This window comes from Rattus rattus, chromosome 12 (assembly GCF_011064425.1).
Source record: "Rattus rattus isolate New Zealand chromosome 12, Rrattus_CSIRO_v1, whole genome shotgun sequence".
In the NCBI taxonomy this organism is placed as follows: domain Eukaryota; kingdom Metazoa; phylum Chordata; class Mammalia; order Rodentia; family Muridae; genus Rattus; species Rattus rattus.
In genome coordinates, this window is record NC_046165.1 from 77,641,451 (window position 1) to 77,782,521 (window position 141,071).

The window sequence follows — 141,071 nt, forward strand, 5'->3', positions numbered from 1 at the left end:
TTATCCTATAGTTCTCTAGCGTTGCAAGTTTTAAAATAAGCAATTAAAACAGATAAATATTTTAATGAATTCAGAGATGGAAGTCAAGTGGTCTCTTGGAATATTCAAGCCATTTCTTCCTCTTCATGTATCTGTCTGTCTATCTATCTATCTATCTATCTATCTATCTATCTATCTAGTGACAGAGGTTCTCTACATATCCCTGGCTGTGCTTGATCTCATTGTGTGTAGACCAGAGATGCACAAAGGCTCTGGTCTCTACTGCTAGAATTAAAGGCATGTACCACTATGCCAGGTACTATACGTGTGTGTGTGTGTGTGTGTGTGTGTGTGTGTGTGTGAATGTATGTATGTATGTATGTATGTATGTATGTATGTATGTATGTATATCTCCAAATCTCTGCTTCCTCACTTGTCAAATGACGCTAAACGGTACTTAGGAGAGACACTGGAATTAGGAGCCCACGGAAGGGTTTCTCAAGCCTTCCCAGTACTGAGATTACAGAACAAGCACTCTATGTGCTAGATACTCTAAGATGGTTACAGGGTTCTGACTTCACCCTCCCCCCCCATTTGCTGTCTGGAGAACCTAGTGCCACTTGCCCAGAGTGAGCTGAAATGTTCCCAGTGTCCAAGGAAGCAAAGTGCTGCAGTGGAGAGCTCAAGGGTGAGTGGTCTCAACTCAGTTTCTAGAAGAAAAGAGCCAACTCTTGTCTCAGACATTTGGGAATCAGGGCATATGATCACCAGTGAGTAACCCAAGTCCTGACTAATGAACTGCATGCATGTGAGGGAAGGGGACAAAGGGGACGAAGGCACTAACAGGGTAGGAGCCTTCGAGCTCAGAGAATGAAAGGAACCCACACTGGTCATCGCGATACGCTGCTTAAACTCCTATGGCTTTATTTTCAGATAAAGCGTGAGAGCGACGGGGCAGTGAGCGAGAGGCGCGTCTGGAAAGTAAACTGATGACGCAAGCCTTGCTCCGGGTCCTTGCCCCAAGCCCCAGAGTCACCTTAACTGCCCCAGGGCTCAGCCCCGCCCCCGGAACCCCGCCCCCAGGAGCCCCGCCCCACAGAGCTCCTTTCGCAGCCCAGAGCCCCGCCTCGCCCCGCCCCTTGAGCCCCGGAGTGGTGTGCGTGGCCGTGCCTCCGCGTGCGCCGCGGTGCGTGAGGGCGGGGCAGGGCGGAGGCGTTGGTCCCGCCACGTTCGGCCAGGCGGTTCCGGCTGCGGCGCGTGGGGGCGCACGGGGGGAGGGGCTGGCGCTGCAGCCGGATCCGGATGCGGCGGCGCTGTGACCCGCAGGCAGACTGACGCGCCTGGACGGGAGCGTGGCTCGCTCCGGTGCGGTGAGGCGGCCTGGGGCTGGGACGCGAAGGCGGGCGGGCTTGGTGCTGCCTTGAGGCTGCGGACCCCGGAGACTGGGACGCCCCTGTCCGGGAGCCGGGCGGCTAAGCTTGATGCTCTGCGGTCCGGCCGGGCAGGGTCTTGGAGGGCCTAGGGACGAGAGTGTCCGTGGCGTGGGACTGGGGGACGGTCCTCGTCCTGTCTGCCGCCGTCGCTATGAAAGGGCGCGAACTCCCTTTTACCGGTGCAGCGATCAGAGCCGCTGAAGACACGCGCCGGCTCTGAATTGCCCCAGCTGCGCAGACTGTATGAAACCTGGGGTGGGGGGGGGACCTAGGACTTGAACCCCTAGAAACGCCGACTCCGTGGTTTCTATTGTGTGTAAGAGCTAATGTTTATGTAAGGCAAACATAAAATTTGTTCCTGTAAAAATAAATGGGGATTCGTTTGGTTGGGATTAATCCAAGAGTGGGTCTCAGGAAATTGGTTAAGACAGGATTTGTATGGTTCAAACAGATTCCAGGATGCAAAGATTGGCATCTGTTGACTTTTCTGCTGTAGAGCACGACGGGAAAATGAGAGGCTCTTCCGTGCAGACCACTCATTTGTTGATGCATTACCTGAGGGCTAGTCTTGGGAACTCGGTGCTCCAACTGTGCAACTAGACTGGGGATAATCAGACGGTGTAGATAGTACACTAACGGGAAGTACTTCTTGCTTCATGAAATACTATCTTCATGAAGATACTCGGAGCTGTCTACCTGTCTATCTACCTATCTGCCTACCTGTTACCTATCACAGCGATTTTGATTTGTCTGAAGATCATTTGTGAATCCTGGTCTTCAGTTTTCCCTACTTGTTGCTCCGGTGTTTTTCTAGAAGCACCTGCTCCCCATCTTGTATATAGGCTCAGAGGCTGGAGAACCAAACTTAAAAATTTGGTGTATGTCTTTTGTGTTCTTGCTCGTGGCCCTGTGGCAATCTTTTTTTCTTCGTGACTTTCTGAAATGTGATTTCTATATACCTTACGTCACTCATTATTCATTGACTAGAGGTTTATAGGACTAGGGCTTAGGCAATACTCAAGCCGTGTAAACAAATGCTAATTTAGCAGTTAAACCCAAGGGGTTGGGGGCGGGGAGGTGCTTTGAGTTAGGGTTTACCACCAAACTTAGAGAAAGTTAGGTGGTGATGACCTTTAAGTGCTACAGAATGAGGACTTTTTGTCATTTTGTTTTGATAAAAGTCTGTGTAGCATGGGCTAGCCTTGAACTTGGAGGGAGGAGTCGAGGGGATTACCTTAGAACCAACTTAAAAAAATATCTCCATGTTTACATCAACTCCCATAATTATTTTTTTTAAAGATTTATTTATGATATATAAGTACACTGTCTCTGTCTTCAGACACACCAGAAAAGGGCATCAGATCCCATTACAGATGATTGTGAGCCACCATGTGGTCTCTGGGAACTGAACTCAGGACCTTTGGAAGAGCAATCAGTGTGCCCTTAACCATTGAGCCATCTCTCCAGCCCCAGATTTTTTTTTTTTTTGAGACTGGTGCGACTGGGTAGTCTGCTGTCCTTGAGCTCCCACAGTTCATGCTCCAGCCTCCTAGCACTGGATCCAGGTGTTTGCCACCTCACCTGAATTTTTATTAGATTGTAATAAGGCATGGCCTCTGTCAGCATCATAAATTGTGTCTTTATGACTGGGAGGATAGGCTTTTCCCCTTTAGGTTTTATAAATCTCATTTCAAAAGGGGTTTGACTCTAATCAGGTCCTTTGTTTTTAACTGGACCAATGCCTGTCCTCATCTGTTTAGTAATGAATGCAAACTCACTTAATGTTGCTTAAGGACTCCAGTATGGTTGTAGGACACACCTGTAATCAGCACCAGAAATATGGAAACGAGAGAACCAAGAGTTAAAGGGAGGCTGGGGAGGCAGCTGGGAGAGTAAATTTGTAATGCAAGACTGAGAGCCAGAAGTCTAATTCCCAGAACGTGTGAAGAAAATAGGGTGGGCTTAGTAGCTCACCTGCAATGGTGTCATCTGGAGACAGAGGCCTTTGAGTAAACTGGCTATTCTTACCAACCTAGAAAGTGAGTCGTGGGTTTGGAGAGAGAACCGCTTCTAGTATATACAGGGGAGAGACACTGAAGAAGACACCCGCTGTCAGCCTTGGGCCTCCGATCACAGGCACACATGCGCACACATACCCAACACACATACAAACATGCCTGCACAAATGCACATGTACAATGAAGGGCGAGAGGCTAACCTAAGCTACGTGATGAAACCAGCCCTCTTCTTAGAAAGTGATTTCCTGGCACTGTTTAGTTCTTTCTAAACTATTTATGTGGCTTCCTTGTAGATAATGTACTTTCTCACCCATTGACTTTGGATAGCTGACCGGTGGAACGTGGCTAGAAATGACTGTGCTAATCACAGGTTGCCTTTTTCTGCTTGCCCTTTGAGCTTCTCACCTTTGCCAGGATAGCTTAAATGGCCTTTTCAGTATGGGTGGAGGTAGCTTAGTGAAGGATGAGGAGACAGGGAGAACCTCAGAGTGGGGGGCCATGTGGGAAGGGACACCGCTTTCACCCCTAAGAATCCATCCCATTTGTTTAGTGGTCTGGAAGCCCCAGGGTTGACCGAAGTGTCTCAGCTATGCTCTGTAACTCACAGCTGCATAAATGTGTCACTTCGTTTGGGAGCCTTTAAGGATTTCTTTTGTGAATCAATTGATAGCCCATGAGTCCTTTAAACAAGACATCTTGCTCTCCCTTTCCCAGCATCCTTGTTGGGCACCACCAGGGTTTTACTATTTGAGGACTGAGCTCAGGCGAACCCGATGTAGCTGCTTCCATTTTGTGAACAGTTCTTTTTTTTTTTTTTTTTTTTTTTTTTTTTTTTTGGAGCTGGGGACCAACCCAGGGCCTTGTGCTTCCTAGGCAAATTGTGAACAGTTCATTAAGACAACATAAGTCATTTCTTGGTGCCTGGACAGTGGGTTCTTATTTCTACCCAGAAACCTTTATACAAGAATGCCTTGGGGTTCGGTCCCCAGCTCCGGGAAAAAAAAAATGCCTTTATACATTTTTGATTAGTCTGGAATTCTCCTATACGACAATGGACTGCTGGGGTTCAGCTAAACTAGACTGGTAGTTAAGAGGGGACATCATTCTGCCTAGTAGAACCAATGATGTAACCTGTGGTAAAGTGCAAACGCAGCACTCACGGCTAGAAAACTGCTTGTTTCAGAGTGACGTCAAGCACCAAGCCATGTGCATCAGTCTGGAGATGCTCTGATGCTGCCTGTGGCCTGGAACCTTGAGCAAGTTCCTCTGTCTGCTTGCTAGTCTATAAGATATGATCTTGATACATCTTTTATTGCTTGTTAAAGAGTTAACAAATATAAAGTACACACCAAATTAATCAATATTACATATTTTTATGATCATTTACAAAATAGGACCATCTAGTTAAAAGAAATGTACGGGAAACAAACTGTTAATAACTGGTTAAGATTTACTATGACTTAATATTTTGAGACAGAGTTTCATATCATATTGGTCATAATGTGTGTTTTGAAACAGTATTCCACAGTGTAACCCAAGCTGGCTTAGAACCCGTATTCCCTTAGTGCGTGAGGTTCTGGGATTATAAGTATGTCCCACTGTTTGCTGCATAGCATGGAAAACAACAGCCCCACTGGTTATTAAACTCCTTAGAAGCGGCTGCTGTAGACTTTTAGAAAGCCTGCCATGAGTGCAAACGCAGACACAGTAATTCCTAAGTCACATCCACATGTTCGAGTGGATGCCAAATGATTTCTGAGCCTAACAGTAAATGCAGGATTCTAACTGTACAACCTCGAGCCCCCACCAGATGTCAGTGCTGCACCGTCAGCCCTGGCCCACAAGGACAGCTAAAGTAAAATGTCTGATAAAATGTATAGAACCATTTGTATGACGAAATTAACTCTTCATCAAGCAGTTTCCCTTTCATAAGGCCTCTTAACATTCCAAGTTTTATTTTAGATTTTACTGGAAAGATGAAACCTGATGAAACTCCTATGTTTGACCCGAGTTTGCTCAAAGAAGTGGACTGGAGTCAGAATACAGCTATATTTTCTCCAGCCATTTCTCCAATGCATCCTGGAGAAGGCTTGGTTTTGAGGCCTCTCTGTACTGCGGACTTAAATAAAGGTATGGGCCCAACTTTAGTTTGGGAAATTACTGACTAGAACTTGTTGCTTTCTTCGTAAGCATGATGTGAACAAAAACAGTACTTGATTTTTGTACTTAAAGTGACTGGATCACTCAACTGTAACAGGCATGTATCATGGCTAAGAACAGATATTACTTTAAAATAACTAAATACAACAATATTCCTTCCAAAAGGATGTCTATAATGTATAAACCCATGGAAGTTTTCTCCAAGAAGCTAGACAGGCAGAAGGAATATTGCTTGGACAAATTGAAAGGGTTTTATCTAGTCACATGTAATTCTTTAACACCTAAATTAGACAAAATAATTTCCTGAAACTTTGGTAATAACATTTTGCCTCAGTATTTCTTCTCAATAGGTATTTGAATAAAGTAACTTTGGCCAGAATTATTGCATGTAGAAAAATTAAGACTAAAAAAGTTCAGAATGTACTGTTAGCATTATCATTATTTTGGGGGGTTTATTTTTAATTTTTTGAGACACAGTCTATTAGTCCCAGCTGTCTTTGAACTCAGAGGTCTACCTGCCTCTGCCTCCCAAGTGCTGGGATTTTTAAAGGCATGTGCCACCATGCCTGGTGGCATTAACATTAAAGATTTTAGAAATTGTCCCAACAGTATTCTATTAGTTGCACTTTATCTTACAAGTGATATATTCAGTGGAGGTGAGAATCTTGCACTTTGAGTTATGTATTTAGGAAAATGTGGCATCTCTTAGATAAAATTTAAATAGCATTTAACAGTGTATGTGCTGGCTCTGTAATTATTGATATTAAGGTCTGAACTACCTTAAATCATATGTGGGCAAATATTTTTGAAGGCTGTCATTTGCTCTCCTGGTTATAAAAAGAATAGGTACCTGTACGAAAATGCCCTTATGTGTATAGTACTGGGTATAATGAATGCACATAACACACTGTGGAAAATTTGCATGTTTAAATAGCAAATTGTGATTAAAAATTATGAAACATAATTATAGAGTTTTGACAAAGTAACTTTCTTTAACCTACCCAGTAAATGTTTTTGCAGCTTTCCATATTTAAATCTTATGCTTTTCTCCTGAAATGTTTTTAAAACTAGGTTTTTTTAAGGTATTGGGTCAGTTGACAGAGACTGGTGTCGTCAGCCCGGAGCAGTTCATGAGTAAGTACCTTGTCTGAGTGCACAGAAGTCTGTTCAGCACCCACTCATTCAAACAGCTCAAAGTTCTAAACCAGCCATCCTTATTTATAGTCTCCAGACTATAAATATAACTTGGCATTTATTCTAGATTTACTTTACCTTTGTTGTAGTATATCTGTATGCTTATGTTTAGCACAGAAGTTTCATTACCAACTTAAAAGTTTACAACTTTATGTTCCTACTCTCCTTTTGTTCTTAGTCATTCATCCATCCATTTATTTATTTGCTTTTATATTGAATTTTAAGGTTGGGTGTCTTATTCTAACAGTCCTTTGAGACATGAGAAAATGGGTTTCCAGAATGAACCAGTCACACCCAAGATCCCAGTTAATTATTAGCAAGAAAGATGGCGCCTCCTTAGCTTTCTCCAGTGTCCTGACTCACCCTGTTCCCGCTTCCTGTTAATGCATTTCCACTAGTCGGTGATTTCTCCAACCAGGCTGAGAATGAAGATCAGTATTCTCAGGTTCTGTTTATTTTCAGTCAATGAATTATTTTTTCCCTTACTTGGGACCTATATAGAATGAGACTTTGAATAAAAACAATATCCAGGTTTTAGAGTTTGCCTTTTATGCTCCATTGTTCCTCTTTGTATAGCTATCAGAACAGATGAAAAAGGACAGCTTTTTCTAGCAGTACAGAGTGCTAACCAGTGTTTGAGGGAGTGTGGCTTTGCTTTTACGGTTGTATGACTTTGGAGAAAAACTGCTCAAGTGGGGATATATCTCATTTTTGTAAGGTGCTTTTACAGCAAAGATCCGATTTCTGAAAGAACAAATATGTAATGTTGAAACATTGGAAAAACAAACGGAAAACTGTTTTGTCAAAATATTTTGAAACCAAGACTGAATTGTGAATCTAATATGCTCTCACGATAACCTGCAGTTTTGTTCTTTGAGTATCTGTCGAGTGTTAGTTTTAGATAAATGTAAATTAGTGGGAAGATACTGACATTTTAATTAATTAGGCACAGAAGTGGCACCATGCATAGTGTATCTGTAGTACTGTGGTGTTCATCTGAAAGGACTCGAGTCTCACTTTGCTGGCAGATTGTGCTTCCTGAGTACTAAACCAGGTAAAGTCACGTTCCACATCAGGGTCACATCCCCACTCTGTACTAACAGACACTTTAAAGGTGGGAATCACTCAGTGCTAACCGCTGGTATTTCAACTCCTTGGTGTTTTAAATAATACAGTATTTTTAGAAGAGGAAACTGGCTGATTATAATTGCGCACACCCTTAATTACAGGGGTGGGGGTCAGGTCAGAGACAGGTAGATCTCTGTGAGTTCAAAACCAATCTGGTCTATAGAGGAAAGGTCCAGAACATCCAGAGTGATACAGTGATATCCTGTCTCAAAAACAAAACAAAACAATCAAAAAAAAAAAAAAGTCTTATGCTCAATCTACTTCACTTGCTAGAAACTTAAGCACTGTGGCAGAAGAGCTTTAACATTCGAAGATGAAGTCAGACAAGCTTGGTGCTTTTCTCGAATTCAGTAAAACAGAAATGCCTACCATCTAACATTTTTTGACATTTCTTGACAGAATCTTTTGAGCATATGAAGAAGTCTGGGGATTACTATGTTACAGTTGTGGAAGATGTGACCCTAGGACAAATTGTGGCTACAGCAACTCTGATCATAGAACATAAATTTATCCATTCATGTGCTAAGGTATGTGCTCACATGCTCACATTAATGCCTATGAATAAAGAACAGGTGTTTTCCCATGAAGCCCACTTGGAAACTTCATTAGCAGTCAATGTCCTGTTGTTCACTGCTCCTTGGCAGAGGACACCTTTCAAGCCACTGACATTGACAGATGTGCCGGCAGGTAGATGGCAAGAGATAAAGATGCTGGCCACCAAGGCCAGCCCAAGTCCCAGCACTGGGGTCAGCATGGTGGACGGAGAGCACTAACACACACAAGCTGTAGTCTGACCTCCACAGATGGCTCCAAAAGCTATTCACAAATGTACGCACATTCACTCATGCCTCTTCTGAACGAAGGAGAAAATGAGCATGTACTATGTAGGTTATTGGTTTTAGTTTCTGTACTTGAAATTGGTAAACTGTGCTGGATACAAATGGTTACTAAGCAACAAGTTGGATACACTATGTTTATGACAAGATTACGTTATGACAGCAGAAAGGGGAGGGTGAAGGAGCTACAGTGTTAAGACATAGCAGCTGGTTTCCTGTTTCCTCTGAGAAGTAGAAACTATGGCTTAGTGGAAGCAAGCTGAAGGCTCATGCTGTACTACTGTGGTTGTTTGCAGAGAGGGAGAGTAGAAGATGTGGTCGTTAGTGACGAGTGCAGAGGGAAGCAGCTTGGCAAACTGTAAGTATGCACGCGTAACCATGGAAACTGGGCAGTCTCTGTCCCAGTTTGGCCTCTTGCCGAGAAACTTATTTAAGATTTTCTGATTTATTTCTGACATTCTTTAATTCTGAACTTATTCTCTGTATCTTAGACTGAATTATATGAAAAATAAATATTGTTGGTTTTACCTCAGAGTTTGAGAATTGAAAACATTTACTGAGAACAACATGTAATTGGACTGTGTGTGTTTGTATGGTGCTGTTGACTCTAACATGCTAGGCAAGTTATGCTCTACCACTGAGGTATTTTGCAAGCAGTCTCCACAGCAGGGCCCCACCCCCATCCTACACCTACACCTCTGGCTTTTGAGACAGGGTTTCTCTGTGTAGTCCTGGCTGTCCTGGAACTCTGTACGCAGACCCAAAGTCACAGAGACCTACCTGCCTCTGCTTCCTGAGTGCTGGGATTAAAGGTGTGCACCACCACGGCCCAGACATTTTTTTTTTCTGATCTCATTGAATTCAGCCTAGCTGAACTTGGGATCCTTCTGCCTCAGTCTCTGGAGCAGCTGAACATAGGCCTGGCTTATGAGAAGTAACCTCTTTAATGCTTAATACTAGCATCTTCAGACTTGAGCAAATCACAGTGAGTACCCGGCTCCTCTGCCAGATAAAAGCAGAGAGAACGTTTAATATTTGCATAGGTTAATTGCCAGGTTAGTAGAACGTGCATTTAAATATAATCTCTGAGTTTTAATGAGTCTCAATAACGAGGCATCAGGTATGCATCATATAGTACTCTAATATTCTAATCCATGCCAAGGTTCAAGGTTATCCAAGGGCAGACACAGAGACCAGGGTCCTTTCCATCAGTGAGTGAGCAGCTCCCAGTGAAGCTTCTACTTGGGAAGTTTCTGTATCATGACACCTGAAGCCTTTGAATCATAAAAATGTGTGGTACTGCCTTTGGTACAGCTTTAAAAAGGTACCACATGTCATGTCTAAAATTTTAGAACATGAAGGTTGTTTTTCAAGTATGACAAAGGCTTGTCAACCTGAAAGCCAGATGTGCCTAACTTTAAAATTGGCTGAGGCAAACAAGGTCAACCTGGACTACATGACAAGATCATGAAAAATGGAGAAAACCCTTCAGTTAGCACAGCAGTTAACTTTTTAAAAAATTTGCTTTGCTTTGTTTCAGAGACAGGGTTTCTCTGTATATCCTTGCCTGTCCACTCATTCTGTAGACTAGGCTGATGTCAAACTCAGAGATCTCCCTTCTGTCTACCGAGTGTAAAAATCAAAGAGTCAGACTAATCTTGAGTTTATCTGATCCATATATCCTTTTTTAAAAAAATACTTATTATGTATACATCATACAGCTTTCTGCCTGCATGTGTGCCTGCAGGCCAGAAGAGGGTTGTGAGCCACCATGTGGTTGCTGGGAATTAATTGAACTCAGGACCTCTGGAAGAGCAGGCCTCTGAGTCTTCTCTCCAGCACCCTTATTTCCTTTAAAAAGTAGCTTTTAAAAGGATTAATGACGCTTGGCACAAACCTTTATTCACAGCTCTCGACAGGCAGATCTGTGGGTTAATGCTACCTGCCCTATTTAGCCAGTTCCAGGCCAGCCAAGGCTATATAAGGAGACTGTCTCAAGAACGAGAACAGAGCCATCTCATGCTCATTTTGTGTGAACCTGGCAAGTGCTGAGTTGGAAGAGACATAGAACATAGGTACCCCAACCCTGCGTACCCCAACCCTGCCACGGTATCAGATAAAGGGCCTTCTTCATGTCAGGTAAACCTATCACTGAGCTACATCCCGAGCCGGGAACAAAGATATTTTGGATTTATATTTTGAGTTATGGTCTCACGTTGCTCTGTAGTGGAAGACGATGACCTTCAATTACAGAACCTCCTGTTTTCACCTCTTGGGTGCTGTTAGGTCTTTGTCACCTAACACAGCTAGAGACCTTTCATAAACAATAACATGGGCTGTGTTTCTCAAAAACATTGGATAGTTTTCTTGTTTGTTTGCTGTGTTGGTTTCCCTAACCCCAGTGTTAGGAATTGAAGCTAGAGCTTCACACACTAGGCAAGCACTCCGTCAGCGCTACTTCTCAGTAAGTCCTAATCGGAGCCTGTGCTTATCCAGACACGCTGTTCTAACTCAGCAACGCACGCTCATTGTACCTCTCAGATAATGCACTCACTCTCCCGAGACTCATGCACACATTTAGTTTAAGTGTGGGGTGTTTGCCTACATATTTATTGGTGCACTACTACTGTTCCTCCTACCCTCAGAAGCCATGGGGCATCTGATGCCCTCAGAGAGGAGTTACAAATGGTTGTGAGCCACCATGTTGGTCCTGGGAATCAAATCAGAAAAATTCAAGAGCAGGCAGTGTTTTTAACTGCTAAGCCAACCCTCTAGCCTTGCATGTGGATTAAATGTTATGCACATAGGTGTTTTGTCTGTCTATGTGTTTATGTGTGTCCCACTTGCATGTCTGTGGAGGCCAGGAAGTACAAAGAGTGCAAAGTGGGGACACTAACTCGTACATGAATTCTTACAATTTATTTTAAAGAAGGTTTGGAGGTTAGCAATAGCAAGGTGGATGAGAGTAGCCACACTTGGAGTGTAAGCCTCAGTCATCCTAAGAAAGCATAAAGGAAAGAACTACAAAAAATTGTGTGACCTCCACCTTTGTGCTGCTGGTGGTCCCTCCTCCCCCCATAATAAAAGAGGGTGTAGGTTGAGTTATTAATTAACCATCTGGAGACTAATGTGTTTGAAACAAAATAAAGATGCCTCAGTTTATCAACTTAATAATTTGAACATTTAATGGAATATTGTTATTATTCTACTGATCTGTGCCATTATTACTGTTGTTAATGCTGTGTCTCCTCTCATACTTTCCTTTTCAAACTTCAGGTTATTATCAACTCTGACTTTGCTAAGCAAGAAACTAAACTGTTACAAGATCACCCTTGAATGTCTACCACAAAATGTTGGTTTCTACAAAAAGTTTGACTACACGGTATCGGAAGAAAATTACATGTGTCGGAGGTTCCTAAAGTAAAAACCACCATCGAGAGGTTACTTGATGCTACTGTTTTAGAGTTCATTTTTGTTGCTGCAACCAGTGAGCTCCCTAACTACTAGACTGAAAAACGCTGTAGTGTGCCAGTGCAGTGCCACGAGAGGATGCCTGTGGCTGCTGGGAGTGCAAATGATCAAGAGGGGGATGATTTTTTAACCAAAGGAATATATTTTCAACTTGAATCTTTTCTTGCATTGTATTTTTCTACAGTTTGTCTTCCTTTCTTGGTAGTCAAGAGTATGGGTAGTAAACAGTTATGTCGTCTGCTCTCTGCTGCTCACTTTTAAATACATGTATATATATACGTGTATATATATATATATATTGATTGATTGAATAAGGGTGTTTCTTACCATAAAATTATTTTTGTCTCCGACATCTAATAGACTTGGGCACACCATTTCTCACATTACAGGGAGTTGGGCACTTTGGTTACCATGACAACCAGATACATATTTGAACATTGTCGATCCTAACTCTGCACACAAAACAATCTTTGGACAGTCTTTTTAAAGCAACAAAGGAAAAGAAAAATGGGACAAGGTACAACAGCTTAAATAACTATTTTGTAAGTGTATAGTTCTGTGCAGCTACTGTCCCCCCTGTCTCATCTGTCAAATGAGGGTCAAGTTATCCAAGGGCAGACACAGAGACCCAGGGTCCTTTCCATCAGTGAGTGAGCTGCTACCTTGGTTTCTATATTGTGACATCTGAAGCCTTTGAATCATAAAAATGTGTGGTACTGCCTTTGGTACAGCTTTAAAATGGTAGCTTTTCGGGGTTGGGGATTTAGCTCAGCGGTAGAGCGCTTGCCTAGCGAGCGCAAGGCCCTGGGTTCGGTCCCCAGCTCCGGGAAAAAAAAAAAAAAAAGAAAAAAAAGAAAAATGGTAGCTTTTCTATTTAATGTGATTATAATGGTACTATGATTCTGATCACTGTCCTATTTTATTTATTTGAATGATTTTTAGAAACAGAATCAGATACTTTTATTAATAATGGTTCTAATCTTTTGCATTCCATGTTACTATATTAAACTTGTTTATATGAATAGTCTCTCATGTTAGAATCTTGTCTTGTGTTTTTCTTGTTGAGATGGGGTGACACGTACCCAGGCTATCCTGGTACTCCTCATACATGTTCTAAGGACTGATATTCAGCCATGCACCACCACCATGATCAGCCTGAGTCCACTGGGTCTTAACAACGCAGTGTTCTGTATCTTTTGGTTACTTCAGTTGGTCTTTTGGATTTTCCGCTCGTCATGAGGTTGACTTTCATCTTCAGATGTAACCATAACAGAGCTTTATTAGGTTTTACCTATGTTAAAAAAAAAAAAAAAAAAAAAAAAAAGCCAGGGGTTGGGGATTTAGCTCAGTGGTAGAGCGCTTGCCTAGCAAGCACAAGGCCCTGGGTTCGGTCCCCAGCTCTGAAGAAAAAAAAAAAGCCTTCCCCCCAAAGTAAAATTTAGCATTTTATTTCTTAGCATTAAACTCTTTGGGGTAAGACAGTCTATGATGTTAGTATTTCAATAAAACCCATGGAGTTGTATTAAGGTTTTCTCTGAAATCCCTCTTACAGTTGTAATGTGTCACCAGCTGACACAGTTTTAGTATTAAATGTTTACTCACCTTTCTTAGTCTGCAGAGGTAAAGCTGGGTACCCAGGAGACAGAAGTTCTGAGGCATTAGGAGTACGAATGAGCTCAATCGTGAAGTAGAATGGCACACAGTTTTAATACAACCACCAGTCTGCACAAAATAACTTTAATACTCTGTGCCCGGGCTAGCAGCATCTTCACTGTGACATTCCTATACATACATAAGCATTTATCAGAGTACAAATGTTGAAAGTAGAGTAATGTAAGCATTGCCTATACAGAGGTAAATAGACACGCATGTTATTTCTCTTGAATCATTGCTGCATAGTAAATTGCAATTACATGTCAGTATCATGTTACTGATTGAGAAAACACTTTGAATTGTGAGGTATGATAGCTCCTTATAAGAGCATAACATGTAAACCTGAATATTTTGAGTGATTTTTTTTTTTTTTTAGCTGCCATGAATGGGAAAGACAAAAGAATTATCCAGCACTCAAGACTCTAGAAACTTATTTTCCTAATAAAAATAAATAAAATCCTCCAGTAATTCTCAGCTATTTCCTACTATTTCCTTATTGGAGTGTTGTTGAATGGACAAAGATACTATAAATACTGAGTGAAGCTACGCTTTAGGGTTGTGGATTAAACCAGTTATTAAAAAAGATCCATCAGGTAACTGCTCATTTACTTTACATCAAGTTGACATCCTAATATATACATCTCAACTTCATAATTCAAGATTGCACTTAAATACTTCTAAGTAGTCTGAATTCATAGTAATTAAACTATTAAGAACCTTATGTTTTATTACAGAGGACATGCTTAGCATTTTATGACATTACTTCTAGATAACCCCACACCCTTCAAATGAATATTCTGCTCTACAAGCGGTTGAAAGTTGGTAGCAAAGTCAGTGCACTTGACCATTCCTACCACAGAGCTGGGACATCTAGTAGACGAGAAACTAACATGAATCAGTTAAATGAGGAGAAGACTGACTCCCCACTTGTTTCCAGGATCTGTTAAAACGGGGAGTAATGAAGTTCCTTATATTTTGATAAAATTTTGTTTTAATTATGAGCCCAGCTTACATATTTAATGTTGAATCTGGGTGAACATTCATACATTATTCAAGTTGTCTAGAGAATGAATAAATCATGATTGGATTAGTTTATCATAGTATTACAAAACACCACTGGAAATGGAACCTAAAGCTATTTAGTAAATGCAGAGGAAGGAAAGAAACTTGGAGGCTTCTTATGAAAGGACCTCATCTGTCCATATCAACTGTGCTCAACATGATGGCAGTCCCTAGTGTCCGAGACTGTCTCCAGTATATCGTGCTGGATAGGCACTTTATGTGAGAAGAAAAAATGACAGTGGTTAGAAAAATGGAAAATTACAAGCTACAAATGACTGTCAATAACTTCTAATTTTGAACAGACTCCTATTTAAAGAGGAACACATATTTTTATAAAACTTACTTTAAAAAGTTACTTCAAATGTCTCATCTTGAAAAAACATTTTTTTAAAATGGAGATTGCTTTAATAAGCACAATTTCTGTTCATAGATTATGGGTTGACTCCAAGGGAGATCTTTGTTGACCTGTCGGGTGGTGATGTGTATACAGAAACTTTTTAATACCCAATGTGATCTTGGCTCTATTAGACCACCATGCCTGTGACACAAGAGAATTAAAAACAATGCTGTTCATTAGGCTGAAAAGACAGGGGACGGGATGGGAAACCAGAAGAGGACAGAGGTCAAGGGAACAGTAACTCTGGTCTATATTCAGGCTCCCGCTGTGAAGGACAAAGAGCCTTTCTATACTGTTAATGTCATAAGGTGTGAGCAAAGCAAGTAACTTAAGTGTAACCTGTTAACCGTGCACAGTGCCTCAGGGTATCCTGGAAGTGTGTGGGTATCATTCTCAACAGTAAAGCATCTCAAAAAAGGACTGAGAAATGTGAGCTATAAAGAAGCCATGTTTGTGCTACCCTAAAGTCATCATATACAAAAAGTTAAAAACACTTCGTCTGCACATCACACAATAATAAATTTTTTTGTAGAACAATTTTTATACATATAGATAAAAACATGGAAAACTAAAGAGCCATAAAATGACGTTGCTAATGCAAATCATGGTGTAAATTTGAGTTACTTTAGGAACAAGTTAAAACAGTAATTTACAATACACTGAAGCTACCCACAAATTGCTTTCCCCAAGGGATACATCTTCAAAGCAAAGCTGTCAGCTGCACCTTGCAGAAGTAATACAACGTAAAGTAGAAGTAAATGTCTCCTTCCAAATAATTCACCTTCGTCAAGCATCACAGATTTAATTTATGGTTCAAAAACAAGAAATTACAGAAAAACGTTAATAGCTTTTCACTGCTTTATATACTAATTTAGAAGTCATGAGGATTTACTTGTTTGCTGATGCAAGGCACTTTTCTTTGGGGGTTTCATATTGAAGAAACAGTGCTACATTGGTTTGGTCTACTTTGAACCATTTTGGACAAGAGTTAGAGCTAGGCAACTCTGAAAAGACCGAGTCTACATTTGGCTTAAACAGCAAGTGGAAAAAGTCATGTGGAAAACATAACACTATCCTTATTTTTGAGTATCTGGTTCTAGAAAGTAAGACCTCTTTGATCATTACAACTTTTCTCATTTAGAATAAGGGAGACAACTGGAAAGGAAGTATTAACTGTATTAAATTAGTAAAGTAGGCTAGTTGCTAAAGTCATGATTTAAAGATACGGGACCAAGAAGTTTAAAAAAATGGTAATCAAGTTACTGAATTATACTAAAAAATGTGGACAAGTTCTACATTTTGTTAATGTTTCTGTAAGAGGCTCCGTCATAAAATTGAACTGTAAAATTACTTTAAATGTAATATATAACACAAAATGAATTTTTAGGAAACATTAGGAAATTTGTTATAAATTATCCAAAACCTATAAACAAATCCCCCTAACTTGTATTTTGTTTAAAGTAATAACTTTATATCATACAAATAAATTTCAAGTATGAAAAGTGCATTATTGCAATAATACCTCTTTGCAAGTCCAAAATTCTTGGTTTATAATAAAACCATAGTTTTTTTTTTTTAAAGTAAACCCATCGTCCATCAGCGCCATCTACTGCAGAAGTCCCACATCTTAACTTGTTGCTCAACAAGTTGCAGAGAAACATGTCTGGAAGCAACGTATAGTTGAAAAGAAAGTATTTGTGTGTTTACCATTTCACATTATCATCACTAGGATCCTCTCCTTTCTAGATGGAAGCTCACACCCATGTAACAGTCCTCATAGTCCAGCGATCCTGTGCAATAACAGTCCTCACAGGTCAGCCATTCTGTGCGGTTGCCACTTGCATGTTCCCAAAGTCGTCATCATCTTCATATGTTCTCTTCACACTACCTAAAGGTTATTGAATGAACATACAGTGAAAACTTACAGAAACTCACATTAGGATACTACAAACAGCAAAAATTTGTTCTACCAAATGATATTATATTAGCATTATGAAAATGTCATGCTTGAATTTACAGCACGCTTAAGTTATGTTGTGTCATGAAGATAAAGTTACTTTGGCAACTGAACATCTTGTATACATAGAAAACTTTTCAGCAGTCAGGGGTACATTAAAATCTGACTGCCGCCTGGGCTGGAGACATGGCTCAGTGGTTTAGAGCACTGATTGCTCTTCCAGAGGTCCTGAGTTCAGTTCCCAGCACATGGTGGCTCACAACCATCTGTAATGGGATCCGATGCCCTCTTCTGGTGTGTCTCAAGATGACAGTGGCAGTGTACTAATAGAAGTAAAATAAATATTAAAAAATAATAATTAAAAATCTGATTATCACCAACTCTATGCTTTGTAGGCAACATACATATATCCTAAGACACCACATTTAGTAGCTGAGTTTGTGTTCATAAGATCTTTAGATATTGTTCTGTTCACACAGTTATAGTTATGAAGAGAACAGTTGAAAATATTTTTCTGCTATTGCTGTGGCTTTATCATCCAGACCTATAGATTAGGAGCAAGGAAAGTATACATCAAATAAGAGATCCATTTTACTCCTTATACCAGAGTCTGCTCTACAAAAATATCCCATCAAGAATAAAAGTTATCCTTGTGTGCCGTGTAATTATATTCAGAAAGAAGTCTTGTGGAGGGGACGGCTAAAGGACAGTTAAATGGCAGCTGTCTGCGCTCTGTGACTAATGACATGGCTGCAGATTTGGAGTTGTGTTAAGTCATAATGTAGTCCAGACTGCAGATTTTTTTGTTTTGTTTGTTTTTGAGACAGGGTTTCTCCACGTAGCCCTGGCTGTCCTGGAACTTGCTCTCTAGACCAGGCTGGCTTCGAACTCAGAAATCCTCCTGCCTCTGCCTCCTGAGGGGTGGGAGTGTACCACCATTCCCTGGCTCAGGCTGCAGATTCTAACAAAGCTGGCGCTTCATTAGACCACGAGTAAGAATGTAATATAAAACCAATGGAGTAAGGTAGAAGAAAACCCCCAGCACAGTGCTTCTCCAGGAGGGGCTGGGGGAGTAGGGTCAACAGCTTCATTTAAGGAGATGGCATCTAAGTTAGGAGTAAGAATAGGGAAGAGCAGTGTCATGCGCTGTATTAAGTGTAACACCTGAACGGCCATGGTGACCTTTGCTACCTGTGGCTCATGCTCACTTTGGACCCCCCGGGTTACACTTCGGTAGGAATAGTCAATAAGTCTCTAGCTAAACAAAAACACCATCCCATCAAAACAGATAAATCTGACCACAGTGTACAGAACACACGAAGATAATCTGGCTAAGAGGTTCATGATGACCTAACGAGCCTTTGTTTAAAGTACTATTCAGAAGGAAGTGTGTTCTAAAGATGCTGATAAGCGTCGTGTTTAAACAGAGGCTCTCGAGAGGGACCAAGGGTAACTGGGAAGCCACACTCACAGAAGGAGCACGTGGCCTGAGTCTGAGCAGGACAGAGCAGGACAGAGCAGGACAGAGCAGTGGTGCTTTCTGCACTTGTGCTTCGGGCAGCTCGGCAGCTGGCACACAGCTCTTACACACAAGAGCAGCAGGGGCTTGGGAAGGGAAGAGGAGAATCTGACAGTTTGCTTAGACTATTACCTATGAAAACAAGTGAATTGGATCGTAAAAAGAGAGGTCAGATCAAACAGTAGTAGTAGGTGGGTATGGTGACACACACTTTTAATTCCAGCATTTGAGAGGTAGAGAGGTTCACAACTTGTGGGAATCAGTTCTGTCCTATACCATGTGGGTCCAGGGGACCAGAAGGCTATCAGGTTCAGGAACAAGCACAGTAGGCAGGTTGAGTTCCAAGCTAGCCTGAACTACATAGCTAATTCCAGGCCAGCTGGTGCTACAGAGTAAGAAGGATGACTTAGCAGTTAAGAACTCACTGCTCTTACAGAGGACCTAGGTTTTGTTCCTAGTATTTACTTGGTAGCTTACAACTGCCTAGAACTCTAGTTCCAGACATCTGTTGCCACCTTCTGATCTTCTCAGAAACCTGGCATGCACGTAGTGTATGTATGTGTATATACATGCAGGCAAAACACTCATAAAAAGAAAGCTTAAAAACAACAAAAACCTCAAAATAGGAGCAAAGAGAAATTGAGGTAACCTGAATTACACTGTTTTATGTATTAATCACCTCTTTCATTTTGTGCTGGGACAAGCTCTTGCTATGATCTTTGTGCCTCTATCACCCAGGGCTGAGATATAGGCATATGTTGCCATATCCAGCAACTGCATTTTTAGTGTTAGCCAAGTTATCCAGAGTGGTCTTATTTTTTTTTTTTTTTTTTTCAGAGCTGGGGACCCGAACCCAGGGCCTTGCGCTTGCTAGGCAAGCGCTCTACCACTGAGCTAAATCCCCAACGTCCCCCCAGTGGTCTTATTTTAATCTTTATAATAGCTATACAATGTAACAGACTTAAAATTACACACAGTAGATATGATTTTCAACTGGCTAATATAAGTGGCTACGCATTATAGTTTACACATAATAATAAACAGTACATGTACTATTTATTCATTAGACTGCTAAGCCTTTGAAACTCTTTCGTTTACTCAGAGTTTCTAAACAGATAGCTCACAAGTATGTGAAACATGTAATAGATGCTTCTTTTTTCCTTCCTTCACCATTACCTTTCTCTTCAGTTTTCTACAAAACAAACCAAGCCCTTACCTGTAGTACCAGAATGAACAGATAAAGACCTTTCTATCTGGAGTGGTGACATCATCTGTATTGTTAATTTTGCTAAGTAGATGGCTTCATATTCCTGAAAAAAAGATGTTAAGTAGCTCAGATTCAAGATGAATGTGTACATTTGTAGTCTTAGTTTAGACAAAGGGCTAGTACCATACTCTTACAAAAGGAATGGAGGTTCACAGTTCCTACCTGGCAACTGTCAGTTACTGATAATTAGAAACCAAGTTGTGCCAATAGCTCGCTGCCAGACATAATGTATCTTCTGCCACAGGGCATTAACTATAATGGTCTAATTCTACATGTTAATATAGCACAAAGAATAGAGGGACCCAAAACTTAAACCTGCAATTTTATTAAATGGTTCTAAAAAAATCAATAAAAACAAAATTATTTTTTCCCAGGTTCCCTGAACAAGTTTATCTTCCCCTTCTCACAAAGACTTTGTGAAAGGCCCCAAGTCCTCTGAAATAGGTAACTGTTCCTTCCTTTTGCAATCTTCAACCTACCATCCCTGAAGCCCGAGCAGCAGAGACTTCTTGCTCCATCACTAGTCCTCTCCTTTGCTAGTTTTACTTCCAAATCCTCTGTATGCCTGAGTGCTGCAGTGTTCTGCCTTTAAAATGTTTTTCCTTTTTCCTCTTCATCCTCCTCCTCCTGACAGAATCTTAAACAAAGAACTGAGGCTGGCTTCCAATGTGCTATTTAGCCAAGACTGGCCTTGATCTTTGATCTTGAGATTGCAGGTGTATTGATAGCATACTCGGCAAATTTGACTTCATCCAATACTCCTTTACCCTGCTACTAGGAACTGAACCTAAAGCCTTGTCCAGGATAGCAAGCTAGGTGAGAAAGCAGTCTGCTGCTAGCTATACTCCCCATTCTTTTTTGTTTTTTTAAGATTTATTTATATTTATTATAAGTACACTGTAGCTGTCTTCAGACACACCAGAAGAAGGCATCAGATGCCACTATGGATGGTTATGAGCCACCATGTGGTTGCTAGGATTTGAACTCAGGATCTCTGGAAGAGCAGTCAGTGGTCCTAACCACTGAGCCATCTCTCTACCCCTAAAAGCTGTTTGTTTGCTTTCACTAGTCTTGAACTCACAGCAATACGCTTACCTTTGCTGCCCAAGCAGGGATTAAAGGTATGTACCACCACTGTCCAGTCATATTCCCCAGTCTTAATCCACACTCTTTCTTCTATTGATCTCAGCCAGAAGAGCTTTCCTCTCCTTACATACAGGAGTCTGTCTCCTGAACACATGCACACGACTGTCTATTCCCTCTCCATTGCTTTTGAAATTGATAGGACCAAATTTTCTGGTGCTATCAGTTTAATGCTCTGTATCAGAAAACCAAATCAAACAACAAAATGTCTCGATTTCATTCTGTAACCTATCCCTTCTTATAGTTTCCTCTGTATTAGTGATGTCCAATCAAAAATTTTTATCCCACTTTTTTTCTGATACCTTAGTGAGAGCTGCAGTGGTCCACACTACTCTCTGAGCTTTGCCTGGCCACCCAAAGATGACAAGAAGAAGGATACCAGAAAGCCAAAAAAGACAAAAACCCAGTAAATAAATCTGGTGGCAAGGCCAAAAAGAAGTGGTTCAAAGGCAAAGTTTAGGACAAGCTGAACAATCTGGTCCTGTTTGACAAAGCTACATCTGACAAACTCTATAAGTATGTTCCCAAATATAAGCTATTACTCCAGCTGTGCCTTTCAATAAAGCCAGCACCTGACCTCACTCTTCCCTCTGCTGCCACCTTTGTTTAAACCAACCTTTTAATTAGTCTTATTAATTTAATCTGTGTGTATGTAGGATGTGCTGCTACAGCACGTGTGTGGAAGATAAGAGTACAGATGTGTGGAGTTGGTTTTTTTTTTTTTTTTTTTTTTTTTTTTTTTAAGATTTATTTATCTATTATATATGAGTACACTGTAGCTGTCTTCAGACACACCAGAAGAGGGCATCGGATCCCATTACAGATGGTTGTGAGCCACCATGTGGTTGCTGGGATTTGAACTCAGGACCTCTGGAAGAGCAGGCAGTGCTCTTAACCACTGAGCCATCTCTCCAGCCGGTTTTCTTTTACCTTTACAGGGACTCCAGGGATCAGAGTCCCATCCTTAGGTGTGTACTGTCACACGCTAAGTGCCTTTACTCACTAAACCATCATCAGTTCTCAGTCTCTCGACTCACCAATAACACGTCCTTTCACTTCCTTCTGACAGTTGCCCTCAATTTTCTCTATGCTTTGCACAGACAGTCGTAGCCAGGATGACCTGAGAAAGCACTCCTCCACTTGAGTGTCAACTATGTGGAGGTTAGAGACGGCTCAGGGATTAGGAGTACTGCCTGCTCTCTCGGAGGACCCAAAGGGCCTGGGGTTCAGTCCTTAGCACCAATGTGATGGGTTACAGCCACCCGTAACCCTAGTCCAAGGTAGCCAAGGGCACCAGGCACAAACTTGTTACACAAACACTCAGGTCGACAAAACACCCATGTGCATTAAAAATAGAGTAGCACTGCAACCCCAGGTAGGGCTACAGCATGAGACATTACACATTGTTTCTTCAAGATATGTTATTAGGATTATACAAGAGACTTTTACATGACTCTTTTTTTTTTTTTTTTTTTTTGGTTCTTTTTTTTTTGGAGCTGGGGACCGAACCCAGGGCCTTGTGCTTCCTAGGCAAGCGCTGTACCACTGAGCTAAATCCCCAACCCCTACACTTGACTCTTACACACTACTAAATTTTGATTTTATTATATTATATCCTACTTTTTAAAGTACAAAAATATACTGTAAAAGTGAATGTTTTAATACAAGGTAAAAAAAAGCAAAGAAACTTAGTGTGCGCTGGGTACAACAGACCTAACAATAAGAAAAACTAAAACAAACAATAAAAAAAGCTGCCATTCTTAGCATATAGTGACTATCCCTTCATTTTGAAATTTTCTGGACTTTGGAACACTTGAATAGACTTCATTGGCTTCAGAATCCCTAATCCAAAAATAAGCACTCAAAAGGTTTTTTTTTTTTTTTGGTTGAAGCATTTATGGTTTCACATTAAGAGATGTTCAACCTGTACTTGAACTAAACACTTATATCACAGTCACCATGGGGGCAGGAGAATCATTCCATTTTCTACCTTGTGTATAATTACTTTCTTATTTTAAAAATGCATTGATTGGGGGAACATGTCTGCAGTGTGTATGAAGGTCAGATGACAATTTGGTTCTTTTCCACAAGTACCTCAACCCTTTAGTAAAACCATCTCTTTTTCCCTCTCTCTACCGTGTATTTAAGAATGTACCTTTAACCCATTTTCTTGGTAACTGCAACTATAGCCCAGATTGGCTTGGAATTCATGGCAATCCTCCCACCTCAGGTCCTTGAGTGCTGGAGTACAAGTGTGAGCCATCAGGACCAATTTAAAAAAAAATTTTAGGGGTTGGGATTTGGCTCAGAGGTGAAGCGGCTTGCCTAGCAACCCAAGGGCCTGGGTTCGATCCCCAGCTCTGAAAAAAAAAAAAAAAAAAAAAAAATTTTTTTAAAAAAGAAAAAAAAACAAAAAACAAAAAACAAAACAAAACAAAAAAACAAGGTTGGGGATTTAGCTCAGTGGTAGAGCGCTTGCCTAGCAATCGCAAGGCCCTGAGTTCGGTCCCCAGCTCCGAAAAAAAGAAAAGAAAAAAAAACAAAAAACAACAACAAAAAAATTTTTTTAAAGGCTGGGTGAAGTGGTGCACGCCTTTAATCCTAACACGCAGAGGCACAGGCAGAGGCAGGCAGAGCTCTGTGAATTCCAGGACAGCCAGAGCTACATAACAACAACAACAACAACAACAACAAATTTAAATAAAGATATAAACTGGAATAATATCAGATTAGTCAGATTATAATAATACCAAGTATTTAGAAAGTAAATTCTATACCTAAGCTGTATAGACAAGCCATTTTAATCATCCTACACTCTGCCTTAAACAGAGTGGACATAGGAGTTCATTACCTGAAGTTGGTGGACAAATCCAGCATTAGGATTAATACAAAATCTCCTTTCTTGGACATAAGCAAATGCATCTCTGAAAATGGAGGAATAAAAATTAATATGATGGACCTATTTCATGAAATAATCTAATTTTTTTTTTCATTTAGAATTTATTTGAAGGTGGGCGGAAGATGGTAGTGCGTGCCTTAAATCCCAGCACTCAGGAGGCAGAGGCAGGTGGGTATCTGAGTTCAAGGCCAGTCTGGTCCACAGGGTGAGTTCTAGGACAGTGGGGGCTACACAGAGAAACCCTGTCTCAAATAAATCAAAAAGGAATTTATTTGAAATATACCCTAAGGCTGGGGACAGAACTCCTTAGCTAATGCAAGGCTCTGGGTTCGATTCCCAACACAGTAGGGAAAAAACCTGCAACATTAAAAACCACCTAAATAATCTGCCAAAACAGTAGACAATAGTCATAATATAGAGAGGTGATGTGTCATGGTGGAGAGAAGTTAGGCCAACTAAATTCACAGTTCCCAGGCTCACCACCACCTCTAACGGGGAGCCTGCTCCATTTTCCCTCACTGGCAAAGCAGGCATTGTGATGCGGCTTCTGGAGGACTGCTGTGAAGATGAGAGAAGTGCAAAGCATGCAGCATACTTGTCACAGGCATAAACATTACATGAGAAGTGAACTTCATTGTGTTATAAAGCTTACATGTGAAATCTAGTAGTAAACACAATGGATCAAGAGGTTATGAATATTATGACAAGATCCTAAATAATAAGGAAAATATTTTTCAACTATTTGCATTCAAATATTTAAGAATTGTATCTTTTTTTTTTTTTTTAACAAATTTACACATGTACACACTGTGTTCTAATTTCCCCTCTTCTCCTCATCCCTATGACCCTTGCCTCCTCAGTCTACCAGTCCTTTTCTGGCATTAATCACGTTTGGTGTTGTGAGCCTGTTGTGTAGCAGCTTCCTTTAAGTTTGCACTGTTCCTTCCTACAGGGAAGCCAAGACAAGCAACTCAAAAGCTCTAGGAAGTTCCTGAAACTGACCAGATGTAGAAGCCCTTCTCTCTCTCCATAGTAAAGAGTAAAAACTGATGCAGTCACTCTCAGACATGCCAAGCTGCTTCAAAGAGGCAGATAACCATTAAGTTGCCTGAAAGAGTTTTACACTCAAGGACTAAGTCACATGGAAAGAACATTCTCCAACCAGTTGAATATGTTCCAGATTCCTGCTTTTGTGCGCTGTACCAGGCATGGGTGGGCTTTGGTGATGCAACTGCCTTTGACTCATTTCTGTTCCTCTAAGTAATTCCTCACCCATATTTCCATCATTAACCTCAATAAAATTCATTGGTTCACCAAGTTGGGCTGTGGTGATACCCATACTTTGGTCTATTATAAGCTTCATATCTGAAGTGAGTAGACGTGTACTGAATCTCCACAGGAAAATCTTGTCACTCAGTAGACCCATTTAATGTGTGACTTTTTTTTCTTTTCTTTTCTTTTTTTCACAGCTGGGGACCGAACCCAGGGCCTAGCAAGCGCTCTTCCACTGAGCTAAACCCCCAACCCCTAATGTGTGACTTTTGATTGAAACTATCTACTGGAGCCTATGGGATCATCAATGTTGGTAACTGACAGGCAAGTTTTCTACTCTGTCATAATCTGTCAGAAGCAACTACTTAAAACACAATTAAGTGTATGAGAGCTTTGCTTATACCATGTCTGTGAGTGTGTATGTGAGTGTGTATGAGCGTGTGTGAGCGTGTGTGAGCGTGTGGTCTCTGCAGGAGGCCAGAAGAGTGTTGAATTCCCTGAAACTGTTAACAAAGTTACAAATCTCCATGGTTTGCTCGGTACTGAAGCCAGGTCCCCAGCCATTTCTCCAGCCCCAAGAGATAAATAAACTTTTCTGTTTGGAAGTGATAAAAGAGTGAAGACGAATTCTAGCTTTCTTAAGACTATGAAAGGTAATACTGTATACTAGTTTGATCTTTATTATGTAGTTCTTCCTCTCTTTACAGAATGTAAAAGGTAATTTTGATGTGAAAGATCACCCTGATTTATAAGAGGATGCTACAGACAATTCCTAATTACTTGTTTCTTTTCTTACAGGGGCTTGATTTGAAGCCTTGAATGTGCAGACCAGGCTTCCACTTGAGTCGATAGGAATCCTACTTCCATCTGCTGAGTATTTTGATTACAGGCATATTCTACTATACCCAGTAGATGTCAACTGAAGTAAAATAAACACTGACATTTGCATTCAGGGTTTTTCAGGTGAAACTAACTAATTCCCTAACGGTAAGCAGTTTTCCAGTTTTGCCTGATCAACTATGACTATCTATAAAATATCTATCTATATTAAGCCTTACATTCCTAACTATTTAATCCATTTAAGTGAGAGTGAACTGTTGCTAGGTTTGAGTATGTTAGCTTACCTGTACTTCATCCCAAATGTCTCCATGATGTATGCAATAACAAAGGCGGCACTGAAGACAGAGAACAATTAGATAATACAATCCATAACTAAACACAAGAAACAAAGATTATCTAGATTCATTGATGTCAAGGCGATACATGATTGGACAGTAGAGACTGGAGGGACAAAGTTTTTGTAAGGCAGGAGAGGGGAGGAAGGAGAGATCAAGATAAAGTCTACGGAGGAAGATGGTTCAGATTTAGGTGAACTAGATTGGTTTTATCTTGTCTAGGTGGGCGGTTTATATCTTTATTAATTGGCAGTGAATTTATTGTGTAATGAATTGTGGACTAAGAATTTAACATGTAAGTCTAATTGCTAAATTACAAGTTTCTGGAACTTTGATTTACCAGGCTAAAGAGGACGGCGTGTGAAAGGGGCTGAGAGGCAGCTGGAGTGTGTGGATCTGGTTCTGTGTGTGCGCGTGTGCGTGTGCGCGTGTGTATGCGAGGCGTGGTAACTGCCGCCTAGGGGACTGCACGAGAGGGCATTTAATGGGAGAAAGCCAGGAGTGGGCAGCTTGCGGACTGCGTGGAAGAGTAGCAGACCCCGAGAGTAAGTAGACCTGGCTCACAGGAACTGATAGCGAACATTCCTCTTTAATTTTTGCTGAAACATCATACCTTCTAGAGATACCTGCATTCCCATGGACGAGAACTTTTCCTGAAAAAGTTTAAACAAGAGTTAGTCATCTAAAAAATAAGAATTCAAATGTAAAATATACTCAAACCACATATCAGGGTACGGTGAGTCTTCCTTAGATATTTTATTTCATGTACTTGTCACTTAGCTACTAATTTTCCAGTCTTTATTTTAATAATGTAGAGAATACAATGGATTTTAGGAGAAACTGAAATTTAGGTGGAAAAAATTTTGAAAGCATAAGATGAAGTTAAGTAGCTGGGGAAATGTACATTTGAATATCATCTACTATATACAAATAGAATTTCTCTATCCTACAGTCAGAAAACCTATCAATTGTAACAAAAATTCCTAAAGATAAAACAAATACTACTGCCTGGAGAGATGGCTTAGTGGTAAGAGCACCTGTGGCTCTTGCAGAGGACCGGGTTTAATTCTCAGCATCCACAGGGCAGCTCACAACCGTCTGTACTCCAGTTATAGGGGATAAGATGACTTCTTCTGGCCTCTGTAGGCCGCAGGCACACATATAGTACACATACATACATGTAGATAAAATACTCATACACACAAAAACAAATCTTTAATAACAGAAAAAAATTTACCTCCATTTTGTAAGCTTCCATCAATAAACTCTTTAGTCTGAGGATAAGAGAGACTGTATTAGAAAAAGCATGTAGAGGGGTGTGGGAAAAAAAAAAAAAAAAAAAAAGCATGTAGAGAAGGTGAACATATAATACAGTAAAACAAAAGGAGGCTGAAAGTTACAGAGCAACACCTAATCTTTAAAAACACAACTCTTAGGGCTGGCGAGATGGCTCAGCAAGTAAAGGCCTGACCTACGCTCCATCCGGGACACATGGTAGAGAGAACAGACTCCAAAATCTGTCCTCTGATCTTCATATGCACACCATGGCACACACAAGTGTGTGCATGCACAAACACAAATAAAAAATGTAATATAATTAAAAACAAACATCAATGAGGGGACTGATGAGATGGCTCGGTGGTTAAAAGCACGACCAGGGGTAGGTTCCTAGGACTCATACGATGGCTCACAACCATCCCCAACTCCACTTCTAGAGGATCCAGTACTTTCTTCTGATTTCTGTGGGCTCTTGTACCCATGTGATACAAATACATACATTCAGGCAACATATATAAGTATCAACAAAAAAACCTCAATGACACAAATTTTAAAGGTTATTTATTTATTTATTTATTTTGGTTCTTTTTTTCGGAGCTGGGGACCGAACCCAGGGCCTTGCGCTTCCTAGGCAAGCGCTCTGCCACTGAGCCAAATCCCCAACCCCTTAAAGGTTATTTTTTAAATACCTTACTTTCATTATAAAGTAAATCCTACATTTTTTTCAGTCATAATGAAGTAGAAATAGTTTTACAATCTAAATTATTAGGCTCAAATCATAAATTGTAAGTGATATTAAATACTGATACTTACCATAGGGAAAAAACGTATTATGTTTTCAACTGGATTATCAGCAATATCCAAGACTAGATACCTGGAAACAAAGCACTCATGGTAAATATACTCAGATCAATCCCCACACAAAAACGTGAAGTTTTAAAATAAAACTAACATCCATTTATAATGAGACATCATTCTTAATTACATTTCCACCCCAATGATCTTCCATGTAAGCAACTCATCTGTGTGATGACTGTGCAATACAATTTGACTTTTTGGTTGAACAATAATTTATTGAGATCCCTCCCTCCCAGCCTCAACAGTTTCTCCGCTTGTAGATCTTGTCTGCTAGTTCCAGGAAGATGGACTGGACAGAGCACTGCTCTGTGAGATGCTGAGGTGGTTCTGTCTGTCTTCCGTATACTTGAAGAACAAACACACTCTGCAGACCTCACACAGTGCTTTCACCTGGGCCACCTTTTCTAGGTCCTTCTGCCCAGAATTCTCATCCAAGACCTGCTGCAGTTGGGGAGTGGTCTGTAGCAGACACTGAACCGCCAGCCAGCTGCATCTGTTGTCCTGGATGTCAGTGCTGACCTTTCTGTCACACAGGTGTCTCCATGGGGATCAAGGGAGTCATCCTGGACCTGAAAGAACTCGCCCATCTCCAGCAGGATCTTCATGGAATTAGCATGTTCCTTCTCCCCACCAATCCCTGCCAGGCACATAGCAGCTGTGATAGGCAGGTAGAAAGAGTAGAGGCTGTCTTGTACTTGACAATAGATTTGTACCTCTTTTCAGTGTGTCTACTAAGATCCACATGGCCTTGGGGTGCTGTGATGAGGTCGAGAGTCTGCCTGGTCTCAGTTTGATGTAACTCTACAGAAAGAATAGGGCTGCTCCCTGCAGGAGAACTTCAGCAGGTGGCAGATGGAGGCTTCCAGAAGCAGAGCATCGTTGATGGCATCCAAGCCTATGCCTGGCTTCTGATACCAGCAGATTTGTGAGTGAGGCGAGTGAGGGAAGAGTTCATGATGTCATCTGACATGAGGAAGAAAGCCTGGAGCAGTCCTACACACCAGCCCACAGCCAGAGCCCACTCAAGATTCTCAGCATCCTGTTTCCTTGGCTCCAACACTTCCTTGAAGGCCTGTACCACCATCAGACCCCAACTGAACTTGCCTCCTACAGCACTGCACGCCAGGACTTCCTTGAGTCGGGTAATAGTCTCTGGGTGTCCCAGTTCATCCTCAGTCAGCACCTTGACAATCTGGGAGAAGTGCTGGATGAAATTCTGCTTTTCTTGGTTATAAGCATCCAATTTCTGATCCCCATTCATTCTGATAGAGGAACTAAATGCTCTGTGCTTTAGTGTGCATTCTCTTGGGCTTGTTTGTTTTCTTCAGGATAGGTTCTTGGTGCAGTTCTAGCTGCTCTGGAACTTGCTCTGTAGACCAGGCTGGCCTCAAACGCTACAGATCCACCTGCCCCCGTCTCCCACGTACTGGGATTAAAAGCATGCAAGTTTGACTAAGCTTGACTTTTTAAGCTACTCTTTATTCTATGAGCTCCATTTCCCTGTATGTTTTTACTATGAGAAGATTTGAAAATTTTTTATTAGTTTTTTGAGAATCTCAATAGATGAATACAGTATATTTTGATTATATTAATTTTCCATTCGTTCCCCCATATTTCTCTAGGACAGAGGCTCTCCATCCTCCTCTCAAACTTCACACTCCTTTAAAAAATTTTTCATTTTTTTTCTCTTTCTTTTCTCTTTTTTTCTATGTAGCTCTGGCTGTTCTGGAACTCTGCCTCCCCAGTGCTGGGATTGTGTGCTATTACTAAGGTGTCATAATCTTTAAAAAGGACTTTATTATGTGAAGGAGTATTTGGCTTGCAAGTGTGCCTGCTACCCAGGAAAGCCAGCAAGGGCACCTGGATCCCTTCAAACTGGAGTTATAATGGTTGTGAGCTACCATGTGCATGCTGGGAACCAAACCCAAGAGCAGCCAGTACTCTTATAACCACTGAGCTATTTCTCCTGCCCCTGATAATTTTTTTTTCTTTTTTTCGGAGCTGGGGACTGAACCCAGGGCCTTGCGCTTGCTAGGCGAGCGCTCTACCACTGAGCTAAATCCCCAACCCCCTGATAATTTTTGATAATCATAAAAAGTGAAAAATAATTTTCAAAGTATATCTCTAGGAACTGTGTCATAGATTTATGGTGTGTAAGAACATTTAAAGCCTTACAACATGTGATAGTCTGGTATAAAATGTTTATTTAATTAAAACAAAATCCATAAGCAGTAAAAAGAGCTTCACAGTGAATCTAGAAAATTAGAACAAAAAGTCCATATACTCTCACTCCTATTTCCCATCTCTATCAATCTATCCCCTGTGAGTTGGCGGGAAGATGACTCTCTAGCGGTCTGATGTTACCTACCTATCTTTGCACCTTCAGAGGACACTTCAAAGGAAGCTTTATGTTTGATTGTGGGAGAGGGAGTTAAACAACAAAATGGTGTGGTGGCTCAGTTCTCTAGTTCTGGCAGTTGCGGGGCAAGGCAGGAGGCTCCAGGCTGCCTGAGCTACTAAGATTCCAGTTTCAAAAAAAACCAAACAAGAGGTGGAGAGATGACCTGGTGGTGAGGAGCATGTGCTGCTCCTGTCCTGGGGCTTCACAACTGTCTGCAACTTCAACTCCAGGACACTGGAGGCTCTGAACCCAAGGGCACTCACATGCACATACCACACATCTATACATAATCAAAAATAATACATCTTTTTAAAAAGTATGGTGAAACACTGAGTCAACCATTCATTGTTTTGAATTGGCATCAGATCCCATTACAGATGGTTGTGAGCTACCTGGGGGTTGCTGGGAATTGAACTCAGGACCTCTGGAAGAGCAGTCAGTGCTCTTAACCACAGAGCCATCTCTCCAGCCCCAGTTATACTCATTTGTATGATTAGTAAAGCAAAGCATTACAATGTTTTTAACATTTGGCTGACATATCCTAAGTTTAAAAAAAATATTTCTAACACATACTTTTAGATAGATACAGAATATCTCTATAAAGATATTGAAAAACAATTGGTAGCAGTTCTCTCCCAATAAGCATTTGCCTTTTGTTTTTAGCATGTGTAATGCCGTCTTTGCTACTGTTGTATTATTTGTCTTATTAGTCAGCTTCAATTTGGAGTCCAGCCTCCTAAGTGGTAGGATTATAAGACTGTATCACCAAATCCAGCTTATTTTTTAAATGAACCTAAAATAACAAATAGTAAGAATTTTAATGATTCAGCTGCAATAATTAGAAGATAAATGAGAAAGCTAGAAATATATGAAAAAGTATTTAACTCTACTAGATTGAAACAAATTTCAGTATCTTATAACTGTATCTTGGAGAGACACTGAGGAGACAGTCACACTTGACAGTGAAATATAAACGGAGGGCAGTCTGCGATACTTATTAAAATGTCTCGTGCTCATCTTCTTAGAGCCAACATTTCTATAAATTTACTCTATCAGTATATTCACATATAAACTAAGTAACATGCTCAAGGATGGTCACTGCATATCTAAGGAATGCATAACAAAGTCTGCAAATATAGAAATGCCCAATAAGACATTGACTGAGGCTGGATATGGTATACACACATGTAATCTTGTCTTTAGGAAGCAGAGGCAGGACAATCATTCATTCAAGACCAGCCCTGGCTACATAATAAGACCCTGTCACAGACAGACAAACAGAATATATAAAGGTTTCAGGGAAGACCAAGGAGATAGCTCAGTGGGTAGTGCACTAGCCATGAGTATGGGGGCCTGAGTGTTCAAATTCCCAGAACCATATAAAAAGCTTGGTAGGGAGATAGAGAAACAGCTCAGTAGTTAACTGGCTGCTCTTCCAGAGGACTGAGATTTGATTCCCAGCATCCAAATGACAGCTCAGAAGTATAATTTCAGTTCCAGAGGATCTGATGCCCTCTTCAAATCTCCAAGCACAAAATGATACACTGACATACATACAGGCAAGATCCCCTTACATGTAAAATAAGTTTTTATCCAATATATTTTGATCACATTCTTCCCATATCCTCTATACCTCCATTCCCAATCATTTTCAGCTCTTTCCCTATTAAAGACAGACAGGCACACACACACACAATGAGAATCAAAACAAGTAAACAAAGTCCAACAAGACAAAATACACCAAAGGAAAACAAAAAGCACACAAATAATACGGAATTTATTTCTGTGTTGAACAAATGTTTCTGGGCATGGGGCCTGCCCTGAACTGTAACTAATGAAAAAAAAAAAGCTAGGTATGGGGGCTAGAATGATATTCAATTTGGTTCCTACATCCATGTCTGGATCTATAACTACGTCTGTAACCATCCCCTTTAAGTCCAGTTCCAGGGGCATCTGTGCTTATGTGCCCATATCCATAGAAAGACAAACACACACATAATTAAAAATAGTATCTTGAAGAGAAAGACAAGGTTTGGGAACTCAAGATCTCTAATCCCAGTACTCTAATGGCAAGATGGGAGGCACAGATTTCAGGGGACTCCCCTGAAGCCTGTGGGCCAAACTAATGTAGCATATGTTACTGCAAACAACAAAAGACCAATCTCGATTCAGTTGTTTCTTGACCTCCGTATGTTAGCAGGGGTGGGGGCCAACTCAGAAACTATTAAGTCAAAACAACCTGATCTACAGGAATATGCTTCTGAATAGACACAATGAAGAAGAAATCGCAGGTGCCTTTGAGGAAGGGACTGAGTATCTAGGAGGAAAGGAGTACAGAAAAACATTCTAAAATTATGAACAAGATTTAAATATTTTACATAAATTCTGTTATATACCATATAGCTGATACTTAGGAAATAGCTGAAAGTTATATTATGTAACAACCTTGAAACAAAATCATTACAGGACAGGGAAAATGCTAACCTAGCATGCTTGAGGCTCTGGGTTTAATCTCAAAACACTTTGAAGACCAGTAACAATAATAAAACAACACTGCATGTTTTATCCTTAACATTTTTTCTATAAAGCACAGCAACAATTCTTACCTAAATAATTGTTGAAAGTTTGGTTTAATAAAGTTTGCTTCAATATTTTGCCGTATGCAAATTATATGAGTTATGCCATGTTTCTGCAGTATAGGTAGCTAAAAAAAAATGGGGAGAGATAATAGTTTAAAATATAAAATATCACCTTACAATATTATGTCTGAAAATAGAAAAGACTCATATCTAATTCTGAGGTACAGAAGATTAAAGCTAATCTTATGGTAATTGGCCTGACATGATCTACCAGACGGTTCAATGATTCAAGTCTAACACACAGAATGCTCTCTGAGCTTTAACATCAACTTATTTATGTTTATTTCTAGGGCTTGATGGGAACTTTTCAAGAAACTCGTACTATTAACGACTGTGACTAAAGCCAGGGAGTTTAGAGTCATGAGCTCCTAAGCTAGACATCCCAGGTCAGCCAATGAACTGAGCTTGGTAGCTCAGCTTTGTTCTGGGAGAACGAGAAACACTACTCTTACCTGAGCAGTTAGGATTAATTTTAAGGAAAGAAAAAATGTGTACTATACAGACTTAGTCTGACAAAGTCATGAGATGGGAATCCCATGTGGGAGCATGACCTTTATATGACAAAGAAAAGAGCCTGCTCACTCTATCCCCATAGAGCAGGGATCTGCCATGAGAGACGACTCACTGTCTGAGGTTATTCTGGTCCACATAGCAAGTTCCACACCAGCTTGAGTTACATAGTGAAACCTTGTTTCAAACAGTAACAACAAAGAAAGCAAACCAAACCAAACTAAAAACTCCTTTAAAAGCTTTGAAGGTACATTTAACTAAGTAAAGCAAAGCTTATCAGAATGAAATTCTAATGCAATGGCAGAATATATTTGTACTTTTCTTTTTTTTTTTTTTCGGAGCTGGGGACCGAACCCAGGGCCTTGCGGTTGCTAGGCAAGCGCTCTACCACTGAGCCAAATCCCCAACCCCTATTTGTACTTTTCAACAGAAGCATTTATAAAAAGTGAACTATGACTTTACCTCCAAATACAAATAGAAAAAAGTTAGAAAAAGAAATAGACCACTGGCTAACAAGCAACCTGAATTCATCTTTTTTTTATGGTCAAAAGGTACTTTTTTGGGGATGGTATGAGTAGAAATTTGGGATATATTATGGTGACTCAGATTGAGAAATATAAATACATACACAAAGAAGATGTAAGTTGGGAAATTGGGAAAAGGATTAATAGAAGTCGGTGGAGGACAAGAGAGGAAAAAGATACATGTTTGAATATCATCAAAATGGTTTATGAAATAAAAATGTCATAGTGAAACCTGTTATTAGGCATAATTATATATGCTAATATGGGTGCTAATGATTGTGAGGACCTGCAGCTGGTCATCAGTACACTCTGGGCAACAGCTCTGCTGACACCATCGTCTAGAAAGTCAAAGCTCTACTTGTTTCCTCACTTTTACATCATCTACCCTTTCCAGCTTCCTGGCTGGGCACCTCTACTATCAAGAACGTTCCAATTTCAGGATGACTCTGAAAATTATTGTCACGAAACTATCATATAGAAGTATATTAAATTCTGAATCAGCAAGCCCTTGGGGAAATATTTGCAATATAATGTTTTACACTATATATCACTCAATAAGAATCAGTACCATTCCCATGATTCATAAAGCTGAGAATTCCTTAGAAAGTGGTAACTAAATCACTAAATACTAAAATAAACCACCCCATCTTAACCTAGCAACTGAAGAAGTCTATTCCCAATGTAAAAGAAGAATCACTCTAAAACATGCACTTTTACTTTGATAAGAGCTAACACTCTGTTCTATTTCCTCCTCTGATACTTTGCATGTATCTGATAATGGTCAGAAGATGTCTGCCACGTACAGATATAACATTTTAAGATAGTAAATAAATTACTAAAAGTTGTAGGATTGGTAAATCTATAAAACAGAAGATTTCGTGAGAAAAATAAATTATAAAAACTATTGTAATTTGTGGTGAAACACTTCAAAAGTATTAAAGGTCTAGTAAATTTAAAAGTAGGTACAAGTACTCTGAACACTGCTGTTATAAATATTCCTAGTATAAAATTCTTACTATTAAAAACTTACCCGATAAAAAGTTGGTTTACTAAAGCCTCTTGGAGAACCTACCCTAAAGTTCATACCTTGCTTTTCATAGCAGAAGAGTAGGGGCCTAAGAACAATCCAGGCAAAACTTCCTAGGGGAAAACACATAGGTAAAGTTTAAACCATAGCAAATATATATCGCATAGCTCAACTGTCTCTGTGTACAGGGGCTAATAGCCTTTGCAATATTCTGGTGAAAACTTTGACCAAGGAGCATTTCCTAGGCATATATAGCAAGCTGGGATGAGAAAAATAGGTGTGCCTTTATAAATTCAAGTGAAACGTTCCCGATTTAAATTTTATTCTAAAAAGTCAGATATTCAAGTTCCTACAATGCTTTTTATAAGTAGGATTAGATATAATCAGCACATTATATTATCGACATCCACATTAATAAAAACCTTAACTTCTATTATCATTTATAACCTAAAAATAAAACAGGCATAAAGAAAAGCACCCTGTTAGAATTACAGTTACACTAACTTTTATTTGGTCAAAACGGAAAGCAGTGTGGAGCCAAGTGTAGTGGAGCACCCTGTAATTCCAGCACCCAGGAGGCTGAGGAAGAGGACCCTAAGTTGGAGCAGTCTGGGTTACACAGAAGATCCAGGTCAGTGGGAACTCAATCAGACCCTGTCCTTTCTTCAGAACCAAAGCAGCACAAGATGACACAGGATACAACCTCATCACAGTAAATAAAAGCTAGTCAACAGTAATCAATCACTATAGATACGGCCCTAAACTCCAGGCAGTTCCCCTGCCCCAGTCTCTTGAGTGCAGAGCTGATAGGAATGGTCCCAAGAGCATCTTACGAGTATGAATTACATCTTACTTATGTGTGCATTCCCCATAGCACAGGGTTGTTCTCATATGTACTCACATATGTCACATACAGTTAAAGGTCTAAAAGGAGCTTTCTTCTCTCTCTCCTTTTTAATGAAGCCGAGTTGGGGTTTGATAAAGCATGAGGTTAGGAGAAAAATACTTAGAAGGAAAGCAAGACACCAGAGAGCATGGTGGGCTTCCCAAAGACGAGTCACTTAAAAGTGAGTTTTCATTAAGAAAGGAAGCAGGCCTTTGGAAGATACGGGGTCAAGAGTGAGGGCACTGCTTATCTTGAGGACCAACGAAGCTGACTGCAAATGATAAGAAATATAAAAGAGGGGCATTCATTCCCAACAGTAAGCCATCAACTCACTGAATATAGTTAAGTCAGTTACGGATGTCAACCGGGAAGTAGACATAAAAAAACGAGTAACTACCTAAAATTATTTTACAGTCAAGTCTCTTGACAAATTAGACAGGAAAGCAAACTGCTTTAAGAGGAACATAAGCACTTCATTTTTTAAATAGGAAAAACAGTGACTCATCAAGCACATCCACATATTGTTATGACCTTAAATCTAATCCAAATAATATAGACAATTCATTTTACATATTAAGATTTTGACACAAACAGAACATATTTACCACACGATAAATACCACATATTTACTGCACGATACTTATAACTGTAAATATGATAACCCTACAGACTATGAAACAGCAGGTCTCCTTTGTGCAGTAAGCACAAGTTATTAAATAATAGGGTCATTTGAATAAATTAAAAGTTGCCGTACCTGCATCTCTCGTCTCATAGGGTAAGTCCACTCCTTGAAAAAGAAAACAAAAATAAATAAATAAAAATAAATAGAATGAAAAATACCACAGGCTTCTCAGATGGCTCAAGTCTGACAATCTGAAACTTATCCTTGAAACCCAAGGATAGATAGAGACCGGGATCCTCAATGTTACCCTTTGAGCCCATCACTGTAAATAAATAAAAGTAACCAGGTATGATGGCATGTTTATAATCCCAGAATTTAGATATTTAGATGATAGAATCAAGAGGATTGCCAAGTTCTATGGCAGCCTGGTCTATTCTCTCTCTCTCTCTCTCTCTCTCTCTCTCTCTCTCTCTCTCTCTCTCTCTCTCCCTCTAGTAGATATCCCTCGTGACAGATAGCACAGACAGTCACACACACACACACACACACACACACACACACACACACACACACACACACACACACACACACGCGCGCGCGCGCCCTATAGTAGATATCCCTGGTGACAGAAATCAGATTACAATTTGCCTGGTGTTATGTTGGGTGGAGCAGGGAATAATGTTTATATGTATATATATACACATATATAAACAATATGTATATATAGGGGAATACCCTATAAACATTGGGTCCCTTTCTTCTTTTACTAAATTATTTCCCTTTGCTTTATGTGTCTGGGTGTTTTGTCTGCATTATGCCTGTGTACCACATCTGTGACTGGTTTCTTCAGCGCCAAAAGAGGGTGTTCCTCTGGAACTGGAGTTGCAGATGCTTGTAGGCTGCCATGTTGGTGCCAGAAGTCAACCAGGTAAACTAGAAGAGCAGCCACCAGTGAAACATCTCTCCAGGCTCCATGGGATACCTTTCTAAACTGATATAAATGTTCTTCAATCTGAGCCTGGCACGGTGGCACATGACTTTGATCCCAGCATTCAGAAGCATAGGCAGACAGATCTTTGAGTTCAAGACTAGCCTGTGGCAGAACCTTCCCCTAAGGAATAAAGGTTTCAGAGGGCCAGTCACTGGGCAAGGAGTGTGTGTGTGTGTGTGTGTGTGTGTGTGTGTGTGTGTGTGGTGGGGGGGGGCTTCTGGGTGGCCAGGGTGGAGAGAAAGAGGGTGGTGAGGTTTTGGATAGGTGAGGTTGATCTGCTACTGGAGGCTTTATAACTCAGAACGGCTTACAAATTAGGACGCTAGCTGCTGCGTCCAGCTACTGTGTTACCTGTTGATTGTAAACTAAGCTTGTGTGGTGTTTTCCTTCACAGTGACCACTGGGCTCCAGAGAGAAAGGTACAGCAGCAAAGCACGGGTTTGCCTGAAGTGCACCCCAGTTAGCTGTGGGAATTCGTAAGTGTGGGGCTGGCGTGGCAGTGACCCACCATGGGAACTTAGCAAGCCAGATGGAGAGATTTCAGAGCTCTGGGTCAGAGAGTCTGCCAGTCTGAGAACAGGCAGGCCTGCTCACTGGTGCCTTGCCGGCAGTAGTGGGAGATTCATGATACACCAGCATAGTCTAAGATATGAGTTCCAGGATAGCCAGGGCTACACAGAGAAACCCTGTCCTAAACAAACATGAAAACAAAGAAAACAAAGAGCACTTATTAGCCAAAATGACAGACCATATAATAAAAAGAATAAAGATTACTCCAGGATAGGAAATATTCAAAAGGTAAACTGTCTTAGAATTTTTATTGCTATAATGAAACACCACAGCAAAAGCAACTTGGGAGCAGGAAACGGGTTTACAAATCCCTAGTCATTGTCTATTGAGGGAAGCCACAGCAGGAATTCAAACCAGATGGGAACCTGGAAGTACGAGCTGATGCAGAGGCCATAGAGGAGTGCTGGTTACTGGTTTTCCCCTATAGTTTTCTCAGATGACCATGGCTTGTGTCAGGCTGACATAAAACTGGCAGCATAATACCCGTTCTACAAGCTCAGAGCTACGAGCTCAGCAAAAACACTTGTCAAGTACGGAATGAAAGGCAATCCTATGCAAAAGCATCTCTGGAAAGGTGACTCAGGTATCGAGATCACAGTGCTCATGTTACAGGCCAGGAAATCTAAAATGCATCTAACACCAGCTTTGAGGTGGGCAGAGACAGGAGGACAGCTTGGGATTTCTGGCTTCCAACTTTGCCAAGAAAACACGAGCCCCAGGTTCAGGCAGAGACCTCATTCAGAACAACCACGGTGATAAATGACTGTGTGCATACAGATGGACATCCATTTATGTACACAAGTAAGATTTTATAATCTTTAAAATTTTCCTCTAAGCTAGGCATAATAGCACACTTTTAATCTCAGCATTCAGGAGACAGAGGCAGGTAGATCCCTGTAAGTTTGAAGTCAGCTAGGACAGACCCTGCCACCCTCCCCCCAATAACTTTTTACAAAAACCAATTTTATTTTTTAATTAATTATTATTGAGAAAAGGTTTTTCTGTGTGGTCCTGGCTGTCCTAGAATTTGCTCTGTAGACCAGGCTGGCTTGCAACTCCATCTGCCCCTGCCTCCCAAGTGCTGGGATTAAAGGCATGTACCATCATGCCTAGCTAGAAAGACCAAGCTTATAAACAGATTCTTAGTAAAGAAACTTTTTTCGAGATTTATTTGTTTACTTATTTATCTCATGTATGTGAGTACACTGTCACTGTCTTTGGGCAGGCCAGAAGAGTGGATCCCATTACAGATGGTTGTGAGCCACCATGTAGTTGCTGGGAATTGAACTTAGGACCCCTGGAGGAGCAGTCAGTGCTCTTAACCACTAAGCCATCTCTCCAGCCCTAAAGAAACTTTTTAAAATGTAATGTTAAGGGGTTGGGGATTTAGCTCAGTGGTAGAGCGCTTGCCTAGCAAGCGCAAGGCCCTGGGTTCGGGTCCCCAGCTCTGAAAAAAAAAAAAAAAAAGAAAAATGTAATGTTAAAAAATATTAACATTGTGTCTACTTTATTTATACTTCTATTTTAAATAGAATTTTATCCACTCCCCCAGAATTTTATTTTTTTAGAGATTTATTTTTACTACTTTCCATGTAATAGTATTTTTCTCTCGTGTATGTATACCATGTATGTGCCTGGTTCCCTCAGAAGTCAGAAGAGGTCACCCATGTCTTGGAAGTGGTGCTGAAGTTGAGTTGCTGTGTGAATGCTTCTCTGCAGGTGGAGCAGTCTCTCCAGTCGTGAGCCTTACCTCACGTCTAGATAACTCAGATCCACAGCGTACTTTGGTAATTAGTACATCTCTATTCAGTCTTTCAATGTGAGCAAAAAACCTTATGGAAAGCATATCTTTAAACAAAGACTGATTATACAAAGTAGCAATTATAATTCCTGAAATTAACTTGGAATAGAAGAGAATCTGATTTTTCAAGTCAGTCCAAAAAAAAAAAAAAAAAAAAACCATAAACCAAAAACCGAAAACAAAAACCATTAGCCAAACTTGGTGTCTGTGTGCTTACAGTAGATAATGATTATTTTCTTTTTCTTTTTTTGGTTTTTCAAACAGGGTTTCTCTATGTAGCCCTGGCTGTCCTGGAACTCACTCTGTAGACTAGGCTAGCACATTCACAGAGAAATAGTTCTATCTTTTCCATAGAAAAGTTTTAATGATTTAGGTCAAAGACAATGTCCTTTTTAGTGATGGTGTCCCTAATATGAAGTGTGGAGTGTTACAAGGAATAAGCACACAGTGAGTGTGTATTCTGAAGATACTTGGTGCTATAGACACTGCAGCACTGACAGGCTTCCGGCCTAGATCTCAGAGATCTACCTGACTGCCTCTGCTCCAGAGTTCTGAGACTAAAGGTATTCAAAGATTTTCAAGTCATCTATTGACCAAACTTATTTCCTGAAGCAACTTGTTACAAGCATAGGAAAAGCATAAAGAAATTCCTTACTTAAAATAAAAACACTGCATGTGGTTAAAGAAGAGCAGAAACATACTGTGGGATGACTAAAGCTCGGCTGAGAGAGACTGAGGAGAGGATCCTCCCTATCCTCCAGTGCAGTGGTTCTCACCCTCTCTAATGCAGTTGTTACTTCATTTTTTTAACTGTAATTTTGCTAGTGTTATAAATTGTAATGTAAATATTTGATATGTGACCCTAAAGGGGTCCTGAACCATAGGTTGATAACTGCTGTTCTAGGGTGTGATAAAAAATGAGTCTATTAAAGAAAGAAGGCTGGGTGGCGGTGGTTGACACACACCTTAATCTTAACACTTGGGAGGCAGAGGCACGCAGATGTCTTGAGTTCAAGGCCAGCCAGATTTACAGAGTGAAGTTGAGGACAGCCATGGATACAAAGAAAAAACCTATGTTGAGGGAAAACAAAATACTGAGTCTATGAAAACTGACAATAATTAGACTAGTAGAAAAGGCACACACATTTATTATGTGCACAGGGTAAACATCCAATACCAGTGATAATTAGAAACTTAAAGTTGAGCATGGTGGCACCTGCCTGCAATCACACCAGTTAGGGGGTCAGAGGTAGGATAGCAAGAGCTTTGAGATTATGTCTGTGCATGTGTCTAAGAAAGCCACAAGAACCAATGTGCAAGGACTCTTAGAACCCAGGGCTTGTAATAAACCTGGGTGTGGTATCCACTTCTCTTTTGTAAGTTAATCTTCTGTTGTTTACTGTTTACTGAACCCCTTTTCAAGATCTATTTTCTAGGTAACTGAGGGGCTAGGTAACTTAGAAACCTTCTCCTGCATCTGCCGTTTTATATACCCAAACAACCAGCATGTCAAACAGCAACATTTTGGGGTGAAATTTCCTAAACCCTTTCAATGTAGCAAGTTAGAAGGAACTCAAAGCAACAGAATAAATGTGCTTTTTCGTTAAAGTACTTTCCCCCCCAAAAGATTTAACCAAGTAAAGGGTATTCAATGCTATTAAATTATTTTTAAGTTTAAAAAAAAATGTAAAGAAGAAAATGAGGGCTGGAGAGATGGCTCAGTGGTTAACAGCACTGACTGCTCTTCCAGAGAGGTCCTGAGTTCAATTCCCAGCAACCACATGGTGGATCACAACCATCTGTAAAGAGATCCGATGCCCTCTTCTGGTGTATCTGAAGACAGCTACAGTATACTTATATATAATAAATAAATAAAATCTAAAAAAAAAAAAAAAAAAAAAAAAAAATTGAATCACAATTTTTAACAAAAACAAGATTCCAAAGAGATTCCAAAGTTGATTCACACTCTGTGTAAGTTTGTAGACAAAAGACCATGAAACACTGTCTACATATTTATACCAAAAGAAATTACTACAAAAGGATGTGGCAGTACACATCTTCGAATCCAAGAATCCAGAAGGCAGAGGCAGGCAGGGCTCTATTAGCCTGGTCTACATAATGAGTTCCAGGATAGTCAGGGCTACACAGAGAAACCCTGTTGCTAATAATATTAATAATTACAAGAATTAAAAGCAAGTTGCAGAGCAGCAAGAGAATAGACGTTATCTCCATTCACAGATCACATACACACATAACCTTATCATTAGAATAAGTACGGATCTGAAATTATTTCAGTTGCTATCAGATGCTGATCTTCGAGAGTTTTCTCATCTTAACTCTACAGCTATGTTTGAGTATATCTCCCCAGAAACAAGTTTTGAAATGTCTAAATAAGGAATTAAAAGGTAGAAACTCAATACAAATACAGTGTGTTGAGGGGGCCTCCGAAAGTAATTAGGTTTAGAAAATGTTAGCATAAACCTCATGACTGTATCCCAAGTAAGAGGAAGTCCAAATGGTTGACAGACAAGACAGACTAATGGATGTATGAATGACACTGGGACTGGTGGACCACACCACCTACAAGAAAGCCATCACTCACCTGGCAGTGATTTGATTTTTGATTTTCTATGTGAAAGAAACTGTAAATTGTTTTTGATTCCTTACATATATCATTGGGAAATAGTAAGTAAGAAGTTACAGTTTTTGCAGGGAATAAATATAATTACAATAAAAGGGGGGGGGGAAATTAAGCTCTAACTTCTAAGAATAGGGGAGGGAAGAATTAAGGTGTATTAAAAACCCAAAAGAACTAGGAGTCCGGACTCCACCTCCACTGTGTGCTGTAGTGACCCTGATATAACACATACTTTAAGTAAACCTCAATCAATCTCTCTCTGTGGAGAAGTCAGAAGCCTGCTTGCCAGAGTTGGTTCTTTTCTTCTATCACAAGAGAAACCACTTGTGAAACTGAAAAATTATTTGAAGATACAATACCCCTCATTTACCTGACTGTACATTAAAGAAAAAAGTACAAAATCTTTTTTAAATTTATGATTCAATTTAAAAATATATTCAAGTCTCAACCATCACTCCTAAGAATTCTCCAAATGCTTGTCACTTGGGAGAAAAGGGATTGAAGGACATTCCTGGCTACACAAGACCTTGGCTTAAAATTAAAATTCATTTAAAAACGTAGGTAAGATTGGTGGCACACACCTTTAAAACCAGTACTCAGAGGAGACTGACTTTAAGGCCAGTTTTCTCTGCACAGAGTTCCAGGACTGCTGGGGCTACAAAGAAACCCTTTCTCAAAAACCCATAACCACAACAAAACAAACACAAGAAAGTGATCAAATGAAGACATTCAACAGAATTGAGTGGTATAAAGTCTCCATCTCATATGTAACCCAAATACCTTTAAAACCATGAGAGGCACCTTCATTCCCATTTGGGTGCAGAGGCAGTGGATCTCTGTGAGTTCCAGCAAAGCCAGAGGTGAGTATTAAGACATGTAAGTCAAAACACACAACAAAACTCTAGAATCCCTTTTTGATCCTATTAAGTGTCACAGCTAAGAATCTTTGTCTTGTTACTAATTTAGCCGCTGGTGAACTCTAATTTAACAGTTTCTGGTACCATAAAATATTTGCAAAAGATGTTAGGTAAAGAAAAGAAAAATCAAGGTGAAGTGAAAAGAACCCTAAATTCATAAATTGAGAGAAATTTGCTCTCGACAGTACTTTCCTACAAAGGCAAGAATTGTGACTAAAAAATTTCAAATTCAAAGAAGCTGGCTTTTTGACTTTTTTTCCTATTAGTCATAGTTTTTTTGTGGGGTTTTTGTTGGTGGTTGTTTTTTGACTTGAGAGCTATTAGGGTTCAATTCCAGAGTTCACGCCTCCGGTCTAATCCACACGTGGGGCTCTGTGTCCCGCATGTGAACCTAACACCAAGCTCAGATTTAAAACAACTTCACAGCGTGTTGCTTTGGCAAAGATGAGTCTGTGTTCAAAAGTGATCAGGGGTACTCTCCTGGTTGGCCCTACCGACAGGGGTCCCATGGGAGGAGGAACTCAGTGACGCCCCCTACGGGAAACAGGAAGAGTCTGGCACAGTAGGGCCAGGGGCTCTACCCGGGGGCTGCCAGCCGCAGGGCCGGCCGGCGGGCACTCACCTCGGCGTCGTCTTTGCACTGCGGGAGCGAGGGGAACTCCAGTTTCACGTCCTCCATGGTCCAAGGGCCCCGGCGGGTGGCTGCGGCGCGCCCGGCCGCCCCCCCGGGCTGGCAGAGGCGACAAGGGAAGGAGGGCGGGCGGATGGCAGGCTGACGCGCGGCGGGCTCACAGCAAGCACTCGCGGACTACAGGGTCCGGGCGGCTGCGACAGGAAGGCGGATGGCAGGGCGGTGCGCTGCCGGCCGCCATGCTGCGGCCGTCTCCCTCCCGCAGGTCTCCGCGCCCCTCAGACAGCCGGGATCCGGCCCAGGCTCGAGCCCATAACCGTCTCCTCCCGCCCCAACCCACGCGCCACAGCCAATCCCAGCCCACGCTCGCCGACGGCCCGCCCCCGCCGCCGCCAGGTGTCAGCGCGCCTCCGCCCTGCCCGTCCGCGAGCGCGCAGACGCGGGGGGAGGGGCCTCCCGCGGGGCGGAGCCGCGGCCGAAGGGAAGGCGGAGAGGTCGGGGAAGGCAGTCTGCTGTCGGGCCAGCTAGGCCTTCCCAGATGGGATGGGAATCCCTTCAAAGTGCTCCCCATGACCGACCGCACTCAGAGGAATGCTGCCCAATCCGTAGGAGTTAGTTACAACCAAACAGGAAGAGTTCAGTTTAAATTCATGTTAAACTACGCAAAAAACTTGATACTCTTCACCTTTAAAGTAGAAAGTGGCTTCTTAGGTATAATCCGGGGTGTAACAACTCAAATTATCCAGAAAATTTCAAAATGATTCATAGAAAACGTCATCAGAAATGAAAGTGATAGTTTACTTACTAAATTGAACTCAGTACTCTTAAGATTTCTCCGAGTCAAAATTTTCAACATATGATTCTGTGTGAGGAACTTGCGTTGAAGTTAATTTTTAAAAGTTAAGAATATATGGTCTCAGGATCTCACTAGGTAGATCAGGCTGGTCTTTAAACTCTCAAGAGTTCTGGAATTAAACGACTAATGGCCTGGTTTGAAGTTCTGAACAACCCTTTGGTATCACTAAAGGAATTGTTGCTTGGCTGCAAGGTGTGTATTTTAAGACTTCCTAGAGACCTCAGGACTATTATTATCAAAAACCATCCTTTAAAAACAAAGTGTAAGGACTATGTGTTTAACTTAGACTTCTTCTTAATTCTTTTCATGTTGTCATGTATATAATGCATGTTCAATATACAGAAGTACAGCTGTTCAATGATTAATTAGCTGGCCAATCAGATGTTCCATGTTCTCTAGTATGACATAAACTAATATATTAGAAATTACAAAAGGCACAGAATACCCTGCTAGTAATTTTTAATTAAAAAATAATCCCATGGCAAGTGCTGTGGTGAATACCTTTAATTCCACCACTCAGGAGACAGAGGCTGGAGAACGTGAGTTGAGGCCAGCCTAAGCCACACAATAAGCTGTCCCAGGCCAGCCAGGGGTACACAGTGAGCCCCTGTCTCAAAATGAAAGGGGACAAGAAGAATTACATACCTAGCCGGATCATTTATATTTATGGTTAGTCCTTTGGTACTTATGAAATTGAAGTTTGGTATCTTTATTTAAACAAGGCTTTAACTATAAATAATCAAGTTTTAGACATTGACAATTTCCTTATACAACTTTTGATTGCCACATGAAATTAGAATTGTGTATAGATAACAGAACTTTTATTTTGAACATTTCTGACATTCACATTCCATAGAATAGACACTCTCAGCCTGGTATCTACTGGAAGATGGTTATAGCATCTGTTGGTGAGCCTAGGAAATAAATAATACATCTCTAGAAATCATGGATATGTAAAATTATATGTCCACACAGACCTTTCCTGGATCCAGACCTCAAACGGCAATTACTTTTTCACATAAACCAAATTAACTATGAGCATTACTTCCAGTCATAATCTTTAAGTTAAAATTAACTATCAAATAGCCTAACTGCAGCAGGTACAGAGATTTCTTGGAAGACACAAATGCATGTATGCATTCCATACCCACACTGTATGATATATACAAGAAGACAATTTTGTAGACTCTTTGAGTATTGTTTTAAAATAAAATTCAAAGCCCTATTTTAATTTTCAGTTTCCCAGGCTCTCAAATCATGGACTTACTGATCCAAAAGGTCTAGAATAAATGCTCTTAGAAAAGACAGGAATATATACAGGACAGCTAAAACAGACTTTATTGCTTTTTTTTTTTAGGACGAGGAAAACAAGATATGAAATAAGTCATAAGAAATGCTCTCCTCTACTATCTCAACCATTTTGAATGTTGTACAAAATGCTCACAAAGCAAATACGAAAAGCTTCAGCATGTCTTTTGTAAGTTCTGCTGCAGTAAACGCAACATTAACAAACATACAACTTTCTTCTGTACCAGTTTTAAAGGAATTACTGTTACATTGCTTATTATGTTGCTTATACATGTTTATTCACTTTTAATGAGATCATTGCCAATACGTACATTATTTTCCTTAACTTTATTTTTACATTAAGCCAATGTCTGTCATGCAGCCACCAAAAACCTTATAGAAAATTACACAGGTTTATAGTCCAGTTTGGACTCTAGCTTCTTGGAGTCAGCCACTTTTCTGACTGCTTTCATGAAGTCTTCCTGAACTACAAAATCATGATCAGCACGAATTGCAAACATACCTGTGGAAAACAAAACAAAATGCTGCTTATTGTATGTGAAATGCAGATCGGCCAGTAAGAAAACTAAGCTGGGAACAGTGGCACAACCCCATAACCTCAGCACTTAGCAGCCTGCAACAGGAGGACCACAAGTTCAAGACCAGCTTAGGCAATATGTCAAGACCTGATCTCAAAGGAAAAGGTGAAAGAAAACTAGGTAATCTTATCTCTGCGGAGAAAATGTGAAGAAGTATACATTCACTACTTCATTTTTCCAAGTAGAGTGGGCATCATTTTTGAAATGAAGCAGATAACAATTATCTGAATATGTTTCTTATATATTTGGTTGTGAGCCTAGCCTTTAACGGCTGAGCCATCTCTCCAGCCCTTGGCTGATGTCTCTTAATAGCATATGCAGCAACTCCCCAAAGAGAAAAAAGTATGAGCCAGGATATTCGTCACCCAGGGGAACAGGTGAGATGTTTGCTTACCAGATGCAAGGTCTTGGGTCTGAGCCCCGCAATGCAGAACTAAACAACAACTTCCAGTCACTTTAATGATTACCTGTCACTAAGCAAGGCTTGCGGTTGGGGATACAGCTGTTAGTGGAGGGCGGCCTAGACTACAAACACTGCTTCAATCATCTGTACTGCATGTGAGCCTATAATCCCAGCACGTGAGGCAGGATAATCACTATACACTGTATATTTCAAAAAATTAGAAAAAAGGGTTCTACATGTTTTCACAGTTAAGGTATGGTTATGTGTTTAAGGAGACAAGTAAGTTTAATCTGATCTATTAAAATTTGACAGCATCAGCTTTTAAAATCACAGCACTGCTTTTTGACTTTGGCTTTTCCCAAAAGTCATCCTTGATATTAATGTGGTCTGATAGGTTTTGGAATGTGATAGACTGCCCTTGATACTTCAAGTCATATGTTAGCTGATTTATTAACAATGAAATAGTAATTACAAGGACGACTGCAGACAGGCTGTGGGTCTGAATATTCTGAATGAAAACTAAATGACTTCAGCTGGGTAGTGTTTCAAAGTCACTTGTTACCAAAAATAAAACTAGTAACATGAAATCAAGAGCTGCATTTAAAAACTTCATTTTAAACAAATCCCAGGACCTCAGACTTTTAGAGTAATCTTTCAAACACTGGTTCCATGGATCTGGTCCACTCTCTGTCTAGCCACAGTCCTGTCATCAGGACGTAAGACACGCCTGTGGGCATCTGGAAGTCCTTCAGAGATCACACCCTCAAGGGCTGACTTCACTGGGGACCCGGGGAGGGTGGTGGTGGTGTGGAGCTGGTAAACCAGTGCTCTAGGCTTGCACGTTCAGCCACACAAGCCTCAAAGGCATTCTATATGTGTCCCTAAGGTCCTTCATGAGACATCAAAACCAACTACTACAGTGGCACAGCCTCCTGGTGCTGTTCCGTTCTACTTCCTGAAATCAGGTCTCTAATGCAAAACAAAAGATAAAATCCTGACGAGGTGCAGCTCTGCTCTTAGATAAACTTAGAACACTGTTATTGATGGTAAAAATACATGTTTTATTCTCACCTGCTTCAGTACAAACATTTCTCAGGTCTGCTCCATTAAAGCCATCTGAAAGCTTTACAATGGCTTCATAATCTGTTTAGGAAAAAATAGCAGAAATCAACAAGTTAATAATCAAGATTCAACATTGATTTGGCCACAGAGAAAATGTAAACTTAGATCGGCATTACCTGTGCTACTATTTTAACATTAACTAAAACTAAGCACGCTGCAAAGTAAACTGGAATCAAGGAGACATACTTTTAAATTTTTAACCAAAAATGTTAGAAAAATTTGGAGCTGCCTGCTTTTAGGCTGTAAAAAAGCTGGAGTAAGTGCAAAGCTGTGAGTCTTTAAACCTGCTGTACCCTGCAACCAGCCCCAAGAGCCAGGAAAGAGAAGCTCCAAGTCAGGTATGCAACACAGGCCTTGGACCCACTCGTAAATGGCATTCGCTCTCGATGAGGCATAAGGTTAGTGGCTACAGTAGGAGGGAGAGACACTCTCTTCAGTGGTGTAGCCACAGGAAAAGGCTCCATTCTCCTCTAAGCATCCATACTTGGTCTCACTGGGTCAGGGTCTGGAGGGATGGCTGTTCCTCCCCGGGACCTGAGTTTGAGTCGCGGTACCCGCATGGTGCCTAACCAGTACCTTTAACTCCAGTTCCTCGGCTCCAACTCTCTCTCCTGGTTTCAAGGATACCAGGCACCCACTTGGTACAGACATACATACAGGCAAATACTCACACATACAAAATAAGCATGGACATAAAATAATAAAATCACATTAAAATAAACCACAAAACTCGCTCGGTGGCAAAATGAAACAGATGAAATGAGAAAGAGTTCAGATGTGAAGAGGAAGGAATCAGGTGCATGAGAGGGAGACAAAAGAAATGGGGTGAATACGACCAAAATGGCATAATGAAACTCGGTATTATTTATAGTGTATTCTAACAAAAATTCTGAGGACTGGGGGTACATATGGCTCAATGGTAGAGTACAAGCCATGCATTTCTAAAGTCCTGAGTTCAATTACTGCACCACGAAATAAAAAAGTCAAGCAACAAAAACAAAATAATCTGGGGGCTGGTGAGATGGCTCAGCAGTTAAAAGCGCTTGCTGCCCTTGCAGAGGACTGGGGTTTGGTTCCAGACCCACGGGGTGGCTCACAACCTGAGACACATGTGGTGCAGACATTCACTTTGGCTCCTACAAATACACATACAATATCTAAGTACATGAGAGAGCAGTAAGTGGAGTGCATTTTAGTCATAGAAGTCAAATGTAAAATATATTAAAGGTAGACGCAATTTTATCAAAACAGAACCTTTAAATGATATAGCAAGTATTTATGAGCTTTCTGATTTTCTCTGCAAACTCAAGCTGTATGGTGTATGGGGTCTGGAGTAAGAACAGTGAACTCTCACAAAACGGACAGGGCTTGAAGACATGCGGCTCTGTGCTAGTTTTGCATCTGACAAAGATATGACTATGGAACACCTCAGTCAGCAACACAGACCCAGTCAGCCTCTATCTGACAGGACTCCTTGGTCAGCACTTAATCATGTTCATGTCACTCGCCTTCTAAGAGCAGGGATTCCCGAGGATAGCACAGTTATCTAGCACCTAGGAGAGCTCAGTATTTGTTAGAGGATACTTAGAACCTAGCAACTTTTGTTCAGATCAATCTTTGGAGCTTAAAATCCTCCTAGGAACAATGAAATGAGTGACAACAGCCAACCACGTGTAGCTATTTAGAACCATCAAGTTCTACAGGGTTTTCCTTTGTTGTTGTTTTATTTGAGACAGGGTCTTACTAACCTCAAATTCTCAGAGATCCTCCTGCTTTTGCCTCCAGAGAGGTAGGACTGAAGTTGTGTGACATACAGGCTCTAAGAAATTCTTGTTTTGGTGGTAATGGTGATTGAACTCAGGACCTCAAGCACTCTAGACAAGCAATCTGTCACCGTGCCCCATTCCAGCCCATTCTAAAGCTGTCCAGCAATTTTACTAGAGTCCTCTAGCACAGAAGTCAACAAGCATTTTGTGTAAAAGGAGAAATAGGCAGGCTTTCTGTCCTGTGAGAACTACTTCATGTACTGTGGGGGTGGGAAAGCAGCCATAATGGTATGCAAATGGATGATACACATGAGCCACTACAAAACGTTCTTACGAAAGAAAGCAGCCAAGTAGAATTCAACTTAAAAGCCGTGTTTCACTACAATTCAGCTCAATTACATATGCATGTTATATTTTAGAATTTTATTTTAAACTTCTCTATTTATTTTAGTTTTTTGAGACAGAGTTTCTCTGTGCAGTCCTGGCTGTCCTGGAACTTGCTTTGTAGACCAGGCTGGCCTTTAACTCCAAAGATTGCCTGTCTCTGCCTTTTGATTTCAGGCACCACCACCTCCTAGCTAAACATTTATTTTTATGTGTTTTGCCTACATCTTTGTATGTGCACCATGTGCATGCAGTGACCTCTGAGGACAGAAGAAGGTTATGGATCTCTTCAGACTAGAGATATAGCTGGTTATGAGCTGCCATGTGGGTTCTGGGAAATAAACCCAGAACCTCTAGTTAAGCAGTCAGAGCTCTTAACTTCTGAGCCGTCTCCCAGCACACGCATCTAACAGTTTTATATTTCTTCTGCTGCCCTCCAATTTGAAACAATACTTCCCATCGTCACACTTTATTCTTCTGAGAAGACGAATGCATTCAGAAGAGACCATAAACTCCTAGGCTACCTGGAAACCTGTCAGCAGCAGCATCCTGTTGTGCTGTGTTGTACCCGACATAGACTCGAATAAAACACTCTACTTTCTTACCTATTTCACCATGCTTTGTAATAGGACCAGCGTGGATTTTCAATATATCTAATCTTGCTTGTTCATTTGGTAAATCAATATCTGAAAATAGAAATAAATATTTTGTACTCCAGTTGATAGTTTAATTTAGAGTGGAAGGAGTTTGGGTAAAAAGAAGAAATTGGGGGTTGGGGATTTAGCTCAGTGGTAGAGCGCTTGCCTAGCAACCGCAAGGCCCAGGGTTCGGTCCCCAGCTCCCCAGCTCCGGGGGGAAGAAAAGAAGGAAAAAAAAAAAAAAAAAAAGGGGGCTGGGGATTTAGCTCAGTGGTAGAGCGCTTACCTAGGAGCCCTGGGTTCGGTCCCCAGCTCCGAAAAAAAAAGAACAAAAAAAAAAAAGAAGAAATTGGCAGAGAGAAAAACAGAGCAGATAAAGAGAGTAACTCACGTATTTTTCTATCTAATCTTCCTGGGCGCAGCAAAGCAGGATCCAGTGTATCTGGTCTGTTTGTAGCCATGATCATTTTAACTCTATGCAGAGTGTCAAATCCATCCATTTGATTTAGTAACTAAATAAAAAATTATAGAGACAGACTTTACCAAACACATGCATGTTTGTGCACATATACACAAAGTTTAATAACATAAAATCACTAAAAGATAACTAGCTAACTGATGATATCTGCTAGCTAATGACATTATCAGTTATAATGAATACACTAATAATTATGTTACTCTAAAATACCTCTCATAGTTTTGGCTTTTAAGACAGGGTCTCATGTACCCTAGGCTAGCTGCAAATTTACTATATAGCTAAAGATGACCCTGGACTCGTGGTTTTCCTAAGTCTACCTGAAGATTGCTGGATTACAGTCTTTGGACATCTAAACTGGTGTATTTGGAGCCTGAACTGAACCCAGAGCTTCAGGCACACTAGCCAAAAACTCTACCAAACGTTACTACCAGGTACCCCATCTTCCTAAGACTTTTTTTGTTTTTCCAAGGCAGGGTTTCTCTGAGTAACAACTCTGGCTATCCTGGAACACTCTTTGTAGACCAGGTTGGCTTCAAACTCACAGATATCCTCCTGTCCTTACCTCCTGAATGCTGGGATTAAAGGCATGCAGCAGCACTACCCGACTTTTTTGTTGTTTAGTTATTTATTTTACGTACATTGGTGATTAGTTGCACGCATGTCTGTGTGAGAGTGTAGGATACTCTGGCACAGAGCTACAGACAAGTTGTAAGCCGTTATATGGGTGTGGGGATTGAACTGAGTCCTCTGGAAGAGCAGCCAGTGCTCTAAACTGCTGAGACATCTCTCCAGCCCCTTGTTTGTTGGTTTTGTTTAATGTTCATTGGTGTTTTATGTATATGTATATCTGTGTGAGGGTGTCACAAGCCCTGGAACTGGAGTTAAGAGATAGCTGTTAACTGCCATGTGGGTGCTGGGAATTGAAACTGGGTTCTTTGGAAGAGTAGTCAGTGCTCTCCTAACTGCTGAGCTACTTCTCCAGCCAAAGACTTTATATTTTAAAATACTGTATACTGAGACAGTCCTAAGTTTATGGTCAGACTGAACTACATAGAAGTTCCAAGCTAGTCAGCGCTATGCAGAAAACAGCCTGTCTAAAAATACAAAACTACTCATCCTCTGCCCAGGTCTGTATAATTTGTAAAAAACTGATTTTCAAACACTACAACAACAAAAATTAAAACCCAGTGACCTGTGCTACCTAGTTTCCATTTGCAGTAAATGGGGTCTTGCGTCAGGTACCCTCTTTACTTCAACAACTCTGCTCCATCATTAAACTATTTTACTATGCCAGGGTCAGACTCCATCAGGAAACACAGGGCTGAGAGTAGAGGGGCCTGGGATCGTCTGGATAGGAGAAGCACTGTAGCCAGGACCTCACAGCAGCTGTGACTACCTGCCCAAGGTCAAGGCAGGCAATGATTCCCCACACAATTGGTGGGCTTCTGAGGAGTTACTGATTGATGACTGCTGGGAAACAGGGACTGATTTTCCTTCAAGGGTATGACCCTCAGTAGGTTGCCCACTCAAGCAGGAAACACTAATTGGACTCGGTGAGTTATTAAAAGGAAAGGACACGAAGGCAGGGTGGTGCTGGGGATGTCGAGGAGTGAGTGAGGAGGTGGGGTAGATATGAAGACACACTCTGTGTATATACATATGTATGTATGTATGAAATTGTCAAAGAATAAAAAATCTTTTTTTTTTCTTTTTTTCAGAGCTGGGGACCGAACCTAGGGCCTTGCACTTGCTAGGCAAGCGCTCTACCACTGAGCTAAATCCCCAACCCCAAAATATTTAAATTTCTATTTTAGCTGTCACAGTGTTAGCAATAAAGATCAAAGACTGGTTTTCAGAGCAGCCACAAACATAATACAACTCATTTACTGCTGAAAATCTTAATATATGTTATTCATACCTTCACCAAACCAGCATAGTCGAATGCTTAACAATATAATTTGTACATCTGATAGCTGATCTATTTAAAAAACTATAGAATCTATAGTATAATTTTACCAAACAGAATTTTATATATTTCTTTTTTAGTATCCACTTTTTCATTTTACCTCTTTATATAGTAACATTAAAACTATATACATGGGGCTGGGGAGATGGCTCAGTGGTTAAGAGCACTGACTGTTCTTCCAGAGGTCCTGAGTTCAATTCCCAGCAACCACATGGTGGCTCACAACCATCTGTAATGGGATCTGATGCCCCACTCTGGTGTGTCTGAAGATAGCTACAGTGTACCTACATACATTAAATAAATAAATCTTTAAAAAAAAAACCAAAACTATATACGTTTGGGGTTGGGATTTAGCTCAGTGGTAGAGTGCTTGCCTAGTGAGTGCAAGGCCCTGGGTTCGGTCCCCAGCTCCGAAAAAAAGAAAAAGAAAAAAATAAAAACTATATTCATTTAGATGAAACCATATGTTTTATATTTACAGCACTTAAGTTTAAACATAATGTATTCTCCTTACTCATCACTTCTTTATGGCAAAAACACTGTATTCTCTTAAAGTCCTGAAATATACCTTACATGACTTTTACAGCGATACTCCGGTACCTAACAGACAATACATTGCTGTCTACCTGGTATCCACTGATCAACCTTTTCCAGTCATTTCCTGTTTTTCATCGAGTCACTTCCTTCTCTTGTGTACGTGTGTAAATAATATGCATGTGTGGGGTCCTCTGGAGGCTACCAGCAGAAGGACACTGTGTTCTGCTCTGCCTCTCTGCCTTACTCCCTGGAAATGGAGGCTCTCACTGAACCGGAAGCCCCATTAGCAATAAGCAAGTCTAAGCATCTCTCGTCTCTACCCTCATGATGCTGGAGTTAGAGATGCCCAACTGCCAGGCATCGTTTTCAGTTGAGTGCTAGGACTTTACCTCAGGCCATCATATTTGCAAAGCAATCGCTCTTACCCACTGAGCCATCTTCCCAAATCACACTCTAATAACTTTTCTTATTAGGGTTTATGGTACAGGAATGTGGTCATTCCTGGCAACATTTCAAATACTTTCACCTTCAAATATGCAAAATTTAGTTTTTCATATTAATATATGAAATGTCTTTATAAATCCTCTTTACAAAATATTACCTCCATTAAAGTTCTCTGAATCTCTCTGTCAGCTGATGTTCCCTCAGAAAACCGACGACCACCTAAAGTAATAAATTTGGAAATATACAGACATTATTCTTTTGTTCTGTGCCCATCATTCAATAAAACAGAATGTAATAGTAGCCAGTGTTAAAAACACTAAGTAAAACTTAAATAGTAAGAGTTACACTGAGTTTGGAATCGTTCTCATTCTGCAATGCTCACGGTTAGTCACTAAAACCGGCCATGTTCTCGAACCTTTGAACAGTCAGTCCTAATGGCAGGTGGTACTCTGAGGGTACCCACTCGCTATGCTGCCTACTTCAGACAAGTCATAGCTACTGGTCAGGCAGGAGGCTCTTTCAGTTTTTAAACAATTTCTAACAAAAAGCATTCAAGATAAAATTGAAAAACGTTTGTTCTTACCAATAGCATCTATTTCATCCATAAAAATGATGCATGGTTGGTGGTCCCTGGCATAATTAAACATTTCTCTAATCAAACGTGCGCTTTCCCCAATGTACTTGTCTACAATAGAGCTTGACACAACCTGGTTAAAGAAAAGTGTAATACAAATTAGACAAGTCAAATAAATTTTACTTAAAAAGAAATAGAAGAACTCCCCTTACCTTTAGGAAGTTGCAGTCTAGCTGGCTGGCGACAGCTCGTGCCAAGAGTGTTTTCCCAGTGCCTAGAAATATCAAACGAGGTGAGGTTCAAAGCAGAACCGTTTTTTAAAGCCTTTCAACAACTCTTGGAGCTGGGGAGATGGCTCAGTACTTAAAAATGCTTGCTGCTTTTCTCAAGGACAAGAGTTCAGTCAGCCTCTAACACCTCTTAAGGCAGCTCCTAATTTTCTGTAACTCTGTTACAGGTGACCTAACACCCTCTCTTTTCTGGCCTCCATGGGCACAAACCCACATATGACGTTCACCTATACAGATACTGTAAACACATAATCAACAACATAATCCTATTGGTAGTGAATTTTCTAAAACTGAAGCTAAATCCTGTATAGAATTTTTATTTAAAATTCTAAAGCAATTTACTGCAATATTAAGTTTTCAACTTTAAATATCTCTCCTGATTTACATTGTCAAATAACTATAACATTAAAAATTTGACATTGGGGGTTGGGGATTTAGCTCAGCGGTAGAGCGCTTGCCTAGCAAGCACAAGGCCCTGGGTTCGATCCCCAGCTCCGAAAAAAAGAAAAGAAAAAAAAATTGACATTGGTGTATGTATATATTGTAGAATGATTAAAACACGCTAATTTACATATCTACTAACTCCTATGTTTATTACTTTGTGGTGAAAACAAAGTCTTCTTTCACCAGTTGGAAATACCTAATTCACCAAGAGTTAACTTTTTGGCTTTTTCTGTGAACTCAACCTACCTTTCTTCCCTCAGCCCCTCTTAAACAAACCTTTCTAAACTCCCCACACAAGTGGGACCATGTGGTATTTGTCTTTGTGTGCACGCTCACTTCACTTAGTATCATCATACAGGATTCATCTGTGCTGACACAATGACAGCAGTTACTTCTTTCCATGGTTGGTTACTTACTCAACCCTATTCTACTGTGCACATATACCCCATTTTCTTATCCTTTCATAAGTTGATGGATACTAAGATTTTCTTGGCCATTGTGAATAGCTCTACAATAAACATGGAGATGCCAACATCACTTCAACATACTGATCTCAGCTGTCTTGCAAGCATACATATGCATACACACACACACACACACACACACACACACACACACACACACACACACACCCTCAATTGCTAAGGTATACAGTACTTTTATTTTTAATTTTCTGAAGAACTCTATACTGTTTTCTAAAATGGCCATATCAATTTACTCCTATCAGCAATGTAGTTTCTCTTCTCTCCATCTTCGCCAGTGCCTGGTTTCGTTACACTCATTTACTCTTCTCTTGGTAAGAGGCATTCTAATAGGTGTGAAACAGTATCTCGTCTTGTAATATTAAGCATAGTGAATATAGAACTTTAGAAATAAAAAGTTATTCTTACACTATGGACTATGCATATTGAACAGACCTTTTAAAAATTGTTTACTTCTGTATATGGGTGTTTTGTCTACATTCACCTCAGAAGAGGGCATGGGATCCCCGGGGACTATAGTTATGCATGGTTGTGAGCCCCTGTGTAGGTGCTGCAAACTGAACTCATGACCTCTACAAGAGAAGCCAGTGCTCTTAACTGCTGAGCCATGTCTCTAGCTCTCGAACAGATCTTTTAACTGAATATGGCCTCTTTAGCAGCAATCATTAGTTATTTGGAAACCAGAGGGTCAGTGAGTTATGCAATTTCTTTAAATATTAACATTTTTCACTATATAATATTCAAAATCATCTACTGGTATCACTATACATCTCATTAGGAAAGTCTTCTAGAATTAACATACTAAAACTGTCAAATTCGCTGGGTCTACTAAACATTTTCAAATGTTCTCATTTTCGGGCTGTAAAGATGACTGAGCAGTTAGGAGCAATGCCTGCTCTTCCAAAGGACCCAAGTTCAATCCCCAGCAACCACATGCACCTCCTATCTGTGACTATAGTAGTATGAGGGGATCTGACACACTCTTCAGGCTTCTGCGGGCACCAAGTGTGTATGTGGTACATACACACACGTAGGTATGTCAACTTGAGACAAGCTAGAGTCATTTGATGAGGAGGCGCCTCAACTGAGAAAATGCCCCCAACTGGACTTGCCCATGGGCAAGCCTGTGGTGCATTTTCTTCATTAGTGACTGATGTGGGAGGGTCTAGCCTATCACTGGAGGTACCAGCCTTGGTCTGCTGGTATTATAAGAAAGCAGGCTAAGTTTAGACATGAAGAGAAAGACAGTAAGTAGCACACCCCATGGCCTCTATATCAGCTCCTGCTTCAGATTCCTACTCTGAGGTCCTTCCTTGACTTTCCTCAGCAATGGAATGCGACATGAGAGCTGAAAGTTGAAATAGACCCTTTCTTCTCTGAGTTTTTATGGTCACAACTTTCAGCACAGCTACAGAAACCCTAACTAAGACACACATTCATAAAAATAAGTTGTTTTTAAAAATTCTAATTTTACTTGCTATCTCAAATTTTATGGTTACTAACAGTTTGTGCTACTTACTTCGCTCATTCTAGAAAACTGTAAGCTAAACAACCAACTGCTCGGCTAAGTAACTAATTGTCACCAGTGAGCACCAATCTCAGTCACCACAGACCGCACACTGTCCTCTCAGGTAAAAGCTCTCCCATGCAAAGCCTCTCACTCAAATCACTACATGAAGGCTTCGCCTGAACACACTGTACTTTTCGGAATGCGATCGTACAGGAGTACTTTCTGTACTTTTCCCCATTTCATCACAAAAACATTTTAATGAAATCTATCATTTTATCCCTTTACTAGCAGCATTCAAAGCGAAACTGGCATTTTTGCTGACACTGTAAGTATGTGGTGGTCAAGAACAGTGACCGCTGGCATTGCTGATGCCAGTGTTGAGCAACTCTAGCACGATGCCTTTGTACCATCGACAGATGCAGACACACAGAAAGAGCCAAATACTACATTAGTCTGGTGCCAGTAGTTCTGACCTTGCAGCTCCATCAACGTGTCTCAGGACATCCATCTCTATGAAGTGAACGTCAAGGACTACGCTGTACAGAATGACATGGACGGCGACAAGGCACAGGACTCCACACGCCCGACGGAAGAGCAGGTGCCAGCCTGTACTCGCTACAGAGTGGAGACTGGAGCTGCCTGTGTCAAATTCCTATCTTACTACTTTAGTTCCTTCATCTAGTCCTTGTCTGAAGGGGTAGAGATAATTTGATACCAACCTGGTGGTCCATAGAGCAAACAGCCTTTTGGAGGTATTATTCCTACACGCTGGAATAATTCTGGATTTGTAAGTGGTAATTCTATTACCTGGAAAAGAAGTTACATGTTTCTTAAACAGTAAAAAATCTTCAATATATTTTAAAATATTTAAAGTCTGATAACCCCATGTTATAATCTGAGTGAACTACACTTTCATGCTATAAAGAAAGACTTAAATATTATTGTTTTTATTTCAGATGGAAATCTTTCTCTTTTTCAAAAAGATTTATTTATTTATTAAAAATAAGTACACTGTAGTTTCCTTCAGACACACCAGAAGAGGGCATCAGATCCCATTACAGATGGTTGTGAGCCACCATGTGGTTGCTGGGAATTGAACTCAGGACCTCTGGAAGAGGAGTCAGTGCTCTTAACCACTGAGTCATCTCTCCAGCCTGGAAATCTCTTAAAACCAAAAATTAAAAAAGTAGTGGTTGTTTTAGTAAGCTGCATATTACATTATACACACATATATACTACATAAAATGTATTATAATGGCATATTAAAAATCTGTACATTTATATCAGGAGCATATTTCACCTCAATAAGAATTACAGTATAAAGAAATCGGAGAAGCTGGGCCCAGTGGCATACATCTGCAATCCACGCTACTCAGAAGGCCAATGCGGAGTGAGAGCAAGCTCTGGTCCAGAGTAGGAAATTTACCAAGACGTGTCTCAAAAGACAGTGGAAAAGAACTCAAGGGCAGCTCAGGAATGGCACACTTGCCTGCATATGTGAAGTCCTAAGTTGAATTCCCAGCATTACAAAATGATCATATCAGCAAAGAATAAAAAGGTCTATAATAATTTACAAGATACAATGCAAAACAGTCATGATACAAGGAATGTTTCTGACATCATAATTGGTTACTAACACATAAGATATAAAATTTCCCCTGTTGGCACAATAGTTCTATTTCTACTCTAATTCGGGGAGGCTGGCCATACACTCAGTTGGTAGAGTGCCTGCTTCACCTTCCGTGCCCTAGGCCCTGGGTCTATCTCCAGCACTGCTAAGAGTGTGGCAACGACTGCCTACAGCTGCAGCACTAGGGAGGTGAGAGTGGGAGGCCAGAAGCTCAAAGTGCCTTTCAGACATGCATTGAACTTAAGGCCTGAGATAGATGAGATACTGTGGTCTCAGAGGAGGAGAAAAGAAAAAGGAGGAAGAAAAGGAGGAAGAGGATCTGGCCAACCAATATTTACAGTACCAATGACTTGGATACAGCTGTGTGATATAAAGCCATAAAGCATGATTATTAAAAACAAAAGTGTAAAAACCAAAACCACCAACATTCTAAAATATCTAAGGATAAAGAGTGCATGTGTGTGCATATGTGTGTGTGTGCATGTGTGCATATGTGTGTGCATGTGTGCATATGTGTGTGTGTGTGTGTGTGTGTGTGTGTGTGTGTGTGTGTGTGTGTGTCTTACTCCTTGGCAGATGGGATGCAGCCAAGTACTGTGGGAGACCAGTATCATGAGAACACCCCTTTTCCTTCTCTTACCTCTCACTAACTCGAGCATCACTATAGACTTTAATTTCATAATCAGCCAGTGCTTCCTTATACACTGCCAAGAAAAATTTGGTTTCACAATCATCTGGAATGCTTGTGCCCTACCCCAATCTCCAAACCACTTTCCTTTCAAATTTTTTAAAATTTATCATTATTCTGTGTGCAAATGTATGTATGTGTTCTTATGTGTGTCTGTGTCCACAAGCGTGTGCTAATGCACTTGGGTACGAGGGGGAGGAAGCGCACTTGTGGGCAACAGAAGACAACTTTACAGAGTCAGTTCTTCTGTCCTCTTTTCCCTGTGTCCCAGGGATCAAAGCCAGGTCATCTAGGCTTGTGTGGCAAGCACTTTTACTGGCTAAGCCATCTTAACAGCCCGAGGAGTTTGTACTTTAATAATAGTTTCAAAAAGTTTAATGAGCGGAGGTCTAAGAATTATGAACCACCATGGACTGACTACCCATCCAAGAACTACTCCCAACTCTTCACATTCATCCCTAAATACTTAGGCTGGCCTCAGGAAAAATAAATCTGTAAGACAAAATAACTTCCAGGTCATAAGACAAGGCAATCCTAATCTAATTCACCACTTGAAAGTTTATAAACTTCTATAGCTAGTATTTTCCTAAGGAGCAACAAATAGTTTGAAAAAAGATAAAAACATTTAGGGCCAAGGTAGCACATTTCTATTGTACTGAACGTTAACATCACTAGCTTTAGGGAAGCCATAGAGCATGCTGCCAACATGCATCTAATTGACCTAAGCGCACTGAAGACAGCTGGAACTATGAATGGCACAGGCACTAGGCAGCCGTATTTCCCCTACATTCTTTTTTGGCCACAAACAGGTGATTTTCCTAACACCAAACATCTCCAATATAACCAGCAGCAGTGCTCCTTACAGCTAGAAACTCACTGCTATTCTCAACAGAGTTATGAATGTATTAACATAAAGAAGGTACTACTAAGCCAAAAACAAAAAACCAAAATACCAACCAAACAGTAACAACAACGAAACCCCCAAATGTAATTTTACACCCTATTGCTCCCTTCAGACATCCTAAAATCAACAGGGCAATAGTCTGAGATCAGAGAATGCAACACCCACCTCTCTTAATTCCCGAATCTGTTCTGACAGGCCTCCAATCTCAGAATAAGATACATTTCCAGGATCCTCATGAGACATGTTATAAACCAATGGATCCACCTCTCTCGGCAGATACCTAGGATGAAAAAGATCAGAAACTTCTCTTTGAAAAGAATTCCTCGTAGTTTATAGACCATGCAAGCATCTATAAGTACCTTCTAAAGACGTTAAACTTAATAGGTAAGGAGTAGTGAAATCTTTGATGATCCCACAAATCCTGTCCTCTACAGAAACTCCCCTCTGTGAAAATGGAATGCAACTAAACAACGAGAAACCCACCTCATGATGGTTAGGGTGGTCATATCCAAAGCAACTCTGGTTCCTGGCTTCAGCTTACTTTTATCAAGCTGGTTTCATAAAACAAAAGATGGTACACGAACATTTAGAAAGGGAAGGCTACGTTAACAAGAGCTTAATATTCAGAACTTTTTTAATTATATAAAAGTAACAAATATCACATTATAAACTCCCTGTCGGGGTTGGGGATTTAGCTCAGTGGTAGAGCGCTTGCCTAGGAAGCACAAGGCCCTGGGTTCGGTCCCCAGCTCCGAAAAAAAGAACCCAAAAAAAAAAAAATAAAAAATAAACTCCCTGTCAATAGAACTTTAAAAAAAAAAAGCCCTTAGTGAACATTTTGGGAAAAAGAAAGGAAAATGGCTTGCAAGTGTATCTATTAAATATATTTTGAACACCTCCTAGAAGGAAAAATGTATATATATAATCCTAAGAGATAAGGGAACAGGTTTTCATTAACGTACTAAGGAATACCAGCCTGTGTGCTACCGCACACCTCTGATCCCTCAATCAGGAGGCAGAGGCAGGCAGATCTCTGAGTTTAAGACCAGTCAGGTCTACAATTTGAATTCTGGAATAACCAGGGCTACACAAAGAAACCCTGTCTTTGAAAACAAAAACCATACTAAGGAATATAAAAGACACAGCAAATAAAAACTCACTGCTGTGCCCTTATACACAACAGTATTCATACTGTGTACACCAGGTTGGATAATCACTGCATACTTAAGCATGTTGACTCCCTTGGTTACAACTGGAGTCTATTCTGCAGATGCACTGAAGAGATACTGAAGGTCTCACTCGTCAGAAATAAGTTACCTTCCACTAGTTTCAAAATTGTTTGCCATGGGGTTGAGGATTTAGCTCAGTGGTAGAGCGCTTGCCTAACAAACGCAAGGCCCTGGGTTCGGTCCCCAGCTTCGAAAAAAAGAAAAAAAATTGTTTTCCATTATATTTTTAGAGTTTTAACTACCTTGTATAGAACTCTACAATGAGCTACAAATTCAGGAGATTGTGCTCATTAAAATAGAAATGGTCTAGAAAGTTACTGAAAACAACCTTGATTAAAACAATTCAAACTGTTGCCAGACCAAGAGTGGGCTTTCCTCTCAGCAGTGTTTTTGGTGCTTGCCAAGCATTTTTAGAGAAAAACCATAACTACATTAAGCGTTGTGTAAGGGTGGTTGCATTGGTAAGGGATTTCCCTTGCAAGGCCCACCAGTATCTTCCAGACACTACATAATACATTTGGACAACGGTGGCGATCATGGACAGTCCTAGATGCATCGTCAAGGTGATGTGGCTGTTGGGGTTAGAAGGCTGAGAAGTGACTGGGCAAGCACAAAATGACACTGGGAGAGGTTGGTGTTAACCTTAGTCATTTCAAAGTAAAGTAAGGGGTAAGGAAATTGCTCAGTTCTGTTTTCAAGAGGGAGGACCTGAGCTCGTCTCTCTCACTTCTATAAAAAGCCAGGTGTGGCTACTAGTGCCAGCTAGACCAACACTGGTAGATGGGGATAGACAGATCCCAAGATCACTGGCCAGCTAGCCTAGCCAAGACTTCCAGGTCTATGAGACCCTGTCTCAAAGCGATAACAATGAGAACGATATCCTGCTCTGGCCTTCCTATAGGTGCATTACACAATCATACACACACACACACAAAGTAAAAATAGGCAAAACACTAAATGCATTTTTAAAAAGACCTTATAAGCAAAGTACTTGAAGAGATAAATCAATAGAAGATCTTTCAAAACATTATCTTAGAAATGCCAAATTTTGGCATCCAGAGGACCTTAAAGGCATGCAAGAGCTGACTGAGACTTAACAAAAACCCACTTTCATCACCAGGGATTGGACCAGGGTGTCTCATGTGCTCTGACCCGGGGCCTGTCACACCTTATCAATCTTTATTTGTATGTATACGGGTATCTTGTCTGCTGTGTTACGATGCAGGTGGCTGTAGAGACTAGAAGAGGACACCAGATCCCTTAGGAATGGAGTTACAGATGGTTGTGAGCCCTTGTGTGAGTGCTGGGAATCGAACCCAGATCCTCTGGAAGAGCTCCCTGTGCTCTTAACTGCTGAGCCACTCTCCAGCTCCTGGGCTTCTGGGATTTGATAACTAGAAAAATACCTACTTCTATGCTGAAATCCTAAGCTTTAGTCTTGATGTTAGATATTATTCTAGAGTCAATGCTTTATCAGTGTTTGAAAACCTGAACTTGGCATAATGGCAGATACGTGTTCCAGCACTCAGGAGGCTGAGGTACCAGCATTGTTAGTTTAAAGCCACTATGGGCTACACAGCAAGATCCAGTTGCCAAAAATAAAACCAACAATGAAAACTTAAACTCAATATGGCAAATACTCTCAGGAAAATCCTTCAGTAAATGGTTAAGACGCTTCCTAAAGACTAGAATGGTACATAAACTGCAGATGCTACTGATTCATTCTAAACTCCTTACTGACATTGTAGGCCTACAAATGAAATTCAGAGGCACTTCAACTTGCCCATTCTGGTCTAAATGTCTAAAACCAACTACTGTAGAGTCTGTAAGTAATGATTTTGAATGTTTAAATGTAAAACATGGACAACTGATACCCTTTTCAAGAAAGACATCATACTAAAGCATTTTTTTCCTAGTTCTAAAATGATCTGATTTCTAAGTACAGATATCTGACTAGGGCAATGTGTGAAACAGTAGGGACTAAGAAATTCCGGACTTTGCTAGTCATTTGCTGTGTCTAACGAAGCACTCAGGGGAGTTATGGGCACAATGCCTCACCCACCTATCTCAAGAATTAGGTAACTTATACAAAAGTGTTTTTCTCAGTTACAAAGCGTATACAAATAGAAGTCATTACCTGCCGACGACAGCCTACTACATATCTTGGTCCGTTTGTTGCTTTAACAATGACTGGAAGAAGAACAATTGAAAAAGTTAGAAAACAGGGTTGGGGATTTAGCTCAGTGGTAGAGTGCTTGCCTAGCAAGCGCAAGGCCCTGGGTTCGGTCCCCAGCTCCGAAAAAAAAGAAAAAAAAAAAAAAGTTAGAAAACAAATACATCTATGGGGAGTGTAGTTTTACTTCTGACCTCCAAGAACATTAAATACAAAATTTAGCTTATGTAAAAAGACCAACTCCTTGTATTGTTGTCACTAAAATACTAGGCACTTCAGGGCTATTCCGATAGCTTAAGAAATAAAGGCACTTACACCCAAGCCCATTGATCTGACTAAAGCCAATCCTTGGGTCCCAGCTTATATGGCGGAAGGAGAAAACTAACTCCCACAAATTGTCCTTTGATCTCCACAGGTATGCACATGCACATGCATGCACACACATATGCATACACATATACACATGTGTGCATAGGGACACAGGAACACACGAGGGACACAGGAACACACACACACAAATAAATAAATGCAGTTAGAATTAAAATAGCCTTCCATAATGGCACACATGCCTAAAATCCTGGCACTGGAAAGCAAAGGCAGGCAGATCTCTTTGTGAGTTCAAGGCCAGCCTAGTCTACATAGGAAGCTGCATCCAGAGCTACATAGTAGTTAGTACCTGACCTCGAAAATCAAAATAAAATGGGCATTTCAAAAGTTGAGAAGGTAAAATAAATAAATAAATAAATAAATCTTTTTTAAAAAGGGGGGCTGGAGAGATAGATGATGGCTCAGTGGTTAAGAGCACCGACTGCTCTTCCAGAGGTCCTGAGTTCAATTCCCAGCAACCACATGGTGGCTCACAACCATCTATAATGAGATCTGATGCCCTCTTCTGGTGTGTCTGAAGACAGTGATGGTGTACTCACATACATAAATAAATAAATCTTTAAGAGAAGGAACTGGGGCTTTTTGTTTTTTAACTAATAAGTAAGTCAATCCACTTACACTTTTCTTCTGTTAACTGTTTAAGCACTTCGCCTACAATCTGAAAAAGAGAAAAGGCGCATTACCTCTTGCCCGTAGCTTAAAAAAAAATGGCAAAATACTTTCAAGCTGTATCTATCACCCACCTGTCCAACACTTTGTAGTGCCTTCAGATCATTTTCAGACTTTTCATACTGCTTGGTAAGTTCTTTTAATTGTTCCCTTACTGAAATAATAAAACGTTGACACTTTAAATTAAAACAATAACTGCATTAAAATTTTTTACTTAGGTCTCTTTTACCTCCTGTAGGTTTCATACCCACAGTATCAAACCACGAAAAAGAATTTGCAGTTTGTTAATGGACAAGTGGCATGTTTTAAAAGGAAACATAACAGAGAAAGTACCATATATCTATTTTCTTGGAATGAAATACTTGAGCAGAGGCATTTTTAAGTTAGATTCTTAACAGATAGTGATGTCCTGCCACTTTCAGATTTGCTACAAAACTAAATGATAATCGGTGAATCCGGCCTCCCATAGCTACACTACCTGGCTTACTCTCTGGTTGTCGATATAAATAAAGCCAACCAACGCAATTCTTCACCGAATCATAAGCTGCGGTATTCTCTCGTTTAATTAAATCACGCAGGCTTTTCAAAACGCAAATGCTCAAGGTGTACGGAAACTTGGCACTTAGTATGAATCCCGAGGAAAGACCAGAAAGGCTATCACAACCACTGGGTCCTCTCTACTCCAAGTGCAAGCCTCCTCCAAGAGTCCCACATCCTGCTGGAGCTTCTTTGGCTCAAACGTCCTCCCGTCCCCAGGTCCCGAGACTCCAACCCTGCCTTCCTTGCACCTGGGATATGTCCCCAGCCCACTTGTTCCTCACTCCTCTAATCCTCCCCTCCCCTTCCACCTCGGAACTGTGGCTGTTCCCTATGCCACCGGACTGGGGCTGGGGCCATACCCACGGCCGAGGCGGTGCTGCACCCCAGCACGGGGCGGGATGACAAAGCGCCTCGTCCCTGGACTCAGGCCTTCCCAAGCCGGGCGCTCTGTTTTCGGGCTCTGCCGAAGCCTCCGCTCTATCAGAGACGGAAGCCGGTCCGGGCACTAGAGAGTGTGTCAAGGCTCACTCACGCTCCTTAAGACGGCCGTCAATCTCCTTGTGCTCTAGCAGCTTCTTGCGGTAGTCCTGAAGCGCCTTATCTCTAGGGTCCGCCATGATGAGAAGCCGTCGCTCATAGGGGATGCCGGGAAGGGCCATAGCAGCCCGGGCGGGGGAGGGGGCGGGGCGAGGGCGCAGAGGCGGCCTGGGGCGGGATCGTGGCTGGCTCCGCCCCTTCCGGCTGGCCCGCCTCTCGCTCCCGGAGCCTGAGTATCTTGAGTCACCTAGAGTGGCTGAAAGCCTCGAAAATGCTGAAGATGATCTCCGGTCACACTGTCCCCTGCAGGCCAGAGTGAGCAATGCCGGACGCAGCTACTGACTGGCTCAATATTAAGTCACTGCTTTCCTAGAACGCCAAAGGCTTTGTAATGAACTGAAAAGGAAGAGGAAATGACAAGACTATTTTTTTCGAGACGGTGTCTTGTAACCCAGGCTGCCTTGGCACTCACCACGCAGCTGAGGGCTTGAACTCTGGTCCCTCTTCTTCCTAGTGAAATTACAGGCATAAATCGGACATTCAGTATGTGCTATGCGGAAATCGAATCCAGGGTCTCCTGCATGCTAGGCAAGTGCTTTTCCAACAGTTACATTTCCAGATTCAGCCTTTTTCTTTCCCAAATTATTTATTCGTGTGTGTGTGTGTGTGTGTGTGTGTGTGTGTGTGTGTGTGTGTGTACACGTGAGCGTGCGTGCGTGTGTGTCTAACTCAGGAGGGCAAGTGTTCACAGAGGCCAATAGAGGGCGCGAGATTTCCCGGCTCAGTAGTTGCAAGCTGTTGTGATTTTTTTAAAATCTTATCTATTTTATTTTATGCATATAAATGTCTTGCCTGCATGTATGTGTGTACAGCACGTGTGTGCCTGGTGCTGGAGGAAGTAAGAAGAAGCCGCATGATCCCCTGAAACTGGAATTACAGATGATTGTGAGCCACTATGTGGACATTATTGCTCTGCCAAGAGCAACAAGAGCGATTACCCTTTGAGCTATCTCTCCAGGCTCAGTGACTATGTTATTGACAGGCTGGGAGTGTAACTTTCGTAGACTGTTTGCCTAGCACACAGAAGGCCCTGAGTTTAACCCCAGAACTCTAAAAGGAACTTAATACACTCCACAAACACACAGAGATCTTAAGGGAGAGCTGGAACCACTTTCCAGCCCCCAGATGCAGCCTTTTCATATCAACTGCATGGGCAGAAGTAGGCAATTTACAGCTACTCAATAAAGTACTGACCTGCTTCTTATCTAATAAGGAAATGAAAAATGGCTTGAATAGGGGCCAGAGAGATGATGGTTCAGTGGGCAAAAGAACTTGCCATGGAAGTCAAGTGACCTGAATTGGATTCGTGGAACCCACCTAAAGGTGGCATGAGGGTGCACATGTACAGATGCATAAACGATAATAAAAAAATATCCTAATGTAGTAAACGCTACAATTGAAATAAAAGGATACTATGGGGTAAGGAGGAGAATAAAATTTGAAAACATCTGAGATGAGGCGGTGCCCCGCTACATCAGCACGTGGAGAGCCTTCTGAACAGATTAAACAGCAAGTGCAGTGCGTGACTCTGAGGTAGAGGGGAGCTTGGCTCACGTCTATCAGGGAAAGGAGGCCAGCAGGACTGGAAGGAAATGGGCTAGAGATGTAGAACACAAGATAAAGTTTCTGCAGCGACCAAGGTAGGGACTCTGAAGTCTGCTAGGACTATCTCAGATCTCTGTGGTGGAGGGGTGGTGATATCTTGATGTCTTCACAAAATCAACCTAATCGTACATACTTAAAAAGGTCGTCGTGGGTATTAAATAGACAGCATGACTAAAGACGTTAATCCAAAACGGGGCATACGGTAATTGTCTTCTTTTAAATTGTTATTCTCATGCTGGGAGTATAACACTGGTAGAATACTTGTCTAACATACATCTGGGTTTTACTCCCGGCACCCTGAAAATAAACAAATATGCTTTACAGATACATATACAGTTATGTGAATTTATGCCCAAAGTGACAGAGTCCTCCAAATTTGCTTGCAGAAAATGATGTGGGTATCATGTGAGTTTTCTGTTGTATTTTCTCTAAAAACGGCTTTTGAAGTAGACGATAAACAAATATAACTTAGGCAGAGAGTGTTTTTTTCTCCTACACAGTTGAAATTATTTTGATCTTATGAGTAGGTTCATACCAATATATATCAATTCTAACATTGAGAAGACAAGGCAGGCTGGAGAGATGACTCAGTGGTTAAGAGCACTGCCTGTTCCTCCAGAGGTCCTGAGTTCAAATCCCAGCAACCACATGGCGGCTTACAACCATCCCATAACTCCAGTCCCAGGACATCTAATGGTCTTTTCTGACTTCCATGAGTACCAGGCATCCAAGTGGTACACACATATACATGCAGATAAAACATCTCATACACATAGAGTACAAGATTATTCTCTGAGGTTAACCATAAATACATGAGCATAGATCGGAATGTCATTTCAACATCGTCTTCTTAACTCTTGATTCTTTTCCTCTTACTCATTTGGCAAACTTCTAATGTCAGCTGAACTTTCTGTTTTTCTCATGCCTACAGTAACCCCATTCCACTGTGTGTGTGTGTGTGTGTGTGTGTGTGTGTGTGTGTGTGTGTGTGTAAGAGTAACTCAATTTGTAAATATATATTCATATATGGGATTAAATGTTTAGTGTCTTTTCTCATTCCCCATAAAAAGCCGAAGAACTTACATGAAGATGGTGACTATTTATTGCTCATGGATATATCTAGGACAATGTCTGAGAATATAAACTATATACATGTACATAAATGAGTTGACATATATATACAAAATATGTAAATGATACTAGGCACTGTGACAGATAAGCAGATATATATGTAACAAAAGTGTCTAGGGGCCAGAGAGATGGTTCAGCAGTACATTGAACCACAAATTTTTCATTTCACAGTTTTGCTGGCTCAGCAACTTAGGAGCAAACCCAAGTTTGCTTTCCAGTATCTACATCTTGTGGCTAACGACATCCTGAAACTTCAGCTCCAGGGCATCTAGTGTCCTCCACAGGCAACTGCATTCATTCATGTGCGCTCATGTGAGTGAGTGAACACACACACACACACACACACACACAATTAGAAGTAAAAATAAATATCAAAAAAGTCTACGAAATCTCACCAGTACTCAGAGAAGTTTCAATATCAGAGTAGAATAGAAATGATATGAAAATATAGGCTATTATTATCTTATCAGGGAGTCATTATAAGTCGTATAATAGAGGACTAAAGAAATGGCTTAAGGGGCTGGAGAGATGACTCAGCACTGACTGCTCTTCCAGAGGTCCTGAGTTCAATTCCCATCAACCACACGGTGGCTCACAACCATCTGTAATGGGATCCGATGCCCTCTTCTGGTGTGTTTGAAGACAGTTACAGTGTACTGATATAAAGTAAATAAATCTTAAAGAAAGAAAGGAAGGAAGGAAAAAAGAAAGGAAGGAAGAAAGGAAGGAAGGAAGAAAGAAAGGGCTCAGTGGTTAAGAGCACTGGTTGCTCTTGCAATGGATCAGAGGATAGGGTTTGATTCCCAGCACTCACATGGAAGCTTACAACCATCCTTACTCCATTTGTAGTCCAATCCCAGGGGATCCACCACTCTCTTCTGGCCTCCTGTACTGCACACAAGCACATCATACACACGTACACGTGCAGACGAAATACTCATACACAAAAATATACTAAATAGAATTCAAAACAGAGTTAAGCCCTCATGAGGCACACATAGTCTTCTAATCTACATCCCTTTAACTTAGCGCTGATGAGTAGAGTCATTTTAAAAACTGTGTGCACAGCTCTGACACTTAACCACTTTAGGAAATGAAGCCTAATTTCTCTTGCATAGTCTAGTGATTTCCTCTTGGTGATTAAAGCGAATGTGACAGCATACAACTGCTGAGACTAGGACATTAAAAAACAAAACAAAAGCCAAACGGAGACTGCCTTTTTACTCTCCCCTGGAATACCTCCTCTGGAAGAAGCCAGCTGCTCTTCCACGAAGATACATAGGCAGTTCTACAGAAAGCCCCACAGGGGAAGAACAGTCAACAGGGAACCAAGGCTTCCTGCCAACAGTCATGCAAATGAGTTATGTTGGCCACAGATGTCCAGCCCTAGGATAACTTCAGATGAATGCAACCTTAGTCTTGATTGCAACAGCGTGAGACTGAGTCACGTACTCAGCTCTCTCAGTAGCGCCTAAGTTGCTGCCCCGGCAAAACTGAGATGAAATGTTTGTGGTTTAGTGTAACCAAAATTGGGAATAAATTGTTACCCAGTGATAGATGCAATAGAAGCTGCTTTAAAAAAAAATAGAGAGAGACAGAGACAGACAGAGAGGGACAGAAAGACAGAGACAGAGAGACAGAGACAGCAACAGAAAGACAGACAGAGAGGAGAGAGAGAGAGAGAGAGAGAGAGAGAGAGAGAGAGAGAGAGAGATTAGCAGATAGTACCAGAGAGGCAGGTAGCAACTACTTTTGCTCAATGTTTTGCTCAGCTCTTTTCTTTTGATGTAGCTTTTCTTAGACCCATGGACTCAAATAATTCCTCCTATTTCAGCCAACTGAGTTATCTGGTGATAGCCAGGGATACAGGGATATGCCTTAGTGGTGAGTACACTCTCAAGTGCTTAGAAGTTTTTCATCTCATACGCGTGCCTCAAATATCTACCAAAATGGACTTACTTGTGTGTATCTGGAGCTGAGAAATAAGATGTTTGGTGGGAATGGGAAGTAGGCTCCCAGGCTTCTGAGAAAAAACCTTATTTTAATCAGGCAAGGTGAATTACATGAAGAGCGTGGTGTGGTATGGCCATAGTTCTTGTTTTCATCAAAGTAATATATATACAAACAATCTTTAAAAGTACTATAAAGATTCAAGAAGAAAAGAAGAGTGGGACGCGTTCTTGCTATACAATGTAGGCTGGCCTGGACCTTTCTACACGGTTGAGCTTTAGCCCCTGCACTATGGGATTCCTGGCGTGCACCATGCTACTAGGACAAAAATCTTGTTTTTGAGAATGGAAGCAGGTGCAGCCCAATGGCTCCAAACTTGGGATTCTTCTGTCGCGGCCTCCCAGAGAACTACAACTGCATGTCTGCCGATCAGGCCTAACCTAGAAATATCTTACTTCTTAAATCTACCTTCAAATACGATTAACAGTCTGTCTGGAAATATAATTCTCTCAAGATTTCGAAGGTTCTTCCTGTGGCTTCTAGAGCATTCTGTTTCGCAGTCCTTTGTAAGTTTCTGGTCTTTCACTCTAAACAATCAGTTCTCAACACGTGGGCCATGATCCCATTGAGACCTGCATATCAGAGATCCTTCGTATCAGAAATTTACATTAAATTCCATAACAGTGCAAAATTACAGTTATGAAGTAGTGACGAAAATAATTTTATGATGGGGGGGTCGCCACAACATGAGGGACAGTATTAAAGGGTCACAGCATTACGGAGATTAAGAAGCACTGCTCTAAAACCTTAGACTCTGATAGAGACATTTTCCACTCCCTAAATTGGGGGCCCAGGGGCCCTGAGTGTAGGCACTCATCCTTCTAGTTTGGCTTCTCTTGTTAATTAGTTCTGAGGTCATAATCACACTTTGGTGATTAGATTTTGGTCTTTAGTCATTTAAGTTTTTTTCATTTCATTTCTCATTTTTTTTCTTTCTTTTTTTTTTTTTTTTGTAGCTGGGGGCCGAACCCAGGGCCTTGCGCTTGCTAGGCAAGTGCTCTACCTCTGAGCTAAATCCCCAACCCCTCATTTCTCATTTTTTAAAAATTACACCTTATTTATTTCGTGCGGGGAGTCTGCGTATGTGTGTGGTGCCCCAGTTGGTTTACCATGTGGGGCCTGGGCATTCAACTCAGGTAAATTAAGTTTGGTGGGTGGAGCCTCTATTCACTGAGCCAGGTTGCTGGCCCTCCCATTTCATACACACACACACACACACACACACACACACACACACACACACACACACACACACACACACACACACACACACACACACACACACACACACACACACACACACACACACACACACACACACACACACACACACACACACACACACACACACACACACACTCACACACACACTCACACACACATACACACATACACACACACACACACACACACACACACACACACACATACACACACACACACATACACACACACACACACACACACTCTACCCTCACTCTTTCACTTTCTCTTTTTATATCACTTCTTAAAAGACTTTTTTAATGTATGAAGCCTCCCTCTGTGTCTTAAAAAGGATTTATTTATTTAACGTGTTCGAGTGCTCTATCTGCATGTACACCTGCATGCTAGAGGAGGGCAACAGATTCCATTGTAGGTGGTTACGGGCCACCATGTGGTTTCTGGAAATTGCTCTTAACCGCTGAGCCATCTCACCTGTCCCCTTCTTCCGTCCATTAAAATGAGGTAATTGTCAGCAATCCTTCATTTTAAAAAGTTGGAAATGAAGTTACGGTTGGCAGGGGTCAGATCTTGGGGGACTTTGAATGTCGTGTTTGAGGGTCTTGAATTTTCAAACAGCTGGGCAGCCTTGTAATTTTTTTTTTTTCTTTTTTCTTTTTTTTCGGAGCTGGGGACCGAACCCAGGGCCTTGCGCTTGCTAGGCAAGCGCTCTACCACTGAGCTAAATCCCCAACCTCTGAGCCTTGTAATTTTTAAAGCTGTGGTGTGATCAGATGTGCGTATTTGGAATCGAGAGTTAACAGGTAATTATGAGCCAAGAAATATGGGTGCTCGGAACCAAATGTGGGTGCTCGCATTCTTAGCTGCTCAGCCATCGCTCTGGCTGCAACGCTCGGGAGACTTTCCTTTCTTTCTTTGGTTTCTTCTGTTTGTTTCGCCTTCAAGGCAGGCTCTCGGTCTACAGCCCCAGCGGGCTCCAGAACAGAAGGACGGACGGAGTGAGTGGCAAGTGAGTGTCACTCAGGCTGAACAGTGCAGGTGCTCTGGGGGAGAGATTTAACCATGTCTCCGCAAAATCCATTTTGTGTCTGGTTCAGGATTTATCCGCCTTTTCCTGAATCGTGCTGAGTCAGCAGTCTCTTTGAGTTTGTGGCCCTCTTTCCCCCGAGCTGGGGACCGAACCCAGGGCCTTGGGCTTCCCAGGCAAGCGCTCTACCACTGAGCCAAATCCCCAACCCCGTTTGTGGCCACTCTTGACACACAGTCCTGGCTTTGAAATGTTCTCTGAGTGAACTTGGATCACTCCACCTGCTGAATCAACCTGTAGTTGGAGCCCCAGGTTTCCCATCATTTTTCTTACACCCGTACGTACCTCTGGCAATTTTTTCTAATTTCAGTGTTTTCCCACCCTCATCCACGAGTACTGCTGCCCTCTGATGCACCACAGTCGGCTGCTTGGCCTGTAAGCTTTACAGCATTTGCTCTAATTTGTTTTTTTTAAACCACACATTGTCCCGTGCTACCCTAAGCTGTCCTTACCCCTTTGGATTTGTTAATTGGTTAATTGACTTGTACATTCATCCATTCTCCCAGGGCTCATCTTTCACAATACACACTTTACTGAGGAGTAAGGGCTAAGGAGCTAAAAAAAAAAAAGCCAAGTCAAGGTCTCTACCACGAGATGAATGCCAAGAGCATACACATGAACAGGAACTGTTCATTCCCTATGGTGTGTACAATTACGGAAGATCAGGACGAGGAGGAAAAAATGTCAGGTTTTCAAACTCACTTCACGGGGTTGGGGATTTAGCTCAGTGGGAGAGCGCTTGCCTAGGAAGCGCAAGGCCCTGGGTTCGATCCCCAGCTCCGAAAAAAAAAAAAAAAAGAATCAAACTCACTTCACGTGAGCAAAGATGGGGAACCTGAGAAACATGCCATTTGTGGGGAAGCCAGGACTGTGCCGTCAGGAGTGGCCACAAACTCAGAGACTGCTGACCCAGTGCAATTCAGGGAAAGGCGGACAGATTCTGAACCAGACACAATCCATCAGGTTAAAGAAACGAAGCTGAAGTACACAGGCTCAGATCATAAGGAACTTGAATGTCCTGTCGAGAGTCTTGAGCTCAACTTTCCAAACAGCTGGGGGCATTGGAAAACTTGAATTTGTAATGTGAAAGATTTACATATTTCCGAAGCTGACCTTGGGTGGAGGATGCTCATGGTTCTGTTGTTTTCTTTTTTGTTGTTGTTGTTGTTTTTTGTTTGTTTGGTTTTGGTTTGTTTTTGAGGGCTATAAACCTACAAGCCAGTTGATTAGTTACGGGAACAAGGAGATAAATTAGCTGAGAAAGAATAAAGGCCAGAGCTAAGTCCTCCATGAAGACGGGGATGAAAAACTGAAGACTCTTGTAGAGGGCAGCCTGTCAGGACACGGTGCATCAGAAGGTTGTGGGATCTGAAAGAAAACCAGAGAGAAGCACAATGGTTCTTCCTGCTTTCCAGATACCTGGCCCTAGATAGTGCGACCGATTGTCTCTCATAAAAGCAGGTGTGTGTGTGTCCAACAGATGTTGAACTGTGAAGCTCTAGGGAGAGATCTGAACTAGGAATTTACCCTTGGGAGTCTTGAGTGTAGAGAAGGCATTTATCATTATGGGGTTAAGCAATGTTCTCTAGGAGATACTAAAAGATAGACGGAGTCCTAAGGAACCATCACATCGGGAGAGGGGGAAGATGTAGTTAAATAGTATCGGGAAGGAGTAAGGAGAGCAGGGTGTGGCTGCCTATTCCCGTAATCCTAGCACTTGGAAAATTGGGAGCAGGAAGCTGGTGAATTAGAGTCCAGCCTGGGCTACAAGCTGAAACAGACAAAAGGGGAGGAGGTCATAAAGAGAACCTGAAGTGTTTCCTGCATCATACACTGAATTTAAAGAGAGAAGACACAACCTTGTCAAAATGTAGCATGTGCTTCCTGGAAAATGGTCGTTGAACGTAGTGATGTTATTCCATTTAAAGAGGTGGAGGAGGGCTGGTAACCTGGAAACCAGATAGAGTGTGGGTTGAGGCAGGAATGGGAAAGGAAGAAGTGAAGTCAGTGACTATAATCCAGAGCTTGCTCACTCAGAAACTGTACATAGAGACAGCTTAAGTGGCTGTGCCTTCCCACCTCAGATAGTTCTGATCATGTGGCAAGGAAGGTCTGACAATATGACATTTGTACTCAGTAAAGATTAGATAACACTGGCTCTAATCAAGTGGCACCAAGCCTTTAAAGTTTTGCTTAGTCATTCTTCCGTGACTACATCTTTTCCTTTACATTCTTTCTTTCTTGTTTGGTTAATGCTGGAAATGGTTTAGGTGCCAGGTTTCCCATAAGCACCTTCATGTCCCATTTTGAGAAACTGGTGCAAGGCCCTTCCTGCTTTGCTCATTAAAAAAAAAAAAAAAAAAAAAAAAAAAATAGGGGTTGGGGATTTAGCTCAGTGGTAGAGCACTTGCCTAGCAAGTGCAAGGCCCTGGGTTGGGTCCTCAGCTCCGGAAAAAGAAAATAATAATTATAGCTGTTATTTACCTAGCAATCAGGATTCTCTCAAGAAATGCTGTACCCATTAAGCCTGTCACAATGTTGTTCTAGTATTAGAATAACAAAGTTGCGATCTAGTTCATCTCCCAGCAATTTAATGTTGCTGAACAAAGTTTTAACAGGAGGCTGGGCTTTCAGAATCAGGGACTGAACATCACATATCCCCCGGCACTCTTGACATTGTTACTGAATGACTAGCTGGTTATTTCATACCATATGCCTAGGAAGCCACATTGAAGAGGTAAACTCAGAAAACTGAGTTAAAGGTCTTTTGGGGAAGCTGACACTTCTGAGTTCACTCGGGTTCCAGGTTCTGGCATGGGTGTAGAATCTGAAGCTGTATCCAGCTTGCTTCAGAAAGCTTGCGTTTTACTCATTCAGTATTTCTCTTCCCTGGCTTTGTCTCTCATTTGTGATGATAGAGGGCTTGGTCATAAGAAAAGCTATTCAGTCCCACACAAAAAAGACTCTGGGAATCTAAGGTATGTTTGGGATGGAGGCTGTGTTTAAGCGGTCTTAATAATTTGCAATTCGGGGGTAGAAATATGAGGAAGGAAATGTTACCAAAGATGTCAAACAAATATCGAACGTGGAGAGGGGAAGTATCCATTCAGTGTACATATTTCAACTCCCTCGGATGTACACACAAAGGGTATTTATGGCAATGACCACACTGCAATTTTATGTTTAGGTTCTTGTGGGATCTCTGCTATTTTCCAGATTCAATGTACACATATTTTTACCTCAGTTCTTTTTAAGACAAGGTCTTGTTATGTAGCTCCAACTGGATTCAAACTCATGATGATTCTCCTGTCTCAGTCTTTCATGTTTCTGTTTTTTTGTTTGTTTGTTTGTTTGTTTTCTAGACAAGGTTCTTGCTGTGTAGCTATGGCTGTCCTGGAACTAACTATGTAGCCTAGGCTGGCCTGAAACACACAGCAATCCACCTGTCTCTGTTGGAATTAAAGTACACCACTATGCCCAGGTTTATTAGCCATTTCTGTTGTTGTTGTTTGCTTGGTGAGTTTCTTGTTGTTTTCTTCAAGACAGGAACTCGTTATATAGCCCCGAACTCTTAATGTAGACCAGGCTGACCCTAAACTTGTGTTAGGACTACACTGTGAGCCCCCAAGCCTAGCCACTCACCTGAGGTCTGGGTAGACACCTCTGTGTGGCTCAGCATTGCACATAGGAGCCGGGAGCAAACTGAGTGTCCATCACTGGATGGGCAAATAAAGTAGCACACCCATGAGTGTGCGTCCCCTGACCTGTGAGTGTGCGTTCCCCGACCGGTGAGTGTAACTTGACCTGTGTGTGTATCCCAACCTGTGAGTGTGTGTACCCTGACCTGTGAGTGTGTGTACCCCAACCTGTGAGTGTGTGTACCCTGACCTGTGAGTATGTGTACCCCAACCTGTGTGTGTACCCCGACCTGTGAGTGTGTGTCTCCTGACCTGTGAGTGTGAGTACCCTGACCTGTGAGTGTGAGTACCCTGACCTGTGAGTGTGAGTACCCCGACCTGTGAGTGTGTGTACCCCGACCTGTGAGTGTGTGTACCCTGACCTGTGAGTGTATGTGCCCGGACCTGTGAGTGTGAGTTCCCCGACCTGTGAATGTGCCCTGACCTGTGAGTGTGTGTACCCCGACCTGTGAGTGTGTGTACCCCGACCTGTGAGTGTGTGTACCCTGACCTGTGAGTGTGTGTACCCCGACCTGTGAGTGTGTGTACCCTGACCTGTGAGTGTATGTACCCGGACCTGTGAGTGTGAGTTCCCCGACCTGTGAGTGTACCCTGACCCGTGAGTGTGTGTATCCCGACTTGTGAGTGTATGTACCCAGACCTGTGAGTGTGTGTCCCTTGACCTGTGAGTGTGTGTACCCCGATGCAGAGTACTGTGCAACTTACAAAGCAGGGGATGTGGTGACCTGTAACACAGCTGTCACTGCAGAACACCGTGCTAACTGGAATGAGGCAAGAGCAGAGAGAGAAGTGCTGTGTGATCGCACGTGTGTGAAGTTTTACGATCTCGTGGACCCTGTAGAAAAGCAACCAGAGAAGGTTGGAGAAAGGAAAGTTAGTCAAAGGGCACAAAGGTACAGTTAAGACTGAAAAAAAAAGTTTCATTGACCTATGGGATTACATGGAGGCTGTGATTTATTTACAGTGTGTTTTGGAGTTACTGACAGATTGAAGTTACTAATGGACTTATTTTTAAACATTCGCATCAGAAAAAGCTGGTGAGGTGATGGCTATATCAACGTGACTGAGTCTTCCTACAATGTGTATATGGATTGAAAATATCCCACCATATACGCAGTTATTAGTGAATTCAAAATAAGATTGAAAGGCTGGTTGTAGTGACACAGGCCTTTAATCTCAGCTCTAGGGAGGCAGAGGCAGATCGACCTCTGTGTGCTTGAGGCCAGCAAGGTCTACAGTGTAAGTTCCAGATCAGACAGGAATACACCCTGAGACACTTCATCAAAATAAAAATGCACTTACCCGCAAGCAAAACAAAACATCAAAGGATGAAAAGACAGTGACATTATCAGTTTTACCGGTGTCTTGCACACAGGGGCTGGGCCTGACGGATCTGAGTACTTCCAAAGTCAAGCTCAGCTTTGTGAAGTGAATCGAATGGAAACTTACTTGGGATCTGGAACTGTGTGCAAAGGACACCAGGAAAAACACCTGAAAAAGAGAAACTATGATCTGGTTCTAGAAAATTCCTTTTCCTTTCATACTTCCGTATGAGCTGTAATATAGATATCACGAAGACAATAAGCTTATAAGGCCGTATTATCTTACTGTGTGTACAACGCATGCTATAGATAACAGGCTAAGCAAGGCTTCTCACTGCCTGGCTCCGGTTCTTGGCACCAGCCGTCCCGGTTTCCACTTTTGCGTTTGGGTAGTGTTCACCACCTTGCTTGTGAAATATTCCTAATTCGCATAAAACACAGCAAAAAAAAAATTATGAATAAATCGGGAGTACACATTGAGCTAACATCTTCCCTATAAAACATGTATTTATTGTTGTATTTAAAGATTTATTTATAATATAGGGCCTAACTCTATAGGGCAGGAAATACGTTGCTCCAACTGTCTTTGAAATTGAGCCATCCTCCGGCCGGTCTCTGGAGGGTTGGGGTTCTAGGCGTACACTGCGACGGCCAGCCCTTTGGAAACCAATTTCACCTGTTCCCTTTGTAGGAGGGAGAAAGGGAAGAACTAGAAAGCCACTAGATCGTGTGTGCGGCCGTGCTCCCCGAGATGAACTCCAACATCCTTTTGGCTTTAGGCAGCCAGAGCACGGCGGACACGTAACCCAGGCTCGATTTCCTCCTAGAGAGAAAGGGATGGGCCAGCGTGAACTCCGGGGTGGGGCGGGCTGGACAGCGCAGGCCCCGGGCAGTGTGGTTCAGGGAATACCCGGACCCCGCGATGACCGCGTCTTCGCACCCGGCGAGCCGCAGGCCAGGTGTACCGGAGGCGGGCGCGTAGGAAGGCGGCCGCCCGAGGCTCGCTTGGGCAGTTGCGCGCGCCGCCGCACGTCCGCAGGGAGGCGGGAGCGCGGAGGGCGGAGGGCGGAGGGCGGAACGCGGGGCGGGGCCGGCGCGGGCTTCTTCTGCGGGCGCGCGGCCTGCGCCGGGGAGCCAGGCACGGTGGCGCGGGCCGAGGGCGGTGTGCGGCGAGCGGCGATGGGCCGCGGCTGGGGCTTGCTCGTCGGACTCTTGGGCGTCGTGTGGCTGCTGCGGTCCGGCCAGGGCGAGGAGCAGCAGCAGGAGACGGCGGCACAGCGGTGTTTCTGTCAGGTGAGGCGCGCGGGCTGCGCATCTCCGGGCGCGGGCGCTCCTGCTGCGCGGCCCGCACCGCGTTCCCGATCACCCCGGGCCGGGACACCCTTCGATGGGCGTGGGCGCCTGGGCAGCTTGTCACACTGCTTCCTCGCATCCTGCCATGGCTGCTCCGCGTTCACCGACCCGGGGTTCTGGGTGGATCCGGCACCTGGACTCCTCGCGCGCGCACTGCCGGGGACGTCCCCAGCCTTTCTGCTCTCCACGGACTCTTGGGGAGACTAGCAGTTCTTTAGGTCTTGCTGTCGTTGTCAAGAGGTTAAATGACCTTTCGGGACTCTTTGGGTGCCCTGGTTCAACTGCTTGGTGTCTTTGCGGCTGTCGTTGTCCTGTGACTTCTCGGCCTGTGTATGGTGCACTTTCTTCCTGATGCTTATTCTCGCATCCTGACACTTCCCCTTTGCGGTTCGAATCCGGGGCAGGCCCCTAGCTTTTCAGTACTCGAGTTTGATTATGAGCTGTGATTTACTTCTGTAGAAGATGTGGGTTCAGTGAGCAAAACATTCAAAGAATTTTGTTTTCGTAGTGTAGCCTGTAAATTTTGTTTGAGGCCATTTAGGCTAGACGCTTTGAAATAACTATGAATTTCATTTTGCAGTCTTAAGAAAATTCTAACAGCCAGCAAATACCGAGAAGTATCTGGATTCAGTCGATGGGCTAGTCTTGTAAAGTCTGGAAGATCTCTTGAATATTAGCGGTTCCCCAGACTTTCTTCTGTTTAAAAGTGTATCAGATGATTTTATTACTGAGTTACTTAATATGTAAATTGTATTAACCACAGCTCACGCTGGCTTTCCCCCTAGACTTGTTCATTACTGTTTTTTCCGATGTTTAAAATACTGGTTTATTTTGTAGGTATGTATATTGTACCTGTGAATGTACGCATAGCAGGGGGTACTTATAATAATCCACAGCTTGCAGGAGTCTTTCTTCCCATCCACCATCTGGGACACAGGGTCTTCAGGCAAATGACTCTAACTCGTGGAGCGTTGGCTCCTTTTATAGCCACCTTTTTGGTGGACTTTGATCTCTGAAATTACATTTATTAAAAATGGAGGGATAGAGAGCCAGGTCATTCGTGGGTCTTAGCTGTTCGTGATCAGAAATACGTGCATGCAGAGTATGATATTGTAAGGTGCTTGAGTGTCAGGAGGAAGAGGTGTTACTTGTTTCATCGCCTTAAACTTTTGGATTTTATTGTTTTGTTGAGTGATTTTGGAGCAGAGGTGAGTTGCTGGAAGTTCAGAAAAAAAAGGCCACTTTTCTTTTAATTACAAATGTTAGGCAAACACAGTTTCAACACGGGAGATGGGAATAAGCAGCTTCTAAGTGGCAGTGTTGAGGAAAGCTGCTAGGAGTGACACTTTCCAGTATGTTCTCTGGAAAATGGTATGCAAATACTCTTCAACTTTGTTCCACACCCAACCTTTTTGGATATTTCTTTAGAATTGAGGAACTTTTTTATGTTTTCTCTTGGTTAGTAATTAAGGGTTTTTTAGCTGTTGTCACAATATCTTAAGATCTATCTGTCTATCTATCAATCATCTATCTATTTATCTTTAGCCAGGGTCTCTTGATATAGCCCTGGCTGTCCTGGAAATCACTGTGTAGACCAGGCTGTCCTAGAACTTACAGAGATTTCACTGCCTCTGCCTCCCGAGTGCTGGGATTAAAAGCGAGGGTCACCATGCCCAGCTCTTTTTTATTTTTCAGAGTTATTTATCTTTATTTAATGTGTATGTGTGTTTGCCTGCAATGTCTGCACACCCCATGCATGATGGGGTCTGAGTGGGGCAGAGGATGGAACTGGAGTGTGAGGCACCATGTGGGTGCTGGGAATAGAACTCTGGGTACTGTGGAAGAGCAGTACTTGCTCTCAGTCACTGAGCTCTTTTCAACCCCTGTATCCTCAGATTTAAGTATTCCTGAATTTGCTAAAACTAACCTTGTTTCTTTGTTCGTTGGTCCCCTCCCCTCCTTCCCCTGCCCTTCCTTTCCCTCCCTCCTTCCCTCTCTTCCCTCCTCTCCTCCCCTCCTTCCCCCCTCCCTCCCCCCTCCCTCCCTCCCTCTCTCCTTTCTTTCTTTCTTTTCTTTCCGGAACAGGGTTTCTCACTCACTCTGTAGACCAAGTTGGCCTCAAACTCACAGAGCTCCTCCTCTGCCTCCAGAGAGCTTGGTTTAAAGGTGTGCCCCCCACAACCATCTAAGTCACTTTTTCTTTAAAGGAAGAATTTCTGGTTTTCCTCTTCAGAGTCAACTTTGAGTAATAGTAAAACTAGCCTGGAGCAGTGGTGCTTGTGCGTAACATCTGCAGTCAGCCTGATCAGGAGTTTTAGGTTAGCCTCGGCTACATGGTGAGATTCTTGTTTCCAAAGTGTAGCCTAGCTAATGGCAGAGATAGTCAAGTAGTCTTAGTTTGTTGTTGTTTGTTTTGTTTTCCCTTCCTGCTGCTGGCTTTCCTTTCTTACCATATTGGCCTTGGATCTACTTCATCACCACCCACCTCCTGTTGTTACATTGGTATCAAGTCTGTTTCAGTCCATAGGTGCTGTCTGAGTCAGGGCAGTAGGGCAGTCAGTCTGTGGTTGTTTGACCTTGGAAGGTCCTTGCACAGTACAATGGAGAGTTCTGCAAGCAATCAGACTGAGTTTGATAAGCACTCCACAAGTCCCTGGAGCATCAATTTAACACGTGTTGAGATCTAAACTGAGTTAAAAAGTGGTTTTCAGGGGTTGGGGATTTAGCTCAGTGGTAGAGTGCTTGAGGCCCTGGGTTCGGTCCCCAGCTCCGGAGGAAAAAAAAAAAAAAGAAAAGAAAAGAAAAAGTGGTTTTCAAACCTGGTGTTTAATTGGTGCTCAGCAGATGTTGGGGGAGGTTTCGGTGTAAGATGTTAAAGAAACCATTTAGTTCAGCCAGCTGTTTGCCTAGCTTACTGGGATTGGGCTTTTTTTGATGGGCAATGGCTGTAATGAATCTTTGGTTACTATGTAGTTTCAACATGATTTTCACTGTATGCTGCAAATCATTTGAAAACTTTTTAGCTTTATTTTATGTCTATGAGTGTTTTGCCTTTGTGTGTGTATGTGCACCATGTGAGGGCCAGGAGTCACTGGAGGTCAGAGTCAGGCATTGGATCCCCTGAAACTGGACTCAGATGGTTGTGAGCTTTGTGAGTGCTGGGAATTGAACTCAGGTCCTCTGCAAGAGCAACCACCGAGGCATTTCTCTAACCCTTATGAACTCTTTCCAGAATAGTGTCTTATTGTACACCGTTCATTACTCAAAATGGTTAATTGTTTGAGACTTATAAATCTTTCTTACAACCCCTTGCTTTTTATTATCCCATTAAGACGTTAATTAGTATAGACGTTAATTTATATAGAAAGTTGACTCTTATCCCCATTTGAATAAACAATCCCGTGTGCAGGAAGCACTCCTCCTTTGAACCAAGATAGTATTTGGTGTCACAGATACAGACTTAGATGAAAAGAAGTCCTTCCCATTTGTTATTTTTATTTTCTGACAGTTTCGCTGAATTACACATCATTAAAGAAAGTGAGTGTAGTGAAAGCTTAGGCACAAGTAGGGGAATATATTTTCAAGGTATAATCTCAAAAGAAATGTTGAAGACTGGTATGAAGGACATATGAACGTGCTTTGTACTTAATTAAACACGAGTGTATATTCCTTTTCATTAATGCTGTTTATTGTTTTTAGGTCTGGTAAGCAGTGGTAGTGCTCAGCCACCTGAGTGTGGCAGGTCTGCCTCGGGCTGCTGTGGGGGAGGCGCTCAGGCTGCTGCAGGGGGACACTTAGTTACTCCAGTGTGGCAGGTCTGCCTCGGGCTACTGCAGGAAGTACACTCAGATGCCAGCTCCACAAACGCATTAGTTTTGCGTAGAGTACACCGCAGACACAGTCTCCAGGGCAAGACTGGAAGAGCAGCCAGTGCTCTTAACCGCTGAGCCACCTCTCCAGCCCCATGATGTATATTTTAAAATACAGAATAATATTTATTTAAAAAAAAAATCTATGTTCTTTACAAAATTGTGTGTGCGTGTGTGTGTGTGTGTGTGTGTGTGTGTGTGTGTGTGTGCGCGCGCGCACGCGCATGCTGTGGTGCCCTTGAACACTAGAGGAGGGCGTTGTGTTCCTTGGAGCTGGAGTTACCATGGTCTGTGAGCCACCTCACATACCAGTGGGTACTGGGATCTGACCTCTGGTCCTCAAGGTAGAGCAGCAGGGCCCTTAATGGTTGAGCCATCTTTCTAGCCCCTCTGGTCACAAACACAATAAAATTAAGTACACTAGTCTTTGACAAATAAAGCATAGTATGAGTACATACATTTACTTATTGAGAAACAGTAGGCTGTATTCTAGAAGATGCCTTTATACACAAATACCTTGGGAGGTTAAAATCAAGCTAATTATCTTGTCATCTCCCAGCTAGCCGCACACGTGGTGAGAATACTTAAGCTCTATTCTCTTAACAAATACAATTACAGCTGTGTTGGCCACGCTCTTCATTCAGAGCCCACATCTCCCACCCCTACCCTTAGTGTCCTCCTTAGATCTCACAGGTGAGGGAGGTTGTGATGTAACGTTTATATCTAGCTTGTTTTGCTTCGCATTACGTCTTCCAGAGTCATCTGGAATCCCACAAAGGACAGAGTGGTAGGGAGGTCATTGTGCGGCGTGTGTGTCACATTATCCAGTCTCACCCTGATAGATGCTTAGATGCTTTTCCATCTCGGGTACTGTGCGATGCAGGGAGCACGGGTGTGCAGATGTCTCTTTGAGCCAGTGGCTTTATTCTCTTGGCTGTGTCCCCAGAGTGGGATTGCTAGATTAAGCTAGCTATGTTTTTAGTTTCTCGAGGAGCATCCATGCTGGTTTCCACTATGTCAGGTGGTTTACATGGAAGCAGGGGTCCCTGTTTCTCCGTATGCTCACCAACCTTTCCACCTTGGTTGTATGTCTTAAGGATTTTATTTGTTTGATGCTATTGTAAATGGAATTGTTTTCTTGTTGTTGTTTTTTAGAATTATTTATTTCATGTGTTTGAGTCCACTGTAGCTGTCTTCAGACACACCAGAAGTGGGTATCAAGTCCGGTTACAAATGGTTGTGAGCCACCATGTGGTTGCTGGGAATTGAACTCAGGACCCATGGAAGAGCAGTCAGTGCTCTTAACCACTGAGCCATCCCTTCAGCCCTTGTTTTTGATTTTGTTTTCTTGATAGTCTGTTTATTAGTTTCTAGAACACAACTGATTTGATTTTTGTATCCTATGTTTTTTTTTTTAATAATTTGAGTTTTTTTTCTTTTGGTGGAGTTCTCAAGTTTCTGCATGTACTGTATGCGATCTGCAAATGCTGATAATTTTAGTTTTCTTCTTTTTTAAGGTTTATTTTTATTTTATGTATATAAGTACACTGTCACTGTCTTCAGACACACCAGAAGAGGGCATCAGGTCTCATTACAGATGGTTGTGAGCCACCATGTGGTTGCTGGGAATTGAACTCAGGACCCCTGGAAGAGCAGTCAGTGCTCTTAACCACTGAGCCATCTCTCCAGCCCCCTAGTTGTTTATTTTTGATTTGAATTCCTTTTCTTTTTTTTCTTCCTTCTGTCTTCCTTTTCTTTTTTTTTTTTTTTTTTTGGTTCTTTTTTTTTTGAGCTGGGGACCAACCCAGGGCCTTGCGCTTCCTAGGTAAGCGCTCTACCACTGAGCTAAATCCCCAGCCCCTGTCTTCCTTTTCTTTAATTGATGCTTGGACAAAAGCTTTTCATAAGAAACAAATACAGGGGATAGGGCCGTACCGTGCTTTGTTTGAATGAGGGCACAATTCTGATCTATGAGAGAAGTAGGCTTTCTTAGCATTGTGCACAAGACAACGAGGACTTCTTTTGATTGGTTGTTTAGTTTGTTTTGCCATTCACTGTGATTTAAAATCCTTCTCCCCGTCAAATAAACTCCTTACACAGTGTGGTCAGCCTTCAAGCCGTCTACATACAAATCACAAAGATGGGCACAACAGGTTATATTATGTATATCTGTGATTACATATATATCTTTTCTTGCCTACTGTATTTGACTAAGTCAACTGTAGTGGAGAATATGACTCAGCCTCCCTTCCCCCATCCCATGCTAGTTTTCCATAATCTGGTCCCTCGTTCCAGTGGGACAGCTGAAATAATACAGCATTAGAATCTTTGACTGAAAACTAGGGCTATATACCTTCCTCCTTAGGGGAACGTGGGCTGCTTCGGAGAGTAATGGAGCTGGGTTAATAGTGATGCTTCACAATCAAGTGTTTATTCTCTTTACTGTTCTGATCCTAATCCTGCAAGTTGGAAGTTATTATTTTATGGGAAGCTCAGTGACAGAGGTGGGTCTTAAACCCCGATAGGCCTAACTAACTGCAGAGCACAGTGGCTGTGGTGGGGTGAGACCGACCTTTGGGAGCTTGCAGTGGGCACTGCCAGAGGCTTGGCAGCTCTCACAGAGTAGGTCTTCAAAGTGGGTGTGGCTATGGGCACAGCTTCTGTCTACCCACTGGGAGCCTTTTTACCTCTATTATTCGTTTTCCTACCCAAAGCTGGTTATTAAAGTCTAGTTCAGATTTTAGTAGGTATTGGTCACTTGGGAGGTTGAGAAGGATTTTTTTTTGCAAAGGTTGGATTGCGTGTCAGGCAGGGTTGTGCCCTGCGGGGATGGCGCAGTGGGTACAGGAGCTGAAGTGTGTTCTGAAGCATAGCACCAGGCCGTGATTGTCTCATCTAGCACTTGTCGCTCGTCCTGGGACTTTTCTTTTGTTTCTAAGAGTCTGGGTTGCATTAGTGGTGTTTCTGCCATAGCCCTTGCTTATGACGGCTTTGGTAACCTGCCTATTGTTCTCCAGTTTCTAGAACTTAGCTGACGTTACACCTGTCACGCTTCTTCCAAGGATGGGCTTCTGCCTCACCTCTTGGCCAGCATCCCGGAACTGTCAGTTGGCTTGGATTTCCAAGTGTCTTTGTCTCTTCACTGAGTGCTCTGTTGAAACCCTGTTATTTTTATTTTGTTTCCTTGGCCATCCTGTTACCCATGGTTGTAGTGGAGAGTGTGACCTATTCTACATGAAGGGTAAAGGGTAAAAAAAAGTGTCCCATTGTGCTGCCTCTCGTCCCTCTGCAGTCCCCTGGCTCTGTGCCACCTCTGCTCTGGGGGACCTTGTGTTCCTTCCTGGCTCTGGGCTTCCTCTGGCACAGTTTAGAATGACATGTGGACAGGCAGAAAGTGAGGCGCGAAGGGTCCTCCGTACTGCTTTTGCTCCTTGCCTTGTGAGCACGCTACTGCTCCTTGTGCTCTTGAGCTTGGGACAGCAGGCAGCACCATCCACTCACCTGCCCACCGCAGGAATGGCCACCGAGATCTACTGTGTCTCTTCCGGAAGCACAGTGCCACAGGCTGGGATCACAAAGGTCAACAAACATGACTTTGTCTCCATGATTTTGTACTCTAGTTCAAAGGGTTCTCGACCTTCCTAATGCCGCGACCCTTTCATACAGTTCCTCATGTTGGGGTGACTCCCAACCATAAAGTTACGGCATTGCGACTTCATAACTGTAATTTTGCTGTTATGAACTGCAATGTAGATATCTGATAGGCAGGCTTTTCTGACATGTGGCCCCCAAAGGGAGCTCAACCCGCAGGTTGAGAACTGCAGTTCTAGATGATGAGCTAGACACAGCCAGGGGAGTGAGGTAGTCCTAATACTGCAGCACTCTGGAATGTTCTGGAAGCTCCCAGGAGAGGCGTTGACCCCACAGTGGTAGGAGAGCACCTAAGAGTGTCCTGAAGCGACAGTTCTTAGCGACATCCTGCAGGTTTAGTTCCACCTTGTCGTGAGCTCCTGGGACGGTTGGCGCAGGTCGGCTCAAACCCCAGCCGTCCTGTTTCTCCTTTTGTAACTCGCAGGCTGCTTCGCCCTTCCTGCTGCTTCTGTGTCGTTGCTTTAGGTCAACGCAAAGGCTAGAGGTTTCTATCCTTACAAGCTCAAAAGGAATGAAGGTAGAATGATAGGGCTTATGGGTCAGATTGCTAGAAAATGAGACGAGAAAAGTCAGTAAACTGCCGAGCTGTCTGTCCACCCCGTTACTGGTTCTCAGCGTTCTTAAATGAAGGTACTATAGGATTTCACATACTCCAAGGGTAAATGTTAATTCAGTGTTTTAATCAAGTTTTACTTGTTTTCTTATATTTATTTATTTATTAAATATTTATTTTATTTATGTGAGTACACTGCAGCTGTCTTCAGACACACCAGAGGAGGGCATCAGATCTCATTACAGATGGTTGTGAGCCACCATGTGGTTGCTGGGATTTGAACTCAGGACCTCTGGAGGAGCAGTCAGTGCTCTTAACCACTGAGCCATCTCTCCAGCCCATGCCTGACTATCCTTAAAAAACAAGAACAAAAACAAAAACAAACAAAAAACCCTATCCCCTGAGGACCATTTGTGCTGCTCTGTATGTAGGGGTGTGTGGCCAGCCATGGGAGCATGGGCAACCTTCCAGGGACCACATCCCTAAGGAAAGGTCTCCACGTCTGCTGTCAGTAGCTCTTCAGAGAGGGGTTGGGGCACTTCCTTATTTCCAATGTCGTTTACAGTGCAAACAGCCACACCAAAGCATTGTGGGTTGATGCATTTCTCTCTCTTTCTGCTTCTTGAATCATTATGTACTTGTTAATTAATGTCACATTACTTTCATTAAGCGGGTGTTTAGCTCCCGATAAATGCTCAAAACTTTCAGTTTTGCAGCCAGCGACATCGGCTGGTTCTAAACTCTCACTCCATCCTTATGTAGAAAGGCAGTAGTTTGCTCTAGGAGGTGGGGCCACAGCATCCATGCTAAGCATTTGTGGTCGGTTTATTACCCCGATCGATGTTGCCCAGTGTTGGAGTTGTCACTCTTAAAAGTGAGTTTTATTAATTCTTCTCTTTATACATCCACCAAGCTGAGCTACATAGCCTTAGAAAGAGAGAGAGAGAGAGAGAGAGAGAGAGAGAGAGAGAGAGAGAGAGAGAGAGAGAGTCAGTGACAGTCAGTCAATCAATGCTCCAGATAGCCAGGCATAAGTAGGAGATGGGCTCTAGGGATTCAGAAGCATTTATTTCTGCCCCACCCCCTCTCTGTATCTTTCTTCTGATTACTGTGTCAGTTCCTGTGATGAAGTATCATTTTAGTTTCCTTGTTTCTTGGTCCAGCCACAGGGAGACATATCTCTCTCCTTTTTAAATTTTATTTCTTTTTTGTTTTTATTGTTATTGGATTTTTTAAATTTACATTTCAAATGTTATTCCTTTTCCAAGTTTCCCATCCATAAACCCCCATCCCATCCCCTCTCCCCCTTCTATGAGGGTGTTCCCCCATCCAACTACCCCTTCCCACCTCCCCACCCTGACATTCCCTTACACTGTGGGGGTTGAGCCTTGGCAGGACCAAGGGCTTCTCCCATGGATGCCATCCTCCGCTACATATGCAGCTGGAGGTCTGTCCATGTGGACTCTCTGGATGGTGGTTTAGTCCCTGGGAGCTCTGGGTGGTTGGCATTGTTGTTCTTATGGGGTTGCAAGCCCCTTCAGCACCTTCAGTTCCTTCTTAATCTTAGTGTCAACCTTTGGTCAGGTCCCTGGGTCTTGGGCGGTGGGGCTATGGGGCGGCTGCTCAGGGCCCAGTTCTGTGTACCCAGAGCTCAGCTGAGCCTGCAGTGCCACCGTGCTGCGCTAGAGATAGGAGAAGAGCAACAGCATTGGGTCATTGACATGCTCTGTCTTAGGGAAGATAGTGTTGCCGGGTAGCAGGCTTTTAAAAATGGTGCCTGTGCGAGGAAAAGAGCCTTGTGACATCAGGGACCTTTAAACACAATGGTTTTTTTTTCCCTTCTAACAGGTTAGTGGTTACCTGGATGACTGTACCTGTGATGTCGAGACCATCGATAAGTTTAATAACTACAGGCTTTTCCCAAGACTACAAAAGCTCCTTGAAAGTGACTACTTTAGATACTACAAGGTACTTTCAATTTCTTATATAGGTACGCTGTACTGGGTGATTATATACTTTTACTGAAATCGGTAATTATTTAAATGTGTACAAAGTTTAAGAAAAAAATTAGTGTGCATGCATTTGTATGTGCATGTGTGTTTGTGCATGCATGTAGTATGTATGTGTATGTGCATGCATGTAGTATGTATGTGTATGTGCATGTGTGTATGTGCATGTGTGTATGTGCATGCATGTGTGTGTATACATGCAGGTGCATGTGTGTATGTGTGTATACATGCAGGTGTATGTGTGTGTATATATGTGCAGGTGCATATATGTATGTATGTATACATACAGGTGTATGTGTGTGTATATATGTGCAGGTGCATATATGTATGTATGTATACATGCAGGTACATGTGTGTGTGTATATACATGCAGGTGCGTGTGTGTGTGTGTGTGTGTGTGTGTGTGTGTACATGCAAGTGCATATGTCATGGCTTGCCTGTGGAGGTAAAAGGACAGCTTTGTATGCTTTTCACCTTTTCGTGAGTTCTGGGGTTGAAGCCCAGGTTGTAAAGTTTGTGCAGCAAACACCTTCACCTGCTGGGCTGCCTCTGACTCTTAAGATGTACACAGTCAGTAGGAAAGCTCGGTTCACAAACGAGCTGTCTGCAAACTTGAGAACCACCTACTGGACTTCGAGTGCGCACTAGAGCCTGTGCACGAGGAGGCCCGAGGAGGCCTGAGGACAGCAGTGGGTGTTGTTTCTCGGTGCACTTGTCTTTCCCAGACTTGGTTTCTTACTGGCCTGAGCTCTCACAGTAGGCTAGACTGGTTGGTCTCTGTTATCCGGTCTCTGCTTCCTCAGCTCTGGGACTGCAAGCATAAGCCACCGTGCTTGCTCTCTTTTGCAGGGCTTCTGGGAAGTAAACTCATGCCCTTGTGTGCGTTACCAACTGAACTCTCCCACAGCCCTGATGTTTTCACTTCAGTAATTTCTAGAGGTAGAAACTATCTGGTTAAGTTGAAATAGAAGGGTAAAATAGATTGCTGTGTTCTCAAAACTTTTGTCAGCTATCAGATGGGCTCCAACTGTTATAAATATTTTGTTTTAAGAGGAAGCACTTTTGGATTTATTAAACACTTAACAGTAGTTGGTCAGTGAGCACATTACTGAAAGAGCTTGGAAAACCTGGTCCGCAGTTCCTTCTGTTCTTTGCTTAAATAGGAGCTGTGTGGCACTGACGTGGGCCCTGACTCTCAGCTGCCGTCCATCCAGGGTCTGTTTAGTGGTGGTCTATGCCTTTCTCCCCAGACTTACAGCAGCTACACGTTTATACACACACACAAGGAAACCTGACAGTGGGAGAAACAGTGTAGTGTTGGATAAAACATAACCACGACATGGTAACCAACAGTTACCATGACGCCGACCATCACTTATGCTCTCAGGGCTTTATATTTTTATAACTTTCTATTTTGTAGGTAAACTTGAGGAAGCCATGTCCTTTCTGGAACGACATCAACCAGTGTGGAAGAAGAGACTGTGCTGTCAAACCCTGCCATTCTGTAAGAACTGCCCCGGCTTTTTCATTCTTTACAGATTTTCAGAAAGGGCCAGTATTAATCACACTATTATTTGATTCTGCTTAAATGTAGCATTCAGTTTACAGATTACAAACCTAAACTTGTAAATATAAAACTTATCTGTCCCTTTTACCTGCATATCTGGTGAGGCAAGATGGTGGCTGCCTCTTCAGCACCGGGATTACAGGGGCTGACTCCAGCCTGGCTTCTCACTCGGATGCTGAGGATCTAAACTGAGGTTCTCATGATTTTGTGGGAAGCATTTTACTGTCTGAGCCGTCTCTAAGCCCTGTAAAATCTATTTAGAATTACAATTTTATCATTTAATTAATAATAATAGTAATAATAGTCACGGTTTAATTAGCCTGATACTGCATTTGTGTGCACGCTGACAAGAGTTATGGGATGTTTGTAAGCATTTTATATTTCCACGGGACTGCAGTAAGTACATGATCAGCAATATCTGGGCCTTGCATTCTCCTTGTTTGTTTTTGAGAGAAGATCTTACTTCATTGCTCTTGCACTGCAGGCCAGGCTGGTCTCAAGTACACATAGCCTCTTGCCTCTGCCCTTGCACTGCTAGGATTAGAGCCGTATGCTACCATACGTGTTGAATTTTTACTTACTTTAAAGAAATTATTTAAGGATTTTTAACTCTTCTTACCTAAAAATAGTCTCCAGTAATTTGGGAATTTTTCTCATTCGTCATAAGAATTTAAAGTATTTTTCCAGAAGATACCATGAATATGTTCTCTTTTAGGATGAAGTTCCTGATGGAATTAAGTCTGCGAGCTACAAGGTATGCATATACACTTACCGATGTGACTGATGTCTATGAAAATTTTGGAAAATCCCTCTTTCTACTCTCCTTAGTGACATGGCTTGAAAGCTAGTTTACATTTAGCAGCTTGCACTCCTTTAAGGATATTATATAAGATGTTTAAGTCAAAGCGGCAGATGCAGGCCTACTGACCCCTTATCCAGTAGGTAACAGTGATAGCCAGACCTACTGACCCATTATCCAGTAGGTAACGGTGATGGCCAGATGCATTTCATCCACGTTTCCTACTTCACTTTCCCGATCATTTAAATGCCAAGCTTGGATTAAATCATTTCGTTTAAGAACAATACAAAATTAGGACACTTCAGAATTAAGTTAAATGCTGTTCAGAATTTTCTCAAAGAATGGAACTTAGGAGACATGAGTTAAGTTATCACACATACATAAGGGGTATTAGAAAATATCTGCACTGAATAGTCAGCTGGAGTTTCGATCATTTTGAATAGATTAATCATCAAATATAGTTCTGAAGATTGTGATTAGTTTTATAAAAAATTTAAAATAATAATTTATTTTAAAAAAATGTCCGTTAGAAATATTTCCATAACCTTGTAAGGTTTGATAAATGTAGTTAAGAAGCTAATTAAATTACTAAATGGTACTAAGAAGTTATTTTAACTTAAAAAATTTAGATAAGACTTAAAAATTTTCATTTCAATAAGTATACATAGGCATATGATATTTTTTGAATAAATTAAAAACACATTAAATAGTTTTGGGTGTGTTTGCCCGTGTGTTTGTGTGTGGAGGCAGGGCTTCTCGTTTCTGCAAGCTGGACACCGTCTTCAAGGCCAGTTGGTCCTGATTTCTGGTCGCTCCTCCTGTCTCTGCCTCCCGTCACTGTAGGCATGCTGGGATTATAGATGCCATTGCCCCTGGCTTCTTACCTGGGCTCTAGGGATCGAACTCAGGTCATTGAGCTTGAATGACAAGCATGTCTATCTGTTGGACCGTCTCCTGGCCCTTTGATGTTTATTTAAAACTTTCTTTTGAAATCATTTTCAGTCTATGGCTATGCCACCCTCACATGCCAAATCTCATCTGAAATAATTTCCAACTTGGTGATGTTATCAACTCTCATGAGCTTGGTCTGTGCTGAATACAGGCCTATGGGAAGAAAATGAATGTGGGTGTTTCGATATCATGGAGAAATAGTGTTAAAGCGTGTACTTTAGATAGCTACCGACAGACCTGGTATAAGGTGTTTTTCCAGTCAGGGCGTGGGAGGAAGCCGAGGCATGTGATAAATGCAGCCATGACCATGAGGAAAGAGAAAGCCAGAGCTTACAGTCAGGTCACTGGGACACTGCCTTCTGATGTACCCCATGGCTTCCATGTACCTCAGAAGCTTTTCCTCAGAAGTGGGCAGTTCAGTCCCTGTTTGTCACAGCGACCTTTATTTTGTGAATGGAATAGTAAAATGTGTTTCTGACAAAAACAGGAGGCCAAAGGGCCTTTCACCTACTCTGGATGTAAGAGCTCATTTTATAAGCTTTGAAGCCTGGGCCGGCAGAACATGCCTGGTTAGCTTTTAATTTTAAAGTTGCCTGAGTCTTGCCTATAATCCCAGCATTCAGGGGGTTGAAACCGGGAAATTGTGTGGTGAAGTCAGCTACATAATGTGACCTTGTCTCAAGTCCGTAGAAGGAGGAAGCGGCTTTAAGATGTGTCAGTCTGTTTTCTTTCTGCGTAGTATTCTGAGGAAGCCAACCTCCTTGAGGAGTGCGAGCAGGCTGAGCGGCTCGGAGCAGTGGACGAATCTCTGAGGTGATTTGCCCTTCGTGAGCCATTGTTTTTCTGCATCACAGTTAACTGCAAGAGAGAATAATGCAATTTTCCTTATTTGAAGTGAGGAGACCCAGAAGGCTGTTCTTCAGTGGACGAAACACGATGATTCTTCAGACAGCTTCTGTGAAGTTGATGGTATGACGTTTGTCAGAGCTCGCATTACATTCCAGATGATGCCTTAGGAATCCAACCACCCACTCACTCATCCATCCTCCCTTCTTTCCTGTCTGCTTGCCTGCCTCCTGTTCAGCCTCCCTGCTTTCCATTCATTGTATTGAGCACTAAACTCAGGCTTGGATGCTAGGCAAGTGCTGTATCAAGAGCTGCTCCAGAAGCTGCCCCCAACTTTTTTTTTCTTTTCTTTTTTTCGGAGCTGGGGACTGAACCCAGGGCCTTGCCCTTGCTAGGCAAGCGCACTACCACTGAGCTAAATCCCCAACCCCTGCCCCCAACTTTAAAAAAAAAATTATTTTAAATATCGAGGTCCTAATAGCATGACCGCTCCTCAGAAAACTAAACATAGAACCGTAGGACTATCCCTTGGTATGTAACTCAAAAGAATTGGAGAAAGGCTCAGACACGGGGAGACCAATCTTCATTAATAAGATGCATAAGGTAAAACGGTCTGTGTGTCTCTCACTAGATGCAAAAATAATTCAAATGTGTTCTGTATGATCCACATAAATACCGTTGAACCGTAAGAAGCGACGAGCTTCCAACAAATGCTGTAATGCGGTGGAACCGTGGAAACTCGGTGGCTGAAAGAAGGTGTACAGAGATGAGTGCTGCCCCATGAATGCACTCGAGAACTGTCTGGGACGGCAGCCTCCCAGCAGGAAGTAGGTTAGCGGTTAGTTATGTGCTGGGGCGGCGAATGGAGAATTTATTGTTAAATGATCAGAAGTTCTGCTTAGGGTGGTAGGAAAGTTTTGGGAACAGAAGTCTGCAATGGTTACGCAGCACTGTGAATGTAACGTACCGGTTCACCGAATATGGTAGAGATGGCCGATATCATTACTTGTATTTCTTATCACAGGTAAAAGATGTTAAAAACAGTTCCTATAAAAAATTACCTGTTACATTTTGCAGGTTCATGTATCAAGTAGTTCTTTCTTTTGCATTTTGCAAGAATGGCTAAGTGTAGGAAAGAGGAGAACGTCACCTGCAGATGCCGCTGGACTGTGAACCTTTTAGTGCAGAGAATTTTGAGCCATGACGTCAGATCTGCAGCCAGTGCTGAAATTGCACAGCCTTATAATGCGTTAGGACTTTGACCAAGATTTATTGATTCTTCTAATTCTTCTTTCTCTACTATCTATTACTATTTGCATTGTGTGCCTCTGCATTGCCTAAGCAAAATTAAGTTAAATTTGAATTTTGATATTATTTCTATGGTCCTATAGTAATAGACTAACGAGCTTTTAAAAAGTTAGTGAAAACGGTGGGTGGTGGTGGACTCCTTTAATCCAGCACTCCAGACGCAGAGGCCGGTGGCTCTTTGGTACCCTGTCTCAAAAAATCAAAAAGCAAACAAGCAAACAAACAAAACACCTTTTTGTAGTAGGATACATGCCATGTAGTCCTGGTGTCTTATTTCTGTTCCCCAAATCTGAAAATGAGCATCTCTCCTGGGTTTAGCTCAGAGTCATTTTATGTGAATATTTCTGTGTCTCACTTGAGAAATATCTGTATGTGGCTGTGTGATTTTTAATGTCCTTTTTTTTTTTTCTTGTCTAGTGCTAGGGATTAGACCCAGGGTTTTACCTGTGTAAGGTGTTGCTCTCCCAAGAAACAATCCTCTCTTCATTCCCAGTCAGTGATGAGCTGCCATACTAATGTGGGCAAAACATCATCTTCAGTGTTTGCATAGTTGGTCAGGAGTGACTCAGACATTTTCTTAAACAGTAAATTCCATAGAATTCTTTCTTTCTTTTTTTCTTTCTTTCACCTAGAAAAATATTTTCTTTTTTTCCATTAATATATTTATTAATTTTGCATCCCAATCACTGCCCCTTTCCTTGGTCCCACCTCTCACATAATCCCTTCCCCCATTCCTCCTTTACTTCCCCTCTAAGAGGGGGGCCTCCCTTGGTATCCCCCAACCCTGGCACATCAAGTCTCTGAAGGGCTAGGCACATCCTCTTCTACTGAAGCCAAACAAGGCAGTCAGTCCAGTTAGGGGACAGATTCCATAGGTAGGCAGCTGCTTTAGGGACAGTCTCTACTCCAGTTGGGGACTTCATGTGGGGACTCCACACTTCGTGTGGGGGGGACCCACATGAAGACAAAACTGCACATCTGTTAAGTAAGTGTGGGTGCCTAGGACCAGTCTGTGTATACTCTTTGGCTAGTGGTTCAGTCTCTGGGAGCCTCCAAGGTCTTCCCGTAGCGTTCCTATCCCCCTGGGGACCATAATCCTTTCCTCAACTCTACCATAAGGTCCTGAGTTCTGTCTAATGTTAGACTGTGGGTGTCTGCAGCTGCTTCAGTCAGCTGCTGGGTGGAACCTCTCAGAGGACAGTTATGCCAGGCTCCTGTTTGCAGGCTTAACAGGGCATCATTAATAGTGTCAGGGATTGGTGCTCACCCATGGCATGGGTCTCAGGTTGGTTGGGTCATTGGTTGGCCATTCAGTCTCTGCTCCATCTTTGTCCTTGCATTTCTTTTAGATTGGACAAATTTTGGGTCACAAACTTTGTGAGTGTGTTGGTGTCTTTGTCCCTCCACTGGGGGTCCTGCCTGGCTATAGGAGGTGACCTCTAGAGGTTTCACGTCCCCACGTCCCCATTATTAGGGATCTCAGCCAAGGTCACCTGCATTGACTTCTAGAGATCTGCCCCTTCCCCCATTTTTCCTTCTCCTAAAATGTTCTGATATAGGTAAGATTTGGTGGAACATTTTGTTTTGCAGACATACAGTCCCCCGATGCTGAGTATGTGGATTTACTCCTTAACCCTGAGCGCTACACAGGTTACAAGGGGCCGGACGCTTGGAGGATATGGAGTGTCATCTATGAAGAAAACTGCTTTAAGTAGGTATTGTTTCCCTAGGCCTGTGCCAAGCAGGTTCCTGTTCTCAAAAGATTGATGGGGACATAGAAACTTAACTGTCCTGTTTCCCTACCAGGGCACTGGCACAAGTTGCAACAGCTACTTCTTTAGAGACTTGGATAACATTAGGCCTTTTTAGGATTGGACACTGAACAAGAATTCCTGCGTGTGTTGTGGGTTTCAGGCACTTATTATGTAGATGCAGTAACTCTGGGATCAGGGCCTTGTCCTTCACCAAGACCACTGTAGCCAATGGTGGGTACAGACTAGCGTCTACCACTTAAGATTCCCGTTGCTACTCCTCTCTCCTCCTTTCTGTGGCCTCAGTTATTTTATCCTCGTCAACTTAATTTCCAAGAACAGCTCCAAGGTGACATTTTTGTGTACTTACTGTATGTTACACATAGTGCTAAACATGTCACAGTTATTTATTTTTTGGTGGTCTAAAGTAAACTCTTTAATTGAACATTTATGTCTCCTGTGGGGTGAGAATTGTCCTTCCTTACAAGGACCATCTCCTCGGGTGAGGGGTTAGGCTATGAGCAGCACTGCCTCTTCAAGGCAGGGAGCTCAGACCGTCATTGTATTTGCACTGTTTGAGGGCCTCGCTGAAGCCCTCACATAGGGTTAGGTCGAATGGTGGAGGAGTCCAGGAACTGCTTGATTGCATAGGCGCAGGGCCCCATCTGTAGGGGACGAGAGGCGGGACGGGCAGGGCCTGGACGGCAGGCTGGGCAGGCTCTGAGCTTCCCCGCTGAAGGCGCAGGTCAGAGCGCTACCCACGACGTGCCCTACAGCGGAGCCCAGGGCTACGCTTGCGGTAGTGGATGCCATCTGAGCCTTAAGACCGGGCTGGCCGAAGCAGCAGGTGCTGGGGTTGCCGCTGCGAGTGGTGAGCGCACAGGAGGGTGGGCTTAGGCTTCCGCAGTGCTGTGTAAGAAGCCTGGATTGTAGCAGCATCTCGGTACCGGGGAGGGACGGGACTAAGCGCTCTTCTAGTTCTTATGGTAACAATGTATCACAGTTGTAACTGCCCACAGATGGAGAAGCTGAAACTTAAGTTAGATGTTTGTTCAGTGCTTGGGAGAAACAGCTCCTCTGTATTCTTCACTGCGTGACTGAGAAGTGCTTCCGGTTCTTCCCTCGGAAGCCTGAAGGCGCTAAAGAATATGTATCTGTGTGTAGGTGTGTGTATGATTCTCCAGGGACAGAAGATCTGCATGATTACCTACTTCACTTTCTAAATCAGATACAACTATACGATATCGGTAACACTGTTCATACAGTACACTCCTTAATCAGATACAACTATACGATATCGGTAACACTGATGTTCATACAGTACACTCCTTTTGTTTGCAGGCCACAGACAATTCAAAGGCCTTTGGCTTCTGGGCAAGGTGAGTTATTTTCATCTTCTCTGGATTATTGGCTAGTGGATTTGGGTTGGGGTGAAGAGGAAGGCAAGGTTTAAGTGGCAAGGGCAGCTTGAGTCCAGTGGTTCTGTTTCTGAGAGTGAACTCACCCTTGGGAAGGCACAGCTATTCTTGTAAGGCTATTCCTGGTTAGACCATTGGAATATGAAGATTAGGTTATAGATTCATTACCTGTTTTTGTAGTGCACTAAGTAGTTGTTTGCTTACTTTGGTTTAGTTCATATCCCAAACATTTACCTAATTTTAAAAAGAAATTGAGCTTGAGACAAAGATCAATGGTGCAGTGCTCGGTAAGCATGGCTGAGACCCTGGGCTTGATTCTCAGTCAAATAAGAAACACACACACACATACATGTGCACACGTGCACACACATACACATATACACACATACAATATACACACACATACGTGCACACATACACACAATACACACATATACACATACACACATACACACACACAATACATACACAACACACACACATATACACACATGCACACACAATACATACACATATATATACACACATACGCACACACAGACACATACATACACATATATACACATACACACATACACATATATACACATACACACACAAACACACATACACACACATACACATTCATACACACATACATACATATATATACACATATACATGTACACATATACACACATACACATAGTACATACACACATACATACACATACATGCATACATACACACACACACACACACACACACACACACACACACACACCCCTCAAGTAAAAGACTGAGTTCTATTCATATTCCACATATGGTCTGATTATAAATCCACATGCCTTATGTGTCACTGAATATAAGTTTTCATTGTCCATTTACATTCAAGATCTGGTCTAAATGCTGCCTTTGCTGAAACAGTTCCCTTCTCCGTTGGAAGCCATCTTGGCTCTCTGTGAAGCTGTCCATGCTGTGTTTGCTTCCTTTTTATAATCTGGCTGCTGGTGGCATCATTCTGTTATTTATGTATGCATTCATCTGCCCCAGTGCTTCGGGATATGGGCAGTAATCATCTCAATATAGAGCCTGGTAATTATGGAGTAAGTTGCTAGATAAATAATGATGGAAGCTGTTTTCCCCATTGAACAATTTCTTTAGAAGAATTAGAGAAATTGACACATTTTCTAATTTCAACAAAAGTTTGATTTTGGATACTATCTATTTAGAGCAGTGTAAAAATCTCTTACTCTTGCAAGGACTGGTTCGTTACCATTGTGGAAGGCATTCTGTAGATGCCAAGAGGATGTGCGGATTCAAATTGCCCTCTCAGTTAATAATAGTTTATAGAATTCTACATATAATTAAGAATTCTACATACAATATCAAACTTCCAGATATAATTTCTGAATATTTTTGAAATTACATATTCTTATTGCCTTAGTTACTTTTATATTGTTGTGAAGAGATACTGTGACCAAGACAACTTAGAAAGCATTTGAGTTTTAGAGGACTTAATTTAGAGTTTTAATTGCAGTTTTAGTGTGACAGCAGGCAGGTGCACATGGCACTGCAGAAGGAGCCAAGAGCTCACATTGGACCCACAAGTCTAAGGCACAGGGAGGCCCAACCTAGATGACCTGGGCTTTGCAAACCTAAAGCCCAGCTCCAGTGACACACACACCCTTGAACAAGGCCACACCGCCTACTCCTTCCCAAACAGTTTGGGGACTGAGCATTGAGATACAGGTGCTTGTAGGGGCCGTTCTCACTCAGACACCAGTTCTGTTCTCCAGGGTGGACTCAGTGATAGCCTTGCTGCACCTCAGCGAATCTGGAAGGTTTTTACTCTCTCACTTCATTGAAAAGTCGCTGATGTCATAGCCAGTCTTCCTTAGGAAACAAGAAAGAACGTTTCAGGCTGTCCAGAGTTGTGTGTGGTGATCTAATTAGGGGAAGTGCAAATGCATAGCTGAGTGTTCTCTATCATCAGCTCATATCTGTTTAATCACTTTCATTCATTTTAGTGGAGATGGGGCTATTTCAGTGATTATCAGAAAACCAGCTACATGGTATGTGTCTAGGGACACAGTGTAGTACAGTTGTAACAAACATTGGTACATATGTAACAATGGGGAGGAGTTGTGGAGAGGAAGTGGGAATGAATAAAGGATGATCAGCAGCACGGTGAAGGAAAAACACATATAAAATAGTATAGTTTATAGAACAATACCTCTCAATACCTAAATACACAAAAGCATCATAGTTTCCAAAATATAAATGGTGTTTGTCTTGGCAGTGCAAACTGAGTTTGGTTCCCAGTACACACGTGGTGTCTTATAATCATCATAACTCCAGCTCCAGGGGTCTGACGTTCTCTTTTGATCCGTGATGGCACCAGGCACTCAGGTGGTGCACGCACATACATGCAGATAACATACAAAACAAAATACATCTAAAAATCATTTAAAAACATTGGTAATGAGTACATGTTTAACAAACAATGATGGTGCTAAGAAAAACAGCAAAATATAATGAACTTGATGGAAGTTTGGAGGTTTCTCCTTGTAATGCTTTGGCTGGGATTTTTGTTTGTTTTGCTTTTTCTCTGTGTTTTTTTTTTTTTTTTAAGATTTGTTTATTCTATATAATAAGTACACTGTAGCTGTCTTCAGACACACCAGAGAGGGCATCAGATCCCATTACAGATGGTTGTGAGCCTCCATGTGGTTGCTGGGATTTGAACTCAGGACCTCTGGAAGAGCAGTCAGTGCTCTTAATCGCTGAGCCATCTCTCCAGCCCTCTTTTTCTGTTCTTTTGTTTTGTTCCCTTCATCTTTGTTTGTTTTTATTTTTATCCTATTAATTTGTATATACCTTTTTTGCTTCTAATGTGAGAACAAGGAAGGGTGTGGGTTTGGATATGTGAGAAACTGGGGATGAGGGGAGGATTTGTGGGAGGGGAAAATACAATCCAAAAGTATTATATCAAAAATTTTTTCAATAAAAATATAATCTAAAACAGAAAGAAAAATGGGAACAATGATGATTGTGTTTCAGCAGTAAGAGAGCAACTGCATATAAAGTGCTGTGTTATGAAGAATTTGAATTTTGCAGTCTTTGAAAACAGTCCCAAGGTTCAATCTTACGTCATCTGGAGGAGTGAAAGCAGTAATACAAACCTTAACGGAATCGTGTTATAGATTTAGGATAATAAATGCACAAAAAAGACTACTTACTGTTCAGGTGCACATAGGCACTCTAGGTGTGTGAGCTGCTTGGGGACAGCATGCTGCACTTCTGCCTGTCAGCACAGGTGCCCTCTGTGAGCCTAAACCCCAGCTGCTTAGAGATGTGGCTTTGGGTATCCTCCTCCTGATCTTACAGGGATGGATACACTGAATAAAAGAATCATTAGAATATTTTCCTGAAAGTGTAGCATTTCAGAAGGGAAAGGTGGAGGTAATCTATAATAATGTAACAAAAGTGTTTTGTTTTTCAGGAAAACATAAAGGTACGTATTTTTACCGTGCATTATGTATGTCACTTATGCCTGTGTATGCAGATGTGTGTTCTGGTGTTTATTGTGGTAGACTACTGTTTCTGTCCGCTTCCACTGACAGTCAAAACAATATTTTGTTTCCTCCCTTTGTTATTTTAGAGCAATAAGTAGTTCTCAACCTGTAGATCGTTACTGTTGTGGTGTCAAACAACCCTTTCACAGGGGGCGCCCAAGACCCTTGGAGAACACAGGCAATTATGATTTATAACAGTAGCAAAATTATAGTTATGAAGTAGCATGAAAATAATTGTATGGTTGGTTTCACCACAACATGAGAAGCCACATCAAAGGGTTGTGGCATTAGGAAGGGGGAGCCCAGGTTGGCCCGCAGCTCATTCACCAGCTAGCTCAGGCTGTCCCTGAATTCTGGCAGTCCTCTGTGTGTCTCTCAAGTGTTGGGTTTATAGGCATGAGCCACCATGCTAGCCCTTAATTTTTATTTTTATTTTTATTATTTTTTTTATCTAAAGTGATGGAGGTGAAAGCAGAGATGACATGGGCCTCTTTAGAGTCACGGATTCGGGGCAGCCTGCCTCAGGATCTGGCAATTCAGATTGGGTGTTTGCCTCCGAGTCTGACATAGAAAACATCTCTTCTTGACTACTTGAGGCATGGGATATACTGGGTTTTTACCAGGGGGAGGTCTAGACATCTTTGCATGTTGATTCTAGAGCTGACTCTTGGGTTCAGTTATCTTTGCCAAAGGTATGTTGTAGGAATGTTAAAATTGCAAATATATTTCACGGTTGCTTTGTCTCTCTTTTTTTTTTTTTTTTCCGGAGCTGGGGACGGAACCCAGGGCCTTGCGCTTGCTAGGCAAGCGCTCAACCACTGAGCTAAATCCCCAACCCCTGCTTTGTCTCTTTAATGAATCTTTTTGCTTTAGGGCGAGATTGAAATATTTTTTGCTATTCTAAAGACTGTATGCTTAACCGAGCCTTTTAGGTGCAGGTCAGTAATCCCAGCTACTGAGGGGAGGCTGAGCAGGAGGACTGCAAGTTCAAGGCCAGTCTGGGCTACTGAAGGAGCTCCACGGCAGTCCATCTGCATGAATTAATTAGTGAGACCCTGTGTCAAGTGAGGAAAAAGAGGTGCATATAGTTCATTGGGACTGTGAGAAGCCCTGGTTTAAATCTTCAGCACTGCCACAGATGGACAGACAGACAGACTGTATGAAGAAACAGAGCTTGCTTGGCCTTAGTCTGTTTAGATGAAAATGTTCAACAGGAAGTATCTTTTGTCGTCCTCAAAATCTCGTTTCGTAAACACGATTCTTACGTTTAATTTTAGTGCATGTCTTTGTTTATTTAGTGGATGTGTGCGAGTGCACACTGCTGGGGCATGCGTGGGGGCACAGCCAACTTGGGAGGAGCTGGGTTTTGTCCTTGGGGTTGGAGGTGGGTCAGCAGGTTTGGAGGCACGCTGCGCCGTGCCTTTCCTTACCTAGGCAGGGGTTCTCTGTTCCCCTGGCTGGCCTGGAACTCACAGAGATTGCCTGCCTTTTCCTCCTGAGTGCTGGGATTAAAGGCATGTGCCACCATCGCCTGGGTTCATTTTACTTTTTTATCATATGTGTGTGTGTCTCTGTGTGGGTGTGCACATGTGAGTGCGGTTTACTGTGGAGGCCAGAAGGAGGCAGACTGTTTTGGCATTATGAAAAATTGTGACCTGTTTTTCTTTTATTTTCAGAGAACACATTTTACAGCTGGCTAGAAGGTAATTAGAAACTTTTAAACACATTTAAATGTTTTTTTTTTCATTTTTAAATCATGAAGTAATTCTTAAATACCCCATTCACATATAATATTTAATTTTCAAATCACTGATTTCTTTTAGGCCTCTGTGTAGAAAAGAGAGCATTCTACAGGCTTATATCTGGCCTACACGCAAGCATCAATGTACATTTGAGTGCAAGGTATCTTTTACAAGGTATGTGACTTTTGAAATCTTTTTTTTTTTTTTTAAGATTTATTTATTTATTTATTATATTAAAAGTCGCTGTCTTCAGACTCACCAGAAGAGGGCATCAGATCTCATTACAGATGGTTGTGAGGCACCGTGTGGTTGCTGGGATTTGAACTCAGGACCTCTGGAAGAGCAGTCGGTGCTCTTAACCGCTGAGCCATCTCTCCAGCCCTGAAATCTTTTTTTTTTTTTTTTTTTTTTTTTTTTTTTTCGAGCTGGGGATCGAACCCAGGGCCTTGCCTTCCTAGGGCAAGCACTCTACCACTGAGCTAAATCCCCAACCCCTGAAATCTTTTATTAACTCGTTTTTTTTTAGGTACTCTTAGAATTTTTGTGGTATTTACCTGGGTGGGAGAAAAAGAGACTTGTTTGACTATTGGGAAGTCAGAATCCCCTCACAGACCATAGTGACCCATAGACCATAGTGACTGGGAATGTGTATGTAGTTGAATGGCTCTGTGTGTTATTAATTCTCTCAAAATTAGACACATCGCTTCGGGAATGTTCTCTAGTTTTGCTGTGGGAATTAAAATATCCCCAACAGCACAATTTGTTATCATATGAGAGCCTTTTATTTGTGTGTAGACTTTAATGAGGACAGCATCGTCTGCTGTTCTTTATGGCTTAGGAGGCTAATGGGAAATCAAACCACGGTTGGTTTTCCTCAGTAACTTATTCCCTCTGAAGTTGAAATGCACTTTACCTTTCAGAAGTAAAATGGTAACTGATTCGAAATAGATGCTTTCAACTCATTACTAATTTCTGATCGTCATTAAAGTTCTTTTGGGGTTGGGGATTTAGCTCAGTGGTAGGCGCTTGCCTAGTTAAGCACAGGCCCTGGGTTGAGTCCCCAGCTCTGAAAAAAAAAAAAAAAAAAATAAAAAAAGTTCTTTTGCTTTTTTTTTTTTTTTTTTTTTTTTTTTTTTCGGAGCTGGGACCAACCCAGGGCCTTGTGCTTGCTAGGCAAGTGCTCTACCACTGAGCCAAATCCCAACCCCTTGCTTTTATTTTTAACTATACTTGTGTGTTGGGAGTTGGGTTGGTTCGTGCATGCGAGCACGGGTGCCTCAGGGGCCAGAGGTGTCCACCTGGAGCAGGAGTTGCAGGCGGCTGAAGTCAGGTCCTCTGAAAAAGCAGCTCGTGTTCTCCACCGCTCGGCTACTCCTCAGCTTAGCAAGCAACTTTTTAATTGTATATTTTGATTTTATGGTTGTTGATATTCGGAAGTTTGGTTTTTATCAAATATTTTGTACTAAGACAAAATTCTTTGTACAGAGTTTTAGAAATTTTATTTGTTTATTTTTGATGGCAAGGTCTCACTATGTAGCATTGGCTGTCCTAGCAATCTCTATGCAGACCAAACTGGCCTTGAACTTACAGAGATCCACCTGCCTTTGCTTTGAATTAAAGACATGCACCACCATATCTGGTTTATGACAGCTTTTAAGGCTAAATTATTAAAAACAACAGCAACAAACCTCAAATTGTTTTTGATTGAATTGTGTATTTTAAACTACAAAATGATTTCTGTAAGTAGTCCCTTATAATTAAAACACAATTATTTAACTGTACAATTCAATCATTTAATGTTTTGTCTTCCTAGATAATTGGCTGGAAAAGAAATGGGGTCACAATGTCACAGAGTTTCAGCAGCGCTTTGATGGGGTTTTGACAGAAGGAGAAGGCCCCAGGAGGCTGAAGAACCTGTACTTTCTCTACCTGATAGAGTTAAGGGCTCTCTCTAAAGTGCTTCCATTTTTCGAGCGCCCAGATTTTCAGCTCTTCACTGGAAATAAAGTTCAGGATGCGGAAAACAAAGAGTTACTTCTGGAGATTCTTCATGAAGTCAAGTAGGTGCTGTATACAACATATATATTAGCATACAGATGAGCAGTCGTGTCCAGAGTAAACTCTGAAGTATTTGGTTAGAGAAGGAAACCGTCTTTAAAATAATGTGACTGTAGTTCTGTTCATTGAACTTTCAGTTTTTTTGAGGTGGTCAGATTCTCCCGCCCCAGCCTCCAGAGTACTAGGAATGTCAGTGTGTATCACCTGGCCTTCCCAGAGCTTGTAGAATATCTTGGTTTTGCTTTGACCTGTGTATTACAGCTTTTTAAAAAAGTTCTTAGTACCAGCACTGTTTTTATTTGCAGTCTTAAGTTTGAGGCCATACGTCCAGTAGACTTAGAATTTATATTTGAGGATACGTATTTGTTTGCATCGGTGTTGGCTTTACTGATTTTAATTCTTTTTTAAGTTATGTTTTCTATCTAATATAAAATATATTGGCAAGACGTTCAATGCTTCTAAGTCACGAACATGAACCTTTTCTGTTTAAAATGCAGGTCATTTCCTTTGCATTTTGATGAGAATTCTTTTTTTGCGGGGGATAAAAACGAAGCACATAAGCTAAAGGTAATTATGCACCAGCCTAATTGTTAGATCCAGCCTGGGGACTGTGCGGGTGTGACTGTAAAGTGACGGGCACTGTTGGAACGTGAGGAAAGCGATGCTCATGAGAGGCTGTGGACAGAGGTGAGCTATGTGGAAGATCTTGGTCAGAGCAGAGTTCCCATTGGGGAAGCTTCCATGGCCTTTTGCTCAGGAGGACAACAAATGAACAGGCTCGTGTTATAGATTTCAGAACTGTTAAAAGCACATTTTACTACAAAAGGCTATGTTAGGGGTTGGGATTTGGCTCAGTGGTAGAGCGCTTGCCTAGGAAGCGCAAGGTCCTGGGTTCGGTCCCCAGCCCCGGAAAAAAAAAAAAAAAAAAAAAAAAAAAAAAAGGCTATGTTAGGTTATGAACTCGTTACTGTGGGTTTTATTGTTCCATATAAAATAGTAAATATCAAAATACCATTGCATACCATAAACAATCTGATTGTCAATTAAAAAATAAATTTAAGGGTTGGGGATTTAGCTCAGTGGTAGAGCGCTTGCCTAGCAAGCTCAAGGCCCTGGGTTCGGTCCTCAGCTCCGATTTAAAATAAATAAATAAATAAATAAATAAATAAATTTAAGGATCAGTGTATTTACACTTTATGCTGAGTCTAGCCTCATAGCTCAGTGGACGGACTCCCCCAGAGTATCTGTGACGTCTCCCCCTGTTTCTCCTGGTGATGGAAGAGGCTAGTTGAATCAGTTTGTGAAGCCACGGTCTGTCCTGTGCATCGTGCTGAGGTCAGCCGTTAGAGCAGCTGCTCTTGACTGCAGTCTCTTTCCTCCTGAGTGCTGTCTAGACAGAGGCGTGGACCTCAGGGCTAGCGCAGCCCCCATAGCTGCCAGGGACTGGAGAGGGGAGTGCGCAGTAAGCCTTCTTTTCTGTGGTTTTCACTGTGCTCCGGTTTGTACTGCACTTGCTGGTTTGTTGGTGAGTGTTTTGGCATCCGCTCTATTTTAGACTGTACAAATTAGGAATATTTCTTATAGTGTTTTAATTTGATCCAAATTCCAGAACAGTCAGTTTTTATGTGCTTTGAAGTTTCTGTGTAGTTCTTACAGAAAAAAAAATTATAGAAAATTAAAGAAAATGTTTGTATCAGATTTACTTTTAAAAGCTTTCTGGTAAACATAGATTTGAACATTATTTATAAATCCATTTTTCTGGGCATGGTGGTATGCTTTAATCCCAGCATATAGGAGGTAGAGGCAGGATAATTTCTGAGTTGGAGGCCAGCCTTGTCTACATAGTAAGTTTCAGGACAGCCAAGGCTAACAGGAACTTCTCTCTTTCTCAAACAAACAAGTTAAAGTTTTCATTGTGGCTCCTTTATAGCGTCAGTGTATGGATAGAAATAATTGCTGGTGTTCAGAACAGAGTGGGGTCTGACGGTTTATAAGACCTTTGAGAATTTTGGCAAGAACCAGTCAGTTGAGTTTGATCCTTCTCCCAAACGACTGTAATCCACAATGAGGGCGTTGGAAGTGGCAGTGTGCACCTGTAGTCCTGGCTGGCCTGGAGGAGAGGGAGTGCCCGTCTGAGCAACAGAATGACAAGGGTGTGCTTTCCTAATTCAATTCTGATGAGTTTGAGGATTGTATGTTTTTCTAATCAGAGATATCTTTGGGATCTATCCAGATTATTAGACATTGTTGTTGTTTGTGGAAATTACGAAGATCTTCTAATCCAGTAAATTTCTAGCATCTACAGTTCACATAGGAAGGCTATACTCATTCTATTTTATGTGGTCGGCTTTAATTTTGTAATGGTATTTGGCTTTTATAAGCAACCCTGCATGCTTGCTGTACATATCGTGCAAAGATTTACTCAAAAGATGCTCTATTCAAATATTTGGGTTACATAGATTCCAACACTAAACTTAGACAAAAGCAGGCATAATCTTTTAGAATAATAGTTTTTAACTTTGCAAGTATGATTGTCTCTTAAAGTAAGACTTTTAAACCCCTTTGACATTAGTCCATTTTTAGTATCTTGTAATATAATGTAATGTAAAATGTAATTGTCAAAAACTCACTTTGTATTCAGTGACGTTCTCTAAGTAAAATGGCCCATCATACTTAGGTCTGTTTGGCCCTTTATGGAGCCTGTGTGGACTGCTTCTTTTTCCCTAGATAACATCTAGATAGATTCTGTAGACCACTGAAACAGCTATTAACTGTCAGTAGTCCCTCAGGGAGGAGTTGGGCCTCACAAGCTCCTTCCCCTCTAGTAGTTAGAAGTATGATTCTTTTTTAATTAAAACAAAACAGAGCAAAGCAAAACAAAACAAAACACCTGGAATTAAACTACCTCCCGTTCCCTTTCTTCTTTTAATGTCTGCCATGGCCCTTGTCCTTTGTTTCCTCTCCAGTTCATGGTCTCCTTTTCTTTGTCATTGATACACTGTTACACAACACACACACTGCAGCCCTGTTTAATCTGCACAGCGTAGCCTCATATGAATATGCATGCATTCAGGGCTGACCAGTTGGTATTGGATGAGCAACAGGGACTCATCCCTGGGGAGATTATCCCGCCCCCTTATTAAGTCAGTCAGACCTCTAAGGGAAACTTCCTGTTAAATCATGAAGACTGTCTTCAGCAATATTGGGTAGTTTAAACAGTTTTTCTTCCTTCCTTCCTTCCTTCCTTCCTTCCTTCCTTCCTTCCTTCCTTGCTTGCTTCCTTCCTTCCTTCCTTCCTTCCTTCCTTCCTTCCTTCCTTCCTTGCTTCCTTCCTTCTTCCTTCCTTCCTTCCTTCCTTCCTTCCTTCCTTCCTTCCTTCCTTTCTTTCTTTCTTTCTTCCTTTCTTTTAAGACGGTCTCATGTCTAGTGTAGGTTGGCTGCAAGCTTTGTATAGCTGAGAGTTACCTTGAGATTCCAGCTCTCTACCACTTGGTTTATGTAGTGATGGGGGCAGAACCTGGGGTTTAGGTATATTAGTGACATGGGATTCTCATCTAAAAGTTTAAAATTCGGATGTTCTCCTAATGAACTGGCCCATGAGTACCAGACGGAGAAAGTTGTTCAAGTGTGTACGCAGTCCATACTCAGTGCCCTTTATCCTGTGTTAGTGGAGATGTGAGACCTTGAGTCTTACTAAAATCTTTCACGTGCTGTGGCAGTTTCAGCGTAGACCGAGGCACGTTTCTGGGCAGTCCACCTCTGAGCAAGTTGAGATGCCTTTGAGTGACCTGGATAAGCATTTTGCTTACACCTCGCCTTAGACCCGTGGGTCTCATCTGGTAGAGTCCGCTTTATATGATTTATCTCATAATAAATTACAGACTACTGAAACGCTGGAGGTTTCTTCTGAGCTCTGTGTCAAATGTCTGCTTAAGGGCTGTTGTTTAGGACGGGAGATGGTCAGTGGGTAAAGGCGGTTGCAGCCAAGCCTGATGACCTGAGTTCAATCCCCAGGACCCACGTCACCAACTCCTGGCAAGTTGTCTTCTGACTTACACACATGCATGTATAAACATACATACACGAACATACAACACACATACATAGCAGGTGGAGGGGTTGAATAAAATCTAGTTTAAAAAAAGTTTAAAAACTTGTGGTAGCTTGAGATTTCACTTTGAAGGCCAGGAGTCCCTTGCAGGATCAGTTATGAATCTTGACTCAAGCACAGGGAGGTGTGCTCGGTTCCCTTTTCGTCATTTCTTCAGAACATACATTGCGGGTTGGGGATTTAGCTCAGTGGTAGAGCACTTGCCTAGCAAGCACAAGGCCCTGGGTTCAGTCCCCAGCTCCGGAAAAAAAAAAAAAAAGAACATACATTGCTTTTGGATGATCGTGTGCATGCTCTGCTGTCAGTAAACACACACATACCTATTAAATGTATAAGAATATAAATTGAACAACATTACAAATCCAGCATAGTACTAGAGGACAGGTACAGAAATGTGGGATAATATTTAGGGAGTTTGAAATATATTTGTAGTGATTTTTATTTTAAATTTGGTGGTGCATACATGGCTATTAATTTTGTGTATATATATATTAAATACATATAGTACTATAATAATAAGCAAATATGTATTCTAGATAATATATAATAAATATAAATTATTAGTGGCAAATATATAATTATACATTACTACTGATGTCAATAATATCAGTAGTAAAGAAAATCTTGAGTGTTTTTCTTAATTCCAGGAAAGGAGAACTATAATTAACTTCATCAAAGGTCACCTCCCTCCATCCTCCTTCCCTTACCTTTTGGGCGATACCCTTTTATCCCATACCTGCCAATACTGAGGTATAAAACTAAATGACTTGTATTTCTTTTCATCTAGTGTGGATTTGGAGTGAGGCAGGGCTGGTTTCAAAATGTCCAGGTCACTAGGGGTGTGAACTAGGCCTGCTACTTAATATTTCTGCGTCTTTTAAAGAGATTCGTGAGGGGTAGATTGGATCTCTGCGAGGATTAAATTAAATGGTAGGGAGGGTTCTCATAGGTAGTGGACCCTCTGGTGCCCTGTGCTAGGCACTCTGTCCACAGGAAGCACTGGGGGAACCAGGTTTTACAAGATTCTGTTACACTGTTTTTAGGAGGACTTCCGCCTACACTTTAGAAACATCTCGAGGATCATGGACTGTGTCGGCTGCTTCAAGTGCCGCCTGTGGGGCAAGCTTCAGGTACGCATCGCTCCGACTCCTTACCCATTCGTCTTTTGGAGAGCCGTTTCCTCATTGTCTATCCTCTTTCTGTTTTAGACTCAGGGTCTGGGCACTGCTCTGAAGATCTTGTTTTCCGAAAAACTGATCGCAAATATGCCTGAAAGCGGACCCAGTTATGAATTCCAGCTAACCAGACAAGAAATAGTGTCATTGTTCAATGCATTCGGAAGGTTAGTCTTAGTGTGCTGGGATTGTTTCTGCTGGCCGTGTTGGTCTGACGTCGTGAGTACATTCTCAGACAGAACGAGAAGTGTTCTTTTCAGTAAGGTTGCCTTGTGATAGAATCATATGATCTGATGAAATACTCCAAGAATACACACATGTATTTACTACTGATTGTTTCCATCTATTGATTCTTCTGTTCATCTTTACTTTTCTGGAAGATTTGATTTACACACACACACACACACACACACACACACACACACACGGCTTTTCTTTTGTTTTGAGATGAGGTCTCACTATGTAGCCGTGGAACTCACTCTGTAGACCAGAGTGGCCTCCAGTGCAGAGAGCTGCTGGCCCCTCCCTTCCTGCTGGGATTGAAGCATGCGTCTTCAGGCCCAGCTAATTGTGATTGTTTAAGGAAGTTTTTTCTTTTCTTTTTATTTTTTGGTAGTGTGCTGCTGCGGCAAGCACTGTTGCTGTTACCTTTAAAGGTTATGGAAGGTCACATATTTCTATGAACTCATTATAGGAAAAGATTAAAATTGTTTTTTTTTCTTCTATCAACACTGGGGAAAGTGTGAGCTGAGGGAGATACATCAGCAGTTTTAGGTGGGGCTGGCATTTCCTTCTGCTCATGGCGATGCTGAGGCTGACAGACCTCTCCCTCAGCGCTGCCGGTGAGCCCTCGCATGTGGGTGGCCGTTTCCACCCTTCATGGTGCTCACAATAAATGTCCCGTGTTCACCACACTGGAGTGCAGAGCTAAGGTGCATTAAAAAGGAGCAGGCAGATACGCTACAGAATGGACTTCACCATCTACAGCTTTGACCTTTGTACATTCAGTGCTGAAGAAACGAATATTATTATTGTACTCTTACACTGGATATTTAAATGCTTATTTTAATATTTCTACATTTCACATTATGCATGTACTACAAATAACAAATATATTTATGAATACCTGGAATATATAGATATTCTGATGCTCTTGTCTATTTTATACTAAGTATTGATGTGCTTTAAATACTTCAATACAGCTCTGGATATTTAAAATACACATTTATGCATCCACATATATATTTAATAATTTAATATTAAAAGTTAGCTTGTGTTGACAGTGTTATCCTAGGTTTTTCTTGCCAGATTAAGAACTAAAGGATATAAGTAGATTTATGTACCTTTCAGTTTGTTGAAATAAACTAGTTTAAGATTTTTATTATATACTCTAAAAATGCAGAGTGATTAACAGAATTTATGAAAGACAGATTTTACGTGAAATGTTTCTTGGTTACAGGATTTCCACAAGTGTGAGAGAATTAGAGAACTTCAGACACTTGTTACAGAATGTTCACTGAGGAGGGCGGCTGGAACCTGCCTGTTTCTGCACCGGGGAGTCCAGAGGGCAGAATCTCTGAGCACCGTGATTGCAGTGACCGTCCTGAGCCAAACGTTTATATCAAGCTGCCTTTGTCAAAGGAGAGATACATTGTTTTAAGTAAATGACATTTTTAAACATTGTGTTCATGTTTAATATTATTGTGAATAAAAGTAGTATTTTGGTAATGTACAAATTTTAATACTAAGCAAAAGTAAGGTCATTAAATTGCCCTATGATAAGGCTAGGTGAATCCTGCCTCAGGCTCTCCAGCTAGAGTTGTGTTTGAGAAGCTGTAATAGCCACGAGGCTAAGGCGCCCAGGACACGCGTTACACAGTCCGCTATTGAAAGGCTCAGCAGAAAACCACAGCCGTCCGCCTCAGACACCATGCCCCCCCACTTGCCTGGTTTGCAAAGGAAATAGAGACTGCCCAGTTAGATTTAAACTTTACATAAGCAACTAGTTTTCCTTTAAATGTATGATGAATTCTCTTAGAGCCTATTTATACTAAAAGTTATTTGCTTGAAGTTCAAGTTTAACTGGGAGGCCTGTGTTTTCCTGACAACCTTAAAATACACTGGTGTGGAGTGGAACATTCCTTTTAGAGTTAAATAGCTCTCTTCATTGTGCTGTTTTGGTATGTAGGGAAGCAGAACAAAGGCATAGGAGATTTCTAGACATTGTAGAAAGATGAATGGATTATATATTTATTCTCATAATAGTTCCCCTAATAGTAAAATTTTGGGGGAAATTTTATTTTTATATAATTTCATATTTACAGAAAAGTTTCAAAAACAGTTTAAAAAAAAAACAAAAACAAAAAAACAAGTAAACAAACCACCAAACCACCAAACCTGCTTTACTCAGATTCATGGATTGTTCACATGTGTTTTAACCACTCACCCCACCTCACAGAGGGGACCGAACCCAGGACTTCAGTCATGCTGGGCTAGCCCTGCATCCATGAGCTGTGTGCCCTCAGGCCTTGCTTAAGCTCCTACGTAGACATAGATGTCCTGTTTTTATTTAAGGATTTGAAAACCAGTCATGGGCACCATGATTTAACACAAAATACTTCAGTGTGATGGTCTAATTTCCTGAAAATAATTGTTTGTTCTTCTTTCAAGGAAAAACCAAACCTTACGAATCCGAGCTGAACTATTATAAGCCTTAAAATAAGGAGCTGCCTGCCCCACATCCCAGTCACCCAGTGTTTGAGTTTGGTTGCCCTTTCTCACCTGTGCAATCACAGGGTATACAATTCATGTTTCTTATGCATGAAATTCATTTTCTTTTCCTCTGTGGAGTGGGGCTATATTTTAGACAGGTTTTTATTCGTGGAAGCTCTTCACTGAGAGCAATATTTGAAGTGGCTTAAGAATTTACATCACATAGCATTTATAAATGGTATATACCTCAAAGTTATGCTCCTTTGATGTCACATATAATGTCTTGAGCAGTTAGGACAGGTTGAGACGTGACATAAGAAAAAGCAGGATATGTATGTAATGGTTAGGAATGTCACTTTACACTGTTGTGTATTTTCTCTGTCCCTAAGACTTGGTGTAGTGCCAAGCATAGTTGGTGTCTAATTTTTGTTGATGGAAAGTGTATGGATTTAGTATACTTTAAGTGAATGGTGTTGTAGCTTGTGTAACAATGTACCCTATCTCCCCTTCCCTCTCACTTTTTCTTTCGAATCGCATAATAAACCCACAGATTAGGTCAGTTTTCTTGGGGACTTAAAAGTACTAAATGATCACCACACACAAGCCAGCCCCTTTGAAACCCTCACTGCTTTCACTTGCGTTCTCCCACTTGACTGTCCCCGTGTCCTCTGTCTCTCCAAGTAAGGTCTAAAATCCTACGTCTATCGTTAACAAGCAGTTTAATTTTTAAGAAATCTTAACTTTTCCTGTGCTTGACACAGTTGACAATCCCTTTCTTCAAGCCCCCACCACTCTGCGTCCTTGTATTTGGCTCGTGGGTCTCTTCTTTCTGGTCTCTTCATGTAGCATAAATATTATTCCCCAGACTTTTCTCTCTTGCTCTGAGTCACTGCACCGCACCCTTGTGTGATTTCCATGCAGTCATCTCATCTTAGCTTCTGTTTTCCTGCTGCGTTCACTTGGCTACCTGTTGCCACGTCTTCAAGGACTCACTTCGTTTGCGTTCCTCACTTGGTTAGTTTCAGAACCATTACACTGTTCAAGGTTCTCCAACTCGCTCCTCTGTCTGCCGTCTATCGGTGTCTACGTTCTGCTGCTTCTACTCCAACATTTCGATCACTGTCTTTCAATTTTTATTACAGTTACTCAAAGGATTTCCTGTGTTTATTTTCCCATCTCTGTTGGCCCACATTACCGATTGGCCCTTCCTACGGTCACCACTATAGTTGCAACCTACCTCTATTGAATCACTTATTGTACTGTATATTTTATTTTTTAAAGTGTCCTTTACTAGAATGTGAGCTCCTCAGGGGCAGGCAAAGAAACTTCATTCGTTTTGGCATCTCTATAGCATAATGTTTGGCATATGAGCATTTAATAATGTTGAATAAATTGCTTCACATGACAGCTGTTCCTCATGGCGGGCATCTTCACTGCCTTTGTTGCAGACTAGGGGAGGGGGGCAATAAAGATGAGAATAATTGAAAAATCTTTGGTCTTTGTCAGTCATGAATGGGTTCTACTTTGGGAAAACGTCTAAAGGAAGAAGCAATACCACGCGGGTTTCTTGACGAAAGGATAGCTAGGACTGTAGACTGACAAACTTTAAGATTCTCAGGAGGGAGATGTTACAGACTACTTCATGAGGAGTTTTCTTAGTTTAATGTTTGGATAAGTGTCTGCCTAATAACTCTGCCAATAAAACCATGGTGCTTTATTTCAAACTGGCTATAAGATGTTGTGATCCAGATTTAATGCATCATTCGCTAATTCATTTGTAATGAGATTTTTTGGGGAAAAAATTGAATGGATTCCATTAAGGGACATTAAGGGAACACACCTTCAAATAAAAACACTCTGTAACAGTAGCATTTTATTATAATTTAGTGACACAAAGAAGTACATTCATTGGCCACAGCTATACTTTTGCAACCAGTTTGAAACTGACTGTATAGCTGAGAAACACTGTTAAACAATAAAAAGGCAATTACGAATAAAAAAAAAATCCACTTTAGCTATAAATTACATTGTCCACAAAACTACAGTCAGCTACAGTAAGTAGTAAGAATTTTCAAAATTAATAGCAACCCAAGTGAAATAAAACGATAGGTATTGCTAATCACTGTAGAATCACACACTTAAGCAATGAGATTTGATTTTCTAGTTTATGACCGAGGAAGGGCTGGAATTGTCATGTGCTTCAGCGCAGGTAGGCAGGGAACTATAGCCCTTTGACTTGATAAACAGCTCCTTCTGAGACCAGACTTAAAGTGCTGCTAGTGCTTTTGAAATCTTAAGCAGACTCGGGGGCAGATTTCTTTGGCGATGTATGGTGAGATGCATATGAGACAAATGCTAAGAAGTTGGGTTCTTTATAGGCCTGGTGTGGTGGTGCAAACCTTTCATCCTCCCACTCAGGAGGCAGAGATAGGAGAATCTGATAGTTTCAGGTCAGCCTGGTCTACATAGCAAGTTCCAGGGCAGCCAGGGCTACATAGAAATATCCTGTTTCAAAAAAAAAACAAAAAACAAAAAAAACAAAAAAGTGCTGAGTCAGTGATAAATTCAATGAATTAACAAATCTCAGATTCAGTATAGTCAGAAGTGTTTACGTTGTCTTTGTTTACTTGGTTTACTTTGTGTCAACCAGGAAGTTTGTATACAGATGGTTAACTAGAAAAAAGTCACCTTGAACCCAGAGATTACAAAGACGGCAGAGTTAGAGACCTAATGTTGCCAGATAACTGGCATTCTGAGAGACAGACTGAACAGCTGAGATCCATGGTTGTAGACGCTGTTGTTAGGTCGTCGTCTTAGTACCAAGGCTAGCGTCTGTACTATAAAAGTCTAAATGGTTTGTTACAGTAAGAACTTATAAACGAATGTCGCATATATTAATTATGCTTCTGATTGAATTTAAAACCCGTTCGTAAAAAGAAGGAAAAGTGTTTATTTGGCTTTGTACCATCTCAGAAGATGGGGAGGACTGACAATGTGTCTTGAAAGGTTCACATAGACTTTTGTGAGGTCGCTGCATTAGTCGTCAAAAGGCTGAGAGATAGTTTAGGTGTGAGTACAGATAAGACGGTTTCTAGTCACAGGAGACATGAGAGGGCAGCTGTGCTCGTCCCAGTTCCAGAGCAGTTGGCGGATCCCATGTGGGGCCGTGTCTACCTGTGCGGCAGCCTCTTAAGCTGCCTGTCCCCTCGGAATCTGAGGTATTTAGCATTCACTTTCCGTAGAGACACAGGAAGCGCGTTTTTACATCTTGTGTTGTCTTGGCCTACTACTGTGTGTCATATTTGTGTGTATCCGAGTGAACACGAGGGTGCACACGGCGTGCACAGGCAGACGGCTTACAGATCATGTTTAAGATAGTTTTAATGAAATCCTAAAATATTCCAATCTTGTGAACCTCTTAGCATTTCTCCTGTTTGCTTGCTAATCTAATGCTGGAATTGATTGGGATTAATTTAATTTGGTTTAGGCCATATACAAGGTACAAAACATGAAAAATAAAGGTGGGTTATAAAGTACTGATTATACACTTTATTAAGTATTGCACTTTAGCTCACTGCAAAATGCCTCCTGATTTAGTCTACCTGAGGTCAGTTTTGACTCAGTAAGGAAGGATGAGCTCCACCCCCTTTTGGACAAATTGAATGCTTTTTAAAGAATACTGTTTTTAACTTAGCACTTTTTCTTTTTCCAATGAAGAATCCCTAAACGCATCTGTAAACTTGTTTAGTCCCAAGACATTTTACCGAAGCCCCCTATGCAAAGGTCACTATTGCTTCTGGAAGAATCATGCTTAAACTGCTACTTAGTCACAAAATAGCCACTTGACCAGTCCTCCTCAAAGCCACACGGTCTCCTCTTGGCTTACTGCTCCTCTCAAAGAAACCCGTCTGGCTTTTCCAAAGAACACTGCCAGCCAGCAGCACCTGAAGGGTTTCTACTATCCCTTGTTTAAAATAATGGAGTAATTAAAATTGACACTTTTCAAAGCATGCTTTAAAAAACTGTCTTAAGTGTTTCACGTTTTTAGATTTTTTTTTTTTTAAAAGAAAGATGCATTTTAAATCCTTAATTCTGTGCACTGATCACACTTTAAAGCTGTCACTGGGTCAGGTGGAGTACGCCATCGGGTTTCTAGGTTTTGATTTGTGTGGAAAACTGCCTCCCGATTTAGTGTGCAGTAATATTCTGGTGTGAATACTCAAGCGTGTGGCCTTGGGGACTGCAGAGTATTCTTTCCAAACATAGGTGAAAGTGCAAATATGCAAATGTGTGCAGGGTGCCCCAAAGTTAGGAGGTTCTGAGGTCACCGAGTACCTTAGCGTCCGATCTCTTCTCCTGCAAACTTCACGTCTCGCTGGGCGGAGGTCAGGACGCGGAGACCCACGAAGCACAGCCGCGCCTGCAGATGTTCTTTGTTAGTCGGGACAGGTGATGCCGTGTTGATGCAGGTGGGTTTAGAGATGCCGGAAACACGCACGCGTTCGTGAAGAATGGTCCGAGGCTTCTGCCCCGGGGAAGCCGTCAGTTTTGTGGGGTTACGTATAAGCTATGGTGGTTCCTCAGATCCAAGTTACTGCACGTGAAGAGCAAAGGGGCAGTGTCCGTCACAGGTCCGTTCAGCGGGGGGGTGACCGTGTATGTGCTGCCACCACACCCGGCCATGGTGCCGTACCAGCCCAGCGTCTGCGGGTTTGATAAGCTGCAACGACAGCAATGAGGCAATGAGTCACAGGGTTGTGGTCAGGTGTCACACTGGCATTTAAAAAAGACATTTCCGGGGTTGGGGATTTAGCTCAGTGGTAGAGCGCTTGCCTAGCAAGCTCAGGGCCATGGGTTCGGTCCTCAGCTCCGAAAAAATAAAAAAGAAGGAAAAGAAAAAAAAAAAAAGACATTTCCAAGGAACTCCCAGCACAGAAATACATTAAAATAAACGTGTAAAATAATACAACTTTCTACCAAGTTTAATGGCTTCTATCTCTGATCTGTGACATGTACCACAAGACATACATGATTCTCAGGAGTGGCAGACTGTGCCTGGCCATGCTGTTCTATTGTTGTGATGCGCCGTGCTTTGCTCCAGCACATCTGTATGTCCACGTATTCCTTCAGTCCTCAGTACAAGCCACTGGGCAGGCTGAGTGTTAACCACTGCCTCACAGGTGAAAACTAGGTTAAGTGCCTTGTCCAGGTGAGGCAGGAATTAGAAAATCAACCGAGCTGAGAGAGTCCTGTTGGTGAATGATAAGGCTTCACAGCGGTTTTGGGAGTGGACGGCATGGGAAGACTTGTTTTTTTGATCTGGGACTGCACCAGAAACATACACGCAGATACACAGTGCACAGCAATCCTTTCATGCCCGTCAACATGCATGAGCGTGCACGCATGCTCTGACTCTGAACCAGGAAGGGGTCCTGAGATGATACAGGACCACTTTACTCTCAGCATTTTCAGAAAAGGGTTCAGGACAGCCGACAGGTCTTTACAGAGCCGTGTCCTACCACAGCGTTAAGACATAATGTGTTAAGCTACAGTATTTCCTGATTGTGTGCTGTCGACGGGTACTACCAAATCACCCGTTCGATGGGTGGTTTGAAGCTCAGAGTTGTTCTTGCCTATCTACTTCAATACTAATTCAGCAAGTGACCACTTGTACCTACCTTCCTTCCCGTGAGCTCCCCAGTCTTGGCAAGTCGTCGTCGCTGTCATACCGTCTTGGATTGTCAAAAAAGAAAGCCCTGGAGCTGTAGCTGTGGCTGCTGATCACGCCAGCGGGAGCCTGTGGACATAGCATTATAGCCTGGGTGAAGGCAGAGACCACAATCTCTGAGTTTTAACCCCAAACTCTGCTAAAAACAGAAACTCCAGATAAATATCCCGTGCTTTTAAAAATGGGATTGAGCCTTGGGGGATGTTATGATAGCTTACCAGATTCTGGTTTAATCTCTGTGCCCGGAAAAACAGTACCACCGACCATGCTGGTACATGCTCCCACAGAAAGAGGACCATTCCGAAGACCATGTAGTCTCCTCCATTTCCATCTTCCCCCCGAGCCTGTCCAGAGAGCACAGCACACGGGCCTTCTCTTATTTTCATTTCAAGCAATCACATACATCAAGTATAAACACGAACGCACTGAATTTTTCTGTATTTTGTTATTTCTCATGTAATGGCTATTTTTCCTTCAAGGACTATAACACTACTTTGAATTTTATTACAATAAGACAAACTTTTTTTAATGCATTTGCTTGGAAAAATAATTTTAGTCCCCAGATAATGCAGACTGATATCATTTGGGTCACCATAGTCTGAAGAGGGTTAGTTGGAAGGGATTACTGTTCCAACTTCCCCACAGACACGGTAGCCCTGTTAGGCCTGTGGAAAAACGAGATATGCTAAGTAAATCTTCACCGCTGATTTTTAAAATACACTTTGGGATTACTCTAAGCACTGACGTTCTTCCTATTCTACCGGATGCTGGGAAAAGCGAAACAGGAAAAGGTATAAAGAGAATCTGCCACATGGAATCACATGTGCAGAGACCATCTTCTTATTGAATGAACGAAATAGTCTTCTAGACAGCCTTAGAGTCAGTGCCAAGTGCAACTAATACAAAGGTAGAACGTGAAGCTGTCAGACTGCACGTTTAGGAAGGGATGGGACACCCGGAGAGGGTAAACATGCACAGCTACAATGTTGCGAAGATCCACTAAGGCTCTTTGCAAGGCTGCTAAAAACACATTTTAGAGAAGTAATTATTTATATATAAAACTGAACAAAGTATCAGGAGTTTATATACTTCTTTCACCCTTACATTAGCTATGTTATCACCGGCTACTGCCAGACAATTTGCTAGTGATATTAAGACATCACTTTAAAAGTTAGTAACTAAGTTTATGAGGAAAAGGTTTCTAGCAAAATAAGTTATTTCTTTGATAAAACTTTCTGAAGAACTCAAGATTTCAAGGTGTCACATACAAATGGGCAAATTTAAACAGTTTTGAACAGGGCTATTGAAAGCGGAGACTGCATAGAAACATGTCTGAGTCAAACACTGAATGTCCTTGCTAAGACTTAATTCCCCACTGTATTAACTGTAGACTGGTAGTGTGTCAGGCCCTTACCTTATCTGAAAGATTATCCCAGCCATAATTAAACGGACTCTCTAAGGTATCCTGCGATATGGTGATCACTACCAGATTGTAACAAGCTCTGGAAGAGTAGAGAAGAAAGACCACAGAGCCCACGATGACAGTCTGGCACAGAGACATACCCTAGAGAAGAGAAACGCACAGTCATAATTTTAGCATGTTCCCCATGGTGAGCAAGCTGTTCATCGGTATACAGCACAGTCACCTCTTGCAAAGTCCCCTAGGAAGCAGGGTGGACACCTGCTCAAGTCACCCCTTGGTTATCCTGTTTGTAATTCCAGTTCCTAGAATGATATGCTGTGTTTCATATGTGTAGGGGCTTTGCCCACTTGCCAAATGGCAGCTGGAAGATTTCGTTTTACCGAAGTCACCTTACTCCTGTGGTAACACATGAGTAGACAAACTGACCAATGATTTGAGCCATAATTGATTCTAGTCAGTGTAGCTAATCAGAGTGGGAAGGGGAAAGGGAAACACTTGTCCATTTGATACACTTTTTCCCCCTATTAAAGCAGGCACAAAAACTCAGTTCCTTGTATATTTACTTTATTAGGAAATGGATGATAGTACTTTGAGTGACGGCATGTTGCTGACAAAGTAAACCAGGCGTTTGACTGAGCTTTCAAATGTCTGAACTATGGCGTTTAGCGTGTATAACTTCCTGGTTTTCAACCATATTGACTACGAGGAAGGGGATTATGACACTGTTTGCAAGGGCTCTCAATATGGGGTCTTTATTTGAAGACAACTGGTTTCCTCTGAAACCCAACATGTTTTTCATGTGAGTTAAAAACATTATTCTAAGAGGTGACACCATTGTCAGAGGTACTGATCTACTTCAAGTAAACACTCAAGATGGTAATTTGGAAGTTGTGTTCAGTTGTCACTAGCTTAAGGGACACTTACAGCACTTGGCACACAAGGTCCAGGGCTGGTATATGACCCGAGGTCATCAGGGAGTGCTCCCATAGGAGTAATCCTTCTGACCTTTATGACATTCAAGAAGAAAAGAGTTTATAATTATTTGGCCAGAATTAAACTCCATTTTATACAATAACATGTTAGGTAGCCTGTTTATGTTTATTGTCATCTGGAGCCATGAAACTTACCCTGTTGGGAGGGCTCCTTGTGCTGTTTGTGCTGGTTCATGATCATAAGTATTGATGAACATGTCCCTAGAATAAGGACTTACAGCAGAGCATGACACCCACTCAATGTTTAAACAATGCCATACGGCCCTAGGAATGTGGCACTGTTTTGTGGACCAGGAAGCAGAATTAACCTGATGTTGGACTGTTCGCTGTTCTGAATCCCGACTCCATGCAAAACGAGGAGACTACCTCAAACGGTGAGCTGCAGGTCCAGTCAGTGGAGCCTATCTCAGCACCCCTGCTCCGTGAGCAGAACCCTGCCTGCCTTCTTTGAGTCAGTTAACTTCTTAACTCTCGTGGCGTCAGGACACACCTTGTTGCATTGAATGTTCCGTCTCATGAGAACCAGTGATTTCAAGGACTACGGGTTATGTCTCAATATGATGCTATGTTAAAAGAAAGTTTAAATTCACCGTTTCAAAAAAAAAAAAAAAAAAAAAAAAAGCAGAAGAGAATGGTTTCAGTTCAGGTGGGGAAACCACCCAATGGCCATTGGGAATAAAAACCACTGTTATCTCAAGTGTAGAATCCAGGGATCCAGCTAGGATGTTAATGCTAACACTTGTTCCCTTGTTGGATTATCTAATTCTTCTTCATTGGACCGTAATGGAAGAATGGGGTCGACATTTGGATGATTAAGACGGCCTTCTTGACCCTGCTACCAATGACCAGAGGATGATACTACTTCCTTAAAGTTGGAGACCTATCAACATTATCTCTTACACTTTTATGTTCTTAGAGTAAGTTACTCTTTGTATATGTTTACTAACTTATTGAGTATGGTTAAAAAAGCTTTCTCAAATTTCAAAATTGTAATGAAGGCCACTTTTAAAAGTAAAATTTGGAATATCTAAAAAGAGTTTGTATAATTCAAAAGCATGCCGTATTTCCCGGAAGCACATATAATGTATACAATCCCTCCTCCTGTTATATTTAGGGCAATTACGCAAGACTTAACATTTTGCTTTTTCAAAGTTTTATCGAGTTCAAATATTCCATACACTAGTAGCACTGACACCAATACTGCTTGTTGTATGAAGAAATCCAACTCTGAGCCTGTGGCCACCCCATTCATGATTCTCTCGTCTGGAGACAGATATCTGATTACAGCATACATTATAAATAAAATTTGTAAGAAAATGTCTCACTATGATCCCTGACTGTTCTTGAACTCTCGGAGCTTCTGTAAAGTTCTATCTTAGCCTCCTGGATAGCTGGGACTACTCTGTTAAGTATGAATAAAAAAGAATGCTGTATGAATTACTTAAATTAGTCATCAAAGTACAAGTCACACATGTGCACACACACACACACCAGAGAGAGCGAGAGCGAGAGCGAGAGCGAGAGAGAGAGAGAGAGAGAGAGAGAGAGAGAGAGAGAGAGCACTTTGTAAAATAAAATAACTGCTTGAATAAAATGGGCTAACTCTGCTTAAACCTATAGTCTAAGGTTGTTCTTAAGGGGGAAATGGGCAAAGAATCAATAGCAAAGAAGTAATTCATAAAAACAACTTATAGGCAAATTAATTATATAGAACAATGGGAGAATAACAGTGATTTAGAAAACAAATGCGTGTTATCCTACAAAGCATGGGATTAACACATGGAAAAAGGGTGCGACCACTGTGCACGTTAGCAGTTCTGCCAAGACGTAGGCCATCATCATCGATGCAGAGTCCCCACAGTGCCAGTCGTCCCCACATAGAAATATTCCCATTTCTGATTTTTCAACGCAGCCCTGCCTCTTGTAGGGCTCCATATAAGCAGAATCCGAGAACATGGACTCGTTTGCAGGTTCCGTTTAGCTGACCAGTCTCTGTGTCACCAATGCTTGCCTCTCACCATTGCTAGGGTCTTTACGGTTGGCCATGGCTTTCCTGAAAGGCCCACTTTCTCGACAATTCCAGGCAAGCTGGGACAGTTAATTATATTCACTCCACTGTACCATTTCATCAATCTGTTTGTGTGATAGCCGCTTGTATGGATTTCTCTTAACAAGCCGGTTCCATGGACATCCTCAACTTTATGGATATATGCTTTCACTCCTTTTGGGCAGATGCTTAAGAGTTGTATAGTAGGTAGAGGTTCAGCTGCTTTCAGAAATGGCTATGCTTTCTTCCAACATGGGTGTACAATTTTTTACTTCCATCCAAGTCTGAGTTCCAGCGGCTTCATGCAGCTGTCCTGCCCTAGACCCATCTAGGTTGGCAACCTTTTACTCCTAGGTTTGCTGGTAGATGTGTAACAATGTCTTCATTGCCTCTCCATGGTTACTAATGATACTGGTTTTTTTTTTTTTCTTTTCTTTTTTTTTCGGGGCTGGGGATCGAACCCAGGACCTTGCGCTTCCTTGGCAAGCGCTCTACCACTGAGCCAAATCCCCAACCCCGATACTGGTTTTTCGATGTTTATCCATGTTGTCAACGATCTATTCAAACCTTTTAACACCTTCCAACTTAGGATGTCTCTAAAAAGTAACTAGATGATGGATTTGTATATATGCTGGACACTAGCTCCTTGTTAGATGTGTGCATTGTAGGTATTTTTTTTTTTTAAAGCCCGCGGTCTGTATTTTCCTACTCTTGCCTTTTGATTATGTTTTAAGCTTAATTAAATCTAATTTATTTACTTGAGTTTTCTTGGTTATTACTTTCTATGGCTTAAGTAATATTGGCCTGACCTAACTTGACAGGTCTTTGTTTTCTTTTAGAAGATTTTGACTTTTTCCCATTTTGAACACACACACACACACACACACACACACACACACACATATGCATATATGCATACATATATATATAGATATATGAATGATGGATCTAGGATGTTCTACTGTATTCCATATGCATATCCAATTGCTCTGTCTCTACTGGTTAAAAATTCTGTTTCCATTTGGATCATGTTTAACATATTTATCAGAGATCGGAACACAGCACGAGAATGAATTGGTGTCTAAGTTCTTATTCTGTCCTACTGAGCTATTTGTCTATTCTTATTTTTAAAACCACTGTACTATAATAATTCACAAATAAAATCTTCATACATCTAGGTTAGGTAGGCACTCACACGAACGCTTGCCCAGGCCTGAACTGTGCACATCTCAGTGAACTTCTAGACAGTTAGAACCGTACACACATACATACACACACACAACCTCCCCACATACATATATACACACATACATACATATACACACATACATACATACACACATACATATATATATACACACATACATACATACACATACATATACACATGTATATATACATACATACACACACAGACATATATATGAATACACAGTTGCTGTCTTCAGACACACCAGAAGAGGGCATCAGATCTCATTACAGATGGTTGTGAGCCACCATGTGGTTACTGGGAATTGAACTCAGGACCTGTGGAAGAGCAGTCAGTGCTCTTAACCACTCAGCCATCTCTTGGTCTGTTTTCTTTTTTCTTTTTTTTTTTTTTCAGAGCTGGGGACCGAACCCAGGACCTTGCGCTTGCTAGGCAAGCGCTCTACCACTGAGCTAAATCCCCAACCCCTCTTGGTCTGTTTCCTAATGTCATACTATATCCATACTTAGATCTCTCTGCATATAAACACACTTATGTTATGGCTATGTTCTTTATTTTTGAGTCTGTGTGCCCTCACTTATTAATATTATACATTCTAAGTCCATCTATTTTCTTATGAATTTCATTTTTTACTGCCAAATAATATTTCGTTTTGTGAATAAACCGCAGTCTCATGATCACATTTCATATGCGGACAGACATCTGGATTGGTTCCATTTCCTTGGTAAAATATGTTTATTCCAACACCCATAAACATGAGTGTAGAATGGTGTTCTCTGGGTATATGCCCAGGAGTAGATTAGTTTGGTTATGTGGCAGTTCTGTTTTAATATTTTAAGGGAACTCCAAACTGATCTCTATGTATTAATCTGCACCTCCACCAGCAGTCACTAAGGATTCCTAGTCTCCCACATTCTCTCCAGCATTCGTTGGCAGATTTCTGATGCTAGCCATTCTAACTAGAATATCATATCAGGTGAATTTGCCTTTTCCTGATGCCCAGGGATGTCGAATACTTTAAAATGGTTTTGGGGCTTCCTTTTCTCTCTCTTTCCCTCTTTTCTTCCCTCCCTTTTTTAAAACTTACATTTCATTAGCCTATTTGTGGATTGGCAGTTTTATTTCCTAGTACTTGGTTTCTGCACTGCTTTGTAAATTCTGGGCATTGGCCCCGTTTGAAGTCTAGCTGGTCTCTGGGCTGCAGCCCGCAGTGTGGACAGTTTCCTTTGCTGTGCAGAAACTTTTAAATTTCAGTTGTTGAACCTGGCGCTCCCTCCTGTGCTCCCGAGATTCTGTTCTGGATGCCCTTCCCCTACCCCAGTGTCTTCTGAAAAGCAGTCCCTGTTTCTCCCAACAGTTTTATCCTCTCGGGTTTTAGAACATCTTCTTGACAGGACTGAACCCGTATTCACTCGTGCAGTTTTGCCAGCGCTGTTTATTGAGTGGAACGTCTCCTCCACTGTGAGGTATTGCCTGGTTTGTCAGAAGTTGGCCGCAGCTTTGTTACTCTGTTTCCAGGCTGTCAATTCCGTTCCGTCGGTCGGCTTGTCTGTTCTTAGGCCGACAGCACGTTCCTAATCAATGTACCTTTTGAATACATTTCACAACCGTTAAGTCAGAAATATCTCTCCTTTTCAGTTTTACTTTCTACACCATTCAATACAGTATCCATTAGCTGTACATGGGTACTTAAGTTTACATGAAATGCTCCTGTCTTCACCGGATAAGTGCCCAGCAGTCATCTACGGTCACGAACCGTGATGAAGACTACAACTACAGAAAACTGTCATCGTCCTCCAAAATTACAGACCCCTCCACTATTTTATTTTAGGTTCTTTGTGTTTTTCACACAAATTTTGAGATCAACTTACTTAAAGAAATTATAAGCCCAGGAGGCCTGCTCCAACTTGGGACACTCAGGTAAGATCCCCACACCCAGTCCTCTTACCCCCAGCCCGGCCCCAGCAAGCCCAGCGGCTTTGAGCTCTGCCCTATGGGAGCTCCATCTTCCTTCTAGTAGACACCTCCACCTGTAATCTGTGACCAGTACCCTGCTCCCCACCCCACAGCTCTGCCTGCTTCCCAGGAGACCTGCTGTAACCTGGGACACCCAGGGACTGACTACCAGGCCAGCAAACCAGGGACAACAGATGGCAAAAGGGAAGCACAAGGACATGATTAACAGAAGCCAGTGCAATGTGCAGTCATCAGAGCCTAGCTCCTGACCTGAAATCTCATCTCATGAAGACCATAGAGGCCTTTAAAGAGGATACAAAGAAACCTCTTAAAGAAATACAGGAAAGCAATCAAACAGGTGGAGGAAATGTATAAAATGGCCCAAGACCAAAAATGGAAACAGAATCAATAAAGAAAACACAAATGGAGGCAACTCTGGAGATGGAAAACCTAGGAAAGAGAACTGGAAAGAGAAGATAAACTATTTTATCAAGAAAATGGAACCAATCTAAATGTCCATCTGCAAGTGTCACCAACGGAACATGAGAGATAGGAGAGAGAATCTCAGGCGTAGAAGACACCACAGAAGAAATTGATACATTGATCAGTGAAATGCCAAATGTAAAAAAGGTTTCTGGCTCAAAACGCCCAGGGAATTTGAGACTCCATGAAAAGGCCAAACCTAGGAACATTCAGGTGACCGCACATGCTGGCAAGGATGTAGAGAAAGAGGAACACTCCTCCATTGCTGGTGGGACCTCATGAAACTGAAAAGTTTCTGTAAGGCAAAGGACACTGTCAACAGGACAAAACGGCCACTTTCAAATTGGGAAAAGATTGATTTCCAGAGTGGTTGTGGAAAATTTGATCTTTGCCATTCTGATTGGTGTGAGGTGGAATCTCAGGGTTGTTTTGATTCGCATTTCTCTGGTGATTAAGGATGTTGAACATTTCTTTCTTTTTTTCTTTCTTTCTTTTTTTTTTTTGAATAGAATAGATTTATTTAGGGCATGGGAGGGGAGTTGAGCAGGTAGGAGCGAGAGTTAGAGGCCAGCCATGAACACGTGTGTGGGGGGGTGAGGGGATGGGAAGAAGAAGGGACAGAGAGGGAAGGGAGCAAGAGAGGAGAGAGAGCTGAACATTTCTTGAAGTGCTTCACAGCCACTAGATTCCTCGGTTGAGAATTCTCTGCTAAGCTCTGTACCCGATTTTTCACTTGGCTTAGGAATGGGGTACAGAGTTTTGGTGTGTGGTGAGAGAAATGTTCTGGGAATGGGTATAGAGGATGACTGTGTAACACTCCGAATGAACCTCAGGGAGATGGCTATGTATTTAAGAGTGGTTAACATTATACAGTGTGGCCTCAGGAGAGGGCTCAGTAACATACTTGCTGCCTAAGCCCAGCAATCTATGTTCAGACTTCTGTGGGCCAGCTAGCTTGGTGTGTGCAGAGGCAGCCGATAAAGAGGGTGTGTCTGACCCAGAGGAAGGCAAGTGCAGATAGCAAAAGGAGCCTTCGTGTCTCCGCATGTGGTGAACCTTACACATGTCTGCACTCACACATGAAGGAGTCCTCACACAAATACTCATACATGTATTACACACACACACACACACACACACACACACACACACACAAAGCACTTCCAAAAGTGTCTAAAAGAGAAAAATTAAGGAATGTTGTCCTCAACATACAGCTGCCCTACAAAGGAAAGCTGCTAAGAAAGATGTCGGAGAGCTATCTGAGCCAATGAGATTCCTTCAGTCTACCTCAAAGGAACGGCATAAAACTGTTAGTGAGAAACAAAAAGATAACGGCGGCTATTTTTCGATAGGTTTTATAAAATTTAAGGGTTTACCTTTTATGTCTTCTGCAACAGAACATGGTTTTGAACAGTACCATGGTCCAAGTTAAGCTGCAGCATCTTTTTGAGACCAAATCATTCAGAGCTTAAAGCAAAAGGAATCGGAAATTTAAATGCAGGCAGGATGAGTGCTTTAAATGGCAAATACTGTTTTTATAATTTTCCCCATAAATGAAGATCCAATACAAATTTCTTAAGGTCACAAATGAAAATTGTTTTATGGTGATTCTACCCTTAAGTACCATGCATTCCTGGTTAACATTAAGAATTCCTCATTATTTTGAGGTGGCGTCTCACGGAGCCCAGGTTGGTCTCAAACGCTCTTTGAAGCTGAGGCTGACTTGGAACTCCTGATTCTACCTCAGCCTCCCAAGCGCCAGGATTTTTGGTAAGCACCACTCTAATACATTGATGAAACAATAAAAATATTTAAACCTTGACCCTAGAGGACTTGTTTATTTAATAATCCAGGTCATAGGATGGTCTGTGCCCCTAAAGCACTTCATTTTCACATGGAAATACTGGTGGAGAAAACCACTTGCATGATTAATTGATTCGGAAATGGAAATAACCACTTTTTTTTTTTTTAATAGGACAGTACTTTTTACTTGTCAGACAACTTTAGCGGGCAAACAATGGCCATTCAGACTTGGTATGCGGTTGTATTTTTTTTTAATGCATGCAAAACAAGCTTATACCTTTAAATAAAACAGTTACCGATTAAATGAGATTGGAGCTTTCAAGTGAAGGTTAGGTTCTGGGAAACTATACACACTTGCTTCCACGTGCAATATTTTCTACAAACAAGGGTTTGCTGGTGAGATGGCGAGAGACTGACATGTGTGATTTGGGACTCATCTTTATGAAGTACGATTTTTTGTATATAGTATTTAACTTTTTAAAAAATTTATTCGTTCACTTTACAGCTCAATACCAGCCCCTCTTCTTCACCCAGTACCCCTCACGCGACTCCTCCCTCTATTCTACCTTCCCTCTGGTGTCACCCGACCCCTTCCCTCCAGCACACCAAGTCACTGTTGGACTAGGTACATCCTCTCCTGCTGAGGCCAGGCAAGGCAGCCTGGTCAGGCAGGCAGGCAACAGACTCAGGGACAGCCCCCTGTTCCCGTTGTTGGGGCGGGAGAGCTGCATGAAGACCAACCTGCTCTTCTGCCAAATACAACATTTTGAAGATCGGTGACAACTTTTTTCCAAACGATCAAAGCAGAATTTCATAGAGATTTTCCAAGTATAAAATAGAGTAATAAAAAGTCACTCGTTGCTTTAGATTCTTCATGGTAACCTTTCGGGAAGTGCCACTTCTGAGTTTTGCTATAGTGTTATAGAAAACATCCACAATTACCTGAAAAAGTTAAAGTTCTCCATTTTCTAAGTGCGTAATTGTGTAAAGCTAGGTTTTTTTAAATTTATTTAAATCTGAATAATAATATATCCTAGCACAGTGCATGAAGGTTCAGACGTGAAAGCCCAGATTCTACTGAGTCAGACATTAAGGAGACTTGAATTGTACAGCATATCAATCTGCTAATTTTTAAAATAGAACATAATTACTCATAAAGATTATAGATTTTATATGTAATTCTTTTGCTTATCAATGAATGAACAGCTTACTATTTTAATCTTTAACATGTTCTATGGTAATAGGAACATATTACAAAGCTCCCTGAGAACCCTGTTAGTATTTAGAACTCTAATTGTTTCAAGACCAGTTTGAGAACCATCGTTCTAAATATTATAATGTGTACCTTTAGCTTTCTATAGTCTCCTATCATTCATTGTTGGTATAGATAACATATTGAGAACATGACCTATTACATGTGCATATGTAAACCTCGCATTCTATATTTTTAAAATTGAAGGAGTTCTGTTTATCTGCATATTAACCATGGCGTTCTTCATTTCTAAAGATCTGAATTCAAGTCGCTTCATTTTTCTACAGAGTATAGAATGTTCTTAGCATTTCATGTGATCCAGGTATACCCATTGGTTTCCCTTCACCTGAATAAATTTACTCCTTTGCTGTATTTCAAGAATATTTCAAGCTGGGTGTGGCGGTGCGTACCTTTAATACCAATAATTGGAAGGCAGAGGCAGGAAGACATCTGAGTTCAAGGTCAGCCTGGTGTATATAAAGAGTTTCTGGAAAGCCAGGGCTACATAGGGATACCCTGTCTCCAACCAAACAATGACATCACCAGAAAGTGCGTTTCACAATAGTGGTAGATCTCAGAGTTGACAGTTTTCCTTCCAGGATTTGATGTGACCCTGCCGCTGGCTTCCGTTACTTGTGTAAGTGAGCACCACTTACATCCCTGTTCCTGACATGTGATGATCCATTTTTCCCTACAACTGATTTTAAGCAACATGACTGCAGAGCGCTCAGACATTTTCCCATGTATGTTCTGGGCAAATCAAAGTTGATGTGGATTTTCTTGAAATGATAAATCTGTTTTATGACAAAATTGGAAAATGTAAGTCATTTCTGCAAATTCTTTGTTCAACTCCATTTTTTTTCCTCTTTTCCTTTGGTTACTCTAAATACTCACAGGTAGGTCTGTGCGTGTTTCTTTCTGTGTTTCCCTCGCCATCCTTTGTTCTTCGGTTGGTTAACTTGCATGGTTTTAATCTTTAAGTACGCTGACTTTTTCTAACGCAGTCCAAGTGGCTTGTTAAATTTTAGGATTTCTATTTGTTTTTATAGTCTATGTTTTTCTTAAGAATTCCTATTTAATCAAAATGTGCTTTCCTCTATACCCTTGAGTACACAATAACATTTTTGACAAATCCAAGATCTACGTCTTCTTGCGTCTTAAACTCCTTTGACTGCTTTCTGAGCACGAGTTACGTCTTCCGCTTCTTCATGTAGCTATTAACTTTAGATTGTGAGCATGGTGAAAGACACGGTTTAAGGAGTTGACATTCTATTATACTCCTCTAAAAATGACTATTTAGCAAACCATAAAATGTTTGTTAGATTTGATCTCAAGCTGTTTCCCATGCTAGATATGAGCTGAATTCTCAGTCTAACTTCTTCATCATTCCTCTACAGTCGAGACTATCTTGACCATATCTGGTGTTAAACAAACATATGGCATACAATATAACCAGAACATGGTGTTTCTTCTATGAGGCTGTTTTCATCCCTAAGCTCCCAGTTAATTTCTACCTGTAATAGTATGAGATTTGCATTTTCTGATTTTTCAAGCTCCCCAGGGGTATGAGTAAGACTAGAAGAGTACAAAGCAGGAAGCTGGTTCAGTACCATATTCTTCTAAGTGTTACTTCCCAGTCCCTTCAGTGCTTTTGATATATTGGCTTAGAGATCATCATTCTATCCAGTAGGGGCAATTTGGTCACTATCAGAAGCAGAGAGCTGCACATAGTTTTTTTTTTTAAAGCCTCACAAATGTTATTTTCCTTTTAAAATTAAAAGGCCATGCTAAGCATTAAAAATGAGAAAAACATTTTCAACAAATTTAAAAAAAAGGGTTTTAACAATTCTAAAACCTGGATAGTTTCAGAAACAATTTCATGCTGTTAAAACACAGTGAAGTGAAGCCTTTGATCCCCATGACCCTGACACTGCAGCCTGGATGGCTTTTATTGGGTAGAACTTCTGATTACGGAAAAATCAGTTCTGTTAAGGAGGGCCATAGAGTATAAAAGAACAAGGGGGAAAAAACCCACTTGAGCATTGAGGTCACAGTGTTCTTTTACCTAAGCTACGTCATATTGTATAAACCAGCATTTTCCCAGGCTGTCCTTTGCTCTGAGAGGGTCCATCTTGCAAACGGCATCTGACTGCAGTTGGAGCAGAGCTGCAGGAGTAGAACACCTCTGCACTTGGCTGTGCACACCAACAATGCCACCCACCATGAACCACTCGAGAGGCACAGACTGAAAAATAACATTCTTAAAAGTACAAAGGACATCAGCCAGTAAACTTACCAAGGTAAACTGTACCCACGTTAGCACATAGGTATATTTGAGTTACATGAGGAAAACCAGGCCTGAGAACTCATGAGTGCACTAGACCAAGGAAGGGAGCAACACCTTCTAGACCCCATTGAGAAGGGGACACCTAACACTGACATGACAATAGTTCCTACCAGCCTGTCATCTGATCACGAAGTGTGCACCATGAGACCAAAGGCAGACTCCAGACCATCACCGTAGCTTTAGCCCACCACTGAAATGGCCTATTCCAGCTTTAGACTGCTGTCAGTTTGTCTGTCTAGAGAAGTCATAAAAATTATGGATAATACTTTACCTGTGTGGTGCTAGGGATGACAAATATATCTGTGAAGTATTCCGTACTTTTGAATCTTAGAGCAAAGTCACTCTGGAGAGTGTTAGGCACACAAGGTTTAAAAAAAAGAAGGGAACACTTAAGAATGTCAACAAGATCCACACATAATGGAACATGCCTTTAATCCCAACACTCAGGAGGCAGAGGCAGGCTGATTTCTGAGTTCAAGACCAACCCGATTTACAAAGGGAGTTTCAGGACAGCCAGGGATACACAGAGAAATTGTGTCTCAAAAACCCAATAACAACAAACAAACAAACAAACACAACAACTCCCAAACTGTCAACAAGAAGCACTAAGGAAACTAAATTATTAGACACAATGTAATCTTTCATACACATCAACTCATAAAAATCAGAGAGAAACAGTACATAAGAATAAAAGGGTCCTCCCTTCCAGTCGGCACTTTAACTGGAGCAGATCATCATGTCTGCCCCTCTCAGTGCACCCCCATCTGCAGATCTCCCAGGAGATAACACCAGAGATAATCAGATGGCGAGAGGCAAGAGTAAGAATATAAGTAGCAGAAGCCAATGTACTTTGGCTTCATCCATCGGGATCCACCTCTCCCACCACAGCATGCCTTGGATAACCAACACACTTGAAAAGCATGACGTTGACCTAAAATCCTATCTTAGGAAGATAGAGACTTTTAAGGTATAAATAACTCATGAAAGAAATACAGGAAAACACAGGCAAACAGGTGGAAGCCCTTTAAGAGGAAACAAATAAACTCCTTAAATAAGTACAGGTAAAGGAATTGAAGAAAGAAGTCCAAGACCTAAAAATGGAAGTGGAAACAATAAAGAAATTACAAATGGCAGCAACCCCGGAAATGGAAAAACCTAGGAAAGAGCTACAGATGCAAGCATTACTAACAGAATACAAGAGAATCTCAGGCATAGAAGATGCTATAGAAGATATTGGCACAATGGTCAATGAAAATACAAAGCATAAATTGCTCCTAAACTAAAACATCCAGTAAATACAGGACACAATGGAAAGACCAAATGTAAGAACAATAAAGAATAGAAGAGAGCAAAGATTCTCAGCTCAAAGGACCAGAAAACATCTTCAGCAAAACATAGAAGAAAACTTCCCTAACCTAAAGAAAGAGATGGCAATATATAAGAACCTACAGAACACCAAACAGATTGGACTTGAAAAGAAAATCTTTCTATCACATAATAATCAAAACACTAAATGCACAGAAGAAAGAAAATTAAAAGCTGTAAGGGGAAAACATAAAGGCAGACCTACCAGAATTATACTAGACTTCTAAACCAAGACTCTAAAAGCCAAAAGATCATGCAGACCCAAATAGAACACAAATGTCAGCCCTAGCAAAACTCCCAATCATCATAAATGAAGAAACCAAAATATTCCATGTCAAATCCAAATATAGAAAGTATATATATACTAATCCAGCCCTAAAGAGGATTCTATGCAAAGCCCTGTTCAGTCCCCAGCTCCAAAAAAAAAAAAAAAAAAAAAAAAGAGGATTCTAGAAGGAAAACTCCAATACAAGGTGGGTGTCTACACCAGAGAAAAAATAAGACATTAATCATCTCCCAACAAATCCAAAAGGAGAGAATCACACACACATAATACCACCTCCAATAACAAACATAACAGGAACTAACAATCATCTGTCCTTAACAGCTCTCAATATCAATGGACTCAATTCCCCAATAAAAAGACCGAAGTTAACAGACTGGACACACAGGCAGAATCCAGCATTTTGTTGCATACAAGAAACACACCTCAATGACAAAAAAAGACACTACCTCAGAGTAAAAGACTGAAAAAAGTTTTCTAAGCAAATGGTCCAAGAAACAAGTTAGAGTTGCCATTCTAATATCCAATAAAACAGACCTTCAACCGAAAGCTATAAAAAGAAATGGGGAAGGACACTTTATATTCACCAAAGGAAAAATCCACCAAGAGGAATTCACAATTCTGAACACCCCAAATGCAACAGCACCCACACTCATAAAAGAAACTTCACTAAAGCTCAAAGGACACACTGAACATTACACAATAATAGTGGGAAACTTCAACACCCCACTCTACCAATGGACCGGTCAGAAACACTCAACAGAGACACAGTGAAACTAATAGAAGTTATGGACCAAATGGATTTAACATATATATTTCTTCTTAGCACCTCATGGTACCTTATCCAAATCATTGGTCATGAAACAATCCTCGACAGATACAAGAAGATTGAAATAATCCCATGCATCCTATCAGATCACCATGAACTAAGGTTGTTCTTCAGTAACAACAAAAACGATGGAAAGCCCATATACACTTGGAAGTTGAAAAATGCTCTACTCAATGATCACTTGGTCAAGGAAGAAGTAAAGAAGGAAATTAAAGACTTTTTAGAATTTAATGACAATGAAGGCACAACATACCCAAACTTATGAGACACAATGAAAGCAGTGTTGAGAAGAATATTTGTAATACTAAGTGCCCTCATAAAGAAATTGGAAAGATTCTATACTAAGCAACTTAACAGCACATCTGAAAGCTGTAGAACAAAAAGAAGCCAACATACCCAAGGGGAGTAGATGGCAGGAAATAATCAAATCCAGGGCAGAAATCTAGTTAGAAACAAAGGGAACAATACTAAGAATCAACAAAACCAAAAGCTGATTCTTTGAGAAAATCAACAAGACAGATAAACCCTTGGCCAAACTAACTAAAGGACACAGAGACAGCATCCAAATTAACAAAATCAGAAATGAAAAGGGAGACATAACAAGAGAAACTGAGAAAATTCAAAATGTCATCAGATTTTACTACAACAGCCTTTACTCAACAAAACTGGAAACCTAGATGAAATGGATGACTTTCTGGACAGATACCATGTACCAAACTTAAATCAAGAGCAGATAAACTATCTAAACAGTCCCGTATCCTCTAAGGAAATAGAAGGATGTACTAAAAACCTCCCAACCAAAAATGAGCCCAGGACCAGATAGTTTTAGTGCCGAATTCACCAGACCTTCAAAGAAGAGCCAATACCAACACTCACCAAGCTATTCCATACAACAGAAACAGAAGGACACTACCTAACTCATTCTGTGAAGGCAAAGTTACTCTGATACCTAAACCACGCACAGATTCAAAAGAGAAAGAGAACTTCAGACCAATTTTGCTTATGAATATCGATGCAAAAATACTCAATAAAATCCTAGGAAACCAAATCCGAGACCATATCGAAACCATCATTCACTATGATCAAATTGGCTCTATACCAGGGGTGCAGGAATGTTTCAACATACGAAAATCTATTAATGTAATCCACTACAGAATCCAGTATAGAATACGTAGGGTACAACTTACAGAACTTAAGAAGGGAAAGAATAATCATGGGAGGCAGAGGGAGGGAGTGGGTAGGATAAAAGGGAGAAAGGTTCAGGTATGGGTGTGGGGCAGGAGAGAAGCCCAGAAAGCCAGCAGAATGAGTAGAGATATGCAGCCTTGGGGGGTGGGAGTTGGGGGAACCCTCTAGAAAGTACCAGAGACCTGGGAGGTGAGGGACTCTCAGAACCCAATGGGAGGGACCTTAGATCAAATGCCCAACTGTGGGGAGAGTGAATCGGAAGAGTCCACCTCCAGTGGATAGACAGGGCCTCACGTGGAGGGGTGAGGTTATCAACCCACAGTCACAATTTCTCACTCAGAATTGTTCCTGTATAAAAGAACTGCAGAGACAAAAATGGAGAAGAGACTGAGGGAAAGGTAGTCCAGTGACTGGCCTGACTTGGGAACCATCTCATGGGGAGGCACTAAGGCCTGACACGATTGCTGATGCTACGATGTTCTTACAGACAGGGGCCTAGCATGGCTGTCCTCTGAGAGGTCCAATAAGCAGCTGACTGAGACAGATGCAGATACTTATATCTAGCCATACGACTGAAGTCAGGGACCCCTATGGTTGAATTAGGGGAAGGATGGAGAAGCTGAAGAAGTGGGTGACCCCATAGGAAGACCAGCATTCTCAACTATCCCAGACCCTTGGGAGCTCCCAGACACTGAGCCACCAACCAGGCAACATACATGGGCTGGCCCAAGGCCCTGACACCTATATAGCAGATGAGTGCCTGGTCTGGCCTTAGTGGAAAATGATGCATGTAATCCTCAAGAGACTTGAGCCTCTGGGGAGGGAGGAGGTCTGGTGGAGGTGGTGGGGAGCATCCTCTCGGAGACAGGGAGGAGGAGGAGGAATGGGATGAGAAACTGTGGGAGGAAGGACTGGGAGCAGGGGCTATGGCTGGTTTGTAAATTTAAAAAAAGAATAAAGTGGCACAAGCTAAGTTACTGAGAGGAGAGATCTAGTAGAGATCTTTATTCCCCCTTTAAGTGTCATTCTTCCTTTTGAATTTAATTAAATATATAGGATCCTTCCCCAGATAAGTTTTGCCATTATTTTCAGATTTCTAAATCCTCCTTCAAGGGGTTGGAAAGATGGTTCCTTTGTTAAGAGTACTGACTGCTCTTCCAGAGGACCCAGGTTTGATTCCCAGGACACACATGACACATGTAACTCCAGTTCCATGAGCTCTCTCTCTTCTGGGGTCCATGGGGTCTATGCATGTGGTACATGCAACCAGGTAAAACACCCACACAGAAAAGAAAAATATATGAATCTCAGCGACAGCAACAACAACAGCAACAACAACAACAGTAACAACAACAGCAACAATAATAACAGCAACAACAATAGCAACAACAACAGCAGCAACAACAACAGCAACAATAGCAGCAACAACAGCAACAGCAGCAACAACAGCAACAACAACAGCAACAACAGCACACTCACTCCTTCAAGCTAGATCACCTTCTGTTACAAGCACAAAGCTAACATTTTAGTACTTTCTAAGCGCAACACACTATATTATTATTCATGAACATTTTCATTGAGTTCTGACCACAAACTTGTGAGGTAGTTGGTGAGGTACTCAGCCTCACTAGAACCCAGGAGATCAACATTATCTTATCTCTACCTCACTTTTTTTTTTAAATTAACTTATAAGTAACAGTTATTTCTGTATGGGTTTCCACAAACTTCCCCTCTGGTTGATCCTTCCTCCCTTGCCTCCCCATCTCCCTACCATTGTTTCCAGTCATACCCTTTCACTATATATATTTTTCTTTTGTCTCCTTCCACTCTTCCCCTAGGGCCTCTTCTCCAGTCACACAAATCCCTTCCCAGTTTCTAGGCCTTTACCCACATTTTCTCCCACCTGGATTCGTATATTTCATAGTTAAAGGCTAGGATGTTCATCTGAGAAATACTGTATTTTCCTTCTGAGGTTTAGGTACCACACTTAAACTGTTTTCCAATTCCTTCCATCCTCTTGAAAATTCATACATTTGTGTACATGTATATTTTCAGTATTTATCTACCTGCTGATGGATATATAGGCTAATCTTATTTCCTTGCTATGGTGAACAGAGCAATCCTGAACAGGAATGGACAAGTGTCTCTGTGGTAGGATGTGGCATCCTTTGGGGACATGCCCAGAAGTGATATTGCTGGGCCATATGGTGTATGTGTTAGTTCTTGAGAAGCCTCCACACTGGTTAGCACAATGAAGCCCTCACTCACACTAGCAGTGCATAAAGGTTCCCCTTTCCCTATATCCTCTGTGGCATTTGTTTGCCATTTGCTTTCTTGATCTTTGCTATTCTTATTAAATGAGAAGGATAGATGACTCTCAAGGTAGTTTTAATTTGTATTTCTCTAATGGCCAGAGATGTCCAACGCTCAAAACGTATTGGCCACTTTTATTTCTTCTTTTGCAAACTATCTGTTCAGGTCATTGGTCCACTCACCGACCTTAGTTTTGTTTCTCTGTTATTTAATTCTTGCCGTTTTTATACATTCTAGATATTAAACCCATGTCTTGGGTATCCCATTCTGTAGGCTGCTTGTTTTCTCAGCTGATCGTTTTTCTGTGCAGAAGTGTTTAATTTTATACAGTCCCCTTTGTCAATTCTTGGTGCTTTTTCCTGTATAGGTTGGCTCTACTCAGAGATCTGTGGCCTGTCCTTTCATTCTGAAGTGCTTCCCTTATGTTTCCCTATGGTAGTTTCCATGTCTCTGGTTTTAAATTAAGGATCCATTCTGTACTGACTTTGGTGCAGGGTAAAAAAAGGGATCTAACTTCATTCTACAGGTGGCTACTCAGTTTTGCCAGGTTGTCTCTCTTCTAGTGTATTTAAGAAATAATTTTGTCAAAAGTTAACCGTCCACTAATAATCCATCGGTCTACGTGTCTGCTTTTATTCCCAAAGCACAGTATCTTTATCACTGTGGCTCCGTAGTATAATTTGAGGTTGGGGAATGTGATGGATCTGCTTGTGCTCTTTCTGCCTAGTTCTGTCCACTTGGTCTTCTGTGTTTCCAAATGAGTTTATAATTGTTTCCTCTGTTTCTGTGAAGAATGTCGTTGGAACTGTGGTGACACTTCTTCTGAATCAGTAGACTCATTTTTGGTCGTGTAGTTACTTTCACAGCGGCAACTCTGCCATCCAGGAGTACAGTG

General features: G+C 41.7%; 5 protein-coding genes and 1 pseudogene across 8 annotated transcripts in view; 2 read left to right on the plus strand and 4 right to left on the minus strand.

The window, feature by feature from the left end:
- The first annotated feature begins 1,201 nt into the window (after positions 1-1,201).
- On the plus strand, positions 1,202-12,375 carry Gnpnat1 (glucosamine-phosphate N-acetyltransferase 1). Of its 2 annotated transcripts, none has more exons than XM_032918341.1 (6): positions 1,202-1,349; positions 5,393-5,560; positions 6,662-6,724; positions 8,312-8,439; positions 9,045-9,106; positions 12,025-12,375. In XM_032918341.1, exons 2-6 carry the CDS (start codon positions 5,407-5,409, stop codon positions 12,170-12,172), a joined length of 555 nt encoding a protein of 184 aa, XP_032774232.1. In that variant the 5' UTR covers positions 1,202-1,349; positions 5,393-5,406; the 3' UTR covers positions 12,173-12,375. The 2 variants fall into 2 exon arrangements, with proteins under 2 accessions (XP_032774232.1, XP_032774231.1); XM_032918340.1 differs by having other exon boundaries at positions 1,203-1,344.
- Positions 12,376-13,902: 1,527 nt separating this feature from the next.
- Styx (serine/threonine/tyrosine interacting protein) lies at positions 13,903-45,180 on the minus strand. 2 transcript variants are annotated; one of them, XM_032918338.1, is made up of 11 exons: positions 44,848-45,180; positions 37,441-37,473; positions 35,860-35,913; positions 33,707-33,804; positions 28,655-28,715; positions 27,801-27,837; positions 27,177-27,216; positions 26,513-26,563; positions 24,069-24,141; positions 20,024-20,117; positions 13,903-17,219 (listed from the first exon to the last, which is right to left on the minus strand). In XM_032918338.1, the coding sequence occupies exons 1-11, from the start codon at positions 44,902-44,904 to the stop codon at positions 17,146-17,148; spliced, it is 672 nt and encodes a 223-aa protein (XP_032774229.1). In that variant the 5' UTR covers positions 44,905-45,180; the 3' UTR covers positions 13,903-17,145. The 2 variants fall into 2 exon arrangements, with proteins under 2 accessions (XP_032774229.1, XP_032774230.1); XM_032918339.1 differs by lacking the exon at positions 13,903-17,219 and adding an exon at positions 17,596-18,542.
- Positions 28,811-30,030, minus strand: LOC116914054 (annotated as a pseudogene).
- Positions 45,181-46,405: 1,225 nt separating the features above from the next.
- Positions 46,406-67,522, minus strand: Psmc6 (proteasome 26S subunit, ATPase 6). 2 transcript variants are annotated; one of them, XM_032917609.1, is made up of 14 exons: positions 67,389-67,522; positions 66,391-66,470; positions 66,266-66,305; positions 65,225-65,277; positions 62,342-62,409; positions 62,024-62,138; positions 59,356-59,443; positions 56,123-56,184; positions 55,920-56,043; positions 55,494-55,555; positions 52,303-52,423; positions 51,879-51,959; positions 49,073-49,144; positions 46,406-47,522 (listed from the first exon to the last, which is right to left on the minus strand). In XM_032917609.1, the coding sequence occupies exons 1-14, from the start codon at positions 67,513-67,515 to the stop codon at positions 47,404-47,406; spliced, it is 1,212 nt and encodes a 403-aa protein (XP_032773500.1). In that variant the 5' UTR covers positions 67,516-67,522; the 3' UTR covers positions 46,406-47,403. The 2 variants fall into 2 exon arrangements, with proteins under 2 accessions (XP_032773500.1, XP_032773501.1); XM_032917610.1 differs by having other exon boundaries at positions 47,028-47,522; positions 67,216-67,449.
- A 13,088-nt stretch (positions 67,523-80,610) lies between these two features.
- Positions 80,611-113,928, plus strand: Ero1a (endoplasmic reticulum oxidoreductase 1 alpha). The gene is made up of 16 exons (XM_032918066.1): positions 80,611-80,820; positions 90,802-90,921; positions 92,383-92,466; positions 93,245-93,283; positions 95,019-95,092; positions 95,175-95,248; positions 98,024-98,144; positions 99,526-99,563; positions 103,087-103,098; positions 104,836-104,862; positions 104,983-105,075; positions 106,715-106,961; positions 107,457-107,526; positions 112,114-112,200; positions 112,279-112,412; positions 113,705-113,928. The coding sequence occupies exons 1-16, from the start codon at positions 80,707-80,709 to the stop codon at positions 113,763-113,765; spliced, it is 1,395 nt and encodes a 464-aa protein (XP_032773957.1). The 5' UTR covers positions 80,611-80,706; the 3' UTR covers positions 113,766-113,928.
- Positions 113,929-118,320: 4,392 nt separating this feature from the next.
- Gpr137c (G protein-coupled receptor 137C) overlaps positions 118,321-141,071 on the minus strand; it is a 57,083-nt gene continuing 34,332 nt past the window's right edge. The window contains 4 exon segments of the mRNA XM_032918064.1: positions 118,321-119,677; positions 120,636-120,754; positions 120,904-121,029; positions 122,100-122,249. Of these exon segments, the coding sequence (XP_032773955.1) occupies positions 119,500-119,677; positions 120,636-120,754; positions 120,904-121,029; positions 122,100-122,249 (573 nt within the window). The 3' untranslated portion in view covers positions 118,321-119,499.

Excerpts from the sequence above, each read along its gene's own strand:
- Gnpnat1 (XM_032918341.1), top strand. The coding sequence starts at position 5,407 with ATGAAACCTGATGAAACTCCTATGTTTGACCCGAGTTTGCTCAAAGAA. Across the intron at positions 5,561-6,661 it reads TACTGCGGACTTAAATAAAG|GTTTTTTTAAGGTATTGGGT; the intron begins GTATGGGCCCAA and ends TTTTAAAACTAG. Across the intron at positions 6,725-8,311 it reads CAGCCCGGAGCAGTTCATGA|AATCTTTTGAGCATATGAAG; the intron begins GTAAGTACCTTG and ends ATTTCTTGACAG.
- Styx (XM_032918338.1), bottom strand. The coding sequence starts at position 44,904 with ATGGAGGACGTGAAACTGGAGTTCCCCTCGCTCCCGCAGTGCAAAGAC. Across the intron at positions 35,914-37,440 it reads CTATGAGACGAGAGATGCAG|GAAGTTTTGCCTGGATTGTT; the intron begins GTACGGCAACTT and ends GTTTTCCCCTAG. Across the intron at positions 20,118-24,068 it reads GATTTGTCCACCAACTTCAG|GAATATGAAGCCATCTACTT; the intron begins GTAATGAACTCC and ends TCTTTTTTTCAG.
- Psmc6 (XM_032917609.1), bottom strand. The coding sequence starts at position 67,515 with ATGGCCCTTCCCGGCATCCCCTATGAGCGACGGCTTCTCATCATGGCG. Across the intron at positions 62,410-65,224 it reads TAGTAGGCTGTCGTCGGCAG|CTTGATAAAAGTAAGCTGAA; the intron begins GTAATGACTTCT and ends TTATGAAACCAG. Across the intron at positions 52,424-55,493 it reads TTCAGAGAACTTTAATGGAG|TTACTAAATCAAATGGATGG; the intron begins GTAATATTTTGT and ends TTTTTTATTTAG.
- Ero1a (XM_032918066.1), top strand. The coding sequence starts at position 80,707 with ATGGGCCGCGGCTGGGGCTTGCTCGTCGGACTCTTGGGCGTCGTGTGG. Across the intron at positions 90,922-92,382 it reads ACTACTTTAGATACTACAAG|GTAAACTTGAGGAAGCCATG; the intron begins GTACTTTCAATT and ends TCTATTTTGTAG. Across the intron at positions 93,284-95,018 it reads TTAAGTCTGCGAGCTACAAG|TATTCTGAGGAAGCCAACCT; the intron begins GTATGCATATAC and ends CTTTCTGCGTAG.